Source organism: Chelonia mydas, chromosome 9 (assembly GCF_015237465.2).
Source record: "Chelonia mydas isolate rCheMyd1 chromosome 9, rCheMyd1.pri.v2, whole genome shotgun sequence".
NCBI lineage: Eukaryota > Metazoa > Chordata > Testudines > Cheloniidae > Chelonia > Chelonia mydas.
In genome coordinates, this window is record NC_057855.1 from 91,631,022 (window position 1) to 91,775,200 (window position 144,179).

Here is a 144,179-nt window from a genome sequence, read left to right on the forward strand (position 1 = left end):
TGCTGCTGTGTAGCAATGCAGTACCACGTCTGCCAGCACCCAGGAGACATACGGTGATGGTGAGCTGAGTGGGCTCCATGCTTGCCTTGGTATGGCGTCTGCACGGGTAACCCAGGAAAAAAGGCGCGAAACGATTCTCTGCCGTTGCTTTCACAGAGGGAGGGAGGGAAGGTGGTGCCTGACAGTATGTACCCAGAACCACCTGCAACAATGTGTTTGCCCCATCAGGCATTCTGGGATTTCTACCCAGAATTCAAATGGGCGGCAGAGACTGCAGGATAGCTATCCACAGTGCAACGCTCTGGAAGTCGACGGTTGCCTCGGTACTGTGGACACACTCCGCCGACTAAATGCACTTACAGCATTTGTGTGGGGACACGCACAATCGACTGTATAAAAACGCTTTCTACAAAACCAACTTCTATAAATGCGACCTAATTTCGTAGTGTAGACATAGCCTAAGTGTTCCATTTGTACCCACAATTAGCTGAAAGTGCAAGGATATGGGTACAGTTATTTGCAGACACAAAATTATAAGGAAAGTTCTGTGACAAATCTAGAGGCCTGATGTTTAGACCCCAGCCACCTCCTGAGTGTACACAAGATTGCACAGACTCTTTTACAGCACTAATGCCTATTAATGCTGGAAAGGGCTTGTGCAGGTAAGTCAGGTGCTGCTACCGTAACAGGGTGTGCCAAGTTGAATGTGCACAAGGGCAGCCTGAAGGAGACATTTATATGTGTACGTGCATACCCTGGGCGAGATCCTCAGCTGAGCTATGCTGATTGACACCAGCTGAGAATCTGGCCCAGGGGCAACTCTAGGTGAAAATGTTGGGTGTGTTGCTGCTTTAGCTCCATATGTACATAATTGATTCAGGACACTTTTGAAAGTGTCCCTCTGTATTCTGCTAGGGCTGCCAGGTTTTAAACGAAGTCATGCCACTGCTTTGGAGCCCCCTACTGGACTGTGAGGAAGTGCACGCTACAGACTGAAGGGCTGGAGCAGCTGTCATTTCCATGAGGAAAGGCAATTCCATTCAACTAACAGCTGTGACGGGTGCAGAGAATTTACTTTTCTCTGACTTTATATTCTGTGATGTTATCCACTTACCTTTATTGAATACATTTTTTTACTTTGATTTTATTGTCTCATTCTGAGACGGAGGGAGTTCCAGGTGCCCCAATAGGAGGAGTCCTTGTTGTACATGTATGTCTCAGATATTCATGAAAACCAAAGATACACCCTTAGATTTCTTGGTGCTAAATCAAACAAGGGAGTTCTTCTGGAGGGATAAACCATCACAGCAAGGACCAGTTAGTTTGTAATAACATTAGCAATATAGATTAACTGAGAACAGCGATAACCCCAGTTGATTGTTAATATACATGGCACATACAAACATTCAGCATTTAGAAGTCAGAATACGCAACGCACTGCTGGGATATAATGCATTGGCTCCTTGTCTGCTGTCAACACCCTCCCACTTACTACCTGCTGACAAGGGAGTAGCAACTCTAACACTGTGACACAGAAGTGTCAAGATCACTGAAATTAATACTAGCAGGTATAGTATTTAGCTGGTTGACTATAAGATCAGTGTAGTAAGACAGTATGGCCAGTATTATTTACCATCGAAGAGAAGATGGCTTTATTCGGTAAGGTAGCAGGCTTTTATATAAGTATCTATATTTTACACTTGCCTTTCAGCTGATGATCTCAACTTCCTTTACAAAGGTGCACCTGTTACTATTCCCATTTTTACAGATGGGGAAGAATGCGACAAAGTAAGATCAGGTGACTTAACCAAGATCAGACTGTGGGAAGTTGCTGATTTTGGAACACATCTGAGGATTCTTGACTCCCATGTCCCCTGTTCCAACCACTACACACCTCGACTCCCAAAACAAAACCATTTTAATACTGTAACAAACCTGTGGCCATTTAGGGCTTCTCGGTTGCCACTCTGCTGGATAATATGACCACTCAGACTGTGATTGCGAGGCTGGGGATAGATTCCACATCCTCCTGCACCAAAACCCCATGCTTCTATTACTTAACTGAAAGGGAAAATCTTCCATAGCCATTATGAGGCTTCTGACTCAGCTAAGGAGTTCTGACTCCATCCAGGAGAGGCCAGTAATAGCCATATATACCCTCCAATTTTTTATAATACTTTTGTCTACCAGATTGCTATGGCTTCTTTGGGCAAACGCAGCCGTGGTCTGGACAGGCTATAAAGGCACTGTTACAGAAAGGTGGATGAGACTAAATGAGAGTATACTCTTATTCAGATTTTTTTTAAAATAAAATGACATCACTTAATCTGATGTACAAAATTCCTTGGGCATCCACAGGTCAGTAAGTATAAGGGTTTGGCTCTCAAAACGCATGGATCTCTTGAGATGCTGTGATGGATCTTGGGAAGCCTGCAGTAAGTCAGGGCCATCAGCACAAATCCTGTGTGTCTCTTGCAGAAGCTCTGCTCCCTGAGTGCTGAGCCCCAGACATCACCCTAAGGTACAGGGCAGGGTCAGGGGGAGAAATCACATAGTAGTGGGGAAACTGGAATATGTTAATTCTGACAGGGTCAGCACTCATGTACTCCAAGGATTACTTATGAGGCTGGAGGGTGAGTTGTGCTGCTACAAAGGGTAGTCAAACCCTTTTGCCCCATCCTAATCTCCCTCCTTACCCACAAGGCACCAATGGAGGGGTTTCCACAAGGGCAGAAGGGAAGGGGCAGCTTGCAACTGGGCTGGCACTATTCCCATCTAACGATATAGGCTGCAAGTTCTCATGAAAACAGAAACCCCCGACAACCCAAAACAGCGTGTCTGGGCCTGGGGGCTCAATTATCTACTGGAGGAACTTACATGGCTCACCCATCACCACAGTAGCCAAGCGACTCACCATTGTTGGTCACACAGGAAGTCTGCAGTGGAGCAGAGCATTGCACGCAGGTTGCACAAGTCCTAGGCTAGTGTCCTAACCACTGGGTCATCCATTCCAAGAGCTTGACTCACTCTGTTGGAGAGAGAGAGCGAGAGAGCGAGAGAGAGAGCATGAGCGAGCGAGCGTGCATGCACGCACAATACCCAAGGGAGTGTCTGGAGGCATCTAGTGCAGGAAGCTTCCAAGCAGTGCTGGAAAAAGCAGACGTACCAGCAGCAGCTACCTCTCCACACAGCCCTGCCGTTCTTGCCTAGAAAGACGACCATACCCACACTCTACCCCTCCAAGACACTCCTCCATTGCTGCCAAGGAGAGCCACCACTCCCGGTGACGCTGAGGGCCTCATCCAAAGCTCACTGGATTCAATAGCAGTCTTTGCATGGATTGATGGACAACGGGAGTGCAAGCAGCCACGTTATAACCATCTCCTATACAGAACCTTTAACAAGGGCTACCTGCTCCTATCTTCACCCCAGCACATCAATGCTGGGGCAGTCATACCTGACCTTTACAGCCTGACCCGGCATGCTTTAGAGCCAATGGCAAAACTCCCATTGGCTTCAGTGGGGGCCATCTAACCTCTATATACTGCAATAGGATTGAAGTGGGACAACTGACCAAATGTGAGGGAAGCACTAGCCATAAGCAGCATACCTCATTGCTGTTCAAGAAATCATAGAATCATAGAATATCAGGGTTGAAAGGGACCTCAGGAGGTCATCTAGTCCAACCCCCTGCTCAAAGCAGGACCAATCCCCAATTAAATCATCCCAGCCAGGGCTTTGTCAAGCCTGACCTTAAAAACATCTAAGGAAGGAGATTCTACCACCTCCCTAGGTAACGCATTCCAGTGTTTCACCACCCTCCTAGTGAAAAAGTTTTTCCTAATATCCAACCTAAACCTCCCCCACTGCAACTTGAGACCATTACTCCTTGTCCTGTCCTCTTCTACCACTGAGAATAGTCTAGAACCATCCTCTTTGGAACCACCTCTCGGGTAGTTGAAAGCAGCTATCAAATCCCCCCTCATTCTTCTCTTCTGCAGACTAAACAATCCCAGTTCCCTCAGCCTCTCCTCATAAGTCATGTGTTCCAGACCCCTAATCATTTTTGTTGCCCTTTGCTGGACTCTCTCCAATTTATCCACATCCTTCTTGTAGTGCGGGGCCCAAAACTGGACACAGTACTCCAGACGAGGCCTCACCAATGTCGAATAGAGGGGAACGATCACGTCCCTCGATCTGCTGGCAATGCTCCTACGTATACATCCCAACATGCCATTGGCCTTCTTGGCAACAAGGGCACACTGTTGACTCATATCCAGCTTCTTGTCCACTGTCACCCCTAGGTCCTTTTCCGCAGAACTGCTGCCTAGCCATTCGGTCCCTAGTCTGTAGCGGTGCATTGGGTTCTTCCGTCCTAAGTGCAGGACCCTGCACTTATCCTTGTTGAACCTCATCAGATTTTTTTTGGCCCAATCCTCCAATTTGTCTAGGTCCCTCTGTATCCTATCCCTGCCCTCCAGCGTATCTACCACTCCTCCTAGCTTAGTATCATCCGCAAATTTGCTGAGAATGCAATCCACACCATCTTCCAGATCATTTATGAAGATATTGAACAAAACCGGCCCCAGGACTGACCCTTGGGGCACTCCACTTGATACCGGCTGCCAACTAGACATGGAGCCATTGATCACTACCCGTTGAGCCCGACAATCTAGCCAACTTTCTACTCACCTTATAGTGCATTCATCCAGCCCATACTTCCTTAACTTGCTGACAAGAATACTGTGGGAGACCGTGTCAAAAGCTTTGCTAAAGTCAAGAAACAATACATCCACTGCTTTCCCTTGATCCACAGAACCAGTAATCTCATCATAGAAGGCGATTAGATTAGTCAGGCATGACCTTCCCTTGGTGAATCCATGCTGACTGTTCCTGATCACTTTCCTCAACTGGGAGTGGCACTGACCTGATTCACGGTAAATTGTGAGCATGTTTGTTTTTACATCAGAGAACAATTCAAGGTTTTCAGAGCTGCCACTGCTGTTGCTTGTCGCCTGGAGAAAATCTGTTCCACTCAAAACCACAATTTTTTGTTGTTGCTTAGCACTGTCTCCAAAAAATTACCTCTGGCATTAAAATTTCTCATGAACAGCCTGAGCCAAAACATAATTTGGAGCAGAATGCAATCCCATTCTTATCCTGGGCAGTACCTTGCTTCCATTAAAGCCAATGGGAATAAACCTGGTGTAAGAAACTGCTTAATATGGACAAAATATCAGAATCTTGTCCACAGGGTTTTGTTGAATACAGTCTTATTAAAGGCTATTGGGACATTAAGTTAACTAGACATAAAAGAAGCAATAGGAGGTATTTTTCAAATGGTAGGGAATTGGTTAATTTCATGTTTCTTTCTTGCATGGATAAAGATGAGGATTTTTTTTTTTCCAGTTTCTTCCTGGATCTCCCCCCTTACCTTTTTCTACCACTAATGATAGAACAGTGGGATATTTTTAAAAAGAAAAAACACTGAAGCTTTTTAGTATCCCAGACAAGACTAGGCACCTGTATTAACCTTATCCTAGCATGTGCTTATGTTCAATGCGCCAGAAAAGTCATGTTTTGGTTTTAAATAGGTCTCTCCCATGGACAAAAGAATCTGAGGTTGTCAGTTATTGTACATTCATGCTACCTGAACATCTTGCTTTTTGCTAAAGTTTTGATGCACACGCAATATCAACATCTGTTTCAAGGATCTCTGCTGGAATTGCAGCTTCATGCAGCCAAATTGCCTATGCTTCCACTGAGGAAATGGCTATTTATTTTATGCCGCCATCTGGGCTCTAAATAGCCTGTTTTGTCATTTGGTGGTCTTGTTTTCAAAGCTTATTTTTAAGTATAAAATTTGATGCCTTCATAAGTAATTTCTTCTGTAAATGGCATATGGGTTTTTTATAATCAAACTCATGAATAAATGTTTCAGAAGTGGTTTGCAATGTCAGAGTCAAGTCAAATATTTTGGAACTAAATTTAATCCCCCAACTGCAGTAGCTTCGATGTTTCACATTTACACTTTGTAGAAAAGCAACTTAAAGACTACAGGGGACATTTGTAGTTGCCTACAGACTTACTGCAAGAATTTGCTTCCATAAAGAGAAGGGGTGTAAGAGTTCCAAAATATGCTATGGTAGTGATGACCATGGTCAGGTCATCGGCAGGACTGAACCCAGGACCTCTGGGTTTAAAAAAGCCTGGACTTTCTGAGCTAAAGGGCCAGGGTCAGCAGCATGAAAGTAGTAGCAGACTCAAACCTTCCTATGTGGCCTAGCTACTATAGAAGAAAGAAGGGGGAAATCACACTGTGTTAGCTTGAGTTCCACTAGCAATGCACCTATGCCGACGTGACGCATTTACTCACTGCATCAAATCTGTTCATCAAATTGCTTCCAAAAATGCTATGTCCCAGAGTCAAATATCCCAATTCTGGAAGCATCAGGAATCTTTCAAGGCCACTTACAGCTGGCGGGAAGTGCAAAATCACAAACGAGAAGGATGGAATCCCCCTAGGCCCTTCTTGGCTACTCATAAATCCCGTCATGGTATTTCATATAGCCGGCAGCTGCAGCACCAGAGGCCTACCATCTGCACCCTCAAACCCACTCCCCCCTTCCACACCACCGAGTTCCCAAACCCTTGTGTGTGTGGGAGGGTAAGTGTCCCTTCTCACCACAACCCTCCCCGTCCTCATTTTCCCCAAATCTCCCTATCTCCTGTGTGTGTGTGTGTAAGAGGGTGGGGGTGTCTGTCCTCACCTCAACCTCCAACCTTCCCCTGATAAGGTGCATTCTCTCTCTCCACCCTGCTGCAGTCCCCTGAAGGAGGCTCACTCACTCCCCCCGCCACTCAGTTGGGGCTCATTCTCTCCCCATATTTACCTGCTCTGTCGGTGACTCCCTGGGGAAGGGGAGGCCAGTCAGGGATCAGCCAGTGCTGTACAGGTTGGCTCCCTCTCCGCTTAATGGGGCAAGCAGCTGGCTAGACTAGAAGCAGAGGATTGCTGTGGAGGAGCCAGTGGCTGATGGAGCTATGGAACTGAACTGATTGAGCTCTGCAATATGGGTGGGCCTGCTGTGGTAGCTTTTCCTGCCCCACCTCCTCCCACCCACAGCCAGTGACAAGCCGGAGGAGCTGTAGTAGCTTTGTTCTGGCTCCTTTTCTGCAGCACTGGTTGTTCCCTGCTGTGCTCCCTCACAATTATGGACCCTCAGTGTGGGGGGCATGCAGGGACAGGTTATCCCCAGACCATGTCCACCCATGTCAAGGCCCTTTATCACTCCTGCCTTTTACTTCAATTTCAAGCTGTGTCCCCTCACCGACAAGCTCTGCTCAGCTCAGCCTCTTCCTGACTCTCCCCTTACCCATTGTTTGCTCCACCAGATCCTCATGCCAGCCATCACTTTCTCCTCCTTCTCCCATGCCTTTGCCTGTGCAACCCCCTACACCTTGAACTCCCTTTCTGACCACCACATCCCTCCTCAAAACACACTTCTTCCATGAAAGCCTTACGCCCTACTCGGCCCTCCAACAACCCCAATCCCATGGAACTGATGCCACCACAGGCCAAAGATAATCTCCTGGTCACTTTGCTTCCTGCAGCCTCAGCTTTGTCCTAATTTTGCCTGTTCAGACAACATTCCTCAGAGCAAGGAATCGTTCCTTCATCCATGTCAGTAATGCATGGAGTGTATAGCATCCGGGTATCGGAATAAAAAAAAGGGTGAGGGCACAATTCAAGAGTGTCTCAAACAACACCCACCTGCAACCCAGCTAGTGGAGAGGGGGAACCCACTACAAACTTTCAGTGCTGTAATAACTAGGTCAGGACCCGGTAGTGTGTCGACAGCACTGCATGGAGGGGCCTGTCCGAAGCCTGCCTGCGTATCTCCAGCTCAAGCACAAGCCACTAGCCCTTCTTTCATTTTCATGAAAACTAAATTCCCTCTGAAACATCAAAAAATTCCCTGAAAGAACAGGTACAAAAGAATGGAAGGGCAAATGTTTGGGTGCTTCACCATCAATTGAGTACGTAATTGCAGCAGAATCAGATGGCCCCTTCATTAATCTCCAGTGATGAGGAAAACATTATTGATTAGACAGTGTTTATAAAGCACTCTGACGAGGTAATGTGCCATAGAAGGGCTAAGTATTGTTATGATCCACCCACCATATTCTTCCTGGTCATCAAGCTGCTGTATACTCAGTAAGCCTGATAATGTGGCTGGCTGTGAATTTGCTTCCACAGTCTTTTATGGAAGAAAAAAGAAGTAAATTATATACCCAACTCATAGGAGACAGCTAATGACTCACAAGAAAGCAATATGACCAGGATGTCTACATGTGGGCAAGTCCCTCCCCGCCTAGAGAGATACTATTTAACAACAGAAGACTACATTAAAGTAACTGTAAAAAGGAAATTCTGAGTTATAGAGTAACCTAGCTCTATACCCTTTAACTCTAATTTTAAATGACACCAGCTGATATGTGGAAAGCTCATATACCATGTGTACTGTAAATACCTTGGCACAATATGGTGAACTAAGGATGGAGTTTTAGGTCCAATTTTGAATTTTCTGATTTGTGTGACCTTGACAGACTCTTAATATATCTTTACGTAGCCGTTGTGGTTTACTTTCTTTCTCTCTCTCTCTTTTTTTTGAGTGAATAAAAGAGAAAGGAGGATTTTTTTTTTGTTAAATGTAGACTATTTTATTGAAGTAACTGAACATGAGAATTGCCACAACAGATCAAAGAAACTCCTGTGGATTTACCCTGTGCATTCTTGACTATTCATATTGTTTAACCACTAGACCATAACAGCTCATGTGGAGCCATTAGGTCTATTGTGTAAATATCTGGTTAGGGGCTCTTTAATGTGTGTTATTGACACTATAGACCACAAAGGCTGCTTTGGAGTGGTTCGTCTCTTTCATTTTTAATCTGTAAAGTCCTGACTGTTTTGAAGGCACTTTATGGGCCCAGTAGGCTGTTTGAGCCTATGGTTTAGGAGTATTTGGGCATTGCTTAATATGAGAATTTGTGACATCATAGACCATAAAGGACAACATGGTAATATTTTTAGAACTATAATAGTTAGGGGACCAGATTTTCAGAGTGGTAACCAAGATACGAGTCACATGTATAGGGGACAGAAGGGAGATGTGAGGGGTTAGGATGGGAAGAAAGAAAAGGATGCCTAGTCCTCCTTGTAAACACTCCACTCAGCTCATCTAAAACGCCAGCAGAAAGCACCGGGAAAGAGTCATGCCTACCAATCACCTCTGCCTGTGAGGACCAAAACCACCTTTAGATCTTGGGAGGTTCTACTACTCTCCTACCATGAAGCTGACAAATCCTGCCCATCTCGAGAGAAAAGTAAAGTAGTTAGGTGGGTCCCTAACTGGTATGCACAAGTGGGGGTAATTTGCTGACATGCCCCCTTTTCTGTAGACTCAGCCACTGCAACTCATTTAAAAATAAGCCCACTCTTGCAAGATACTGAGTGCCCTGCTCCCCCAATGAGCAGGGCAACTTATCCCTGACTCTCATTCAACACTGCTGCCAGGAAGAGCTCAGCCAGATTGCTAGGCCTTGCTATGCAGTAACAACCTAGATTTTTTTTTTAAAAAAAAACACATTTTCTCTGACCAAAAAGGCTGTGATATCCTGAACTTAATGATAGCCTTGAGAAATGTGAGCCTGCATGGGACACATGGCATAGGATGACAGATGCCGCACATCTTGAAAGCCATTGCTCTGAGGTGGGTGGAAGTGCTCACTGCTGGGATTTTAGCCTTACAACTCTACTAACAGAACCAGGGGTTGACTGGCGTACGTCATCTATTTCCAAGAGCTTGTAGTAATTGAGATAAATGCTCAGAAACATCAACTCTCTGTGCTCCTACCCCTTTCCTTTCTGAAAATATAATCCTTCCCCCCACCCCCATGTCATTCAGACTTTTCCTAAGTAGATGGGAAAAGTGGCTTCCTGCCAGAGAGGAGGGGGAAGGAGAGAATTGCTGGTTATTGGAAAACTATCCTTCACTTACGAATATTGCAAAAGGTACTAAGGCTCCCAAAATAATTGTACTGTATTCCTAACAGAGTCAGGTAAGGCCAGGATTTACATTCCATGATGACCCGTTTTTATCTATAATCTTACACTTCCTGATGCAGTTCTGCAGAATTCTACCACCCACTTTCCCGGGGTGAATAACAAACACATAGCTGTGATGACTTTGGTGGGGGGTGGGTGGGGAGGAGAGGAGGTGGTCTTGGGTTATTTTTCAAACAGAGGAAGGCTCCCCTCCCCCAGGCAAACAGCTAGCCCTTTCAAGGTAAGACCTTATAACCGATGATTTCAAAAGTTTTTCCTCCTGCCATGCTGTTCCGCTCCTGCATTCCTGTGGAGCCGACAGATGAAGCTGTAAACCTGCTTGCCTCCCTGCATCTAATCTTGATACTACTCAGCAGCAGGGAAGGTGGGCAAACGTTTGCTAGCAGTTGCTGGCAAAGAAGCGCAGCTTCATCTTAACTGGACGATGCCGCTGCATGTGTAAAACAACCGTTTGAGCAACTGCTAGTGTGGTAGGATTTTGAGTTGCTTCTAAGCTTTTGCTGGTGAACTAGCTCCAGTGGCTGGCTGGGATTATGTGTGGCTCTGGTGTTTGACCAGGCTATTGATAGGAATGATCAGCTCGATCCCGTAACTTATTGCAAGTTGGCAAATGAGGTTTGAATGTGACCTTAACAAATAAGCAGAGTTCTGCCTCATTCTGCATGAGCATTAAATATCTCCTGACATTTTTTGATAAGAGTAAGGATTTCTCCCTGTGGTTCTGGGCCAAAATTTGTCTCTGTACTGTTGTGCAGCATGCCAATTAATTGAGGCTCTCCAGCTCAGAAATCACTGCATTTCAGCAGGTGCTACAGTAGTTTTCACAGCAATTCGGGAACTTGCACATCAAAGAACCAGTTCTTAAGAAAGCAGCTGGAAGCTGTTGGTTTGTCTCCTCAGCCCAGGAAGGAGTAAACCCCACACCCAGCATCCATTCAGGTCCTTTCTTCAGGGCACTGTTCATTTGTTGCACCAACTATCCTTAGCAAACCCCAAAATAAAACCACTCAATATAAATCCAACCCTGACCCAAGGGCTTCCTTGGGTCAATCCTCCTGTTTCTAGAAGCTTCTTCCTAGAGACAGGTCTCAGAGTAGCAGCCGTGTTAGTCTGTATTTGCAAAAAGAAAAGGAGTACTAAGGTGCCACTAATACTCCTTTTTCTCTTTCTAGAGACAGTCTGTCTAGCCACCAACACCTGCTTTCTGAAGCTCCCCTCCTCAACCTGAGTTCTTTCAACCTTTACAGGAATCAGGCACTCTGCAGGCAATCATCCGAACCCCTTCCAGCTGTGTCTGATCATTCTCTCTTCCAGGGCCAAACACTTGTTCTTAAAGGGGTTACATGTCAGGACAGGGCTGGCTGGCCCAAAACCTGTGGGCCCTTAACAGGGCAAAGCACCCTGTTACAGGGCCTAAGTGAGATGATCTCCTAAATGGAAATGTCATAGAATTATCATGGAGGTAAAAGTCATCTCCATTTTCAGCAAAGGATTCCCCACACATTTACATGTGATCTCTCCATCACCCTCTTTCCAGGTTAGGGGGGGGGATACTGCCTCTGGATTCTGACCTCTCTGTGAGAGTGGAGCCAATCTTGCTTGCTTGAGTAGTCCCATGTGCCAGATCCTCAAAGGTATTTAGGCATTGGGAGTGGGAGATAGGAGCCTAAATACCTTCTGAGGATTTGGGCCATTGTCTTCACCAGTATTATTCATAGGTGCATGGTGAGCAGGATTTAGCTAGTTACTTATACAAAAGTGGCAGGTCCAGTTGGGTCCTCAGTTTCATTCACATCCTCCTTGGCAGACACTGTCCCATGAGAACCCTTCGACTGCTCTCCCTCTCTCACCCGTCATCTTTGCTTGCCCACCACTCCCTCATGGGACCAGCCATCACAACTTATCAAACCCCATTTAATTCAGGAGACTGCCTTATATTAAAGCTACCAGCCCCTTGTACAATCACATGAAGATAAGAGATTCCTAGGGCCTCTCTGCATTAGAGAAAATTGCACTGGGGTAGCCACACTAAGTAACGTAGATACATTGGTTTAAACGCCTGATGGAGACAAAGCTTGCAACAGCACAATTTACTTCAGCAACTATTTTACACCAGTGCAACATGTTCAATTTCACTGGTGCAGGTTTCCCAACGATGCACAGGTCCTTGGTGCAAAATATTATCTATACTTTTGGAGTCTTGCCTTCATTTTACCTTTAGATCTTATGTGCAAAGGCTAGATCTCAATGCATTGAATAAGAAAATGGAAAAATCGCCACGAGTCTGTAAGAATTGACACTAGAGCCTGGGTGCAGTGCCAGAGCAGAAAGCTGTATCAAACCAAGTATCTTTTTCAAAGTCTGATTGGTTTATTCATTTCATCTCAGCTGATGATCTATAGTAGGCAGCATATTGAATACCTCTGGCATTATAGACTTAAAAATCAGATGCCTGGAAACAAAGGAAAAGGGCTGCAGTAGGACTTTTTATAAGAATTGTAGCAAACTCCTAGTTGGGAGGGCAGCCCTCTGTATAAGCTGACATCAGCACAACGTGAGTGCCTTTGGTCAAGCCTGTGCTGGAGGAGGTGAAGCAAAGCTCACTGGTGGCAGAATGCTGCTCTGCTCTGCATGGCTGCTTGTCTACACAGCACCTGCAAAAAATCCATGTGGATTGTGGGACACACAGAAAACGCAAGCAGGGCAAGGGACAAGTTGCTGAGATGGAAGCATACTCATCAGGAAGCTCCTACTGAAGAGACGTGGAAGATCTGTAGTGAAACTCACATAGCACAGCCATGGGCAGGGAACCAATGGCTGCATGGCTACTGGCCTTGTCCTGCTACCAAGGCAAGGTGGTGAGGTATTGCAGGAGAGCATGAATGGAAAATTCCTCCTCATAATTAGCCACGCTCCATAGAAACAGGGCCCAGTTACTTGCAGATCCCCAAGACCATGCTTTATTCTCTGGTCCTAGCCCACTGGCATCATGGACCGAGGGGGAAAATGAACAGATCCTGAATCTGAGTTAAAGCCTGGAAGCTGTTTGTCCCCCTGGCTGTGCAGAAGGGAGCATAGGAGCCTGATTAGGACTTTCATTATTGGCTTTGCCAAGTTGAAAAATGGGTCAGCTCATTAGCAGCATTGATTGAGGTCCTGGACAAAAAATATGACATCTCAGGAGAGCACGTCAATGCTCACAAGCTACATTGTTGGACAACAAAAGTCTAGGGCATGAAATCAAGGAGATGGCAGATTAAGTCAGATTTTGTAATTGGCGGCTTCTGGAACTGCCCAGGGGAGATGAAGGAATCAGTCCTATGGAAGTAAGAAAATATCACCAGTCTTAATATTAGTGCTGACTGAATATTGCAAACATGTTTACCCATTAATATTTACTTGGGTTTTTTAATGACTTTGATTTGGCATGCTCCTCTTGTGTTTGCTTCATGGGAACTGTCACAGGGCAAGTATGCCCCATCCCCCTCTTGGGGCAGGAAGGGAGCATTATAGCCCCATGACTGCATCCACCTGCCCGCCCTTAGCCTCAGGACAGCATGGCCCAGGGGCCAGAGTCAGGATAACTACCCTCCTTGGCTGACTCTGGCCACTGGGCCAGATAGCCCTGTAGGAGAGGGCAACCACATTGTCTCTGGCCACTAGGCCACGTAGCTTTATGTGGTTGCCCTCTCTTGCAGGGCTACATGGCCCAGTGGCCAGAGTCAATGTGGCTGCCGTGGCTGCCCTTCCTCACAGGGCTGTGTGGCCTAATGATCAATATACAATATCAATGGACAATTCTGATATCGGGGAATGGGGAGGACTGAAATGTAAAAATGCCATGTTGGATCAAATTATGAGTCTATTTCTGGTCTCCAGTTTTGTACATAAGGCCAGATCCTGGCTGAGTTTTTTTTTTACACCATATTTTGTCACAGATTGTCAATTTATTAGCCCATTGAGTTCAGTTAGACACAAACCCCACACTTATGAAAAGAGATTATGGGATCAACTGAAACAGATATGGCCAAGGAGGACACTGTTACTCTATTGGCCTTAATATCTTCTCTACCCCACTACAATTTTCCAAGCCCTACATAAACCCTGAGAATACCCACATTTTCCCATATAATTCCACCTACCCATAGAGGCATAGGGCAGGATGACAGTCTGCTCACTGTAACCAACAAGAGCTCAGCATGCCTGCCTCTAGAAATTAATGGCATTCTGGAACCTGCCGGCATGGTTTTTGTAGAGGAACATTAAGCACTTTCTTCCCACAAGGGCCCAGCATCCCACCTCTGCATTGCTCCCAGTTTGTGCCAGAAAAGGACAGGTAGCCTTTCAACCTTGTATCCCTGGCATGGTAACAAGATAGAAATAATTATTTATTGTGTCTTTATACTGCGCCACCAATTATGTTCTTCTCTGCTCTTTCTGAATTCACATGCAATCCAGTTAGGTGAAATAAACTAAGCAAAGCATCAGTTTCTCAGTATTGTCAACCTCATGCTTTCAAAAAAAATCACATGGCAGGCCCCCAAAATCATGAGATTGGCTTAAAAAATCATGAGGCTGTTTTAAAAATTGAGTCTTGTCTGCCTTTGAGTTTTTGTGCCTTTTTGGTTCATGTCTTCCAGGTTTTCTCTGCCACTCCCAAGGCAATGAGTTAGCCCTCGTTTTTAAAAAATGGAATGCTCATGACTCCAGGAGCTGGGCCTTAAAGAAAAGCACTAAATACTGTGAGAATCGGCATCACTCTTTATATTAGAAAGTCATAACTCGACTTTACTCTCAGCATTCTTTTTAACAAGTTATTTGCAAAATCTTTTCAATTCTCCACATTAACATTAAAAAAAAGAATGGCAATTGAGTAGACTTGGTTATTATAAAGTTGGGCAGCTGGTTAGCTGTATATTTAAACAGGGCCGGCTCTAGGCACCAGCAAAGCAAGCACGTGCTTGGGGTAGCACAATTCCAGGGGCGGCATTCCGGGCCCCCCCCCCCCTTTTTTTTTTTTGGCTTGGGCAGTTGCGCTCTCAGAGCTTGGGGTGGCAAAAAACCTAGAGCCAGTCCTGTATTTACATAAGCTTTATGAAGACAAGGAAACATGATTGAGAGGTGTTTTGGTTTGGTTCACCTACACAGAACAGACATCAGACTTGAAGCCACAAGCAGACATTTGCAAGTCTCCTAAAGCCTTGTCATCATATGCTGTACTAGGTTGTCTCTTTTACAGTGTAACCATTGCTCTCCTGTACCATTTCTGCCTTCTTGTGACTTGATGAACCGTGGTGTAAAAGGTAAAGATCAACAGAGATTTTCTTTAAAAAAAGACAGGTTTCAGAGTAGCAGCCGTGTTAGTCTGTATTCGCAAAAAGAACAGGAGGACTTGTGGCACCGTAGAGACTAACCAATTTATTTGAGCATAAGCTTTCGTGAGCTACAGCTCACTTCATCGGATGCATTCAGTGGAAAATACAGTAGCACTGAATGCATCCTATGAAGTGAACTGTAGCTCACGAAAGCTTATGCTCAAATAAATTGGTTAGTCTCTAAGGTGCCACAAGTCCTCCTTTTCTTTAAAAAAGAGCAGCAGCAGCAACTGCATCATACCCAGCAAAAGTAAAGCCTCAGAGAAAATGTTTTCCTACAGTGCCATCTTGTGGCTCTTGATTATTCTAACATCTACAACGTTTTCTAATGCCTGTAAATTCACTTGATGGAAGCTCTGTTCTTGAGGATGACACACGATTGTATTTGGGGAACTGTGCACACAATGTTTTACAGCTTCCGTCACATTCCACCACCGAGGCGTGGTGGGGGGAAGTGTGTGTTGGAGGGATGGAGAAAACATTTCCAATCAATATGCATGCTTTGATTGCCTCCTAACCTATGCCATACCCCCTTCTTTGAGAAAAAAGGGGTTCAAGGCTGGTTCAACCCCATGGAGAATGGCTGGTACTGTTACAAATAGTTCTGTGTTGCACAGAGGGAGACTCAGGGATACCAGGATGGCTTAGGGTAATAAGTAAGATCAGAATCAGGCCCAGACAGGTTTACCATGTTCACAGAAATGACCCTTACAAAATAGAGTTTTAAATCTTTGATAGTCTGGATAGTTAACAAATGTGGGCGAACAATTTTTGCGACATAACAGCTGATCTAAGTATCTCTCAGTACGAGTCTGCACTCAGTACAAGTACCACCACTGTTGTGGGTGTGAATTCATGTTCTGTAATGTGACATTCAAATGACAGACCTGACCCTGGATAATGAGACAGACACCATGGCATTTTTGGTACCGATAGCAATTATCTGATTACATTTTAACATATCTTAGAGCACAATATTGGTGCTGGATAACTACTGATCCAATGTGGTCAAATGAACCAAACTTGTGATTCACTTTTTGAGAACGTTAGTCTTCCCCAGATAGAAAGCAAGGGACCATTTTAGAGCCAATTTGTAGCAAAAAGTCTTAAACTATGTGAACGGGACAGAGAAACACGGTGTTTGTACAGTGCCTAGCACAATGGGGTCCAGGTCCATGACTAGGGCTTCTAGGTGCTATTATAATACTAATAACGTGAATGATTAAGAGAACTACTAAGAGCTTGAGCTTGCAGATACTTCCTACCAAGTATAGTATTTATTAGCCTGAAGGGGCACGCAACCTCAATGTTTTTTTCAAAATGTGTTGCTATTTACTAGGAGTTGGAATTTACCTGTATTACAAAGCAAAGTTGTGAACAAGGAGGAAAAAATCTTCCAAACAAAGATTTTGAGCTTGTGATAAGCTGATGTCACTTAAGCATGGCCAAGCCCTATGACTTTACTCTCATAGATGAGGTATTTGAGAGGAAGGAGATTTAAATACAAATTCCCTTGTAAATCTACAGGAATCATTTTACCTCTCGTAAGTTCACAAGACCAAAACATGAACTGTTAGAAAGGTTGTTGCAAATTGTACTCTGATAAAAGTAGGAGGTATTCAGCCAGTGCATGTGGGAAATGGTGAACCATCAACACGCCAAAAGTAAGCAGGCATGCTGCAACGCAAGAGGCTGCGAGAGCCTGACAAATCTAAGGGCCATCAGAACATAAAAATGGCCATAATGGGTCAGACTAATGGCCCCTCGAGCCCAGTTTCCGTCTTCCAACAGTGGCCCTTGCCAGATACTTCAGAGGGAATGAACGGAATAGGGCAATTATCGAGTGATCCATCCTGTCATCCAGTCCCAACTTCTGGCAGTCAGAGGTTTAGAGCCAAAATGTAAAGAAGGAGGACTGACTTCTTTCTAGAGCTAGATAAAGAAGAGATAACGGTGAGAGTGATAGAGTAGATTAGAAGAATCTGAAGAGAGATAACTTTTTGTGGAGGGGGGTGGGGGGAAATCAAAGCTGACTGGGGGATTTAGCTGCACAACTTTCAAGTTCAGTGGCAGCTGTGTGGCTAAATTCCCTACCTGGCTTTGAAAATTCCAACTCAGATGTTTATGGCCCATCATGACGGGCGAAGCTTTTGAAGCCATGAGGGAATACATTCATCTTGGCTGAGATGAGACAGCAGGAGCAATAGAGAATTTATGCAGACAATGTGCCATTCACAAGTTCTGCAGCATGTACCTCACTAATGTGACAACTCCACAAGTTGGGCTGTCACATCTTTTCCTTGCATTCCGAGTTAATGCACTCTACACCAGACTATAGTCAGACCAGGGAGAACAGAAGCCCAACTGTACCACGTTTCCATTCCTTGTAGTATCTGCCAGTGGCCTATATTTTTTGGTTCCATTGGGTATGGTGCTGCCAGACAGTTATTGTAGCCACACTGCTTGTTTGATGTTAAATAAAGTTATTTTATCAGCGTGTCTCTCGTTGTCAAGACGTTACGTGATACTGAAAGCAGCCGTACTGTCAATGATACGTAACCAAAAGGAATTTATTACTCTTCAGATCAAAATCATGGTGCACCAAATGAAAGCCTAACTTTCTCCAAAGCACAGCTCTCTATCCCATAATCAGCAGCAGCCACCAGGATATATTTGATCTGTCACATGCATATTTCAGCAATGACAGTGCCCCTAAGTTCATGGACAAGGAAATTCTTCTTTGTTTTAGTCTAAATGCATTTTGCCAGACATCACAATTCATGAAAACAACATCTAGAACCAGCAAATACACCATACAGAAGTCAGCTCTAAAATGCAAACACTAGTCATGGTCATCCCCCTACGCAACATCAAAAGCATCGCTGGCTCGTTTGTTTGCAAAATTAATACCTAAAGCAGCTCTGCCAAAGGTCCCTCACCTGGTACTGGCAGTAGGTGCAATATCAAGTTCTAAAGGGCCTGCGTGTAGGTGTGCATAATCAGCAGCAAGGTCACTGATTGCACTGTCATTGCATTGCAGCAGGCTACTCTTCCTTACCATAAGCTACCCAAATGCACATGCCCCCTCACCCCATCCTCCCCCCACAAACTATTTTCCACCTGCTGCCTCTGCAGTTAAAGTGGTGTCTGTCACGACTGCTGTGATAATGGCATAATTTCAAGTCCAAGGACTCAATAGGTTATGAGGGTCCACCAGTGCTTGCATCACCATGGAGCGGTAATCACTGATGTTCCCATCTTCTTTGGGCTGACATGGCTGGCTCAGAATGGGCTTGGGGTTATTTCTCAATGTCATCTGCACAGTTTGGGCAACTTAAGTGTTCAAAGCCCTCCAGCCACCTTAATCACACCTCCAGCAGCACCTGAAGTTTTGCCATGCACACCTCCAGCACAACACCCTGAACAATGAACTTCCCAACCCACAACTGGCGTCCAGTAAGCATCCAAGGTAGCCAGTTTCCACAGGGTGATCACCGTGCTTATTTCCATGGTGATCAGAGTCCTCATTCTGGTGGCCTGGTGCTGTAATGTGGTGGAAAGTTCCTCAAACAGGCACAGAAATGTCTCCCACGCCTTGGAAATTCTGCAGTCAGTGCTACTCATTCCAAGTCCCAAGAACAACTTGCTCTACCAGTTAATGAGTCGTGGTCATGGCCTCAAAGTGTTGCTCTGCCTGGAACAGGCTAGCATGGGGCAGAGAGAGCAATGCCTGCATCCAAGAGCTGTAGCTTGAAGTCCATGAACCACTGATTTTGGTCTCTGATTGCCCATGTGTTCTACACTGTTGCCTTTGGAATTCCTTGGACCATCTGTGCTGAACTTTAAGGTCTTCAGTCACCAAATATGCTCACTTAGCAGACAGCGAGCTCTGATCACCCCAGCCTGAGCTCCCTTTTCAGAATAAATTGCCCAAATGCCAGCAATTCTCCAAGAGTTAAGGGACTTCCTTCCACAAATCCTTTAGGATGTCAGAACACCGTGCATCACTTCCCAAAATTCAGTGCTTTAAGGAGCTGTGTCAGAATCCATTGGATAAGAACCCAGGTGACTGTGCAATTGCATCAACGGATTTGAGTGCTGCGTGTGGACACAGGCGAGAACTGCACCTGAAGTAGGGTGGCTTGTGCACTGCAACACAGCTACTCACACTGGCTCAATCACATCAGTTCAACTTCTAATAGCACAATTCACTAGGGTCGACAAAGCTCCTGAGACACGGTGATTTAAGTTACCAGGCCACTGCTACCACTACTGGAGGTGAAATGTTAAGAAAAAATGTCATATAGACACAACAGAAGCTTGTTCCAACTATTACACTTGGACATCTAGCAATAACTGCCCCTCAGGATACAGGGGGCTTAATTAATTAATTATGCTAGTCTGAAACCCAGGCCACATCAGCTAATTTGTCCTCCTAAATCTCCTGATTTCAGGGAAATTTTACATGTAGATTTTATACTTTCAGTAAAGGATAGTGAATTTAGCTGGCTATGAAAGTGTAAACTGCTGGCATTATAATCACATACCTCCCACTTAATCAGAGGAGTTTAACTAGGATGTCACTCTGGCAACAAATGTAGTGAATGGCAACCACCACTTCTAAATTTAACTGATCTCTTCTCTTCGTTGGAGCTCTTACTTGCCTTGCTCAGGGGTATTGCAGTTCAGAGGACTCTACTATATTATTAGTGGAGGACTAACACTGACTGAGGAACTGGCCCCAGTAGCGTAAGCCTGCTTAGCAATGACGGTGCTCCTCCCAGGAGATATTTAAATGAAATGGAGGTGAATAAGCTGATAAAGCTGTAAGTTTATCAAATATTAAGAATTTCTGGTGCAAAAACTCAGCATCAGTTATCACAGGATGTTGACACTAACAAAACACAACTTGTTTTCTGACATACACTCAGGTTACACTGGCATCCTTGTCTTGCCCAGGCTGTTCAAGATCAGCTGGCATTTTCTCTATAAAGGAAAAAGAAATACCAAACACAGTGTAAAGGCAGAGTTAGGGTACTGTTTAAAATCTCCTTTACTCTAAACTAATGCTCTTGATTTCAGGTTTTATCATTGACTCATGGCCCTTTTCACTCCATTGTTAAATGTTACTTATTATGGGCCAGATTACGGTATCCTCACACAGTGGGAGCAGCGCTTTACTCCACCATCAGTCCCATTCATTTCAAATGAGGCTACTTGTGAAGTAAAGTGCTCCTCCGTGCAAGATTAGGGTGGCAGAATCTGACCTTAAAGGATCATGCAGAGACCACAGAGTTAAATCCTGCCCATCCTTCTCCATGCTGGCGTGGCAGGATAGGCTTTATCAGGTCTTTGCAATGGATCCTCACCTCCTGTGAGCAGGTTAACCCGACTCTTCGGTTGGTTCCTCCATGCACCCAACACGAGAGTTTTTGCAGAGCTGGGGCTGACTGGGAGGAGTGGGGGCAGGGCTAGTGGATCCACCAGTGCACAGATGCACCTGAAGGAGCAGTGGGGACTACTGCAAACTCAGGGCTGCGGTATTGGCCATGGTGAGACTCATTCTTCATCCTAGGGAAGAGGAAAGGATTTTTCCTTTTCACCATGCAGATCCCCTACTTCTCCCATGCCAAAAAATTGGGGTGACACCGAATAAATTGGGCCTGTTGGCATAGTTTATTGGTCTAGAGGCTGGCTGCCAGTGTTTATTTCTATACAGTTAAGGAATAGGTACTAAGGCAACAACACTAACTGAAACACCGAGGTAATAATACTCTAACAATTAACAGTTTAGATTAACTTTTAAATCAAATCCCTACCTTTCTTCTTGCGCTTGTGGTCCTTAGCATCTTCTCTAAGTAAATCCAGTAAATAGCCACCAATGTTTTCACTCCTATCTGTTTGCTTCTGCACAATTTGCTCAACTTCTTTGTTTGCTCTTAGCAAAGGGTTGGCACACTTACTGCAACACATTAAAACTGCAACTGAAATTGAGTCCTATACAAAGGAGGAAAGATCACAAGACCTAGGGCGAAATCCTGACTGGCATTGACTTGAGTAGGGCCAAAATTTCAGCCCTAGAAGCTGAAGGAGTTTCAGGCTGGGAAAAGCACCTGGACAAAGGCTTTGCCATCTCTGAGGTTTTCTTCCAAGGCCTTCTCTGCTTTTTCACCATATATTCCACACCTCCTTCCCAGTCTTCTCTAAAATCCATTTGCCTCAACTACTTTAGTTATTATATCTTTGAACTAGAGATCATCTATTTATTTTGCATAATTTTGAACCAGCTAGAACAATGTGAGTTCAGATGGTTCACTCAAATTTATTGGCTTCATATTTTATTTAGGAGAGACTGAACAATGGAAGCAAAGAGGAAGAAAGGAAAAAAAATCTAATGAAAATGTAGATACTGTGGATCAAATCCTTGGTACCATTAAATCTGTTTAAATGGCCATCTGGGATACCCCTTGGGTAGATCACATGGCCAAGGAAACGACCATGGAATTGCACTCCAACAGTCCCTGGTTGCTGGAATGACCTGAGGGGCTGCTGTAGCCAGTGCGACTTAGACCAGCCCTGAGGATCTGGCCCTCTGGTGTTAGCCTAGCATTTTGGTATTCTTCTATCCTTAAGCCACAGCATAGGTTTCCCTTTTAGCTAAATTTAGTTTTGTATTTGACCACCCTTGATAAAACATGGATATTACATGAGGGTGGGGGAGATTCTCAACCTGGAGCTACTTTTGGGAATTACCAAAGATAGTTCATGAGATTTGCAAAATTACGAACTCCATGAGGCTCAACCATCCCCACCGTCAGTCCATGATTCCAGTATGGCAAATATGGCCAGCAAGTTCTTGCATAGCTACAAAACACCAAACCCTATCTTACAGCACCCCTTTAGGAATTCTGAAGTATGAAATGAAAGGTGCTCAGTAAAGATCTATACCAGTAGGACTCAGCTGTAGACCATCCATGTATTTTTCAAGTATCTGCCCAGTAGGTCACCTTTCCCACTTATCCTGGCAGGAGGTGGGACGGGTAAGCCAGAAGAGGAAACACCAGGGCAATGAAAGAGAGAAGCTCAGATACCATGGTGATGGGCATGGTACAAGAATCAGAACTCAAGGAAAGGAAAAATTATGTGAAATGGGGATGGGAACATCAAAAAAAGCCCAGGAGAGGGACAACAGAATATAGAGGAAAAAGTACGCGAGAAATAACAGAAGTGTATCCTGTGTAGCTCAAATTTCCCACATGAGAGAAGGCAGAGAGAGAGACCATTAGTGAGGAAGTATGAATAACAAAAACCCATTGACTGTAGTGACTAATTATAGCATTGACTAGAATGAGGCATACTGCGGGTCGGAGCTCGGCAAGTACTTTAGCTATCCAAGTGCTGGGGAATCTCCTGAGTAGACAATCAATCATTTCTAACTATGCCCAAGTGTATGGTGATCTGGAGATATGTCTAGAACTAGGAAGACAACCAGAAAATTGGTGACCTGAGCTAGAACTGGACCAGAGGTGAAGGCTAGAGTGCATATAAAGAAATCCCGCCCCACCCTTCTGCCTGTAGATGTGGAGGTCCCTAGATACAGAACTGGTGCAAGTGCTGCTGTGCAAAATGGCATAATTCGTGGCAGCTGATGAGGAGCTCAACCCTGCAGGAGCTCTCTATGTACTCTTTTATTGGGAGGTTTGAGGCAGGCCTAGGAGAAGCATGGTGTTTCTGGTGAATCCAAGGCCCGATGCTCCAAGAGTTTTGCCAGCCATCACGGAAGCCAATTTTTTGTAGCTCTAGAATGTAATTATAACTCCCACCCCACCAGCTACATTACAAACAACATTAATGTTGCATGGAGGACTCCACTGTCAACTGTTCTGCCATGTCTCTAGGATGCTGATGCAGCCATCAGAAATTCCTCCCAGATACCAAGGTATGGCCCATTAGAAGAATGTTTGTCAAGGCCCCCTCCTCTATCAGCAGCCTTCTTAAACTACCAAAACTCTATCAAAGTTACTACATTATAGGTTTGCTTCTTTCCTAGAATTCCAATATATGATGCTGAAAATAAAAACTATTTAGCATCTGGTTAATCACCACATTACAAAAGCCCTCTTAGCAAAAGAGCAATATTCCTAGTTAAACTGTGTAATGAAAAAACCACAAAAATGAGCATTTAAACTTTAACGCGAGTTCTCTCAAAAAGAACAAACATTAATTCATTTTCAAGCAATTTTTTGAAGATCATTTTATGCTAATTTTTCGCCTCCTGGTTCCAGAGACACCGACAGCTCAGTGTGGCTCTCTGCATTCTGAACATCAGCTGTTGAGCATAGTGTAAGTTGTAATGTAGCAATTGGCACAGCAGGATTTGTCTAAATGTGGAACTCTCCAGCAAATAGCCATCTGGCAAGCCGCAGCATTAGCGGGAGTGTGTGTATGCATGCCCACACACAGCCTCCTGTTATCTTTTCAGTACAGCAAATTGCACACTTGGAAAACATTCTTAAGAAAAAAAAGGCAGTTCTGGCACCTTAACTGAGCTATTCGTGTTATATGAAGTGTTATCCATTCAATATGAATGTCCACCTTAGGAGAATAATCTTTCCCCATTACCATAACAGCATATATATTCCGAATGGCACCATAATATCAATACTGTAAACTGTAACACTCACTTAATGTTTCATACACTCCTGATCCACAGTTGCATGTCACTACCTGTGCAAAAGCCATTTTTCTACCTTAAATAACTTCACCATTTTGCAGAAGCGTCCTCTAAGATTGAGGTGAAAGAGACCGGTGAGGAGAGATGGCGCAAATAGGGGGTTGTTTTCTTGTTTCCTTCCACTTACCCTTATATTACAAAGAACGATCAATCGCTCTTACCACTGGGGGAATATTTCCCCTCACCCCACTTTCACTGCTGTTTCTGAGTTTTCTCTGGATCTAGGATACCTGCTAGTGGACACCATGGTGAACCACTATCTAGACACCAGCCCATGTTGGGTTGTGCAAATGTTGGGTTACCAGGGCTGCTATTCATGCCCTCACCCCAGCTGCTGCACTGCAGCTTCCCCTTTAAATAACTGAGGCACTGCCAGACTAAGACCCAGATTGGCAAAATTATTTAGGCACTTAACTCCATTGATTTCCATGGAAGTTAGGTGCCTACGGATCTTTGTGAATCTGGCCCAAAGTGGTCATGTGGTTTGTTCTACTTCTTGTTTGTCAGCTTTGTGTTCATGAATTGTACTTGTTGGTGCCCTTTTACTCTGGGTTAGGGGAGGATAATGGGGGAAATAAGAACACAAGAATGGCCATACTGGGTGAGACCAAAGGTCCATCTAGCCCAGTATCCTGTCTTCCAACAGTGGCCAATGCCAGGTGCCCCAGAGGGAATGAACAGTACAGGTAATCATCAAGTGATCCATCCCCTGTCGCCCATTCCCAGCTTCCGGCAAACAGAAATTCTGGCAAATTTCTTTTAATGGTTAAAACAATGGGGTACCGGGAAGGGCCTAGGTGGGTTGCTCCCCACTCACTCCCAGCCCTGCATGTGTCCCAGAAGCACTCCCCTTGCCATGCTCTCACTTCTGCTGGGCCAGAACTTTTTCCAAGTCAAATTATTTTTACTTTTTATGGGGGGTTTTAAAATAAACACTTTTTTTTTTTATGTTTATACAATAGACTTGACTACTTTCTGCCCTCTTCCCCCTTAATGGCTTTAAACAAGTCTACAGCCCACACTTCCAAGTTACTGCGGTAGTGTGATATGTGTTTAGATCAGTGTCACAATATTTTCTTACCTTCCCTGTAAATATGTACAGCAGAAAAATGGCAGACACCCCAAAATAATCATTCCTCCTATTCCAACTGCAAACAGTCGCAGTGTCAGCTGAAGTCCTGTTGGTTCAATAGAAGTATATATTAATTATGTGTGATCTAGAGAGCTAGATTCAAGCATACTTGACTGATGCAACTGAGAAAACAACATCTAAGAAAACCAGATGTGTTTAACTAGTCCTGTTATGTGAGCAAAATAAGCAGATGTTAGAAATGAGTCCAGATTAAAAAGATCAAATCTGGAATCTGATCTGAATCCAAACATCACAGATATTTGATAGGTTCAGAGGGAAGCCTCAGTTTTTTAGAAGTAACTTGCAATTATGTATGCCCAGAGCCTAAAAATGAGGCTCCTCTAAAGGTATTTCAAATTGGGCACCCCAAAAATTAAGACACATAAAATCACCAGCCAGTCATGAAAATTTAGGCTGCTGTTCCAGTTCAGAACCACCTCCAGAGGTGCTGGAACAATTTTTATAGTAGGGCTGCTGAGAGCCATTGAATCAAGCTGTAAACTCTGTATATAATGGAAACCACTTCAAGCCAGAGTGTGCAGCAGCATCCCCAGGACCCTTAGTTCCAGCACTTCTGGCCACCTCTGCTAGAAATGACCTCTCACTGTTGCAGTATTGATGTCTCTAGCTCAGTAGTTCTCAAACTTTTGCACTGGTGACCCCCTTTCACATAGCAAACCTCTGAGTGCGCCCCCCCTTATAAAATTGAAAACTTTTTTATATATTTAACACTATTATAAATGCTGGATGCAAAGCACGGTTTGGGGTGGAGGCTGACAGCTCGCAACCCCCTGAGGGGTCCCGACCCCCAGCCCCAGCTTTTGCAACATTTTCTTAAGGCCTGAGCCTGTTCCCATTAAAGTCAACAGAAAAACTCCCAAGATCAAGCCCTTGAGTCCCCTATAGAAATGTGAGTGCCCTGAGTCTAATGTCTGTCAAATGTTTGCCTTTTGTCAACAGATTGATCTCTGCAGTTATGATGCACACAGCATGTGTTTCCAGGGCCATAAGTGTGTGTGTTTTCTTTGGACATGTGTTTTACATCCTGGAGTATTCACAGAGCCAATGAATTTACAACTAGGTAACTAGGTAAAATATTAGGCCCTTGATGCTTACTTCTAAACAATAGAAGCTTAAATTAAATGAGGAATCAAGCAGTTGCTGCTAAATAAGCATATTTAATGTTAATGTTCATTTCAGTGCACGTCCTGGAACTGAAGTAGAGAGCTGTAATTCACTGTATATCTTTTGTCTCCACTATGGCGACCGGTCTTTTTACATATAGCATAGCCAAATCGTAGACTGAATATTATTAAAGACTTTATGACTGAGTCATGCCTCTCACTAATTTATAGATTCTGGTAGCTTGACTCACACTGAATAGTACCTTACTCTGTGAATAGTTCCCCCTCAAGCCAGTGGAATCACTCCTGGAATAAGATGGTACTAAACTGGAGTAAAGATATCAGAATGTGATCTTACTTTGGTTTGTTGTTTCCATTATTAGTGCTGTGTGCTCAAATAAATGGAAACTGAATTAACTTATGAATATTTCTTTGGGATTTCATGGAAATATGAGGCCAGATCTTCATAACAATACAGACACCCCCTCTAAGGAAGAAGTCATTCAATCCATCAAATCCTTAAAAAATGGGAAAGCTCCTGGCAAGGATAACTTGCATGCAGAATTGTTCAAGGTAAATCCTGAGTTAGCCGCATCTATCCTGGCCCCTCTATTCACCTCAGTCTGGGAAAGGGAAAAAGTGCCAGGTGAGTGGACCAATGGGGTTATCGTGAAGACAAAGAAAGGAACTCTCAGTGATTGAAATAACTGGCATATCATCATACTTTTATCTGTGCCAAGCAAAATATTGTGCAAGATCATAGTCCAGCGTATATCAGAGGCAATCAATAGCGTTCTCAGAAGAGAGCAAGCCAGTTTTTGGAAAGGGTGTGTGTGGATGCACAGAGCAGATCTTCACTCTACGAAACAATAGAACAATGCTTAGAATGGCAATGGCAACTCTACATAAATTTCATAGACTTTGAGAAGGCTTGTGATAGCATTCATAGGACCAGGCTATGGCGCATTCTGTGGGCATATGGAATTCCTCTCTGTATAATCAACATCATTAAAAGCTTCTGTTCCAACTTTACATGCAGTGTTGATCACAGCAAGCTCAGTTTTGAAGTCAACTGGGTAATGTGGCGTACAACAGAAGACATGCCAAAAGGCATTAAATGGACACCCTTCTCATCCCTTGAAGATCTGGACTTCGCAGATGATCTCACTCTCCTATCACATACTCAACACCACATACAAGAAAAAACAACTCGACTCAATGCATTCAGCCAGCAAATTGGACTGAAAATCAACCGCAAAAAGACAGATGATTTGACCTTTAATATTGCCTAACCATCACCAGTACGGATAGAGGATTATGTTCTCACTAATGCAGAAACATTCACATATTTGGCAGCACCATCTGCCAGGACAGCGGAACAAGTCAGGACAGCCGAAACAGAATCAGTAAAGCCAGAAACACCTTCAGGAGCTTAAATACAGTCTGGAAATCATCAAAATACAACACCAAGACCAAATTTAAGATTTATCATAGCTATGTGCTTTCAGCATTACTTTAGAGTGCAGAATGCTTGGGCATGAAAAAGTATGACACGTCCAAACTGTCTTCATTCCATACAACCTGCCTCAGAAAAATCCTCTGTATCTTTTGGCCCAGAACAATCTCAAACCAAGATCTATTGACACAGTGCAGCCAACAAGATATGAGCACCATCATTGCCAGGAGGCACTGGAGATGGATTGGCCATGTGCTTCGGATGGAAACGGATTCCCTCACCAGAGTAGCAAGAAGATGGAAACCTGAAGGCAAGCAAAAATGAGACCGCCCGAAAACAACATGGCAAAGAGCTGTGGAAGCCGAGCTGAAAAACCTGGGGCACAGCTGAGGAACCATTGAAACACTTGCCAGAAAAAGACAGGAGTGGAGGAGTTTCATCACTGGCCTAAATGCCAGTGGCGTAATGGGAACATGGTGATGGTTTTCAGCTCACAAAAATTGGTGTAGCAGCATTCAAGTCAATGGAGATATGCTAGTTTACATGAGCTGTAAAGTCTGGCCCACCTCAACTAGAAATTACCTTCCATTGTAATATTGATGTCTAACTTTTTCAGAGTTTTCTTAGGGCTTGATCCTGTTCCCACTGAAGTCAATGGCAAATCTCCCAGAACCACTCTAGTCTAGTATCTTGTCTTTGACAGTGCTCTGGATATAAACCCATATCCATTAGGGTTGTCAATTAATTGCAATTAACTCACGCGATTAGCTCAAAAAAATTAATCATGATTAATTGCAGTTATAATGACACAAACAACAGCATAGCAAGTGAAATTTATTAAATATTTTGGATGTTTTTCTACATTTTCTACATGATCTGACCCCTTTATTACATTATATGCAACCAGGACAACAAGCTATAGCTTACCTGTCAGAGTGGTACACTGAAAAGTTAGGGTAATAAACAGAAGAACACAGAATCTGAGCCGATGATGTATTTGGCTAAGAGAATTCCGCAACAATTCACAGGACTAACTTACTGTCTTTGAGTGGGGTATAGCACTTCAGCTGACTGCTTTTTTTGGAAGAGTGACAACATCTATTTTTCAGACAAGTAGTCTTGTTAATATTCTCTCCTGCTTGGCAAGCAACTATTGCTTGATCTTCTTTGGGCCGACAAGCTTTCAAAAATTAAATAAAGCATGATGTTTCAGTTCTCAGAACAAATCTCAATCAAATAATTACATAATTATAATTGTATTCAATAATTACACAGTTGTATATTTTATAATGTTATGATAATTATATATATTCAGCATGTTTTCATGGGGAACACATTCAAGGGAATGCTATAATCAATTTTTGGATATGGAACAATCACTCCATATTAGATTATAAACTTCTTAGGGGCAGGTATCATCTCTGTTCTGTATTTGTACAGCACCTAGCACATTGGGGTCCTGGCCCATGATTAGGATGCCTAGGCGCTGTGGTGGTAATAAAATAAAATAAAATATATAAATAAAACAACAACAACTAAAGCTCAAAGGAAGCTTCGATCATATAACCTAAGACACCTTGAAAGAACTGTTGATGTTTTAGGAACAGAAACCTTAATATATTTAAGTATAATCTAAATCGCAGTGTCATGTGCTTCTAATTTTTAAAGTTTTAAAAAATAACTAGAAAAGGAGATTTAGCTTTCTGAGCAGAAATCTGCTCATAAAGAAAACGCAACACAAAAACCCTCATAAGTTTTCATTCTAGTGTATGGTTTTCTGAAAGACCGACCACACGGTACGCTGCAGCTACCTATATATCTCTTTGCCTGATACTTAATGGTATGCACCTACTGGGAAGTCATTTTCAGCCAGCAGGGACAAAAACCTAAGAAAATATCATCCAGATGGCTACGATATGTTTGAAATATATTTAAAATTTGCTGTTTAATACCTAATTTTTTCAGAAACTCTGTATAAAGGTCTAAATGTATAAAATATTTATGAATAATGGGACATCTCCAACATGTTATGTGCAATTTACTGTTCTGTAAAACGGGTATTTGCAGTGTTCTAGAAAGTAACTGTATTTCCCAGACAAAGCATATGTACTTTCACATAAAAGAGTTAGATACAAATATAAACACTAGAAATTATTAAAGGGGGCGTGGGGAGAACAGGGCATTCAGTAAAACTACAACTATGTATCTTCCCTTGGTTGTCAGGCACTTACACAGCAATTGTGGGACATCATATAGATCCTGCTAAATTCACTTTTATTGCATCCTTGATCCTGCACCCATTGAAGTAAATGGCCAGTTCCGTTAAGTAATACAGGATCAGGCATTTAAATCAGTTACTCTGTTATGTCTATGGGGCTAGATCTTCATCTTGGTATAAACTGGTGTAGCGCCAATGACTTTCAGTGAGGTTATGCAGATTGACACCAGTTGAGGATCTGCATACCTATAGGGCTGCCCATAACGGTTTCCCTTTTCCTTATTGCTCTCAGATCTCATTAGGGAACTTCTCTTGCATTCCTTGCACATCTGAAAGTCCCATATTGAAATCAAAGGAGCACTGGGTGAGTGAAGACTTTTAGCATCAAGTATCATGTGGTCAATGTCTACAGCAATATTTATGGACAAATCACATCAACTACTTCCTTTCATGCACTGCTTTGCAAGTGTCCAGTGTTACATGGCATGAATATAACACTGCGAACATGTCTATAACATGTCATTAGAGTGAAGGACCTTACAGCAGGCAATAATCATGCAACAATGAAAGCAAATCTATGTTCCAAATGTAGATATAATGTCACATGGCTATAATGCCACTTCTAATAAAACCTGCTAAATGACATTGTAACAAGGTTTTACCAATTGGGTTGAATGTTTCAAATACATTGAATGCACGGAAAAAAAAAAAAAGAGAACAATACAATGATCACAGCAACACTTACTCCCTGGATTGAAGAAATTTAATAGAGCTTCCGATATATCTTCTAGCTTCGTTTTAGGTTTGTTGGGTGCCACTTCACTTCTTTTTACAACATCCTGAAGTGGTGAAGCAAAACCTGAAAGCTCATAATGATTAGCTCATTACTATCAATATATACATAATTAATTACATGCAATGATATTTTCATACTGATTATCTTTTATTTCAAAGGCATTTATAGTCATTATGAATTGTGCCTACTGATAGCTAGCAGGGTTAAGTATAAATGTCTTTTTTGGCTCTATTCAATTATATTACTTCAATTTGCTTCATGAAGCAAGATGAACAAAGAACTATAGCTTTGTATAATTTAAATTATACTAAAGAACACTTTCCATCAGAAATTGTCAAGATCTAAAGCGTTACTGTTCATACACAAGCTGTAGATTACTTAAAACCTGCACCATATAACAGTAGATGTATTTCCTTTTCATTATTTATATAATAGCAGCCCTTTAAGGTCTCACCTGAGATCAGAATGTACACTGTACCAACACACCATAAGAACCAGTCTTTGCCCCACAGAGGTCAAACTTAATAGCCATGTCTATACTTACGTCTAGATCAACACTGCTGCAATCGATGCAGTGGTGTCGATTTAGAGGGTCTGATGAAGACCTGCTAAGCCGATGGCAGAGCACTCTCCTGTTGACTTCTGCACTCCAACTCCCCAAGAAGCATAAGGTAAGTTGGCAGGAACGCGTCTCCCATTGACACAGTGCAGTGTAGACACCTAAGTCTACCTAAGTTATGTCGATGTCAGTTATGTAACTTATGTAACTGAAGTAGAGTAACTAAGGTCGACTTACAGCTGTAGTGTAGACCAGTCCAAAGGTAGGGGAAAGGAAGTATCATCACGATCCACATTTGGCAAGTGGTGAAATGAAGCACAGAGAGATTGCCCAAGGCCACACAGGAAATCTGTGGCAAAGGCAGGGGTCGAATTCAGACTGCCTATGTCTCAGGCCAGTGTCTTAACCATAAGACAATCCTCTTTCTTGGTACAACAAAGATAATAATTGAAAATGAAGAAATTCATTACACAATACCGCTGAGGCAATATCAACAGATGGATTAAAAGGAGAGGTGGTGAAACCTGAGAAGCAAAATGTAATGAATCACCAGGACTCATGAGTCAACACAAGGCTGAGTTCCAGCATCTCACAGATGAGATATTAGTGGCAGATATTGCGGAGATGTTGGTTGGCTAGCAGTCATCTTACTTTTCAATAAAATTTGTGGCCATTTCTTGGATAAACTGTGAAATTACACGTTCCCCTCCAGAGGCTAGGCCATATAAGAGGATAAGATCCTACTATTGCTATCAGCTTATGGGGTTACTCCTGTAATCAAGTGGCAGGGGCAACTGATTATACTGCTGATGAACCTGGTCGAGCCCAGGTTTCCCCTTCTTATGGAGAACAATCCAAGTCTATTAAAGGAACATGCATGTGGCTCCATACTAAGAACAGAGAGAGCTGCGAAGCTGGAACTACCCTGCACACAAGTAGATCCCTGCACGGTTGAAAAATTTATATCTGTATCTGATCCGCAAAAATGATCCACAGGTATTGAAGATTTGCAGGGCTCTAGATTTAAAATCTGGATCTGCATCCGTAAAAATGGTCTGTGGATATCTGTATTTGCATCCATAGCTGTGGATATAAAGCAGATATCTGCAGACTGGCAGGACTCTATGCACAAACACAGCTTGTACTATGGAGATTCTGAATGTGTGCATCCATGGCTGGATGTAAACTCTCCCTAGACTATTAGGAGTTGAAGGTGATTAAAAAGTAATTTCCCCTCATGTCAGAGTAACGGACTCTTCCAGATGTGTCTGAACCCTTTCAATATCACTCCTGAAAAGTACTCACAGCGGAGCAACCAATGGCTCTTCCTCTCCCCGCAGGCAAAGTGTGCTGCATTTGTGGTGTGACATCCCGAAGAGCAAAGGGTCAAATGTGAGCGTGGATCCCTCATGTGTGCGTTGTTCTGTTATGCATGTTTGACACTACAGGGTGTGCTTCTACTCATAGCACCCATTGCCTGACAACTTGGCTTGCCATAAGTCCCCTTAACCCTTCCGTGCTATCATTGTACAGGGCCCAAATACGTCACTTAACAGGCTTTTTGGCTCTCCTGATTTCACCCTTTGACAGGCTGAGTCAGATTGTCAAATGGGATCACTCTAATTATTTCTTTATGGCAGAAAAATCTATAAAAAAGGTAAAAAAGAATAAAATTCAATACCTGGTAGGAGACAACAGACAGCTGTTTCCCATCTAAAGCCTGGACAGACAGGCAAAAGAGATGGGCTACAATTTGGGGAGAGAAATATTTTTTTAAAATTTAACATAAATCAGTCTGCAGCATCCTGTGCAATTTGAAACGCTGGAATTTCTATAGCACTTGGCGTACTGCAGCCAAAAATAACGTCGATGAGACAATACCTTACTTTCCCAATAGTAAAATTACTTGCTACTTCTATTAAAATACTTTTTGCAATACTCACTTGGACAGATGCTAGGAGACATCACCAAAATCATACAGTTCCCCCAAAAGTGAGTACCAGTCACCATTTGCATCATTACTGCAACAAATCAGAGTTATACATGCATTTAAGTCATCATACCTCAAAAGCCTTTCTGGATTTTTCCTTTTTGTAGGTTTGTAAAAATGCAACATAGGAAGTTGGACAGAGAGCCACAGTAGAAGGAACTGTATCTTCCTCCATTAAAGAAGCAAAGAAACAAACGAAGCATTTCCAAAATGTGATGGTCAGGGGTTTTCAAAAGTGACTAGAGATTTGGGGTGTCTGAAATTTTGGGTGTTTAATGTGAGACACCTTAAAAGGGGACTGATTTTCAGAGGGAGGGCAGGGCATTCAGCACTTTTTTTTTTTTTTTTTTTAAAGAAAAGAGACTCCCCCTTTGAGGGAATCTCAGGATGGATGTCTAAAACTGATAAAACTGAGATAAACCCAATCTCTAGTCATTTTTAAAAATCTTCCCTCAGAGTATTAGTCCAGGTTAAGAGGCCAAGATTGAAAAAGCAAAGCCTTTGGGTCTTGAGATTCTAGTCATCGCTCAGCCAGTTAAGTTCTTCATCCTTCCAAGCTTGGTCAATAGAGATCCTGTCAGAGTATGAGGGGCTTTTGGATGAAGGCATTACAACAGAGGCCCTGTCCATCCTGCCTAGTCACGAAAGGTCTCATGGCACTTTAACAGTTGGTTTGACCTGGTATCTTTGGACAACATTTTCCCTCCCCAGGATGCTGTGCAACATTGATCTGGCTGTTAACTTATTTTCTCCCCTGCTGATGACTCTCTCTTCAATTGTCATACAGATTAAGCTTTTAAAGCATGCTGGGATCCTGAGGATGAAAGGCCCATCATGATTATTTGTATTGTAGGTGCTCCAATTGAGGGGATCAGGACATCATTGTGCAAGGTGCTGGACAAACGGATATAAAAGTAAGATGGCATTTTATTCAGATAGTCCCCTTAAAATGGTTTTCTTTTGAGTGATCAAGGAAACCCAGTGAGAAGCTGCTAAAGGAGGAGAAAAACAATTGTGCAGTGGGATGGATTAATATTGTAGAATACTATAGAAAAGGATTGGTGTCAGAGAACAGGAACAAAGAGCCAGAAGACACTGGAGGAAAATTCCTGATTTCCCTGCTCCAGACACATCTCTGCTCTCTATCTACCTTCACCGCAGTCATAGCAGAAACAGGCAGGTGTGGGATGTTATGTCTCAGCCAAGGAGTCCTTGTGCACGTATAATCACTGCAAAGCTGTCCAGGGCAGGCGAGGAAGGATAGTAAGGCAGCAATGTCCATGACAATAGGAACCTCTGTTACCAATGGGATAGGTCACAATAGAGAATACACAGGTGATAGCAGTGCGCCAGAGTCTTTTGTCAGAGATCTGGGGGAAAAGGGAGAAGTCAAGTCAGATGCGGGATAGGGAATTTTATTCCCCGAAGAAGCCAGTACCAACTGGAACAGCGTAAGTTATGGCCTAATAACTTAAGACTGCTCCTGTCCTTGTGCTAGACCTAGAGGTACAGGCCTTATTTCCCACCCACCCCCAGCACCGACATGGGAAACAGCAGGACATAATTTGATAGTTTCAACTTCATTGTAAAGAGACTATATCTGAGCACTCCCAAACTCATGTATCAGTGGAGAGTTGAGAGATGACTTAACAGATCTGAGTGAATTGAACTAAAACACAAATCCTTCTCTATTTTCTGAAGCCGTTTGACTAAAAGTGCCTTTCTGGAGCCTTTAAGATTTTAGGAGTTTCACCGTGGGCTGCAGGATTACGGAAATCTGTGTTTACCTGAAAACTTCCTTTGTGTAATAAGGTCCACAGATCATTTACAATAGGTACTGCAGCCTGGAGGCAGCTGGACCTGTCAGTCGCTGAGAGCAGTGAATGCCCAAAGCTCCTGAAGTTCCCTTCAGTTGCGAAAACTTCCATGGTCAGGGTAATTCAAATCTAGTTTCCTACATTACAGATTGGTCACCAGGCCACCAAACTAATTAACGGTGAGTGATCTATTTCTGGGTGTTGGGGCCATTCTGCAAAGCTGACTTCTGCCAGGCAAATTTTGGGTGTTCATCTCTGAGCACGCTGTGCACATTGAGATAGGACACTTTGCTCCATCCAGGTCAGGAGAATCATTTTGTTCCAACTGGTGAACACTGTGCTCTCTTTTTCTGGCACCCATTCCCATATCACTGTGTTTGCCCTTTAACTCTCTGTACAAAACCCTAATCAAAAAATTTATTCTGGAAGAAATTAATTTCCTTCTTCCCTAAAAGCCAGTATTATTGCTATCATGATCCTGTACAGATGTTCTAGAGGCACATGCAAGATCAAGAAGTAATAATCAAAGTTGGGAAAATTAAAAAGGCTGCCATCCATCCATCTGCAAAGGTCTGGGGCTGGTAAACTGGGTATGCTTTGAAGACAAGACTCCTTTAGGAACTTTAGATGTTTCTGCTAGTCTCTGATTCTCTGAGGCTAGAAATAAGATTGGGAGCAGATTAAAATGTTCTGAAGTAGATGATGGATGATTTCATCCATGTTGTGGCCTTTCCATGAGTTAAGTGGGGAATGGGACAAAGCTGTTCCTGAAATTCTTGCACAGGTCCACAGGGTACTGTCTCTGGACTATACCCATGATGGACCTCATTTGATCAAAGCTATTGGTAGCCCTTTTGTTGCCCGACAGCCTGGCACTGATCAGGGATCTAACTCCAGCTCTGGGGCAAGAGTGCAGTTACTGATCCTACATTTGCTCTAGTATCACATGTAAAGAAGTATTTTCTATTGTTGCTCTTCACACACTTCAAACTTGCCCGATCACCTCTATTCCTTTCTATAAATTCTGGCAAGGGCCAGGAGTCTAAATTGACTTTTCTGATGAGTGAATAGCCTCAGCTTTCTATAAAGCTTCCCACAGTATCATAAAGATAGCTGGGAACTGATATGCCAGAGCACCAGATCCCAAGGATCAAAGCCTCATATACATGCATGAATCAGAACTGAATCTCATTATCTCCCCTGCCCTTTAGGACGTGTGATTTTTTTTTTTTTTTTAGGTTGAAACGGACCATACCTTGCAATGCCATCCACTCAAGTGAGCACTGCTTCTGAAAGGATGCCTGGACCCCTTAGGATTTCAGCTGACAGTTCATATTTTTGTTGTTGTTGCCACTTCAGAGCTTTCATGTCCAAAAGAAGCCGCTGAGATGACACTTCCCAGAATGTAGCTACCGGGGGCCGAAGGGGATCTGAATGGCAAGGCCACTCTTTCAGTTAAAGTTCTCCCCCAGTTAGAAATGCATAGTCCCTGGCCACCAGAGAAGATGGCCACATTTCTCTTTGGTAGTGATACCACATTAAATTTTGACTGCTGCACAATGAGTAACATCTTGGCCTTATAAAATGGAGACTGGCACAAAAAGAAATAAATGGTGGGCCAAAAGGACCCTTATTACTTGCCTCTTCCACATCTCATGTCTCATGCTGTCCCTCTCATGACTCCATAGTCATCTGCTGTGGGAAGGAGGTAGAGGTGGTGGTGAGACATGGTAACCTGCAACAGAAACTGGGAACAATACTTTGCACATTGGGGCAGGGTGACCCACAACAGCTAGGGATGACAGTCTGATACTTCTCCAATCTTTTAAGTGTGGCAGGAAATCAGTCTCCCTGTATTACACCTTCCCAGGCTGTATAAGGAGGAATATGTAACTATAGCTAGATCAGGGCTGCTGCTGACCTAAGCATAATTTCAGAATACCATATTGAGTACTCTCTTACCTGACAGTCTATCCTCTGGTGGTTTATATTTAAAACATATTTTACTATTTGTTTCTCTAAATCTGATTTGGACTGCTGGCCTTCCTCTCGTGAGTAGAGAATTCCCTTTGTGTGGGGTGTCTGAGTACTTAGCATATCCCTAGTGCCTGGCAGTGATTCATCTGCCAGGCTGCACTCCGTGAGGGTAAACAGGGGAACTGTAAACTGAGAATTATACCCAAAGATGCACTCAGTGAAGGTAAGCAGGAGAACAGTGTTAGTTTTATTAGTTATTTGTTTTCCCCATGGGGAATTTCCCCCTGTAATTCTGCTAAGGAGGGGGTGGTGGGGTGAGGGAATCTCCTATTATACTAGGTTTCTTATGATCAATAAATAGAACACCTATCCTCCTTGATGACGCTATACGCTAACTTTCAAACCTCCCTCCCAATAAAAACTAGCTGGGGAACAAAGACAGAAAAAGTGATTTTCTCCTTATTTTTGAAGATACATTTGTTATTTTAGAGGGTTTGTGTTTAATCCTATTGAGCTTAAATCTTTGGCATCATTCACAAATACCTTTCACTGTTTAAAAAAAAAACTTTATTTTTTAAAATAATTTTAATCCATTAGACCATACTTTATAAGTTACCAGTAGGATCTGAACCCAAGCATCAGACATGTTGCACTTTCAAGCTTTGTAACAATGCATGATTTTTCAAAATAAAATTTACATTTAGATTTACAATTTATGTTTTTGAAATTTACTAACACTTAAAAACATTGAAATTTGAATTGAAAGGGATACATGTTTAACTTTAGCACACAGAAATACTGTAAAATATGCCATTACCCCAAAAATGCATTTGAAAATGGAATGTGATTAGCCCATCAAATTGAAGTTTTAGTAATTAGTAATTCACATATAACCTAGTTAGCACCTTATTGAACTCAGCCTTTGAGTGTAAAAAAAATCTAGTGCATATTGTAATAGCTCAACATGTATTGTACAATTTCACCAAAGAGGTTCCGTTTTTTTAGCATTATCTGCCAATTTTTGAAAACTGGTAACGTTTCAGAAGCTTTCTGCAACATATGGAACAATGGCTACAGTTAAACTTTAACAGAGAAATATAGGCTCTCTCTACTTGTTATAAGTTGACTGTTTTTAAAAGCAATCATTTATAAGGATTGCATCAACATCAGTTAGCAGAGGAAGATCAAACTTTATTGAAACTGCTTGCATACAAAATATATTGCACTATAACCAAACAAATGTCAACATAAAATCCAATCTGTTGTAGCTAATATGTACAGAGAATATTGCCCAAGAGCGGTTACATTACAAGGTCAGTCTACCTTGGTTAATTATCTACAGTATTTTAAACCAAACAGTTTACAGATGATGTGTGCAAGGTACCAATTTCTGTTTTCAAATACTATACATTCCCAAAATAAATAACTAGAAATCAACATTAATGTTTGGCAATACTTTTTAAGACATTTTTATATGTGTTAAATCATGTGCAGTTTGTTGCCATTTTTATATGCGTACTTGTATGCAAGGAAAAACAGTGGAATGAAAAAAGCAAAGAAACAAAACTCACAAAATACATCAGAGGCAAGATCATGTTTGTACAGTTCTGTACATAATCAGTGGCACTCCTACTGGAGTAAGTTTAATAAAAATAGATTAAAATGAAAGTCCTCACACAGTTTTACCCAGTAAATTTAATTCATGATCAGAAATAAAAAGAAAAAAAGTACGTTTAAATCCCCCTTTATGTACTTTGCATCAAGTTCCCTAACTCCTTCCAAACCTGCTTGTGAATCAGACCTTGTACCTCAAAAAATTATGAATTATTCCTGCCTCCAATGTTAGTTAGCTATACTACTCCCTGCACTTAACAGGTTATCACATGTGGGAATGTTCTTCTTATCTCCCTTGAGATAAGCTCCAAATTAAAATTTTAAACAATTTCAAAACTTTTGTGAGGATGAAGAAAGGTTATTTTTAATTGGTCATCTGGCCAAAAAGCAGGCACACATTACTAGCTTGTGAACAAGTTACTTTTGTTCCCTCAGTAACGATGAATTTTTAGTTTCCCAGAAATGGAAAGATTTTTTTTTAAACTTCTTGTACTGTCTACAAAAAAATTACACCCCGTCTCAATAACACTATTTGCCAAATCTTCAGTGCAAAAAAAATCTCCTATTCTTATAACTGCCTAACCTGATGCTTATGTAAGGAAAAAATTATGGAAAGCATGCATTCTTCTATAAAGTACTAATGTCTGACAAGGTTTGCTACATATATTTTACATTTAGTGTTTCCAACTCATCTTCCCTGATTTCTGCATCCAAATATAATATTCCTACCTGCCAAGATATAAAAAAGGCACAGATCATACAACTTTTTTTGCTAATGAAAATGACAATTGTTACATCACACATATTTCAGAGTCCACTAAAATACTGAAAAAGTGGACCAAAATGTGAACTGACACAGGACATAAAACGACATAGCATTTCATGAAGAACTTGTAAGTTAGATTGAAAACAGAAGCCCAATTTATTACTGCAAACACTATTTATTCTGAAAATTGAAATTGAGCAGTGATTTTTGACCCAATGCGTTAAAATGGTACAACTGAACAAAAAGTATACCAATGCACAGCTCAGTATTTTTAAAACAAACGAAAAGAATCTCATTGTTTGAAGTGCAAGATGTACTTGAAAGCATTTTTCAGAAGTTCAGATATTTTTATGCAAATATTTGTATAACTTCTTATTCTGAAAACAACTGCATACTGCTGATGTTAAAAAAGGCTAACAGAACTTTTATGTTCATTTCATGCCCTGCGCCATTTTGCCTACTATTTGTCTTTGGCCTAACAAGTTTCTCTAACGTGGAATAAGAATCACTGAAACAGTATAGGAAATATGACTTTAGAATTATGCAGTTTAGGGTACTCCATTCACCAATGGTTGCTGACCATCCACACTGTCTGATTTCTCTTTCTTCTGATTACGATCTTTACCCGTGCGCAGCCGACTACCTTCATTGGAGGTATTCTGTAATGTTTTAGCGTGGACGCTCCTTTCATTATTGCAGTCAATTCTGATCTGAAACAAGTTACAGTTATATAAAGCATAGCCTTTAAATATTCCTGAAGTTAACTGTTAAAAGAGAGCGATGTCAAATAATTTAGGTGCCATCTTTAAGATTTTATTCAAAAAGGAAGCTAGCTTTACAAAAAAGTATGAAACAAAATCCCCCTATGATTTTTTTTTAAAAAATATTTCAATGAACACCTGTAACTTTTAAAAATATATACATTTTATTGAGTGTTGGAAAGTCAAACACCATAATGCACTGTATTAGTATAGGAGAACCAGAAAGCAAAACGGATCCGTCTACTATAGTTTTGATGTTCATGCAGAACTGAAAATACATATATCGAAAGATTTTAAGCTTGTTTCAGTTTTAATCAATCAAGATATTCCTAGTCATACAGTGAAAGAAGGATTTTTGAAAATCAACATTGCAAAGCTGTGATGCAACTATACTAACAATAATAAAATCCACTCTGCCACCCTTTGCTAAGATTGAATTTAATCAATCAAAAAGAGCTGTGGCTTTCGAAGTGGGCAAGAAGAATTTTGTTTGAAATGCAAGATTTTTAGCTTGATAATAGAATACCTTTAAATCCATTTTTGGCATACTGTTTTTTTTGTTTTTTTAAAAAACAAACTTTATTTACCTCCTGATTAGCCAGTAATTATGGAGGATTCATCAACATTCTGAAGCGCTTATTTTATTAGAGTATCTCATACAGCTCTCAGAAGAGTAAGAATTCGTGATATGTTGATAAAATGGAGGCTACTTACCTGTAACTGGAGGTTCTTCAAGATGTGTGGTCCCTATCTGTATTCGACCGGTGGGTACACATTTGCACAGTATGCCTGAATCTAGCAAGTAGTGTCTCTTGGTCCACTCATGCGCACTTGTTCTCCTTGTGCTCTGGACTGAGGGTATAAGGCAATGTGGACTGGTGTCTTTAGTTTCTCTTCTTACTACAAATCCAGTCATGATCCGCAGCAGAGGGGATGGAGGGAGGGTAGTGGAATTAACTTATATTTCTTCTTTGCGTGCTGGTCCCTATATGTATTCTATATGTGGGAGATTGTTAAGCAGTTGTCAAACAGGAAGGAGTGCGAGGATACAATTGGTACAGAGATCTGCAGTACTGATAGCAGTATCAGCAGCAGCCACTGCAACCTGAAGAGATGTTTTTGCTACGAGTTTTCCCTGATCAATAAGGGCTTAGCATTGAGATCTGTCCTCCTAGGGGAGTCTGTCCTTGAAGTCTTAACATTTTGCATAGTTGATGAAATCATATTTTGCTAACAGTGCCAGGCAGTTAGTAATTTTCAATCGAAGACCTACTGAAGAAAAAACTTGTCTTTCCAGGAAATCAAGGAGTTTGGTGCCTTGGGATGTAGCAGCCTAGATCTCTCAGTGGCCGCTTGTCAGGTGCTGGCTGAGAAAACAGGAACTTCTCTTCTTTGGCTGGAACAAACTAATGCCTCTCAACCCTGAAGGTTGCAAAATGTCCAACAGCTTATGCTATGTCTCTTGGAACTCCTCAAGCTGGATCTGAAGCTCATACGTTAATCTCTATAGGAGTTCTTGATATTCCTGTGATCATCAATGCAGAGATGGTGAAGACGGAGCAACCACCTCATCTGGAGGAGGAGGAGGAGACATCTGTTGGGACTGTCGGATCTGTCTCAGCTTCTTCCTCATACTCAAACGGAGTTAGTAGGTGTTGGCTAGGAGAGTGTAAAGTTCATGCACGGATCCAAGGCGGTCTAGTTTAAGGATCCCAGGGCACCAATAATGCTAGTATGCCAGGTTGATCCACTGGGGAGGACCCCGGGGCATTGGGAACCGCTGGTTTGCTAGGAAGTCATATCTGGGTGGATGATGGAACCCAGATCTTCTGGAGCTTCTATCCAGAAGAGTCTCCCTATGTGGGGATGATGGTTCACAGACTCATAGGACCGGAAGGGATCTCGAGAGGTCATCTAGTCCAGCCCACTGCACTCATGGCAGGACTAAATATTATCTAGACCATCCCTGACAGGTGTTTGTGTTCATCTGGAACCTTCAAGTAGTCCAATGAGAAGGCAGGTTCCTGTTCAATTGGTGGAGCTACCAGTCAAATGCTCTGGCTCATGGAGGGAACAGGGTGGTGACCCAGGGTTCTTGAAGCAGATTATTCAGGAACACACCAGAGGAACAAAGTCTGACCAGAGAGGAGAGGAGACTGATAATAGAATGACTATCTCCACGATACCAGTGAACGAGACTGTTGGATCTGATACTTCCCTGGTTACAGCGGACACTGGGTCCTTTTAGGAACAGGCCTGTACTGGCACAGAGTCTACTCTTGATCTCGTAGACTGTGCCCAGTGGGTGCCTATCCTCAGGTTTATGTGTCTGAACTGAGGTCGGTACCAACGGATCCTTACTTCTTCATGTTACACTCAATTGAGGAGGTTTAAGTGGGTCTAGGTCCTTAGGACCTACATACAAGGAATAACCAGACTTGGATGGAGTCAGGGAAGGATCTTCTTCAAAATCTGCTCCCAGAAGTAAAGATCTGCCCTTGCCTGAGTGCCCCTTACTCTCATGAGAAGTCCTTGAGGGGGATTCTTAAGATTTAGAACTTGTAGCCTTGGCTCCTGAGCTCATGCTTGGAGGGGCACTGCCTATCGACTGAGCTCGGAGTACCGGGGGGGGTCCCCCCAGCCAAGATCCGACTGGAGTCACATGGCCTTCACCATGGGATGTTTACTCAGCTGGAGCTCTCACACCTCACACGTTTGGGAAGGGAAGGAGTGGCAGATACTGTACTTAGCTGAGATATGAGCCTCACCAAGGCAATAAAGGCAACACTGATGTTTACTGCTGACTGAAAAGATTGGGGGGGGAGGGAGGAGGAGACGGGAGAGAGAGGTCAGGATATGCAGTGTGTAAACCCCAAGACTCTGGGGTCCTTGTCCACAGGGAAAAGCTTCCCAAGGTGGGGAAAAGCTAACTAAACCACACTAACTATGCTAAATGGTAAAAACTATCAAAACTAAGAAATATTCACAACATGATATGGATTACATTGAAGAAACACTGAAGGAGCTGCGGACACTGAAGATTCCGATCAGGCCATGTTGTGGTAATAAGGAACTGAAAAGACAATGGTCCACAGTGCCCCTTATAACCTTGGTTTGGAGCAAGAGGAGAACAGCTGTGCATGTGCATTCTAACAGAGGCTACTTGCTAGAAATCTCTGGACTCGGACCATGGTGCACGTGCATAATGAAGTGTGGAATACCCAAAGGGACTAGCACTTGAACAGGTTAAGTGTCTTCCTGATAGAAAATTTCTCAGTTTTATTTCCTTCAAAACTATTATTTAGCAAAGACAAAATGCACACTTGTAAATCATGTGTCATTGCAAAATTCCGCAAACAAAAGTTTTATTCTTCATGTTTGTGTGAGGGAGAAGGCATCAACTCTACCAACTCCACTTCACCCCATCCAGGAAATAGCTTTTTGGCCCCAGCTCTGCAAAACCTGTTCACCTTACTTAGGAGTGGGAGTCTCTCAGAAATGGCTTTTTATTTCTTCAGGGGGTCCTTCCCAAGCAAAGTTGCCACAAACTCTCCAAGCAGAGGACTTCACATATCACCATGCAGGAGGAAGTAGAAGCAGCTCATCTTTTCCTTCTGTTGGGGCAGCTCTTACTAAGCGGCAGAAGACTCTCTGCACATGCCTAAGGCCTGAAGTACACTGGAGGTGCTTCCTTAGAAGACACTACATACACAGGAAAATACACATTCCTAGGCTGGTGTGTTTGTCAAACACCACAAAGGGAACATTTACTTGTCATAAAAGATTGGAAACAAAATGAACTGTAGAATTCAGTGTCCCTTTATATGGATTTTAATTTGCTTTCTAAAGTTACTCACTGCTTGACTAGTTCATTGGCAATGAAACATTACAAATGTTTAATTTAATACCATAACTAAATTTAAAGATGTACCCTGTCCCCTCTAGAAAGCTATACTGGTTTCTTACTACAGGGTACTAATTTTTCATGCATTCAATAACGCTTTTTCTAATTTTTCATCGTTCTTTCTCTTCTCCCCCCATTATAGTACTTGTGTTCTAAGTACATAAGACAAAAGGAGACAAAGGTATTGGTGATAACTAGGAAAAGCCAGGGAAACTAAACTGAATTTAAAATGAAGAATGAGTTACAAAATTTTTTTTTTTACGTACATCACAAACAGCCTGCCAAACAATCAGTGGGGCCACTGGATGATCGAGGCGCTAAAGGAGCACTCAAGGAAGACAAGGCCACTGCGGAGAAGCTAAATGAATTCTTTGTATCGGTCTTCATTGCAAAAGCAGTGAGGGCGATTCCCTCAGCCATTCCTTTTAGTTGACAAATCTGAGGAACTCTCCCAGATTGAGGTTTCCACACAGGTGGTTTTGGAACAAAGTGATAAATTCAATAGTAATAAGTCACCAGGACCAGATGGTATTCACTCATGAGTTCTGAAGGAACTCAAGTATGAAATTGCAGAACTACTAATTGTGGTATGTTACCTATTATTTAAATCAGCTTCTTTATCAGATGACAGGAGGATAGCTAACGAGACACCAATTTTTAAAAAAGGCGATCCTAGCAATTACAGGCCAGTAAGCGTAACTTCAGTACCAGGCAAATTGGTTGAAACTGTAGCAAGGAACAGAATTATCAGACAGATGAACACGATTTGTTGAGGAAGAGTCAACATGACTTTTGTAAAGGGAAATCATGCTTCACCAACCCATTAGAATTCTCAGAGGGGGTCAAACATGTGGACATGGGTGATCCAGTGGACATAGTGTACTTGGACTGTCAGAAAGCCTTTGACAAGGTCCTCACCAAAGGCTCTTAAGCAAACTAAGCAGTCATGGGATAAGAGGGAAGGTCCTCTCATGGATCAGTAACTAGTTAAAATACAGGAAACAATGGAGAGGAATAAATGGTCAGTTTTCACAGTGGAGAGAGGTAAATACTGGGGTGCTCCAAGGATCTGTACTGGGACCAGCATTGTTCAACATATTCATAAATGATCTTGAAAAAGGGATAAAAAAGTGTGGTGGCAAAGTTTGCAGACTATACAAAATTACTCAGGATAGTTAAGTCCAAAGCCAAGTGTTACAAAGGGATCTCACAAAACTGGGTGACTGGGCAAGAAAATAGAAGATGAAATTCAGTGTAGATAAATGCAAAGTAATGCACATTGGAAAACAAATCCAACCGTACATACAAAATTATGGGGTCTACACTAACTTACCACTCAAGAAATCTTGGAGTCATTGTAAATAGTTCTCTAAAAACATCCGCTCAATGTGCAGTCTCCGTCAAAAAAAGCTAACAATGTTAGGAACCATTAGGAAAAAGAGAGATAAGACAACAGTAAATATTATAATGCCACTATATAAATCCCACACCTTAAATACGGAGAGTGGTTCTGGGCACCCATCTCAAAAAAGATATATTAGAAATGATACAGAGAAGGGCAACAAACATGACTAAGGGAGTATGGAACAGCTTCCATATGAGTAGAGATTAAAAAGACTGACTATTCAGCTTGGAAAAGAGATGACTGAGGGGGGATTTGATAGAGGTCTATAAAATCATGAATGATGTGGAAAAAGCAAATGGGCAAGTGTTATTTACCCCTTCACATAACCAGGGGTCACACAATGAAAGCAATAGGCAGCAGCTTTTAAACAAACAAAGGAAGAAAATTTACCTGAAGAGATCCATCTGCTGTTCTCCCTTTAGAATCTCTTGAATTACGTTGACGGTTATCTGTTCGTGACTGTTCATCATTTCCTATAAAGAGAATGCAATATTCAGCAAAGTTGCTTCTCAGCACTAATTTTGTAAATTTTTTCCCCTGATTTTTCTCTAAGCAGTTAAAAGTACACAGTCAACATGGAGTTACGTTAAAGCTAAATAGCATCAAAAATATTCTTAATGCTTAGATAAAGTAGAGCAGAAGTTCACAAACTATGGCCCATCGCTGGTTCACAGAATCTTTTGTGGAGGTCTGTATAATGGAACAAAACCATCCTGTGGATTGGGAAAGTGATCCACAGAATGAGAAAGATGAAGAATCAATTTTTGTAGGGTATTACCTATTTAAATTTTTCTACTGACAGCTTATTTATTTTCCAAGCTCAGCTTTATTGTTCCCAAAAATATCATATGTGGCACGATTCCCTGCTCTTGATATGTCAAAGTAAACAAAAAGTAGCCTATGGAAAAGAAATAAGAAAATCTCTATTCCGAAGACTTCAAGTTGTAAATTATGGTACATCACCAGAGTGCTAAATTTATCAAATATTATTTAAAAGTGAGAATTTGAGTTAAGGTTTAGACTTCAAGCTTGTTTCTCCCACTTTACTCCTGCTAATTCTTTCCTACTGCATATATAAATTACAACACTAAGTTTTAGTCATACACGAATATAAGAAGAAAAGATGGGCGTAGGGATATCTCAGGCAATTTCTGCAAGAGTACTGTATGTATTAATGTTATATGGCCAAGAGTAGGACAAACACTGATTGACTCATAAAAGGCCTGATCCAAATCCCACTGAAGTCAATTTACCTTTGAAACCTCCACGACCCCGCCCGCCTTGGCCTCGTGCGCCACCTCCACGTCTTCGTCCATCTCCTCTGCGAAGGTAATTGTCTCGTTCTTCTTCTGCTGGGGCTAACGACCAATCACTAAGCTCATCTCTGTGATCAGATTCTGTTTCAGAAGCATTTGATGCCTCAGAGTTAGTTCCTATCAAGAGTTAAAAAAAAGTCATTGTCTATTTTCATTAATGGACTATTGTAGAAAAATCAACCAACACTGCAACAAGCTTCCTTTTAGGAGTGAACTTAAAATTCTTGTTCCATCATCAGTAGAACTTGGTTGACAGAAATAAAGCTCTTAGTTACAGAGTTTATGTACCAATTCACTTAGGTAACATGAATGTCAACCTCAGAAGAAAATCTTCCAGTTCCCAGGGGCAAGTCATGTTCTATATCTACCCACCAGGCAGGGATAATTAAATTCAATTGTTGTTAATGGTAAACCTATGAAGTTCAAAATTAAAGAGCACACTCTGAATAGACAAAGCCAAGTTTGAATACAGCACTCATTCTTATCAAAAGGTTTTTGGGGTCCCATTATTCTGTACATTTATAACATACTCCAGTGAAGTTCAGTGGCACATTGCAATAGCCATATTAAAAGTGACCTTGAAATGTAGAACTTTGGAGAAATAACTAAAAACTAGCTTATTCACTTTTTACCTGATATTGTACTACTGAAGCTAGATTTTCAAAACTTGACGAAAAGCATATTACTGCTGAATAAAGACTCAAGTTAGTGGATGGGTGGAAATTCCATAAATCCACTTCAATTTGTCCCTGCCAGGACACCCTTCATTTAAAATGAATTTGATTTCAGTTGGAGCTGATAAGTGCACTGCACGTCTAAATATCAGACCATTTTTTTAGGTGTGGGTTTTAGGAGCCTACCTTTAGATTCCTATTTTTGAACTTCTTGGCCTATTAACCCCTGAGTGGAGAAAGTAAAAAGAAGACAGTGTGTGGTGGTCTGATGTGGGAAGCAGAAGTGGGTCAAGGACTAAAACGAGTTTCTTAATCAAGTTTGCTGTTATTTTTTCCAACCCTCCAAACGCTGGCTTGTATCCTCCCCACCCGCAAAATAGTAAAAGAAACCCAAAGAACCTCCCCCCTCCAAGCCTGGAAGGTATTATTAAATGAAACACATAGTATATAATTCACTTCACTAGCATATTTATGCTTTAAACTGAAAAAAAGCACAAATCATCCAAAGTGAAAAGTCTGTAATTCTTAACACAATAGCAACATAAAGAGTACTGCTAGTTAAATCTTGGATAATATGCTTTTATCAACCTATTTGCTGTTTTTCATTACCTAGCATATTATGCAATTTTGACCAAACCATCTCAAATGTGCTAAGAACACACATGACTAATGCTTTATGGTTGGATAGAAATGGAGGTCAGTTTAAAAAACTGACAAAACTCTGAATTAAACTCTCCCATCTTCCATGACTGTACTTTCACTTTTCTGCCATTTTGAGGTAAACTAACAGCCTTCTTCAAAAACAGACTCAGAGCAGAAATCTCGGATCTTGGATTCTAAATGCTACAAGAGAAGGAACAAACTCCAGATAGCTGTCCAGGTCGTATGTTCTGCCTCTTCCTGTTCTGGGTTCAATATGTGATCTTCATTTGCATTTAGAATCTGTAATGCTGGTTAAGCAACTGTAAAGTTCTAGTAGAAAAGTGGTTATACATATACATACATACATACATACATACATACATACATACACACACACACACACACCCCTCTCTATATATCTAGATAGTTCTAGATATATAGATATAGATAAAAATTATCTCTGTGAGGTTACAGTTCTTTAATGAGATCAAGCCAAACTTCTACAGAGACTACAACCAGCAGCCACCAGCCTGGAATCCGTCTAAGCGTGCTAAACTTTCCCTTCTGTTGCTTTTATAAATGTAGGTACCTATTCATGGAAGCAAGTGTCACTGGGAAATGGCGACATTAATCCCCCCTTTTTCAATCAACTAATTATGAGGCTGAAGATACGGAATATCTTCTTTCTCAAGGGCTTTTAAAGAGCATACTGAACTTCCATATACCAAAAGTTTGGAATGATTTCACCTCAGAAGTTCTTATCTTTTTCATTTTGTTAATTGTCCAAGTAAATGGCAAAGACCTGTGTTACACTTTTACTTGCATTCTTGGTAGAATCTTCAGCTACTGGGAATAATATTCTGCAGTTTTCTTTTCAGGTGAACAATCAATATTAAGCAGGAAAAAAGTTTTCGTTGTATGATGCTTGTAGCTATCATCAGGTCATTTATCATGTTAACTAACCTTTTGCACTAGTGTCAAGGTTGATTCTTTTATTTATCTACCCCCTTTTATTTCTTCACTTGCAGCTTTTAATAGTGGACCTGTGAGCATATCAGTCTAGCGTAGTATTAACCAGGGCAAAGTGCTTCAGTAATTGATTTTAAAAGTTAATTCTGTGCTCCACTGAAGATGTCAGTATAAAAGAAGGCTGCAATGGTCTTACCAAGTTCAAGTCTTTGCCTTTCAGTTGTTATGGCATAATCACCAATTGATCTATGCTATTTTCTGGGTATGAAATGAACAGATTGCTTCTGAATGAACAAGATATTAAAGAGCTGCTGGGAGATGTGGCATGTGAGCTTTAAGTATCATTCTAGTTCCACTTTGAAGATTACACTTTTCCACTGAACACACAAAAGTTCCATTCAGTGGCACATTTGATCTTATACAATCTGAAGAAAACAACTGCATGCGCTTCTTCAGATAAGCACAAATTTGATACCTAATCTGATTAATATTTATTTTATGGTAGTGCCCAAAGCCCAAAATGAGATCTGGAATCTCACTATTCTGGGTGCTGTACAAATGCAAAGACAGTTCCTGCCCTGGAAAGTTTACAATCTAAAGGACACATTGAAAGGTTAGGGATAGGAAAAACATACAAGCAAATGAGCATGATGATGAATTACAGTTTTTTTTAGTTACCTGTAGAATCTTAAAGTTTACATTTTACTTCAAAAGGGTTCTGTTTTCAGTACTTCAGTCCATTTAATTGCTTCTTTTCTATTACCATCCTTCAACATATTAAGATAGATAACACATATACAAGTTTGGTAATCACTGAACAATAATTACATGTTTTTTCCAAGTAGGATATTGGGCAGCCTTCCTATAAATAGTACTCTTGATGAATAACAATTTTAGTCTAATTTTAAAAGCTCCACTACTAATCCCCTGAAACATCCAGTGCTCAAGCTCTGTTTTACTAAGATTACAATTTCAGAAAATTATGACAACAAAGTCAGTGTCCAGAAGACCAGTCTTAAATTATAGACATACTGGTAGTAACTACCTGAAGCATAGCCTGGACCACGTCTGCTGTGCCCTCTGTTTCTGTAGGGTCGACTACCTCGCCCAAGTCCTGGACCATCATCAGTCATATATCCTTTTTCCTTGTCAGTACGATTTGGTGGTGGTCTAGAAGTAGCTCCAATCTGTCGGAGCTGTTCATCGATCTGCAATCTTTCCAAACGTAGTTGGTCTACCTCCTATATAAAATAAACAATTTGTCACATATAACTGCTATTAAATTACTACCCAAATGTGGAAATTAGAAATGTTTTCCAGTTTTTGAAAATGAACCACAGAGCAACATGCCAGGAAAGAGGTGTGTATTTTTTGTTTATAAACTCACTCCTGAGAAAGAGATCAGTAACCTTCAAGTCAACATACTAGAAATACCTTACTTTTTCAAAATTAGTTGTTGCTAGAAAAGTCTGCAAGGCTGCTGCTTTTTCTTTCTGGCCCTAACTATTTCACATTTAAGTTTAAGAGTCAAACAACCTATTCAAAGGCAGAGGAAGTGAGGCATGTGCTTCCTCTAGTTCAGGGGTTCTTATTTTTTCTATACCAGGCTCCAGAAATATGGGGAGGACAAGGCAGTTACGACCAGAAGCTCAGACATCACCACTTAGATGATTTAAAGATATGATTATGCATGCTGTTCATCCACTCCTTGCAAAAGGTCAACAGAGAAAGTGCATTGGGAAAAGTCACCTTGGTTGAGTATCATTATCCCAAGAGTCCAAGAATCAGATAGGATACTTAACTGTTTCCTCAGACTTGTTCCTACCCACTTAAGGATCTTAAGTAAAACTTTACCATCTTTGGAAACATTAACAGTTAAGTCAGATGGCATCTATGTAAATATTAGGGATTTAACATTTGCTCCCACACACTGCTTTTGTGAAACAACTAGCTGACAGTTGCAGTCCTGGTAAACCGCTCCTCTGGTCATTGCCAGCCCTGAATGCTCCTTGTGCTCTGCTGTGGAGTCTACTGGACCTACTGGAGAATACACTGCGCTATCATCGCTGTCAGACAAGCCAGGGTCACTGCTGTGCCGCTTTGAGGCACTGTGGTAGGATTTTGCGGTAAGATTTTGAGGAGGTAAATGTGCCACTGACAGCATGGCCAGCAAGTGGTTGAAGAAATGGCTAAAACAACACGAATAAATGCGCCCCAGTTCTTTGGGCGTCCCTCAATGCATTCCACGGTTGCAGTGTGGAGTTCGATCGACTAGGGGCTGCTAAGAATCTGAAGGGCCAAAAAAAAAAAAAAAAGGACTGCTCTCTCAGTGTGTACCTACAACTGCAGGACACTGACAAGAAATGACTTGATCAACCATCTAACGGAGGAGGCGGCGGCAAGGACAGCCTGCGACATTCTTGGTCTCTGCGAAACACAACGAAAAAAGGAGATGGAAGTGAAGTGGAGAGACGGAAGTTCCATCATGTTGGGAAAAGGAGAAGGCATGAGAACCGCTAGAAGGAATTGGTTTGATCGTCAACAAGGAATGGTCTTCAAAAATCTCCTCCTGCAAGTTCAAGTAATCATGCATCGGAGTGCTACACCTCCAACTGAGGAAGAACAGCACCCTCATGATTATCCAGATCTACGCTCCCACAAGCACAAGTGAAGATGATGATGAGAAAGAATTCTTTCAGGAGCTCGAGGAAACTCTCACTCAAAAATTCATGTATATGCTTGTGATGGGAGACTTCAATGCCACGGTCGGAAGAGGGAAAGAAGGCGAAAAGTTCATTGGAAGATATGGCATTGGTGAAAGGAATCCATGAGGAGAACGACTGGCAACATTGCCAGAGACAAAAGAAATGTTCATCGGTAACACATGGTTTAAGAAGGCCAAGAAGAGGTGGACATGGATCGCACCCAATGCAAAGAACAAGAATGAGATCGACTATATTCTGATTGATAAGCAGTGAATTGTACAAGACATCTCAAGTAGTGCCATCATTCAACACCGGCAGTGACCATCGTTTACTGAGAGCGAGGCTCAACGTCAATGAAAAGGTGGAGAAGAAAGCGCTACAGATGGCAAATCAGAGACTAGGCAATCCTGAAAGCAAACATTTCCAAGGAAGACTTGAGTCTTATATAAATACGACGAGGACAATAAAAACTTCGCTGATAAGTTGAGGCCATGTGTGAAATTAGCCGAGAAAGGAAGACTGAAAAGAGTGAAGGGAAAAATCTCAGAAGAAACGAGGAACTTGCTAGAGAAGCAGAGGAATATGAAGCAAGATGATAGTGACAAACTTGAGTACTCCCTTCTCTGCAAGCTGATGAGAAGACGACTACAGGAGGGACTTCAAGAAGTACGAAAATGAAAGGCTCTCCAAGATGGCTGAAGATCGGGAATTGACGCTGTACAGGTCGACAATAATGGTGCTGAAGAACAAGGACGGAAAAGCAGTAATCAACAGAACAGGGATGGAAGCGGTCTGCAAAGATTTCTGCACCCAACTGTCTGCATCTCAAATAAAATGTCCCACTACTAACACTTCAACAGACCAATGAGCACGTACTCCCAGTCCTCATCAGCGAAGTTTGACATGCAGTTTACCAAACGAAGGAAGGAAAAACTCCAGAAAAAGACGGACTGACAACCGAAATGATAAGAGCTGGAGGCCAAGACCTCTGAGAAACCCTTGCTCAGAGGTTTAACTGTTACTTGGAAATGCAGAGGATACCATCTAGCTGCAGGGAGTCCAACACCATTTTGCTGTACAAGAAGGGCGATTGTGAAGATCTGAAGAACTATTGTCCAATATGCCTGCTCTCACATGTCTACAAGCTGTTCACCAAAATAATAGCAAACTGACTCTTACAGAGTCTGGACAAGCAGCAGCCGAGAGAGCAGGCAGGTTTCCGAAGGAATTTCAGTACAATGGACCATGTATTCACTATAAACCAGCTAGTGGAGCGCTCAAGGGAATACGAATGCCTTCTATGCATTTCCTTCATTGACTATGAAAAAGCATTCGACAGGGTAGAGACCAGTGCAGTGCTGAAAGCTCTTGCAGAGCACAGCATCGACACAAACTATTTCAAACTACTAAAGGAAGCAAACTTTCACTGCACTACAGCTATAAGTCAGTTTGACACTCCCGTCGCAAATCCCAGCCAAAAAAGTTGTGAAGCCAGGAGACACGGTTTTACCAAAACTCTTCACAGCCTGCCTCAAAATGGTAATGAGGTGAATGAACTGGAATGGTGGAATCAGCATCAAAGGAGAGCTGTTAAACACCTCAGATTCACAGACGATATCGTCTTGATTGACGGAAACACTATCAAACTACAAAACATGCTGCAAGAACTTGACACAAAAAGCAGCCACAGCAGACTGAAAATGAACCGCTTTAAAATGAAATTTATGAAGTCTGATGCCTTGCCAAAAGGCCCAAATAATAGTCAAGGGAGAACAAATAGAAGAAGTTGAGCAATGTCTATCTGGGCCAAGAAATTAACATGCACCACGATCAGGAAGGCGAACTCTCGCAAAGGAAGAGAGCTGGTTGGTACGCATTGAATTTTACTGAGGATGTCCTCCAAGGAAAAAATCAGTAAGGCAACACACGCCAACCTCTTCAACTCAACCATACTGCTGGCAATGTTGTACGGCAGTGAAACATGGGCGCTGATAAAGATAGAGCAACAACAACTGTCTGTCACGGAGAGGGCAATGCAAAGAAGAATTCTGGGGATTTCAATCCGTGATGGAGTCTCTAATGAAGTGATCAGACAGCAGAGCTGAGTGCAGGAGGTTGTTATTGAAAGCAGGTGTAATAAAATGCGATGGGCCAGGCATGTAGCTAGGCTCACTGACAATCAGTGGACTGCAGCTGAGTAGTACCCACAGGAACTGAAACAACCACTTGGCCGACCTCCAAAGAGATAAGATTTTATCATGAAAAGGCATGGTCGCACATGGAGAAGGAAGGCCCAGAGAAGAGAAGAATGGAAGATGCGTTGTGATCGGTGCAATCTACATGAGGGCTGAAGGACTGATCGATCTAGGTGATTTTACTCAGAAATTACAGCGATCTCTCATTCTCTTCATCCCTTCTAATTTGTCTCCCTACCTTCCTCTTCCACAAACAATCCTGGTTAACTTTACAAAATAGTAGGCACATTTGGCAAAACACTTGTGTATGAAGGAGAGGTAGTATCTGTCTTCTGTTCCTGTAACAGCTGCAACATAGCTATTAAAATTAAAGGAGCAATTTTCTGCGGTTATGTAGCTCCTCATGATATATATATAGAGAGAAAACCGTTTTTAAAACATCTTTACTATATTTTTAAATCATCTTTACTAGGAACCCTAAAGGTTTAAGACTTTTTTCATCTCATGTTCAAGCACTTAAGACCCTTTTTAATTGTTAAATTTCCTTGTCAATTATTACAAAAGCATTGAAGTAGTGTAATATAATTTTCCTCACCTTTAAATAATTTAGGTGATAATCTAAAAGCACAGTTGCGTTAGTGATGCTGTCCTTGGTTCCCACAAATACAAATGGTACCATTCCCTGAAAAGCAAGTATATATTCTGTAAATCCTTGCAATGATATTTACATAATTACAGTGATCCTAGTACTAAATATTAAAGCATGACTACAAAATATATGAAGAACACCCTTCATAATGGGGACACTCAAACTCTAAATTTCATAAACAACTGACATATCACCTATATTAACAGCAGTAAAAACACACTTATTTACTTGTACCTATAGTAAACTTAGCCGTACAATATTCCACTCATCCAAGGATAGTAATTTTATCTTGGAAGGGAAAAGTAAATTCATATCTCATTTTATCCATTAAACAATAAAGGTGGGCAAGTTCTGTAGTTGGATAAGCAAATTCTAGACGGAGTTACATTTCGGTAGTGTGCATCACAAAGCCAAGTTTTTAGATCATACTTTCTGAGCCATGTTAAAAAATCAATTAGCAAAACTTCTCAGCCATCTTATCTTCCCTCAAACTCAATATAAACAATGTTTTTCCATACAGTACCAGCTTCTAGGTGCAAGGTTCTTTTAATCTACCACCTCAGGAAAGAAACCATTTAAGCACTTTAAAACATAAGCCCAACAAATCTGTGCATAAAATGGCACTTATTTCTCCTGGATCCTATAAAGTAATTTGTAAAAGGTGAACAAATAAAAAAAATCTTCATTAAGGTGAAGTTAGGACTGCAGGCATACCACCAGTGGTCTGAATGTTCATTACTTTTCAAAAACACGAATAGTTTAAACAATCATTTGTTAGAAGCCTAGGAAATTCAGTTATGAAGCTGAACACAATAATTCCAGCATTTGAGAACACTGACATTTACGGGCAAGTTAAAATACCTTAATTCTGTAGTTGTAACAAACATAAGCCTCCCATCTTCCCTTCTGTATCTTTTATAACTATTTTGTATGATGTATTATTTTTGTAACAAGGACTGTTTTTAAGGGCTTTAGGTACATATTCATAGGCAAATTCGGAGATATCCTAAGGTCCGTTAGAATTTCACAGGAAGAGAAGGTTACTCACCTTGTGCAGTAACTGAGGTTCTTCAAGACAGTTGTCCGTGTGGGTGCTCCACGTTAGGTGTCTTGATGCCCTGCGCTTGTAATCGGATATTTGTGGTAGCAGTACCTGACTGGGCTGCACATACACCGTAGCACTCTCGCACCGCACCGAGTGGTTACATAACGGTGTGCAACCAACCCTCCCCGTTCCTTCTCTACCTCAGAGAATCGGCCTGAAACTCCAAAGTAGATGGGAGATGGGAGGGTAGTGAACCTTCTCTTTTTCTCTGAGGAGTGTCCCTGTGGGTGCTTCACTTTAGGTGACTGTTGAGTAGTGCCTCTCAGTGGAGGGGAGGGGCTTCCGAGTCGATCTATTGATAGTGGATAAGTACGTAAGTCCAAAGTGAGCATCTGATGCTGACTGTTGTTCTAAAGCATAGTGTTTAGTGAAAGTATGGACTGATGCCCAGGGACCTGATCTGTAAATGTCAGTGGTAGGCCACAGATGCTGCCAACGGTCTGATGGAGTGTGTGCAAACTCCCGGTAGAGGTTGTAGATTGTTGTTTTGGTAGTACAAATAGATATACCCAGATATCCATTTGGATAGTCTCTGTTTTGAGATGATTTGACCCATCAAGTGTTTCTGTTATGGAAACAAATAATCTAGGTGATTTTCTAAATGTTTTTGTTCTTTCAATGTAGAAAGCTAATGCTTTGAGAACATCCTAAGTTCATACCCACGGTCGCCTGTATTTTTTCCAAAGCCACATGTGGACGGGAGGGAGGCCTTCCTCTCGTCCATATGTGGCTTCAGAAAAAAATACAGGTAAGTAAATGGGTTGATTTAAATGAAAGGGGAAGGCAACCGTGGGTATGAATTTAGGATGTGGCTGCAGGATTACTTTATCCCTTAAAGAATGTTGTACAAGGCAGGTGTGCCATTAGGGGACCTAATTCTCCCACTCGTCTTGCGGACGTGATGGCAATGCAGAAGGCCACCTTCATGGATAAGTGCAACAAAGAACAAGTTGCAAGGGTTTCAAATGGTTTTCCCATGAGTCCTCAAGAACAAGGTTGAGGTCCCACATAGGTGGTAAGGTTTCTTAGTATGGGATAAGAGTTTTCAATGCCTTTAAGGAAGTGTTTAATTGTTGGGCGAGCAAACAGTGACCCCGTCCACCTTGTTGTGGAAGGAGGTAATAGCAGCCAAGTGTACTCCGATGGAGCTTGTGGATAGCCCCAATTTTTTAAGTCCTAATACATTGTCAAGAATCCTCGGTAGGGGGGATGACTGTGGTAAGAAGATCTGTTTGCCTTGGAACCAGGTGCAGAATCGTTTCCACTTATGGATATGTCTTTCTTGCGCTTAATCTTCGATTGTTCAGTAATATATCTTTTACTTCCTCAGAAAAGGCCCTCTTGAATAGGAATGTAATTACTGTTTAAAAAGTTAACTGTTTAAACAATTAAAAATATTTTGTTCAAATGGTTAACAGTGCTGGCCAGGCTAATGCTTACAAGTTAACCAGTTAACATTACATCCCTACTCTCGACCCCAGTCAGCCATGGAGTAACCAGGCCTTGAGGTGGAGTACTGCAAGGGTGGGGTGACAGATGCGTCCTGCATCCTGGGATAGGGGAGGTACCAAGGGAAGGGTTTGAGGCAGTTTCACTGCCATCTGACGCAGGTATGGGAACCATGTTTGTCTGGGCCACGTGGGCACAATGAGAATGACCCTGGAATAGTCCTGCCTGATCTTGTGAATGACTTGGCTTAGGAGTGGAGTCGGAGGAAATGCATACATCAGCGGCGCCATTTTATGAGGAGAGTGTTGCCTAGGAAGTGGTGTCCCAATCCTGCTCTGGAGAAATATTATGGGCATTTGGCATTCTGAGTTGTTGCAAATAGGTCTATGGTGGGGAACCCCCATAGTCTGAATATCAGTTTGAGAATTCCAGGATCCATCTCCCACTCGGGGGTTTGTGAGAAATCCCTGCTTAGTAGATCCGCTGTTGTATTCCGACATTCTAGCAGATAAGATGCCGATATCTCTATGTTGTTGGTAATGCACCAATTCCAAAGGCGTATTGCCTCTGTACATAGGGAGTATGATTGTGCTCCCTCTTGGCAGCTTATATAAAACATGCATGATATATTGTCCATCAGGATCTTGATGGCATTGTTCTTGATTAGAGGGAGAAAGTTGTCGCATGCATTTCAGACAGCCCATAGCTCTAGTAAATTTATGTGCAGGTTGGACTCTGCTGGGGACCAGTGGCCTTGGATCATATTGTTGAGTAGATGTGCCCCACAACCTTTTAGGGAAATGTCTGTCGTGATTGTTGTGGTTGGAGTTCTTTGTTGGAAAGGGACTCTTGATCAGACGTTCTTTGGTTGGGCCCACCATGTTAACCACTTTGGTTCTTGCACAGATGTTCTTTGGTTGTGTCCACCACTTTTACTCTGCATGGCACTGTGAGGAGTCTGTTGAGAGTGTCTGTGCGGTATATATACATTGTTCAAAGCCAGGCCTGCAAGCATCTCAGGTGGATTCTGGAATGTTTTACAACAAACATTGTCGCTGACATATGTCCCAAGAGTTGTAAGCATGTTCGAGTGGATGTTTGTGGGCTGCACATCACCACTGAAATTAGGTTGACTAGAGCAAGGAAGCATTATTGGGGTAATATTGCTGTTGCTGTAAGACACTCGAGGTAGGCTCCTATGAATTCCAACTTTTGGACAGGAACCAGTGTGGACTTTTGTACATTCATTTGCAACCCTAGGTCTGTGAACAGGGTTATCGTGCTCTCAGTGGCCTTTATTGCTTCTTGTTGCATTCATGCCCTTATAAGGCAGTCATCTATGTATGGAAATATCAGTCCTTGTCTGAGGAGGCGAGCTGTAACGACAGTGAGGACTTTTGAAAAAACCCTTGGGGCAGTGGAAACGTCGAAGGGTAGCACTCTGTATTGGAAATGCTGTTTCCCTAGGGTGAATCTCAAGAATCTTCTGTGTGACGGATGGATGGTGATATGAGAAAAATCGCCCTGAAGGTCAAGGGCTGAGAGCCAATCTCCTTTCTCTAATGCCGGAATTATTGTGGTTAGAGTCACCATTGTGAAAATGTCGTGTCCTCACAAATTTGTTGAGTTTTCATTAATCCAGCATGGGTCTCCATCTGCTGGTCTTTCTGAGTTAGAAAGTAATGTGAATCAAAACCTATAATGGTATGGGTTCGACGGCACCTAATCGTACGAGGTGGTTTTTTCCTGTTGTAACAGGTGCTCGTGAGAGGGGTCCCTTAAGAGGGACGGGGAATGAGAGTGGATAGGTAGGAGAGAAATAAAGGGATGGAGTAGCCCTTCTGGATAATCTCTAAAACCCATTCGTCTGTTGCGATGGTGTTCCAGACTGGGCAGTATGGTGACAAATGGTCTCCGAACGGGTGGGGGACGGTTTCTGGTTCCAGATTCAGAGTGTGGAAGTCTCATGCCCTCGACCATACCTTCAAAATGACTGTTTAGAGATGGACTGTTGAAACATCAAAAGCTGATCGTGGTTCTGCTGACGTTTGTTTTGTCTTTGGTATGCTGTTGGTCGTACTGTCTTTGGGGCTGAGAGAATTGCGTAGACTGGAATCTCCGATTAGAAAACCTGCTCTGTTTCTTTTTGTTTGCAGACACGTAAATGTCAAGGGTTTTTAAGGTCGCCCTTGAGTCTCTTAGAGTGTGTAATGAAACTGGTTTTGTCTGAAAATAGTTTCTGTTCCTCCAAAGGTAAGTCCTCGACTGTTGCCTGGAGCTCCCTTGGGAACCCGGAGAGGCGCAGCCACGAGGCATGGTGCATGACCACGGATGTCACGATGGATCATGGTGCCATGTCTACAGAGACAAGGGAAGCCTGGAGGGCCGTCCTCAGGATGAGACCCCCTTCAGAAAGATTTGCCTTGTACTGTTCTTTTTTGTCAACTGGTAAATTTTCAATAAAAGTTGACATTTTGGCAAACAAATTGTGCATATATATATTTGGCCAGCAGGGCAGCATGATTCGCTTTGAGGAACTGAAGTGTAGCGGAGGAATAAGCTTTCTGCCTGAAAAGATCTAGCCTTTTCCAATCCTTATCATATGGGGTCATTTAGGAGTGGTGTTTCCCCCTTTGATTGACCGCCTCCACCACTAAGGAGTTTGGTGCGGAATGTGTGAATAAAAATTCCTTTTGCTGGCACATATTTTTTGTCAGACCTCTTCCATGAGAGTAGTGCAGTAGCTGGAGTCTGCCAGGTGATTTTTTCAGGCTTCATAATAGCATCATTTATCGGCAGGGCTATCTTTGCCGATGGGGATGCCTGGAATACGTCAGTGAGCTTATGCTGGGCTCCTGGTAGCTGCGCCAACAAAATGTCTACGGATTCAGCAACCCTTCTGAAGAGGTCCTGAAAGGATTTGAAATCATCCCCCGTAGTAGGGGATCGTGGCATTATGGTTCTGTCTGAAAATGAGAAGTGAGTAGGCAGTGAGGTGTTATGTTCGGCTGTGTCCTCAAGTTCCTCAGTATCCTCCTCTTGTGGTTCCGACGGTGCCGGGACAGTTGGTGAAGGGGACCGGGTTGTTCTGGACCTAGGCGGGCTAGGGGCCCTGCGATTTTGGGCCCCATATATTGCCCATGGATTCCAGTTAGGTGGGAATGGCATGGGGGGAGGTGCCCATGGGTGACCATACCATCCTCGTACATCTGCATCTGGTTGGTGATGAGATGGTCATGGCTTGGGTGAGGAGTGGCAAGGAGTGCGTATTGCTGCATCATCCTTTTTGTCCTCATCACTGGAGACAGAAGGGGCTGATCTGCAGGGAGTAGTCAGCTGGAGATGGCATAGTGGATGGCCTAGGAGCATGAGTTGAAGCTGCTGGTGCCGAGGATTTATAGCTGTGCAGCACAGGTACAGCAGGTGGCGCCATTGTACTGCTCAGTGCCAAGATCAATTTTGGCTCCATTGGTGCCACGCTGGAAGGTTTCACTTCAGTATGTGAACCTGCATTAGAGCTTGCCCACATAGGATCTTTAGCTCGTCGGAAACTCTTGGTGCCAGACGTTCCTGGTGTCTCGCAGTCTGATGCTCTCGGTGCCATAGGTACCGGGGCAGATCCTTCAGTAGGAGATCGCTTTCGTTTGGGCGATTCTCGGTGCGGGGATATCTGTGACTGCTTTTTTGTAGTCTTTCTAGGAGTAGGCTCCTTGGCAGTTGTTGTTGGAGCAAAGCCCGTCAGAGGCTGCCACTGGTGACTTTTGGCCAGGGGGTGACCTGGACTCGGGGTCGCTGGCTGGCCTGAGGGATTTCTCCATCATGAGGAGCTTCAGTTGGAGATCCCTGGCTTTTCTTGTCTTGGTTGTCAGCTTTCTGCACCTTTGAGTAATGTGTGTCTTGCCGAGGAAGCGCACACTGAGTGTGGCTGTCAGAGAGCGGTATGGAGAGTCTGCAAGTCAGGCAGCGTTTAAAACCAGGTGAGCCTGGCATGCCTGAGTTGGTCTCAAAGAAAAAAATGGGGTAATCCCTGTTTGATGCTAAGGCCGTATGCTTGCTGGAGAGACAGGGGAGGTAGAAGGGGAAAAATTTTTTTTCCCCAATGAAATTAGAGTAGGGCAAGGGGATCGGGAAGCTTGCTACAACTAAGATAACATTACCACTATGAATTATCTACTATACATTTTTTCTGAAGTAGGAGAGAGTGCTGCTGATTGCTCCGACTCAAGCCAAAAGTGGTAGAGAAGGAACTGGGGGGTGGTTGGCTGCGCACTGCTATGTAATCACTGGGCGCGTGTCTGAGATGGCTACAGCAGGTGCGTGGCCCAACCGGGCACTGCTACCACAAATCTCTTGATTACGAGCGCAGGGCATCAAGACACTTAAATGGAGCAACCACATGGACACTCCTCAAAGAACAACAGATATTCATGGGGAGGTAGTATGCTATTTATCTGAACCAAAATATTCTTTTTCATGTGGAATGTGTGTAACAAAGTAGTACAAATCTGGCACAGCAAGTCAGATTAAGATAAAATTATTCTAATTTTGGTGTTCACTATTAAATTAAAGTTATGATTAGATAAAGTAACTGGAGATTACAATTTTCTCATCACATCACCAGGGGGCAGAGTTAAGACTAAGTACATTATCTGTGAATTCTCTTTTCATATGTTTAGGTTTCTTGTAAATTTAATTTTAGCTATGGATGCATGAGTGTACACATTTTATGCAGGAGACAGACAGCAGACGTGAGAATCCCCCTTCTCACTCCCAGGCTCTCTGCAAAATGCAGGAAGGGAAACATTCTGGCTTCTTCTTTCCAACCCTGTATCTGGAGGCACTGATGAAATAATTCATAGGCTTCTGATAAGCCATAACATGGCTAATAAAAATGTTAACTTGCATAAAATAAAGTGACAAGTAATCTTTGGTGCCATGCGCTAGAACTTAGCTGAGATATTTTCTCCTATGAGCCATGGACCCTCAGCTATAAAAATAAATTCTTTTCTTTGGAATAGTATTAATGAACTGATTCTGTCCTTAGTAATACATAAATGAGGGACTGCCAGTCTGGAGCATATAACCCAATAAGTACTCCCAGTCTGTGCCAGCACCAGTGGGCCCATTGTGAAAAAACTGCCGAATTAAGTTCAAGACCTTATAAATACTTAAGGATAGACAACCCACACAGAGGTTCTGTTACTGTAACTGAGTCATTCCCTTCTACTGCAGACAAGAAAAACTTTAGCTGATTGAAGTCATGAAGACAGGCGTCAAGATCAATTGCTTGTAATGTAAATACTAGCATGGGTATAATCAGTGCAGAATCCCAGGGCATTCACAAGGTATTTCAAACAGTGGCAACTACTCATTGTGAAGAACCCTAAAAGATTACTCAGGAGATAAAAGCAAGCTACAAAGCTTGTTTAATATCCCCCTAAGTTACTGAAAATGAGTAAGTTTCCACAGAATTTAAGGATGGTTTCAGTTCAAATACTCCTGATTTAGGGAGATGGGTTTCCAGGGGAGTCACCTGCCAGATAATAGGTGAAACAAAGCATAGCAATTAGAAAGCCTTAGGGTACATCTTCACTACCCGCCGGATCAGCGGGTACTGATTGATCTATCGGGGATCGATTTATTGTGTCTCGTCTAGACGCGATAAATCCATCCCCGAATCGACGCCTGTACTCCACCTCGGCAGGAGGAGTAAACGGAGTCGACGGGGAAGCCACCACTGTCAATTCACCGCTGTGAGGACAGCCAGGTAAGTCAAACTAAGATACTTCGACTTCAGCTACGCAAATAGCTACCTGAGGGATTTCTCCATCAGCAAATAGCATAGCTGAAGTTGCATATCTTAGTTCGAACCCCCCCCACAGTGTATCCCAGGCCTTAGAAGCCAATGCCTGCATTCTGTGTGTGTGTGTCATCACTGACAGGTTGGAAGGAGAGGCAAGTTCATAATTTGTCACTGGTTTATCAGTTTGGTAACTATTTTTAACTTACATGCCCATCACATCAGATGGGTAAATTTATTTAAGTTCAAATAATTAAGAACAAAACTAGTAAGTTTATTTTGTTATCCTATCACACCTATGCTCTGATCTAGTACCATCCTCAAACCACAAAAACAGATGATTCAACTTGACTCTCTCAGAGTCTGGAATATTTTCAAGTGTGATTATATTTCACTCTCCAATTGAGAAAGAGTAATTAATTTATATTACATTGCCATTCTGGTTGCCCAGTAATTGATACTCCACAGTAAAATATAACAATTGACTTAAAATTGCATTAAAGATCATAAAAACTGCCAGTTGTGGCTTTCGGCAGTGCATCTCTCCACCTGTAGTGGCCTTTAACTTTTAGAAAGTAGAAGAACTGGAATCCTTTCAAACTTCTGTTTCAATACGTATAAAACTGTCACAACAGGAAGGCAAGTATTTACTCACACAGGGTGCCAGACCAACTCTACTCTCTTAAAGAGACTTACAATTTTTTTTTTAAAATTAACTGAACATTGCTTCTGTATTCTAGGCAGAACCTCTACACCCTAATCTTTGACATCACTGAAGGATTCTGCAGCGGGCAGACTTAAACCTACATTATTTTGTCCCGGTATTTTTGGGAGGACTACGAACTGCACGTAATCATACACCATGTATGTAATGTACTACAAAGATAAGACACCTACAGCATCACTACTTCAAAACACGACCTGTGGCTTTTCTTTATATAATCACAGAAGTTATGAAATGTTGTCATGTAATTTGTGAACGTCGTTTTGGAATCACTGTATAAGAATGAGAACCCAAAACTGCTTTTAAAGCTTTAAAAATGAACTGAAATGTTACCCTACAAAATATAAATAAAAGCTATGGTATCCGAAGTCTAATCAAGTATGCATGTAGGCTACATTACAAACAGTTTAAAAACAAGAGAACTTAGAAGATGAAATGATTCTTACCTGCCTAGATTTGATCTCAGGTTTCTGTGTTTCCCCTGTTACAGTTGATGACACAACTAACACCTAAAGCAGTGTAAGGAATGCAAGTGTTAGTGATGTGGTTATCTATAAACAGGAGATACACAGAACTCTGAACTCAGGACTTGGCAGGTAAAAGCCTTTCAATTCACCTTTAACAGCTGTATTTTGGATTTGAAAATCATATGCAAATAAGCTTTTTCAAGCTAAAAATGTACTAAATGTGGTCATAGCTACTCTCTTGCTTGAATTTTGAAGCTTCAATGGGACCTTATTTTTATATTTTATGCATCAGCCACACAGTAATGCCATTAAAGTTAAGGATGGAATTTTAGCTTGGAATAAAATATTGACCCTTTTGTTCATCCAAACAATCCAAAACTTCACCCTGTAAGAAGATTTTGTTACCAGAAGTAAAATGTGAAATATATAAAATTTAAAATTACAAGTGAAACTTTTAATTCTAAATGCTGGAGGTGGATATCTTGGGTTGCAGTCAGATGAAAAACTGATATTGCATTTAAATATTTTCATTCCATTAAATAATTGTTCAAGCGCTATTAAAGCAGGTTAGAAATTGGGCTACTGCTTCTTCCGTAACAATTTTGCTATGCTAGTGTCAGAACTGTCAACTTTTCAGCAAGAATGTTCAAATTAAAAAAAAATAAAAATAAAAAAAAGATTTCACATCTTATTCTTAGTTGTAAAGGTTCCTTACGTGGTAAGTTTTTAGATGCTAGGTAAATAAATGAGGGTTTAAACTGAAAAAAAAACTATGCTTTTCCTTTTGAAATCTGGGATGAAATCTTCATATTTTTAAAATATGGGTATTTTTGTGGTATAAATTTCCTTTGCCTGCCACCCCCTCTTCCACAAAAGTCCAATTTTCAAGTTATGCAGTTCAAGGCTTCATTGAGACCCTATATCAGGTCAAAAGTCTGTTTTAAATGTAAACAGAGTTTTATGCATTCTTCTTATAGCAGATCTGGTATACACCACTATACCAACTGTCCAAACATTTTTTAAAAATACATATTAGCTGTTGTGAGCTCATAATCTAATACCTGCAGTAAAGGATTTATAATCAAAGTGCAACCAGACTTAACTATTGCATCAAAAATATTAACATAAAAATGAACGGTGAAGATGTTCAAGATATCAAATTTAAAGCAAATTATTGAGTGTGAAAATAGGTTTATATGTATATTTCTGGGATATCATTACACTGTGAAACCTGTATTAACGTTTCTAACAAATAAAAAATGATTTTAAAAAGGTGAATTTATACAGCACCAACTTAGAAGACTTGGACAAAAGATTACCAATAGTGATAGGTCATAAAAACCTGCACCAATATGTGAAAATTTCCCTTTCAACTCCAGTGAGGAAAAATAAGCTCCATCAGAAAAAACACATTAATTGTATACTCTCTTACCACCAAGAACTTATTTTACTGCTGGATATAGCAACATCACCACCAATTAACAGAGACAGAACACATTTACTATAAACATACCTCTTCTTGTGGAATATTTTTATCGTTTTCAGCTTCAATTCTCACTCTCACAACACCCGATTTGTCCACTATCTCTTGAATCAGTTTTCCATTTTTTCCTATTACTTTTCCTACAGAAAGAGTGTACAGAACACATTCCACCTTAGGCTTCTTCCCCAAAATCTGAAAATATTACTATACAGTAGTTAAGTAGTAGAATTTAATACCAATACAAAGGGCTTCCAACACCGACCTAACAGTTTATGACCAAAATTTAGTCAATGAGCCATGAACTAAAATGTCTGAGTAACCTAATATGTAAATTTTGGTAACCACTCCAAAGCAGCCATATCATCCTATAGGTAAACAGTATTTAATTAAGGAAGTTTAGAAATATTTAGATAGGAGTATTTGATAAACAGAAAAACAAGGAAAACTAAGAGAACAAAGGAAATTCAATCACAAAAACCCTACATTTGTGGAATATGACTATTTAGTCTTACAGCTACATATCTTAGTCAAAGTGAAAGTTCACGCCGTTTTACATTCTCATTTTTCTTGCTTCTGCAGACTTAATTTAAAATTTTTAAATTGCATACAAATATATGCTGGGGCTGAATGCAAATTTTCTCCTTTTACAATACTACAAGTTTACCAATGGCAAAAGTGGTTAAACAAGCAAAGATAATTTGATTTGCTAGGTCTTCAAAATTTTAGTCACTATTAAGTTATATTTTTTGATATCAGAGAGGAAGTTCAGATGGCAAGACTGATCAAATCCTCAGAAGCAAGTTTTGTTTTGATATATGTTTGGCAAGATATTTCTGTTATCAGAAAGTAATTTTTTAAAAGACAGTTGGAAAGAACTATTCAGAATTAGTCTTACACAAAAGCTTTAACACCAAAAATGTTTATCTCAGATAAACTGGAGGAACAGAAGTGTATCCAAGGAAATGGAAGTTTTAATTTAAAAATACTTAAAGCTAATTAAAAAACAGTGGAAACAATCATTTAATGCTGCTCTTATAACTAAAATAAGAAAATAATAAACTAGATCTCCAAAGCCAGGCTAGTGATGCTGTTTTATAAAAATAATTAACAAGTTACCTACTGTTAGCCAGAATATTTAAAATTTTAATTAAAAAAAGATTAATGCAAATGAGATATTGTGTGTAACAAACAAAAGATGAGAATCTTTAACAGAAAGCAGCCTTAGAATTTAACTCTATTTGTTAAATACATTCAAGACACGAGTTTTAAAAATAAGAGCAAAAAATATTCAATCCAAGACAACTATTTATTTGTATTGCTGGTCAGATTTTATCCAGCAAGAACAAGTTGATTAAAACCCACTTTTACTCACACAGGACATAGTACATATCTGACAACAAAATGGAAATTTTGCTAATATTTTCTTAAATTCCTAGATATTCACGAGAGCCAGGTTTTTACATTACATGCAAGTTATACATCAATTTTTATCTTAATTCAGCCCAAGTATTACTTATAAGTAATGATAATTTTAGGCTGATTTTCATATTCTCCAGTTTAATTTGAAAATATTCAGAGAAAGCTGGACACAAGTATAGCCAATTTGTTGTTCTTGACTATGATGATTGCTCTAGGCTCATTACCAGCCAAGTGAGTCAAAAGCTTCTTTTGAATACTTTAATATTTTATTTAATCTGTTATAAATGTTAACAAGTTACCGGTAAATATAATAGATGCATATGAAGAGAGCTACAAAAAAATCTTATTGGACAAATTACAAATTTCCAAACACTATAATAAACAAAGTAATTCAAAATGCAACTGCTTATTTCAACAACTAATAAAATGCTAATCTTCCCCCCTCCTCTAAAAATTCAACAATATATATTATTAATCAGTATGAAACATAGACTTGCATGCTGAAATGGAATCTATACTTCAATCTTTAGAATTCACATAGTCCTTAAGCAGGCAGGTTGTTTTCATGTGGACTTAAACTTTTAAGAAACAGTTACTATAAAATCTTAGTTTAAAATTAAATTTATAGTCTAAAAAAAGTTACAAAAATATTACTACATATAATTATATTTTACAAATAATTTGAGTGCTGACAGCAGTTTTTAACCTAGACTGAAAATTTTAGTTTTCTGTCAAGCTACTGGTAATCTAAATGTGTACTTTGAAAGAGAGGGAAAAAAAAGGAATGCTAATGTTCCTCCAAGTGTCACTTATTTTGGATATATATTAATAGGTACATTAACAAATGTATATTCTTTCTGTGGGAACTAGGTCAAGAAACAAGATGTGAAGTAAAGAGATTGCTCAAATATAAAATGTAGTTTATTTTTAAAATATTTTTATTTTTAAAGTCCTGAACACATGGAGCAGGAATCAATTAAAAATCCAAAATTAAATTCAGTCAGTCGATCTACCCCTTCTGCTTATCATTAGTGAGAACTACGGTTGCAAGAAATTCACAGTAACATTTATTAAATCAATTAAACAGATGAGTAACATCCTGGTACTTGTCTAAAATCTCACAAGATTCACACCATGCCACTTCAGTATTGCTTCCAAAATCTCCTCAATATGCAATGAAGATGTCTGCCTTTACAAAGATTGGTACACATATGTATCTCCAAAAACACATACCGTACATACTTGTTCATTAGCTCATTCGTTTATAAGCCTACCCCCCAAGATGGATAGGTAAAAACAGTGAAAACTGTATGACCCTTTCATAAGCCAACCCTGTATTTCAGGGGCTCGCAAACTTTGGCTCCCGGCCCGTCAGGGTAAGCCGCTGGCAGGTCGGGACATTTTGTTTACCTGGGAACGGCGAACCGCAGCCACAGGGAGCTGAGGGGCTCCAGGCCTGCAGACACTCCAGGTAAACAAAACGACAATGTATTAGATATTCAATTCAATGATTTCATAGAGTTTAAAATCATCAAATTCTGGTGTAGACCCGTTTATAAGCCGACCCCCGCTCTTTGATGCGTCACGTTTTTACCAAAAATATTCGACTCATGAATGAGTATATACGGTACTCTTGTTATCTGCTACTTAAACTCATTCCAGCTAGCAAGCAAACCTAGATGACATTTTTCTGTTGGTTTACAGACGTTGATATTGCTGAATTATTTTTAATAAACTATTTTTTAACTGGGGGTCGATACATGTTTTAGAGTCTTGACACTTTTTATTGGAAAACTGCTGTTAGATGCTGGATCTTTTGCTAGTCCCACTGCTGCCCCTATATAAAAGCTTCACAGGTAAAGGGCAATAGGAAAGGTAAGCGTAGCAGGAAGTTCTGTGAAAAAGCCATTTAGTGTGTTGCATCGCAGAAGCCATATTTCTCAACACAGTCCAAGACATGCATGGATAGCCGTGACAATCTAGAAAGCAGCCTCCTTTTGTCAGCCGTTTCCTGGTTAGCAAGCTCCTTTTTGGTTCAGAATCCCGAAACAAGGGACAAGGCATATTAAAGTAACTGAATGAGTAATTGTAAACAAAGGCTCTCCGTTAACTATCAATCTGCAAAGAGGTCTGATTTGTCCTACAATGGATTTTCACAATTGCAATCAAAAAGTGACTGTGGGAGAGTCATAGTCCCTTGTGACTCACTGGATTGCTTTAAGCCAGGGTTTCTCAACCTAATTTCTAGTCAACTTATGTACACTGACGGCAAGTGAATCAGGATTCAGTTTCTCAGCAAAACCAATACATTTTAATAAAACTTTCTACAAGATTCTGTAGAGAGCTGAAAACTTCTCTGCAATAAAAGAGTAACAAAAACCCAATCACAAAACAAAAAAGCAAGCATCTCCAAAATGTAAGATTGCCCTCCTTGTATTGTTTCTAAAAGTTAAAACAATTTTCAACTAATATTTTTCTACCATTTCAGAGCTAAACACCAAAATTGACATACCTACTAGGTTTCTTGGTACTTGTATAACATCTTCAGCAAATTCAAGGTAGCTTCTTGCCTTTTTCACTGCATCTTGATCCTAAGAAATAGGAAAAAAACATAAAAGGGGTTCTGTGTTTTCCAAGAGCATGTTAGTTTTATTAAATTTTATTATTTGTCTGGAAGCTTACCTCTCCATAAATATGGAATGTGCAGGTGTCTTCATCAAGATCAATAGCAGTCACACCAGGTACTTTTCTGGCTTGCTGAATATTAGCACCATGAGTGCCAATGGCCAGACCCATTAGGTCTTCACGTACAACAAACTGTTCATGAAATCGCGATGCAAGCTGCCTTGAGCTCTAAAGAAAGAATGCATTCCTAGTTAACTTTGATTTTTAAAAAAGTATAGCAATTTACATTGATTTAGGTAACCAGACACATATGTAGGCTACCTCCCTACTTTCCACATCAGTTAATTTCTAAAGTTCAAGGAGAAACTGCCAAACATGTACAATTAAAAAAACCAGACAAACTGACTGAAGCCTTCACCAAATTTTGAGCTAAGAAGGGTAGGGATGGTAATCCCAAAGAGAAAAAGAAAAATCACAGTTAAGTCTTCTTTTCTCCAAAAATACATCTCTCTGCATGTATAATAATCCTAAAATAAATCTAGATACTGGTACTATCAGAAATTATATATATTTGAAGTTGCCTTATAAATGGTTTGCATCTATCAAATGTGTCACTCAGTGGTAGAAAGTGGAATCTATTTGCTTAATTGTCATTTTCAGATGCAGGTAAGAAATCAGAGAGAGAGGACGTTTTTACAAGATGGTAAAGTTGAAAGATGAGCTACTCTGGGGTTACAGAAACCCGCTCCCCTTCCCCCCCCCCCCCCCAAAAAAAAAAAAAAACAGAAAAAGTGCCCCCATGAAAATATGAGAAAAAAAATGTTAATTGCTCAAACAGTCCCCAGCTTCAAAGTTACGACTATGACAAAATGAACTATATGGATACATACTGTCCACAAAGAGCAAAAATGAAGAATCAGTTTCTATGTAAGACAATGCAAACATAGATGAGTTTGCAGAATTGAACAAGAATTCGACAGATGACAAAAGCCCTCGGGATTTTGGTACAGTAATCACTAGGGCGGTCAAGCAATTAAAAAAATTAATCACACTGTTAAACAATAATTGAATACCATTTATTTAAATATTTTTGGATGTTTTCTACATTTTTAAATATACTGATTTTAATTACAACACAATACAAAGTGTACAGTGCTCACTTTATATTTATTTTTGATTATGGGTATTTGCACTGTAAAAAGACAATATTTTTCATTTCACTTAATACAAGTACTGTAATGCAATCTCTTTATCATGAAAGTTGAACTTACAAATATAGAATTACACTTCTGCCCCGACATAACGCAGGTTCGCATACAACATGGTAAAGCTCTGACACGCTGCTCTGAGCTTTACCATGAGTGTTAAGGGTGACGGGCGGGGGGTTGGTTAAGGGGCAGAGGGTCTCGGGCTCCCCCCAACCAGGGTCTGGGAAGCAGAAGCTGTGTGTGTGGGGGGGCACTTTTGGGGGCCCCGCAATCCCAGAGTGGCCCAGGGGATTAGCAGGGGGCTGGGAGCAGCCCGCTCCGCTTCCCTCGCCCCAACCGTGTTGCTCGGGGGAGGGGGCTTAGGGGAAGGGATTCCCCCCCACACTCACTGACAGTGGCGGAAGCTGAGCAGCCTGGCCCCAGCCCGCTCCACTCCGCCAGCTCCCAGCCGCAGGTGAGTGCAGGACCTTTCCCAATCCCCCATCCTCAGCGACACGGCTGGGGCCAGGGCAAGGAAAGTGGAGCGGGCTGGGCCCAAGCCGCTCCGCTTCCCGCCGCCCGTGAGTATGGAGGGCATCCTTTCCACAACCTCCCTGCACTCACTGGCAGTGGAAAGCAGAGCGCTGCGGCTGGGAGGTGGCAGAATGGAGCGGGCTGGGGCTGCATTGCTCCGCTTCCCGCCGCTGCCGGTGAGTGAGTGCCTGTCAGGGGGTGGGGGGTGTGGATAGGGGTCAGAGCAGTCAGGGGACAGGGGTCTCTGGAGGGGGCTGTCAGGGAACAAGGGGGCCAAAGCAAGTTTGATATAAATGCGGTATCATCTATAACGCGGTGAGATTTTTTTGTCTCCCGAGGACCACGTTATATCGGGTAGAGGTGTATGTACAAAAATACTGCATTCAAAAACAAAATGTAAAATTTTAGAGCTTGTATGTCCACTCAGTCCTACTTTTTCAGCCAATCGCTCAGACAAACAAGTTTGTTTACATTTGCAGGAGATAATGCTGCCTGCTTCTGTTTACAATGTCACCTGGAAGTGAGAACAGGCATTCTCATGGCACTGTTATAGCTGTCGTCACAAGATATTTACGTGCCAGACGCTCATGCTTCAACCACCATTCCAAGGGACACGCATCCATGTTGATGGGTTCTGCTCAAAAACCATCCAAATGATGGTGCGGACTGACGCATGTTCATTTTCATTATCTAAGTCAGATGCCACCAGCAGAGGGTTGGTTTTCTTTTTCTTTCAGGTTCTGTTGTTTCCGCATTGGATTGTTACTCTTTTAAGACTTCTCAAAGCATGCTCTCTACTTCGTCCCTCTCAGATTTTGGAAGGCACTTCTGATTCTTAAATCTTGGGTTGAGTGCTGTAGCTATTTTTAAAATTTCACATCCGAGACTGCCGTAACATGAAATATATGGCAGAATGCGGGTAAAACAGAACAGGGGACGTACAATTCTCCCCCAAGGAGTTCAGTCACAAATTTAATTAACGCATTATTTTTTTAATGAGCGTCATCAGCATGGAAGCATGTCATCTGGAATGGTGGTCAAAGCATGAAGGGGCATACGAATGTTTAGCATATCTGGCACGTAAATACCTTGCAACGCTGGCGACAAAAGTACCATGCAAATGCCTGTTCTCACTTTCTGGTGTAAATAAGAAGAGGGCAGCATTATCACCTGTAAATGTAAACAAACTTGTTTGTCTGAGCTATTAGCTGAAGGAGGAGGACTGAGTGGACTTGTTTCAGAGTAGCAGCCGTGTTAGTCTGTATCCATAAAAAGAAAAGGAGGACTTGTAGCACCTTAGAGACTAACAAATTTATTACAGCATAAGCTTTCGTGAGCTACAGCTCACTTCATCGGATGAGTAGACTTGCAAGCTCTAAAATTTTACATTGCTTTATTTTTGAATGCAGTATTTTTGTACATAATTATATATTTGTAAGTTCAACTTTCAAGATAAAGAGATTGCATTACAGTACTTGTATTAGGTGAACTGAAAAATACTATTTCTTCTGTTTATCATTTTTACAGTGCAAATATTTGTAATCAAAATATACATTTTGATTTCAATTACAACACAGAATACAAGATATATATGAAAGTGTAGAAAAACATCCAAAATATTTAATCAATTTCAATTGGTAGTCTCTTGTTTAACAGTGCGATTAAAATTGTGATTAATTTTTTTAAATCAAAATTAATTTTTTTGAGTTAATCGCATGAGTTAACTGCAATTAATCGACAGCCCTAGTAATCGCCCATAGCACTTCCACAGATAAAGTCCAAACTTAGAGTAAAGAGGGGAGTGGTGCAATAGAGAATGTGAATGAGAATGTGACAATCATGTACCCTTAACAAGATAAAATGTGCACCCTGTCTCAGGGCAGTAATGATGATTCCGTAGGCCAAATGGGGCCTACACCTGTGCAGTGCAACTGACTTCAGATTAACTACTGTTACATCTTTGCATGTCCCATTAGTTTTAAATGCAGCTATACAAGTGTAACTATTGGCATAAAATGGTCTGCAGAATTTTTTTAACTGGAGATTTTGCACAAATTAAAACTAAAAATCAACTTTCAGCTCTGAAGGCAAGTTTGCAGGACTGGGACTCAGGAAAACTCATTTTGATTAGTAAAACTGAGCAAATCTGAGCTCAAATCATTGAAGTACAATAACCCCAATGAAACTTACAAATCTCCTTCCAGGGTAGAACTGCATTTTAAAAGATTATATATTAAAAAGCACTGTTTTGCTCTGTGACTGGGGTAACAATATATAAAGTGTAATTAAGGAAATATCAATGGAATCAGAAAAGTTACATGGCATCCTTCTTACAAAATCTTATTTTCAAAGAATAAAATATTGACTGACAACTATCCATTACAAAGACTTCTCATGCCTTATAAAAAAAATACAGATGTAATTAATTATCTTATGAGAGACAGCTCCGCTGAAGAGTGACTGAGTGGTACAATGCCCAAGTCTTGCATTACTGCAAGCACAGTTTTTAGGCATATGCAAAAAGTGCATTTTTTTTTTGGTCATGTTTATTATGAGGAAAACACATCTTCACTAGTGAAATTATCAAATTTAAGTGAATTGTTGCAAGTATTCAATTGCAGTTATGATAAAAACTAAATTTAAAATTTCAACTAAGAACAGTAAAAACAACAAGGAAGTTTTGCAATTAGATCATTCAGCATTTAATTCAACCTACCGCACAGAGGACAATTCTTAGGTAAAATTATGCACTATCCCCAAATGTCCAGGCGTAACAGAGCTAGTGAGAGTGGTAGCTAGCTTACAAAAAAAACCTGATTTATTTGATGACTGATAACTGCACAACAATTTTGCATTTTAGTTCCTTTGTTCTCTGATGATAGAACAAATAAATACAAAATACGTAAAAAGCCAACAACAAAACTTGCTAGCCCATGAAAGTATATGTAGGAGAAAATTCGTTTTGGAAATAAAAACTGTCTCTTCACAATTTCTACCAATAGTAAATTGGCTTGGTGATCTCCTGCGGTTCACTGAATTAGTCTTATTAGCATATGATGGATCTTTAAGACAAATACGAAATAAATGAAACAGTTATTATTCTTTATCCATCAGTTTATTTTGAATTACTACCATGTTAATGGAAGTGTACATAAGTAGCAATCCACAAAAAAACCCCTCCCAAATATCTATGATAAAACTGTTTTAAGTAAGCACTGCCAAGGGATAGGATATGTAAAAATGGCAAAAAAAAAAAAAAAAATGCATGGAAAAAGATACTTTCTGGTCACTTAAAATCATTTAAGCCATTTAAAAAAATAAACTGTTGATAGATATCATAGCCAAGTTTCATCCCACTATACTACAGCTATAGATTTATCCCACTATTATAGTGGATTCTCAACTGTTTTCCACCCAGGACCCCAATTCCATTCATGGTTTCTTGTCAGGATTCACTGAAATTCCCCAATCCTTTGAGGTTGCAAAGAGCTTCAGAACTGAAGTAACAAGAGCCAATGGCTGGTTTTGAGTGGAAGCTGAAGGATGTCAGTGATAGCTGGTGTATGTCAGGAGGAGAGAGAATTAAGTTTAGGAACAAGGTGTTTCTGCTTCCTATCCATACAGTTATTAGCTCTGGGGAAGTAACACTTCAAGAGGCTGTGTCCTGAAGCACCACTTCCCCAGGACTTCACATTGCATGGGACAGAGAAAAAGAATGGTGCAGTGGGGCTCAGGAAAGATCAGCAGGACGTTGAGAGTGAGTTGCTCTTTTCTTAACTCATGGCTTGGTGCTAGTGCCTTCAAAATTGTACTACTCTTAGTTTCTCAACCTGTGGGATGTAACTCAACAGCAACATTCGTGTAATTCACTTGAGTTGTGAAGTCCTGCACTATAATATGTTTCATTAAGCTAAAATGAGAAATTAAAACCTCTGAAAATATAGGCTCTAACATAATAGAACAGAGGTGCCATTTCCCAATATGAAATGTTACATAGTAATAATGGTACTTGACACACAGTTCTTGTCAGTACATCTCAAAATTCTTTACAAATATGGACATTATCTTTGATTTACACTTAGGAAAGTAAGAAAAAGTTCATTCTACTATACAGCGAAGTAAGTATTTGCTTGCCCACTCTTTTCCCACGTACAAACACAAGTGAGCTTTCCAGCCACTCAACACACTCTTGAATCATAAGAATACAGTATGTCATATTTTTTGTATGTTGATTTGTGAACATTGTATCTATCGACTATAAATACTATCCCCTTTGCTTGGCCAACATCAGTAGTCTCATCACTCCCTTCATTTTCTTCTCCAATTCATTGTTGTGCTCTCTTTTATACCACACTCTAAAGCCCTTCATATTCCAGACTCCCACCCTAAACATTTTAAAACCTCATATGTAAACCTGTTTTTTCTATAAAAGAAAAGGAGTAGATTTATATACACACAGACCATGAAAAAATACACATTGTAAGGAGAGTGATCACTTAAGATGAGCTATTACCAGCAGGAGAGTGGGGTGGGGGGAGAGAAAACCTTTTGAAGTGATAATCAAGGTGGGCCATTTCCAGCACATTTCCAGGAGTTAACAAGAACCTCTGAGGAACAGTTGGGGGGCGGGGGGGGGGGGGGCGTTCTTGTTAACTCCTGGAAATGGCCCACCTTGATTATCACTTCAAAAGGTTTTCTCTCCCCCCACCCCACTCTCCTGCTGGTAATAGCTCATCTTAAGTGATCACTCTCCTTACAATGTGTATTTTTTCATGGTCTGTGTGTATATAAATCTCCTCACTGTACTTTCCACTTTATGCATCCAATGAAGTGAGCTGTAGCTCACGAAAGCTTATACTCAAATAAATTTGTTAGTCTCTAAGGTACCACAAGTACTCCTTTTCTTTTTGCGAATACAGACTAACACGGCTGCTACTCTGAAACCTGTTTTTTCTATGAGGGCTACAAACATTCACCCACATCAATGCCATGCTATAGCCACAGCCACCTATATTTAAAAGCAAACATTCTAAATTATCACAGATCTCTGGATTCCCCAGCATAGTGTTCTCAAATCTTGGCATTTTAGGGTCCAATCCTATGAAGCAATTATTCACTCCTACACATACCCCTGCTGACTCCAGTGGGACCAGATGCAAGATTAGACCCTTAAATTGTAAACTGCTCTGTCAGGGACTACATCTCTACCTGCACCTGGTAGAACACTGAGAATACTGGTACTTAATTATACCACCACCCATGTAAAAAACTCCTGCCAGCTATAAATCACAAGTGTTTTCAGTACAGTATTCAGGTTATCTGATGGAGAAACAGACAACATACCTCTAGCTGTTTACTAGCTTCTTCATTCCTCAATATCAGAGATAACTTGGTGCGAAGACTTCGAAAGTGCATATCAATCAGCATATTTGCTCGCTTTGTTGTTACTTCATTGATGGACTACATTATTGATAAAAAACAAAATAGTTGATAAATCCACTGTTCAAACAAACCCTTACAATAGGTAGTTAGGGAAATAGTACTTACCAAAATGATAAGCTGATAGTTTTCAGAATCATATATTACAGAAAATGCTCCAACTGCCTTTTTGAAGTCTTTGTGTGCAGACTCTTTGGCACACCTAAGAATAAAAATGTTACATATTTACAGAATGTTTATTTGATGTATTTGTGGCTCAACCATAAAATGTATCATCTTTGAAACTATTAATAGTAAAATATTTTCTTTGTAGAACACAAGGGTAGTTCTGTAAGTATGCTAAGTTAATATCTGAAAACTATAATTCCACTGGCACAAGTAGATATGGTAACCAGCACCTTTAAAGAAAATATGTGAATAAAAAGCTAGTTCAAATCTGCTGTGTGAAGAATCTGAACTTAAAGATACTCCTTTCTTCTGAAAAGGATGTAGACAATCTTTGGGGGAGGGGAGGTGGGAAACAAAGGGGAAGGCAGAACTTCCTTCCTGATTCAAATATAGAAAATAGTAAAAGGAGATATTCCAACTGTTTTTCCAGGCATGCATGCATGCATACATGCGTAATTTCTGAAGATGCTAAGCAAGATTAAAAGATTAGTGTTCCAAGTATTTTTTTGGTCTTCACAAGTGTGGGTATGTGCACACTAAACTTGTTTAAAGGATAATATATTTCTATTAAATGAACATTACTGATAGTTGATGATAGAAATATAATTTATTATTTAAAGAAAAAATTAAGTAACTATTATTAATTCTAGCGGTTGTAGTAGATTTAAGACTTAACACTTTGGATCCAATTCATTCACATATCAATAAAGGCTTCCCACACAATGACTCGTAACAACCATCAGAAAGTGTCATTAGAACCTTGAAACGTAGGTCATTCTTTTGGTCTTATGTAAAATATATATTTCTTCTGCATTTCTGAATGTTAAGTTTTGTCATTTACATTTTAATTACATCTGGTTACATGTCCATATTTCTGTGATAACGACCACATTTAATTTTGAACAATTTATCATAGTTTTCACAGATTGCTCTCGCCACCTACTGTATCGGTATAAGCAAATCCTGAACTCTTCATCAAGTGATTCAGGAGGGTTCTCTTCACAAAATAATCTAAGATAGGTGGTGTCTTATATAAATAATGGTTGAATATTAAGATTTTTTTCACCCATTTTTCCCATAACCAAGCTTTATAGTCTTAACTTTGTACTTCAGAAAAATATTTACTAAACTCTATCTAAACTGTATTAAGTACAGTTATTCTGCATTTGATTGATTAGTTGAATTTTCAATTAAATTTCATAAAACAGAGAGGCTTCAAGGAACTATTTCAATAGAAGTGCTCAGGTTAAAATGTCAAAGGTTTATGATTCACCAGAAATCTGAGATGAAATTATTTCTGTGTAATTCACTGCAGCTCATATGTTGTTCCTGCACACGACAGATTCATCTAACACTGCTTTCAGAAAGTGAAATGATGAGCTTTTTAGAAGAAAAACCATTAAGATCTTCTCTTTAAAAGATTGTTTAATCTTAAATATTTAAAAAGAAACCCAGCTGTCTTTTTTTAATGTATCTGTTAGGACGGAGGATTTCGGATTCTATATTTTGCCTGCCAGAATTGATGATACAACAAATGAAAGCACTGTAAATGCTTTCAAATCCAGTTCTCTACTCAATATAAATGAGTAGCAGCAGGGTGCTTAGGAGTTCACTAAGTGGACTACAGAATATTCCACTAAGCCTATAATTTTGAAGGTTGGGGAATGTTATGCAATAGAATAGCTTCTTTCTATAAGACCCCTTCTCCAGTTCTGTTTTGGGTTATCTTTTAAAGCTACAAAGGGAAGTCAGAGTTTCAACCGAGGTTTTTGAACTACATTCTCCGGAATTTTCAGGTAATTGACATGTCAGTATTCTAGAAGAGTCTCACAATTAGTTGTTCTTATTTCAAACCAGTAGATAGTAAATCAGTAATGGCAGAAACTATTTAATTATTTCATCCATACATTCATCATTAAAATAACCTAAACTTAATAGGCAGCATGGGATTTTCCTCAGCCATTAAACATGTATTTATATAGACACTTGTCATATCCAATCTGCCTATCAAGTTAAAAAAATATAAATATTTTCATGTTGTTTTCAAATAACTTGATAAGATGCATTCAATTCTTATCAAATTCATTTTTTCCTATTTATATCAGTAAACAGTAGAACAATGAAACAAAAAACAACACATGGTTCTATACCCTTCAAGACTATGAAAACCCAAAAGAAAAAAAATTCTTTATTTCTGCAGGCTTGCAGTACCACTTCAGACATTATTTCCTGAAATGGGTCCAAACTGTAACATTGTTAGTAATGTCTACATTTTCTGCACTTTCATCTGATAAATGTAGAAAAATCTCATTTAAACTATTAATGACAATTTTCAATTCCCTCTTCTCTGAGTTCTTATAGTCAAGCAAAATTTCAAAATAAATTATGTATATAAACAGATTTGTACTTACATTTGCCTTAAATCTTCTGGCACTTCCAGTTTGATCTTGTGAAAAGTATCTTTTGTTGCAGGTTTGTTGGGATTCACAGATCTTAAACGCTCAATTGTGACAATTTCATTGTATGTAGCATCACAGGCTGCATATTCTATTACATAAAACTGATATAAAAAATAATAAAATCATCCAAGCTACATGTTTAATGACAAGAACAAGAATTGTGCTATGACTGCATTGAGTGTGAAGTATTCTTTAATTGCGCAAATAAACTGCACTTTTTTAGTTTTAGGTAAAAAGACACTCCTAATCAAACTTCCTACTACGGGGATAGCCTACACAGTTACTTAAGAATAAATTTAAAAAGAGAAACAACTTCAAATCTGATGTCCAGACAGTTGCAAAAGAAAAGAGAAATACAAGAAAATTGAAGTGTGTATGTATATATATTCCTACCTCACCCTTTATCATTCTCACTTTAGCCAGCCACCAGCAACATGGTTCTTTTTCATTTGCTCTGGAATAAACCTAAACAAAAAAGTATAATGTACAACACTGCAAGATGAGAACTGCCTTATATTAATAAAGAAATTTGTGTAGAATTTGCATAAAGCACATCACAAGTCATGACTGATATTACCACTCCTGCTATGCAAGAGCTTTTCAAGCCAGTAAATTATATAGGATCCATAAAATGTAAACAAAGTGCCTAGTTCAAACACCATAGCAAATATAAAATTATAGCCCATATGAATCAGCAAAAAAGTCAGGACAATCCTGAAGTACTCAAAAAAGCAAAGGAATTCAGACTTATAGGCCAGCTAATATTTCAATTTCATCTATAACTCTTCTAATTATATACAGGTATTGTACGGGTCATGCCAGTGCACAATATTATATAGTCAGCAAATTGACATATAGAACCTCTCTCATAACATCAATAAAACCAGCTTTATACTAAAAAGTGTTGCCAGGATAGCAATGTCAATTAGGGATGTGATGATTTTATGTTATTTTTTATCCATCATAGCTATGTGTCAAAAGCCCTAGTGTAGACATAGTTTTATCAGTGAAGAAGTGGTTTTGCTGGCATAGTTTATTTTGCTCTCTGAACCAAAATAAGCTATATTTCCATATCAGCAAAACTTTTAAATTTAGACAACGTTTAGGAAAGGAGTAAGAAGTTTAAACTTGTAAAATAAGGAAGTCGGATGGGTAATATTAGAGTGACCTTAATTTTTGTATATTATATTTTCTTAATTGTAATTCTGCAAGATTGAAAGAAGAAGTAATATGTTTAATCAGCCAATTGTTAACTCTGGCTTCAAAACAACTTCTTTTGATTGTTGCTCTTTGTGCCTTTGAAAATTACCCCACCCTCAATAATACCATACTATAACCCAACAGTTCTCAAACTGTGGTTTGGACCCCAAAGTGAGTTACGACCCCATTTTAATGGGATCACCAAGGCCTGTGTTCGACTTGCTGGGGCCCAGGACTGAAGCCAAAGCCCGAGGCCCACCACCCAGGACTGAAGCTGAAGCCAGAGTGCTCCAGCCTCTCCTCCCCCAACTTGGGGCTTGGGCTCCCTCTGCCCTCCCCACACTCTGGGCAGCAGGGCACCGGCTCTCCCATACACACTTGAGGTAACAGGGCTCCAGCACCCACCCATCCGGGGTCATGTAGTAATTTTTGTTGTCAGAAAAAGGTTGCAGTGCAATGGAGTTTGATAACCACTGCATAATCTATCACATTACTGCCAACATCCTGTGACAAAAACAAGCTTTAATTTGCATACAATTACACGAATTTGCACAAAATACTGCCCAATTGCGCAAATGGCTCCAATTTCCCATAAACCCTGAAATGAATAGTTCTGTGCCCCTTCAGAAACAGATCTGCCTATCCCCAGCTGTAAGTCAATTATGCAATCCAAGAGCTGGCCCTGGGTCAATTAAACGTGTGCTTCCCAGCCCCACATCAATTAATTCTCAATAAGTCGCACAATTATTTCTGAGGCCCCTGCCCACAAATCAACTCTGCATTCCCAGTCAATCAACTGGAGAGTGAGGAAGACAGCTAAATCACAAGCAGATGGGTTTCCCCCAGAGATCGAAAGGAAGGTCTGAAAACCCATCAAGTGGGCAGGTCTGTTATCAATGGGCACTATAGTATTTTTTAGTACATATTACAAAGTTGCTTTTTTATCTTGAGGTTTTATTTTATACATATAGGCCCTGTCTATACTGCTGAAACAGTTCTGGCTAACATGATTCAAATCCAAGCACATACTAACACAGTTTCCTTCATCAATGAAGACATGAGGATCTAATTTACAGCACTGTTTGTAAGCCAATTGCTATCATTACCATGGAGGTCAGGGAAACAACTGTAGCATACAAATCCCTCAAGTGTCAAGGATGTGGTTTACAACTGTCAAAAGAAGCTCTTAAATAGACTCAGCATTATCTTCTATAATGTTTGATATCAATGAGATGGCGTAGTGTTCTACTTATTCCCAGTTACTTAGCTGACATTCTTTTCCTGTCACTAAAAAGGTACTGTTTAAAACATAATACATACCTCTACTTCATCACTTTCATTTATATCTTTATTATAGCCTGCAGGTGGTGGAAACCTCACATCATGGAATGGAATTTGTCTCTCTGGCTGCCAGCTGAAAAGAAAAATACAGCGATAGATTGGCCCATGTACTTTCACTTTCTTTTTAAAAGGATGACCACAAGTGTTTTAGACCTGTAAAGTTCACATCTTTACTTTTCATACATTTTCACACAAAAACTTCATGAAATTTAAATTAACAGAATCTACTATAGAAATGTTGCAAAAAAAGTTTTTAAAATGTAGTTAAGCATCTTAAAACTAAAAGTAGTATTAAAACTGTATCAGGGATCTTACCACAAAATAATGCCCCCCCCCCACCCCAATCAGTATTTTGCTTACAATACTGTCAAACAACTAGAAGTTCTATTTTTATACTAAGCAAATTCCAAATTCTTCTATTTTTGAATTTAAAAAATATTCCAAACTTTACTGAGTAGAACATATCAATAAAGCTGATCATTTAAAGGTGTGGAGTAAAGTATTGAAGATTTCATCAACTTAAAAAATATGCATCTTATAACCAGGTTAACATGGATATTCAAGCACAACAGCTTAAAGAAAAAGACAGCTTGGAAATCTAGCTTTTTTAAAAAAGTTAAGTTTCAGATTTTACATCTTATCTGATTCTCACGTCAACTTATTTTGGTTTAACAATCACATTTTTCTGTATCTTTAAATAATGTGTTTTTCTCTTCCCTGTTGCCATTTGAAAGACCCAAACAAATTAATAGGGGAAGTTCAATGACTTTATAGGAGAAACAGTAAAATTGACTATACACAGAGTATTGTACAAACTAAAAACAGAAAAAGAACTCTCTCTAATTTTAGTAAACAGTGATAGTATGTAAATTATTTTTTCACACGTAAGTATAACTTAAGTTAAAAGCTTCCCTTCAAAATGCACTCTTTCCTCAGGTCCTATAACACCCATGCCTTTAACAGGAGCTAGCAAGGAATGTCCCAGCATACACTTAGTGATGTCACCTCAACCACAAATATATGCTGGAGAGAGTTTATAGAGGCACATGTGCATTGTTTTCCTCCATTAAAAAACCAACAGATACATAAATACAGAATATTACCAAGATTTTCTCTTTTACTTGCCTCTAAGTGTATGTATTCTTAAAAAAATGGAAAGGGGTGGGTAGCACATGGATTTCTTGCAAGGGGGGCTGCCAGAGGCCTCAGTGTTGATGCTGTTACATTTTAAAATCAACTCAGAATAACTTGGTGAGTCTAACAAGTCTAGTAACAAGAGATACAGGTTGAACTCATGGAACTGATTCTGAGCCATCCAAACATAATATATAACATTAGTAATACAGCAATGTTTACCTTTGTCTTTAATAAAACAAACTTATTTTATTACATCTTTCCTAAATAAAATTTTAAAATAAAATACAATAGTTTTTATTGTGAAGAGCAATAGCATAAGCATTCAGATTTTAAATGTATTAATTTTTTTTACCCATACTGAAAAAGGCACTATTTATATATTACTAAGTTAGAGACACATATTAAACAAACACAGTATTAGATTTAAACGTTGTGAAAAACTATAACATCAGCAGTACACTTACTTGTTTTCAAATGCAACTGTAATGGAATCTTCATGTACATCCTTTACAAATGCCTGTATGAAAAAAATAGTAGAATTATGGATAGCGCCTATATTTTAAAAATACTGCCATCTTAAAGCTGCTTTTTTCCACTGACACCACTGAAACTCAAAAATTAAGTCTGTTTTAAAATCATCTCTCTCTAATTTTGCAGTATTTTCCTAGAAGATGGGACTATAGAGACAAAGTTGCTGACATCTTTGTACTCCCCTGGTTTATGGGCACCAACCAGTACACTGATGTGCTTATGCAGTACTCAAATCATACATGCACTATTTTCTTTTCACTTCTTAAAAGGAAGTACAGAACACTTCAAACAGAATATACAACAGAATGTATAAATGTTAAATGTATTATGTATAGTTAATATGTTGTGTTAAATAAGGTTTGCCTAAAATTCTACATTTCCTGTAGTTCTGACTGTAGAACTGTGGTGTAAATCAAAAATCCCCAAAAATTTTTATTCCCCACCCCCATATCCCAGTACTCAGCTCTCTGAGTTCCCTCCCCAGCTCCCTTCTCGCCCCAAAACAAGTTCCAGTAACACCAACAAGACCCAGTTATACCCAACTCACCCAAGCTTTAGCCAGATTCCCTTCAATGCTATTGCCTGGCGCTCAACAACTTCCTTTCTAGATTAATTAAAGTGGGACACACTATATCCTTCCCTCCATTTTCCTCCTGAGGTGGTGGCTCTGTAAATATTTCATCCCTAAGCTTCTCCTTTGGGATAAGAAGGAAAAGACTTTAGAGGGCCTACTGAACAGAGAACTGAACTGTGACTTAGGAAACCTGGATTCTATTCTCAGCTCCACCACTGGCCTGCTGGGTGACCATGGGAAAGTCTCTCTGACTTCCCGTGCTTCACAGTGTTTACGTTTCTCTATCTGTAAAATTATGATATCGATACTCATCACTTTTGTAAAGCACCGATGAAATATGTACTGATGAAAAGTGTTACATAGAAAGTTATGTGGTATTATTCAGAGCCTCCAGATAATCATGGTTATGTGGAAGGGAGAAGGGTAGAAATTTTGAAATTTCTTCCACTAACTAAATGCCTACAAAAGAACTTTTGCAAGTGTCTAAAATAGAAATAAATAAATGTAACTGTTGAAAAACTATGATAATTGATGATAGGCAGCATGGGTTTTCTGCTTGCACTTGTCCATATAAGAAGTTGATTCATGTGTGTATTCAGGAAAGTAGACGGGGAAGAGGGACATGAATGAAAGGACTCTGCTAGTTTGTTCTATTAACAGTGATGGCATTTTTAGCACATCAGTAAAATGAAAATAATCTTGACCACTGACAATGTTCAAGATTATTTACACCAAATATTATCTGGAACATTTAACCTTCCCCCAATTTTGAGACTTTTAGTGAAACGAGGGGACACTTTTATAATTCAGATTCCACAGTAACTTCACTTTTCTTCCAAAGCAGAAGCACCTAAGTATCAAACAAGAGAATCGAGAGTGACTACTGCTAAAATGAAGTGACATAGGTGTACATGAGTACAACTGTGATTCTAGCAGGAAGTTCAATACTGGCTCAATAACCTGCAATGAACTAATAATCTCTTCTGAGCTCAGGTCAAAGCAAAGTGAAAAAGAGCAAAGCCACCGTTAGTCTCTGGAGCCCCTTTCGCAGTATGCCCACCCTTTAAAGCACTCAAGGAACATTAAAGGAACCATTAAAGTTATTTATATCAAAGTACCTTCAGAAAGGACACAAATTGGTTATAAAATTTGGCCATATCACTTACAAAGGCTCCCTTTCCATACATACCAAAAATACAGTTAATATTTTTCTCTGGCATGACAGAAAACAAATCTAACATCAGAGCTCAGCGTCTCACACATGCTGAGATAGGTATAGAAATAGTATTTACATAAGACAACAGAACTTTAGGTTCATACACACCCATATGGGTATTGCAAATTTTGCATACATCTCATATCCATCTTTGCTCTGTCTTGGCTTATGCTAAGTCCAGGACAGCAGCAATTAAGGATATGCATTTGACAAATCTTAGGATAGACTCGCCCCATTCTGAAACAGTGAACACATTTTCAAATGTGTGTCACGTGCAGGTCTGAATCAGCTATTGATCTAGATCAGGGATGGGCAAACTTTTTGGCCTGAGGGCCGCATCGGGTTTCTGAAATTGTATGGAGGGCCCGTTAGGGGAGGCTGTGCCTCCCCAAACAGCCAGGCATAGCCCGGCCCCCGCCCCCTATCCGACACCCCCTGCTTCTTGCCCCCGACAGCCCCCCTGGGACTCCTGCCCCATCCAACCCCCCTGTTCCCTGATGGCCCCCCGGGGACCCCTGCCCCATCCAACCACCCCTTCTCCCTGACCCCTAGCCCCTAACTGACCCCCCCACCCCATCCAACCCCCCCTCTCCTTCCTGACTGCCCCCCCCAGGACCCCTGCCCCCATTCAACCCCCCGTTCAACCCCCGTTCCCCACCCTCTGACCTCCCCAACCTCTATCCACGCCCCTGACCACTCCCCGAACTCCCCTGTCCTCTAGCCAACCCCCCCGCTCCCTGCCCCCTCACCGCGCTCCCTGGAGCACCAGTGGCTGGCAGCGTGGCTGCACCAGGACAGGCAGCTGTGCCGCGCAGCACAGAGCACCAGGTCAGGCCGGGCTCTGCAGCCCTGCCACCCAGAGCATTTCCCTGATGATGAGGTGAGGCTGCAGGGGAGGAGGGACAGCAGGGAAGGGGCCGGAGGTGAGCCTTCCGGGCCAGGATCTCAGGGGCCAGGCAGGACGGTCCCACAGCCAAATGTGGCCCGTGGGCCGTAGATTGCCCACCTCTGATCTAGATATTAACAGACATGGATGCCTTGACATCTGAAGTATACTGTAATCACTACCACACAATGTATAAACCTATCATTCTGCAGAAAGGCAAAAGAACAGGTCTATGTACTATTAGTAATAGTCACCTATGCAAAAGCACAGATAATCTTATCAAAATTATCTGATTACATCATGAAAATATACATCTTAAATCAAGAGCCCCAAACTACTCTTGAGGGAAAAAGTAAGAATGACAAATACCAGTGCCAGCAGGAAGAACCTGAACTTCTTAATTAATCTTTTTGGTTTTCTTTGAACCATAATAGGATGAATGCTATATGTCTTTTTTAGAATGAAGAAACACTGAATAGAAGCCTTTCCCTTTACAGTGCTGAGCCTTCGCCATCTTTAAGGACTCCTGAAGCTGTTCTAAACACTGAACATGGTCCATGAAAAATACAGGAAATGGCATGGAGTGAACTGGGATAGGGTTGGGTGGGAGCAGAGACAGTAATTGGCTCTTCTATCCAAACTCAACAATTGCTAGAATAATGTGTTAATTCCACCCCATCCAATAAGGAAACGGCCCAAATAGCCCTAGAAAGGGAATTACAGAAAGAAGGGTAGTCAAATTGAAGACAAGCTCTGTGTTCTTAAAACAATCCATCAAATGTTTTGCTTGGAAAAAGTGAAGGTCACATGAGCAACTGATTAGGACAATAACCTTTGGGGGGGATGGTTTTTCCTTTCTTCTCATAGGCTTTAGTCTGAAATTCAGGTAGGTTGAATGGTAACCCCATGCCATAGTTACTCTCTGTGGTAGCAGAAAGAGGAGGTTGTTGAACCTTTCTAGCTTGATTGAAGATGACTCAGAGATTGTGAAGAGGATTTAGCATCAATTATTTTCTTTGAGTCTCATCTGTTTTCTTACCATACACATTTTCCACAGAAAGGAAATTTTCAACGTGGCTTAAGCCTCAACCAAGAGACATGAACACTTAAAGCCAGGAACACTGAAGAGCAATACCCATATGTAACTGCTCTTGCTGTGATGTCCATATGTGTGGATGCCAAATCTGTCTAATGTCTTTCACTGTCTTCCTCTGTTCCTCTATCAGATGGCCCAGAGGAAAAAGCACCTAGTCCCAAAGCTGATATAAAGTTAAATGTTGATGGACTGCGAAAACTGGAATATAAAGATGCAGAGATATGTATATCTCAGGCTCATAGGTGTATAGGTAAGGAGAGATGGAAGACTAGCCTGAGCAAACATGCATGACAGATAGTAGAGTGTGAAACATACTAAACGTAGAGGGAGACTAAGATGAAGGAGAACAGGGGGAAGATAAAAGGTTGGAGTAGATATAACATCAAGAGGAATGATGTTCAGAAAGAAGTCAGGGGAGTGGGGAACAGACCATGAGAAGAACATTTAGATTATTCGTGGCCATATCAATTTTTTTTTTTTTTTAGGAACTAATGAGCAGAAAGGTTTGCCCTTACTGCTCGAGAGCCATAGAGCACAAAAACAGAAAGCACATAATATAGAGCAGCCTCCAGAAAATTTGAAAATAACTAAAGTTGTTCACTCTCCCCAACATGAAAAACTTAATGTGGTGCACTTTCATCGTGGCAACTGAACAACATTAAATCCCTGTGCTTGACATTAGTAACATAAATAAATACATAAAACCTGTCCCTGCAACATATTGATGTTACTGGAGGTCTCAAATGTGTCAACATTCACAAACTCTGCAAAATAAAGTTTTACTTTCAGTGATCCAAATATGGCCTAAATTTCATTATTAGTCATTTTACAAATGTAAAAGTTATGCTACTGTAAACACCAATATATATATTATTTCAGTGCCCAAGAGTATGCTAGGCATGTCACATGAACAATTCAAGATATGGTACCTGTCCCAAGGAGTTTAAAGTGTAAAATCAGATGTAATAACTGGAGATCAGAAAGAAGGGGCAGGGAAGGGGCAAGAAAAAGAGCAGGGATAAAGGTTATGGTAAGAAAAATGTTCAGTTACTCAGTATGGCATATGCACATATTGACCATACTATTAAATTAAGTGTTAGGGGGGTTAAATTAATCATTTAACTTGCTGCTCATGGATGGCTGAAGTAATTTTTTTCTTCAAAGGAATCAGAAAGAGAAAAGTGAGCCAATTTGGGTAACAAGCCTGGGAAAGGCATTCCACATAGAGTAGCAGAATGGCAAAAAGTCACAAAGGAGCATCAGGGGAAGGAAATAAAGGGAATGTCCAGGCTGGCACCATTAGAAGGATGGAGGGGATGGGAATTGACATAAACGGAGACAAGGTTGGAGATATCTGTTTGGGATGAATTATGTAACCTTCAAAGAAGGGACAAGGAACTACAATATGGAGCCGGGGGGAATTCTGCAGGATGTGACGGGATTAAAACAACAAATGACAAAGATTATTTTAACATTAGCAGTTTGGATGGAGACAAGTTCAATATCCAGAAATCGAAAATAAAAATTGCAGTCATTGACGGAATGGACAAGCAATTTAACCATTAGGAAAGAAAAAAAGGGGCAGATTTTAATATTGTTATGGAAGAAGAAATGGCAAGATTTGGCCACAGACAGGAAGTGGATGGAGAAGTCAAAAATGGATCCACGTTACAGACTGACAGGATGCTAACAGTATATCAATTGCAAGAGATAATGGAGGTAGTGGAGTGTCTTTCAGGAAAAGCAGTCAGTATATTCCAACCCCACTGGCATAGGATAGATCCCATTAAACAGCTGCATACAACATTTTCTTATCTAATTCGAATAATTGAATATGCTCACAGCTAAGTGTTTTTTTAAGTGACCTCTTTGGTCACTTGCAACAGAAGTCCCACAGACACACCTACTTTAGGAGAAAAAGATACCAAGTTTTAATCAACATATTATGTTGGCATCAGTTTTACATGTGAGACTAGTATTATGGGAGACAGGATTAAGCTATATAGTTTTATAATGCATTTAAAGATTATGAACACAGTAAAAGACCTAACACTGGTAATTTTCAGTAAAACTAAATAAAACTGAAACAAGTACACTACTGAATGTCTTACTTTGTATACTGTATTGTGCCTTCTACCGCATCTGTATTCATTACAGAAAAATACTTATGGATAGGTATCATGGTTTTCAAGATTGAACACAGAGCTGGAAGTCAAGAACTCCTTAGTTCTAAATCATATTTCCATCAATAACTCAGGGAGCAGCCTTCAACAAGTCACTTAACCTATCTACAAAATTAGGATAATAAAAATTATCTACTTACTTTGTGGAGGTGTTAGAAGGCATTAATATTTGTATAATTCTTTGAAAATATAAAGTACTAAGATATATTAAAATCAGTTCTCTAATATACTGTAGAAAAATAAACTATAGTTATATTATTAGCAGCATCCTTTATATTTTCCCTATGCAACTGAAATGAACACCATTTTCTAAAACTGTCACTGTCCTCAACTGCAATTTTTACTTCTTGAAGTACATTGACAGGGAATAAATGTTTAGAGGGAAGGACATTAAAACATCACCAATTATTTTGTATATGAGGCTGCAGAACAAGTGGGTTAAACCCGCTTATTAATTTGTTCCCAAGTGTAAATTTTCCATTAGATGTAAATTTTGTACCATGACACCCCACACTGAAACACATACCATGCAAAAACTGTAAGTGTACTTAAGTATTCCTCTGTGAAAATAAAACACTGTACAGCACATATATATTAGTGATGTCCGTGTGACGAAACGCATTTATCTTGCATCTTTGACTATTTTACCTGCACTATGCCCATTAATGCCATATCAGCCAGCACTTAAAATTTTTAACCATCCAAAGAGATTCAGGTCCAAGCCACAAAAGTCAGGCTGATTTCAAATATGCCTAAAGTTCATATATTTTCAAAATCTGAGGTTTTGGGTCAGGCTCTTCTACAGCTACAAACCTCTGAACAGCTTTAAAACAGCCATTGAAAAAGAAATATACACACAAAGTAGTGTAAAAAATGTTTTCTATCCTCAAACATGGAACATCCACCCCCAGTTGAACGGGTCTGAGTGACAATGGGACCAGCAACTGTTCTAAGTTCAACATCTCATGTCAACAGGGATCGCTAGAAATAAGCGTCCTACATTTCATATGTGCTGAGCACTCTCAGCTCCCATTGCAATGTGAATAAGAGCTCAGAGTTCTCATCACTTCTGAAAAACCAGGCCAGAGAGCTTTACCCATTTGAAAGCTAGAAATCCTACCTTTTACATGTGATTTGGTACTCGTTTCTAGCTATGACAGGCTATGAGGTATCTGTCCTTAAGTTTGTGACAGTAAGATTTATAAAACCTATTTTAGATCATTAAACAAGGTGTATACTGAAGTAAATATTAGATGCCAAACAGACCAAGGCCCCACTGTAATAGACACAGTACAAACAAAAGCTTCCCCAATTTTAAGTTACCCTTTTCCCCTCCACTAATACAACTGGACTTACAGTATTAAAAACAACCTTGGCGTCTGGTAAAGGGATAAAAAAATATCCAACATTTTTAAAAGCTCTCCATTATATTACTAAAACATTTTCTTTTAATATATATGGCATAAAAGTAGTATTACTGATAGTTGGTGTTACTGGTATGATGAGACTACTGACCTTCATTTGGGATAACCCAAATAATTCTTTGTAAGCTTTGCCACTCATAAATACATGGTCATTCCCTAACTCATGCCAGTAAATGTCTTCATCCTTTGTCTTGTACTCCATACATACTAGCATGTACCCTGATTTAATGTATTTACAGTATTTTTGCTAAGGGTCTTCCAATCAGAGTGAATTAAGGTGGTTTTATAGTACTAATTGTAGGATGATCACTAGATATTAACATACCATAAAATGAAATGGGATGAACAGTTTTACAATATTATAACTCTAGAGGGATCCATCAAGATGCTGCTTGAAGAAATTTCTTATTTTCTCCTTGGGACAGTCTTGTGTTTAAGCTGTTCTGTTCCTGGCCCCCATCAGAAATTTAGTATGATGTTAGGCAAGCCATTTCATTCTGTGCCTCAGTTTCTCCATCTGTAATATAGGGATAATCTGACATCTGACAGGGCAGCATGAGAATTAATTAATAAGTGCAAGGGGCTTGGGTATTATGGTAATATAAAAAAAAGATATAACTAGAATGATAAACTATGCCTTTTCTGTTAAACACTAATCTTAGAGTGTTGTTTTCTCTAAGTAATCTTTGCATCAGAGTTGATCATTTTGCTTGCCATTTTAAACCTTTCTTATTTACCCTTCCTATTTGCTAAAGAGAGCTTATATGAATTCTAAAATATAAGAAAAATATAATTTTCTTTCAGAGAAATGTTGTAAAATAGTCTGGATGTACTAAATGATGTTCACATTTAGTAAACAAACTCTCAGTTTATGGAACAGATAGAGTAACTCATGAACCAATGAAACCTTCCATTCATCATATACCTAACTTGTTCTGGGACCAGAAATGTTGGTAATAAAATAAAATGTGCTGGGTTACTTGATCACCTTTTTTTTTTAATTATTATTATTAGTCTAGAGTAAAAAAAAAATTGAAGGGATCAAGAAATTTACAATATTTCCCAAGGGGAGAACTTTCTGCACCGATGTCATTCAAATAAAGTACATGAAATTGACTTTATATCTTCTCTGTCATCTTGTCACAGTAGTATATATTTTTAATCAATTATTAACCAGAGAGTACATGTTTTAAATGACCTCTTTCTATAAAGCCTGCCTATGATATATAATGCATTTAATTACTGGTGCACAATTAGATAAAAAGCTACTGTCATTTAAAAACTCTTTTTAATTCCTAAAATGCATACTTCATATTCTTAGTTATCTTTTGAACAATTATCATCAACCCCATAAAGACAAAGAAAAGAAAAAAGGGACTTTTGTGAGTGTTCAATATTTTATTTCCTGGTACTTCTATACAGATCTGGGATTTCAATTGGAACACTCCAGACCCAACAGATGCTCTATTTAGCACTCATATATTCTCTCCTTACTATGAAAACACATGAGATGGCATCAAATATGAAAACATCTCCCTCCAGATATTTTAAGGAAAAAACCAAAGATTTTAAACAGAATTAACTTTTAAAAATCTGCATATACTGGCATCATTTTAGACCACTAGAACTCAATATTATCTAGGTCCCTGACCCTCCTTCCTACCTCTCACATGCTATAATATGTGATAAACTATTCAGTTCTATCCATCTCCAGTTTATTAACAAACACAGGACACAACTGAATATTAGGCCCAATTCTTGAAGGCACTAAGAACATCCAACACCCATATGAGCGGAGCGCTCAGCACCTTGCAGGAACAGGCCAGACCCATTATGGTTAACTGTATTTTGACAAAGGGCCTGAATCCACTATAGCTGACTCCAATGGGAGTAGGCCCTAGCCCAACGTTTTGCTCATGGTTTTGGTTTTTTTAAATCTTCTGGATCACAGACCACTGCAACCCAAATGATGTTCTACCGTAAACTGACCAATGCTCTTCATTTCATGTAACCCCCGTGGCAACAACAACAAGCAGGAATAACTGGCAGTGCCCGTGGTCCACCCTCAGCGAAGGCTCTCCCCACCACCAATGCACACACGCCACCACGTACACATCCAACAGGCTAAACCACGTTTTCAACGGGAGACGTATTTGGTCAGTAACGTTTCCAGGACCTCGGAGCAGGCCTGAAGGCCAAGGGATGCGCCAACCCCAGGTCGGCGCGGGCATCCCTGCCCGCAGCATTAACAGCGCCACCGGGAGCGGCGTTTCATCCCGAGAGCCAGTTAACGAGCTTCCGGGGGGGCCCCGCCCGGCAGGGGCTCGCCGGGGTGCGACGCAAGGCCCCTGGCGCGGAGGCTCTGCTCAGCCGCGGATCCCCCAGCGCGCTACGGGGGGAGAGGCCCAGCCGGGCCCTCTTCATCTTCCCTCGCACCGCGGGAGCGGCGAGCCCAGGCCTCCCTGCCCCCACAGAGCGAAGGTCTCATAGGCCCGAAGCCTCCGGGCCCCCGAGCTCCCTCTGTCCAAGGCGGCCTCCCTCATTCGTGCCCCCGCCCCACTCCCTCCCCTCAGGTGGGGGGGGGGAGGGACCGGCTCTCCCAGGCCGCCGTCTAGCCCAGGCCTCTCTCCTTTCCCCAGCGGCGGGAGGAGCCGCCGCCTCCTGCCCGAGGCCCCGCGCTCCCTCCCCTGAGGCCCGGCCCGGGCGCGTGGTACCTTGTAGAAGGCCCCATTGGAGCCCCGCACCTCCACCACCAGCTCCTCCATGTTGTGCCGCGGCGGCTCGGCGCGGGATGCCCAGGCCCGGCGCCGCCTCTCTCTCTCCGCGGGAGGGGGGCCTCGGTTCGCTCCGTAGCCGGACGGGCGGGGGCGGGTCGGCTCCGTTCCTCGCCCGCGGCTGCCCGGAAATGAAAGCGAAACGGTCACCACCCGGCGGCGCGCGGGGAACAGGGGAGCGGGGCGCCCGCTTAGAATGTAAACATTAAACCCGCATCACGTGACGGGCTCCGCTGGAGAGGGGGAGGGGCGGGGAATTAACTCGCGCGAGCACGCCCCGCTCGCGGCCACCTAACGGCCAGCCGGCCGCACCCCGCCCTCACACACACACACACAGACAGCCGCGCTAGCGGCGGCACGCAACCGAACCTCACGGCGCTACGGCGTCCCACCCCCTCCGCCCGCGCTCTGAGCGACTGCACCGCTACCCAATGGCGGCACGCCATCGACGCGTGCGGCGGCCAATGGGAACGCCCGTCGGGGAGGCCCTGTGACTCGGGAAGGCGCGGGCTGCCATGGGCTTTCAAAGGGGCCCCTCAGCTCCGTGACCGGCCCGGCCCGGCCCGGCCCTCCAGGGGGGCCTTGGGTCGAAGGGTTGAGGCGGGGGGTGGGGCTTGTCCAGAGACATAACGGTGATGGCGGGGCCCGTGGGACGGGGGCCCGGAGCGGGGGAAGGCGGGGGGAGACGGTGGCTGAGGAAGGAGGCTTCCTGCAGCCTGGGGAGCCGCACGGCTGGTGCCGCGGGGCGGTCTGCGGGGGGCGCCAGGGCCTCGGTTCGCAGGTATTAAAGAAGGCCCCTTTGCAGCTGCGTGGTAAGCTGGGTCATCAGCTGACTCGCGCGGACTAACAGCGGGGTTTGCACTTCCTGTTTGGCCTGAATGTCAGACCTGGCAGCTGCTGAGATCTAACCCCATCTCCGTTCCTCATGCTGGGGGCGGGGGCAAATGGAGGGGGGGCCTTGGGTCTGGTCCCTGCCATTTCTCAGGAGCTGTTTCTCCTTCTGGAATATTTTAAATGTTCCGCAGATCCAATCTGCAAGAGATTTTCGGGAGCCCCTGTTACCTACAGGTGGCATTGTTGGGGAATAAAGTGTTGGTGGTATTAAGTAATTTCCACTCTCTTTGCTTGGACATTAGTCGAAAGCACCATGCAATACAACAAATAGATACGTTTCATACAAACGGCATCCGAAAATAGTATGTAAAAATGTATGCATACAGTTCAAGTGAAGTATTATCTATTGCTTCTGCACAGCTTGACTGTACACAGATGGTCTGGATGAATCTTCATGATTTATGGTATATGTTCTTGGTGTTGTTCAGTAATCCTACATCAAGGCACTCAGTCTTGATAGTACAGAAATTTCATGTTTTGCAAATGTTCCTTTTGATTCAATGGCTTCCTTTGAGAGTTACAGAAATACTGTCTCTATGTCTTTCTTAGGGCTGTATCTGATTTTACCTCCTACCAGCTGTAGGATTTATTTAAATGTGTAGTGTGTGCTGTTTAAATACATTATGTACAATAGAACCTCAGAGTTATGAACACCAGAGTTTCAGTCAACCACATGCCTAATTTGGAACTGAAAGTACAGGATCAGGCTGCAGCAGAGACCAAAAAAAAAAGGGGGGGGGAGGGGAATACACTACAGTACTGTGTTAAATGTAAGCTACTAACAAAAGGAAAAGTTTTAAAAAAGATTTGACAAGGTAAGGAAACTTTCGGTGCCTGTTTCATTTAAATTAAGATGATTAAGAGCAGCATTTTTATTCTGTATAGTAAAGTTTCAAAGCTGTATTAAGTCAATGTTCCATTGCAAACTTTTGAAAGAACAACCCTAATGTTTTGTTCAGAGTTACGAACAACCTCCATTCCCAAGAGTTTGTAACTGAGGTGCTACTGTACTGTGGATCTGCATGCACAATAGGGCCTGCAATTTGATTTATAAATATTAAATGAGACACTCCATGCACAGATATCCAGGGGAGAAGGGAGAACCCACAGCCAGAGAGGAAATAATTTGTTTTTTTCAGCAATTCACAGCTTGTGGGCTTAGTTTTAGAGTAGGTTGGGAAAGGCACCTGCTTGCAACCTGCTTTGGACATCATAGTAACAAAGGATCTAGTATTTTAAAAATAGGCTTTTAAGGATAATTAAATCAGAGCTATTAATATTAGCCTCCAGATACCATGACAATATAGGTGAACTACAAATAAATGATATAAAACTACATTAAAAGCACACTAAGATTGCTATGTAAAGCACTCAAAAGTTAGGAAATGCCAGTAGTAAGGTTGCATGTGTGTACACATTATGATAGTCTTATTATATTGATCACATACTATTTTGGGTCATACTGTTTTTTTCTGCTAAAACACAAGAAAAAGAGGGGGGAAAACCTCAACTATTTTGATAAGAGTTTTTTCCAAAAGTTATAAGTTTGTCATGGCCATGACTTCTGTGACAAAACTTTGACTCTCTCACAAGTTTTTGCACAAAAGTCATGCATTGAAATCCTAGCCCCTTTGAAATCAGTGATAAAACTGTTGATGTCTGTAGGTCCAGGATTTCACCCATTGTCTCTCTCATCTTAACCAGCCTGTTCTTGAACACAACACTTCCATGAGTGTTTACAAATGTCTTTGTGTATATACACAGTGTATTATGCAGGTAGGGGGTGGTTGTCGGAATTAAACATATAAATATTTTATTAAAAGTTTTAAACGAATTTTGATGTAAAAATGTTTAACATCTCATGAGAAACAATGTTCATCAGGATTTGTCTTTTAAACTAATTTGTTTTATCATGCTGTGATGGATTTGGAATTGTTTGCAATAATTTATGAATATTAGGTCATGACCTGGTTACTGTAATGTTTACTGTGTGCCTATATTGAAGGACTTTAAAAAGAACTCTCTGATAAGCTCATATCTCTCACCAACAGAAGTTGGTCCAATAAAAGATTACCTCACCCACCCTGTCTCTCTGCATATAATAATATTTCAGTAGCAGGATTGTTAGGAAATGCACCCAGGAAGGGAAATGCTTCCAGGAAATACTTGAGGGACAATGCAAGAGCCATTCACATTGATGCTGAGATTCAGCCCCTTCCTGATTTCCCTATGAGTAACTCTCGGGTATCAAACGATATAGGCAAATTGAAAGAGAATGCATGAGAGGTTTAGACCCATCGGGAAGATGGTTAGACTCTACGTAAGATACGCATGCATGTAGACTTTTTGTTATAAAATCCTTTTTCCCCTTTTGCTATGGTTTGTTCCTAAGATTTAATTAAGAAGACTTCTGTGTTAAGAAGGCTGTTTTGGGTCACTAAATCACTGATTATAGCCTCCTGAAAGGAAGAACTGCCAGTTTCTGAATCAGTTTGGACCTGTTTGGGTATGCAGTGTATTGTAGCCCAGGGCCTGGTCTGGGAATCATAAGAAGGGCCTACTGGGTCAGACCAAAGGTCCATCTAGCCCAGTATCCTGTCTTCCGACAGCCCCAGAGGGAATGAACAGAACAGGTAATCAAGTGATCCATCCCCTATCGCTCATTCCCAGCTTCTGGCAAACAGGCTTGGGACACCATGTGATTCTACCCCTTGAAAGGTAAAGGCACAAAGTCTAACACTTAAGCAGGTGCACTCAGAGACCAGAGAGGGATCAGAGGAGCAGCTAGCCCTGTAGACATTACACATGGATTTTCTCATCTCTGCCTTTCACAGACAATCAGCCTCTGTCACTAAGGGCCAACTTCTGGCCTCATAAATGAGGCACAGTGGGACAAATATTTGACCTTTGTTTTAACTCTTATTTTAATAGTATAAATAAAAATTAGATGTTTATAAAGGCATTCTAAAATAAAGGTTCTTTTTCAGTGAGACCTAGGGGGAATACTACATATATTCATTTTGTGTTGCCTTAACATCAGGATTCCATGGAAAGAGCATCACATTGAGAGTCCTTAACTTTCAAGTTCAAAGTAACTTCTTATGATATGTATTTTGTGAAAGAACTGTATGTGCTTGGATTATAGTGTAAAAAAAAACTGCAATAGGTAGGTAGATATAGCACTGTATGATATCTTTTTCACTGCTGTCTTTTAATGCTGCCAGTCTGTTCACAAAAATGGACTGAAACAAAGCATGCATAGTTGGGAATAGGTTTTATGGGGTGTCTGAACTTTTGTGTTCGGCTAACTGTCACTTGCAAAGGGTAAATGTCAGGCCATAAAGACAAGAATGAGAAGTTTGTATTTACTTACAGTTGCATTACTGACTGTACTTGAACAGAGTTGGAATAAATTATTCACACTTAGTATTGGGAGGGAGATTTGTGTGTGTGAACATGTTTTCTGCATTTGACTGGTGATTTGATATGACTACATACTTATTCCCTTATTTGCTTTTCCACTAAAAAATGTGACTTCCTTTCAGATGTGAGGGGAGGAATCTATTTTATGAATATTGCTATTCATGGATGAACATGTGTGCAAACATTGAATTTTTGTGTGAATGAGTTTATTTGCATGATAAATGCTGTGAATCCATCCTTATGTATATACCCACTATTCCCTCTGAGCTTAATTATTACATATAGGACTCTGTCAAAAGAAAGTTGAAGCCAATAAAACTGGCTTGTCTTTCTTTGTTTAGGAAGCAGTCCAGGTATTTGGACCCTGTAGCCAATATCTGTACTACCTGTATAAAACAGGACAGGAAAAGATGTTGAAATGTCTTAAATTTCTAGTCCAGTTAATCTCCACCCACACTCTCTGAAGTGCTGCTGTGTCTACCAGAAATTCTTCCTTAACACTTGCTAGCCGATAAACGTATCCTCTTGCCTTGTGAGACGCTCTCTGGAAATTTCTCTTTTTTCTGCTTTTTACCACCTTTCTCAGAGAAAAGAAACTCTCCCTGCAGTTTGCAGAACACCAGCATAAGGAGCCCACCATCTTTCCCATTACTACAGAACATTCAGATTCCACTCTTCCATGTCTGTGAGGGCAGGTCTTCAGTTGCTATAGAACAGTCTAGTTCCAAAACATTCCCTCCCTTTTCTTGTTAAAGGTATATTGCCTAAAACATTCTGTTAGCATTTCCTTTACAATGAGGCTACCACCCCCTAATTAAACAGTAAACCATGTACATTGACATATGAAAGCATATCTTCAGAAAAAGTAAACGTGTATGTATCTAAAGATCTTTCAAGTTACTCTGGAAATGCACCATTCTGCTGCCTGTTTTGACTCCTGTTCTCAGTATTGGGTCTCAAGTGAGACATTTAAAAAATAGATGGAATGGTATAAGCCTTTAGGTGCAAGGACATCCTAATAAAGGTACCAGAATTTCTGAAAGACTTGGGAGAGGGATTCTCACTGATTGTAGTCTGTGTGGGAACAAGTGCTAGCAGCAAAGGAAGACTTGATATAATCAAACAATTACTTAAAGGACCTGTGAAGTAAACAAGAGGAGATAAATGTAGGTAATCTTTTCAGAGATTCTTCTGGTGTTAACTGTAAGCAAAGGAAGGAAGAATTTAATACAGAAATCACATCACAGCTTTCCTGTGTCTTTTAGGCCACCTTGGTTTAAAAAAAAAAAAAAAAAAAAAAAAACACACAACCCAAACCATGTTAGTCACAATGATTTTTGAAAGCAGCTGTCAGCTATGGTTCAGTTTAACATAGTTTGTGTTTCTGCCCTGCAGACCCTTGTTCAATAAATATGTGGTGGAGTTGATTTTTTTTTTTTTGCCTTAACCATCTGAATCACACAGTAAAAATGATTACACATGGCTAGTTGACAGATACACCTGTTCCTTATAAGAAAGGACAGACAGCCATTTGGATCCCAAACAGTCTGATTCTACAGCAGAGGGGGAAAACAATTATTGACTCCAAAATAGCTGGTTTCACAAACAAACGTTTTGTAATTCTGGGAGGGACTGCTGTCTCTTATGTAGCACCTATTGCATTGTCAGTGCTTAATAATTCCTTCTTTTGAGTTCACACCTCTAATTCATTGTTCCAGGCTGTGAACTCACAAAGAAAAGTGTATTTGATTACACTTGGTTTACGTGTTTTCTTCATAAACATGACAGCTAGAAACCTACTTTAAAAACGCATTTAGATTCTGTATAAGCTGTTTGTGGCACATGGGCCATGTAAATACATCAAGTAGGCTAGGTTGGGCTACGGGTTTGACACCCAGATTTAGAACAATGCTGATTGAAGCCTTTGGGTGTTATTACATTATTACTGGTTTCAGAGTAACAGCCGTGTTAGTCTGTATTCGCAAAAAGAAAAGGAGTATTTGTGGCACCTTAGAGACTAACCAATTTATTTGAGCATAAGCTTTCGTGAGCTACAGCTCACTTCATCGGATTCATCCGATGAAGTGAGCTGTAGCTCACGAAAGCTTATGCTCAAATAAATTGGTTAGTCTCTATGGTGCCACAAGTACTCCTTTTCTTTTTACATTATTACTGCTAGCCATAATTTATTAGTCTTCCTTTACCATGGTGGTATGGATTTTATTGTTTCTAAAGCATGCAGAATAGATCAATGTCTAATTTAGCTCTGACCATCACCCACAAATGATAATTTCACAACTTTCCTTGAGCTGGAACCTTGCTATACTAGTTATCTTCTTCCCGAATACACTAAAATTCATCACTACTTCTTCGGTCACCATTAACTAGTGAGAATATTTAATCCCTATCCTCTTTATAAGCCCAAATTGTATATTTGCAGACAGTTGGTTTAGTCTTATTTTTTTCAGATGACATCTCAACCTTTCCTCATAAATCTTATTTTCGAAATGGTCATTTTTTTTGCTCTTTTTGAACTGTCTCTACTTTGTCATTTTTTAAAATGTAATGGTCACAATAGATTAGCACTTTATCAAAACCACCTTTCAAAAGAAGACTGCTGTTTATTGACCCTTTTGAAACGTACCCATTACAAACGCACAGGGACTCTCTCAAAATAAATCTTTTACAATCATAGGGTAAAGAGTGCTTCTCCATTGACTTCTATATGTGAAGTATATTGTATGCAATGTTTTAAGTAAAATATATCCACACACTAAAGAAAGAAGTGGTAATATTTAATTAATTAAAATACACTATAGTACCCCTTTGCTTTCTGAATTCTTCCATAGCCTCTGGCAGTTTTCCAACTCATCTACCTACTCCAGATTATGGCTTAATCCTGCAAGGTTCCTCATCTTCCCTTCAAATTTGTGGATCTGACAGTCCTCACAGGAGGGCTCCACCCCTTGCAGGAATAAATTCTATATTATTTATAGCACAGCACATTTGGACTACCTTGCTCTCATCTGCAGGAATGATATAAAATACACTTGTTTTAAGGAACTTCTAAAGCACTTCTTGTTCAATGGTGTAATCTCAAAAGGAGTTCTTTAGTATGTGGTGTATGTGAGAAAAGTTTGTCTTTAACCTTGCCCTAGGTTGGTGATGAGCTAAAATGCTATTTATCTTCAGACTCTGCACCTTTCCCATCATTCTTACCCTGTGGTCTGTATCAAGAGACTTTTTCATGGATTCAGGGTAAATATGGAAGATGTAATATTACCCCCTTTGTTGTCATTCTGAAAAGCCAGTGTTGATAGTTAGATTTTAAAGTGTTTGTCCAGTGGACAAGTTACTATCTCTCACCTAAAGCAGAACCATTCAATAGTATCTCAAATATAAAAAATATTTGTAAAATTAGAAATAGAGAAATAAAGTTCATGGTAATGGCCATTCTCTTCCAGGAAAACTTTTAACAAAATGACTGGTACATGGAAAAATGATATGCAATAGATTTAGGTTTGGAAAAAATACTGTGGGTTCTTCATATATGGGCCAGAGTAGATCCCACTGTTGATGTGCACTTCTCTCATGCACGCACTATCAGATTAAAAAACATAATAGCAGTAGCCATTGGGGTTGCACACATGTCCTGTGTTGCCTCATGCTCCAGTGCAAAGGCACGAAGGGTGGAGTGGTCATAACCCTCCCTCAGTTCCTTCTTAGTGCCTGTGGCAGCAAGATAGAACACAGCAAGTGTCCAATGTGCTATTTTCTCCAACCTTCAAATGCATCTTCTCCTCTAGTTTTGTGGTGAAGGGAAAAAAAAAAACAAACCCACAACCCACTAATTTGGATGTTCCTTTAAAAAAAAAAAAAAAGGCCAAAAAACCCACATCCCCCACACACCCTGTACAGTGGGGCCTCATGCCAACTGCTATAGTGAACTCTTAAACCTGAGGGTTTAAATCCTATCTGAGCTGGGATTTACTCCTTCCCTCAGTTGATGGACATAATGATGTCTTTTTTGTCTGAGGGACAGCCCTATCCCCTAAGGCCCCTTTTGTTCTTGCTTGGGTTAATCTATTGCCTGGTATAGAGAATTTATTTTTAAAGGATCATGTCTAATGCCTAAGTATGACAAGAAGCCTGGCTTTGGTCTAGTTTGAGTGAAATGTTGTCTTAGTGACCTTGTTATTCTGTAGACTTGTTTATGACTGCTGTATAACCACAGGATGTGCTTAAGAGGGAGAATATTACATGGAATGGAGTTACTGGCAGACAATGGATACATAAAACATGATATCAAGAGGCAATTAGAGAAAAACAGGCAAAAAAGTTCCTATGCAGAGAAACAGGTCAAAGTGACCTGACCAAAATATGTTCAATGAGTGCATAAGCAGTGGTAATAAACCAATTTTTTTTAAAAAAAGAGAAATATTAATACGAATACACCAAAGACCAAAAAATTGTCATTTAAAGTTCACATGTGTCTTGTATGAGTTACATAATGGTGACTGGAAGAGAGTTAATGAATATCTAATTTGGATGTGCATAATATGTGGGAGATTGTAAGAGGCAGTTGGAGCTTCATAGGAGAAATTTATCATGACCCACTTATGCTCCAGGAGAAGGTAACAAGCCACTGCTCTTTTCCTCTATGTGTCATTTCTTAGTTTAATAAGAATTGTAATCACAAGGAATGCTTATGGTTAAAATCAAGGTTTGAATTAATAAACTGAGTGTCTCAGACCTGAGCGTGTGGCATTCTCACCCAAAACTAGTGAGAGATCTCAGGCTTTGTTTATTTACATTTATAACCCATTTTTTAAAATGCCCATCCAGAGCTTTAGTCATCTTTGCATTGTATTTTTAACCATGTCAAAGAGAGAAAACCAGGAGTTTCCTCTCATGAAACCAAATGCCAACAAGACCCTGCCTCAGTCACAAATGCCAGTCCTCATCACATTGCTCCCTGGGTAAAAAGATTAGCTTTGCAGTGTTCCCTGAAAGTCAACACCTTTAGGCAATTTTGGACCAATGTGGATAACGGGTCTCAAAACTGAGGGCTCTTCATAGAAGGGTCCCTTCCAGCAGCTCCCTCCTTTCACACCAAGGGGACTCAAGTTGGAGTGCTTCTGCTGACCACAACTATGAAAAGATACACCAGGTGATATGAGACCTGCTATATTCTGCACCAACTTCAGATGCTTTGTTTATTTGAAAAATGTTCCCAAATATAGTCTTTTGTAGTAATTTAATCTTGATACGACAAAGGCCTAGATTATAGTAGCAAGGTCAGCAATAAAGCCACTGCAGTCTCCAGGCCATATAAAATGTGGGGGTAGGAGGGAGCGTTCTTAGACACTTAGAATACGATTATCCAATAGTACCTGAACGTTCAACAGTATTGCATACTAGTCACACAACCTTACAGACAGACAGGAAGATACAGGGTCAAAAATATCTCCAAGTATCCCCAGGGCAGCACTAGACTCAAGCAGAGAAGATTTCCACATGTTGCCCTGTATGCAAATAAGACCATTCCATCCATGTCTGTTCAATCTTATCCTCCAGCCAGGTAACTTAAAACCTTTTTATACAGTATCTGACAAAATCCTAGTATAAGCACAAAAAGAGCAAAGGAAAGTTGCTAGAGTTAATCTAACCAACAATATCGAAAACAAAAATCCTACATACTCTATTTGACACATGGGTAATGATTTTGTGTTATCATTGCTCTAGGTACTCTTTAATTGAATGACTCATTGCTTCTCATGTCCACTTCTCGCCCATTTCATACAATTACTCCTTCAATAAACTGAGGATTGGGATGCACTGGCTAGGCTTTATTTTGCCACAAATCCTTTACTTGTATAAGCATTGCTTCCCACCAACCGTTTTCAGTCTTCTTCAGTGCGCTGGGTCTTCCTGATCCAGGTGGCTTTTTAGGAAATCCTTTTGGATTTAAAGCCACTTCTGTTCACTTTGCAGCTGCAGTTCGAGAGATTTCTCTCTTTCTGAAACTGAGCGAAGAAAGTCACAGTATGAGTCTAAGAGTCACAAGAGTACTGAATTCAGCAATTTATAGAAACAGTATCTTTTTAAAAAATATCCTGGAAAATACCTTGACTGTTGCCTAATCTCAAGGCTACTCAATTATCCTGTTTAAAAAAAAAATAATAAAAAATCATTCTGTCATGCTGTTTCCTTATGAAATAATTGTCTAGCTGTTTTCCTGCCTTTCTATTTGCTCTCCATGTGTTAGAATAATGGGTCTTAATAGTTATTTCCTTCTCACCCAACAATTTTAATATACTTCTCTGTTGATTCATTAACTCTGATTTCTGTTTTTGAAAGTTGGTGATAAGTATAACATTTAATTTTAAAAATATCACCCACCATTTTGCTGGTTCCTTCCATCTCTTGGATCATTAGTACATTAAGCCTGTGCGTTATATCCATAGCAAGCAGCATGTTGCTGTCACAAACTGGAGCCCTCTCTATACTAATAGCTAGTGTTCCTGCATTCAGATGTAAACTTTATGAGTTAATTATTCAGTTAATGAATAATGAACGTTCCATTAAAAATTAACTAAATAACGATTATATGGAAATGGTGATAGTTCACGTAGTTGTGTAGCATATGCCCATCAACAAGTAAAGTTTACTTTTCTTGCCAGGAGAAGTCAATTCCTCAGGTAATCTTCATAGCAAAGATACACTACTTCCCCCATAACAGTTATGAGAATTACACTGCAACTAAATATGACAGTGTGACGGGGTGATCTACTCACCGCAGGATGGCACCTCCTCCTGGCCATTCTGGGGATTAGCTCTGCATGGCCAATGCTCCTTCCTACAGTTTAACTCTTTTTTTCTCCCTCGCTCCAGGAACTGCAGCCTCTGCTTCATGACTAAGTCCTCCAGCCAGGTCACTGTGTGGTTTTCCCTTCCAGGGATGTGTATCAAAGTCCCTGCTCATAAGCAGTTTGAAGCAGTCCTCCCATTCACTGCCCCAGCCGCCACTCTCTCAGTGGCTGGCAGGGGAACCCAGGTCTGCCCTGTACCCTGGGTTCTGGATCAGGGACCCTCTAAAATTTAGAGTCTAAACAGCAGCCCAGGTGTGGTCCCCTCTTGCACCTTGCTGCCTTTCCCCGAGCCTCTTCCTTAACTACTGGCCCTCCCCATTCCTTTGGGTTTGCCAGCCTCTCAACTCCCTTCTCCCAGGGAGTAACCATGGGCTACTTGTCTCTATAGTTTCCCAAAACACCTCCCTCCTCCCAGGGAATGACTGCGATAGCCTCCTCTGCTTCCAATGTCCTGTCTTTATATAAATCCCACCTGTTCCCACACAGGTGAGATTCCCCTAATTAAGGTTTTCCTCCCAGGCCTAATTCTCCCAGATTGCAGCCCAATTCAGCTGTAGCAGGGACATTGTGGGGAGTACACTCCATCTGTGACAGGCATCCCGGGTTACAGCCTGCAACTGTGGGACCACTGTGCCCCTTTAACTCTCCAGCCTGGGCTTTAACCATGCTTTGCTAGTGGCAAGAGAAAACACCTCCAGGTGCTGTTTTCACTCAGCCACCAGCATACAGAGATACATGCAACCAAGTTGCATGTATGCTCTCTAAACTACTCATGAACTATACAGAGGGAGACACCAATAAACATGCCCAACCTCCAGCTTTGCACCCCTAGGTGCCGACTCGATGGGTGCTCCAGGGTTGGAGCACCCCCAGGGAAAAATTGGTGGGTGCTCTGCACCCACCGGCAGCTCCCTGCCCCAGCTCACTTCCGCTTCCTCCCCTGAGCATGCCACGTCCCCGCTTCTCCTCCCAGTGCTTGCCTCCGCGAAACAAGCTGGGGGGGGGGGGGAGGAGCCAGGGAGGGGATTTGGGGAAGGGGTCGGAATGGGGGCAGGCCCGGGGTGGAGTCGAGGCTGGGGGGGGGGAGGGTCGAGCACCCACTGGCACTACGAGAAGTTGGTGCCTATGCTTGCTGTTAGGGGGCTTATTCCTTCACCCACTCACTTCCCTGGTCCTTCTCGCATGAACAGAGAGCAACAATACCCTAAGTCCAAAGGTGCAAACAATTCGATGTTTATTGGGGTGAACTTCCAGCAAGCATGATTCCAGTTTCCTTCCTTAGTATCCTCCTTCCCAGCTCTGACACCACAGAGCCTTACACCTGTGTCCCTGTTCCCATTCCTGCCCTTAGCCAAACATTATTCCAATTTCCTTACTCCCATTCCCTGTTCCCATTTCCCCCTTTAGCAAAACATGGTTCCAATTTCCTTACCCCCATTCCCTGTTCCCATTTCCCCCACCCACACGCCCACGCACGCCCACTCACTTCCTCATTGACTACAGATTATATAGTAAAACTTGAGTTCTGCTTAGCTATACCTTAACCAATCATTTTCCTGAAATTTAACTAACCAATCCTAACATATTGTAACATGATTATGTAACCAATTATATCCCACCACCTTAATTAGTTTACACCCAGCAAAATTAATTATACAGCAGACAGGAACAATCAGAGAACCAGACAGAGATTATACAGACAAACAATAGCAAAGTGGGAACTATAATGACAAAACAATACAGAAGTGAGGATTTCACATCCCAGTATTGATAAGTGAGTTCTTGCCAGACAGGATGCTGTTTTCTTTTACATTTTCTAGGCACTTCCCTTTCTCTGGAGGTGATAGGCATTATCAGGACAGGATTGTATTCCTAACAGCCCAATAGCACCTTCTTTCAATGTGACTAGTTTGGAATGTGAGGATGTGACCGGTCGCCTCCTAGCTTATGGCTGCCTCTGCTGCTTAGCCAAAGGCCTTAGCCTAAGCACAGGGCCTCAGACTGTCACAGTAAGAGAAGGCCCTTACACCGGCAGACAGTGATTTTGATTCTTTCTTTTATACCTCTAGAACTAGCCAAGTGATAAGAATACACCTAAATTCTTAGAGTATAGGCCTTTACAGACAGGCCTGAATATCTATATCCTAACACTTGCACCCCAGAAATGTATTGTTTTACACTGCTCAAGACCTTCTCTTCAACAATGCAAGCTCACTAGTTAGTTCACCACTTCGTCAAAGGATAGTGGACATGCACCAACCTGTGTAATCTGAACAGATTCCCCAAGCACATCACACAAACTCACTGGTAAAGATACAACATTAAAATAAGTTCACTAATTACAGAAAGATGGATTTTAAGTTATTATAAGTGACAGGCAAAAAGGTCAGAGATAGTTACCTAAGAAAATAAAAAATGAAACCACAGTCTAAATACTAAATTTTATTAAACTAAGCAAGATTTGACTCAAATGGCTTTTCTCACCTCACTGGAGGTTACAGGCATGTTATAGTTCCTGAAGTTCCTTCTCAGCCTGGGACCAATCTCCTCAGTTCGAAGTCTTTGTCTTCCCAGCGTTCTTGTTGCCTTTAGCATAGGCGGGGGAGAAGAAAGGTGGTCTCATGATGCCACTGTCCCTTATTTTATACTCTCAATTCATGTTCCAGGAAAGATACTGGAACTGGCGCAGACGTGTCCTGGTGGGCCTTGTTGTGTCACAGAGTTGAGCAATCGCCGTTGTGTGGTGCTTGCACAACTGTGTCTTACAGAATTGTAAATCTTTTGTTTACAATTCCTCTGCTGGTCAATGGCTCGTGATGGTCGCTTAATGCCCATTTGGATATGGCTCATCATCTTTGTTGTCACTGGAGAGCTAGGCATCTTCCAAATTCACAACATATTTCAGAAACAGATAGAAAAGTCTCATAACTTCATACACACTAAGGAGATACGTATTTTGACAGAACAATGAGTTTCAGTATATGGTATTTTACATGGCATGCTTTGTATGAAATATCACAGCTATATACAAATGATGAATATGGGGGTTTATAGGATGCTACTTTGAGGTTCAGTGCATGACACCCACCACAGATAGGTTGTCACATTTCACTCCCTATTAAAAGCAGATAGAATCAGGAACATTTGTATTTCTGCACTAAATTGTTACAGGAAAGTTGTGATCTTATACTGTGGTTGTAGATAAAGAATATAAAGTAGAGTAAAGAACAAAAGAAGCAATCAAACTATTTAGGGTGCTTTTAGTCCCGATTTCAGTTTTGTTTTCAGCTACATTTAACACTCTTATTTTCAAAAACACAATTCTTGACATTTCAGTTACATGCTCATACACATATATTTATGCTGTAGATGTTTTGATCTATTTTGACCCTTCTGTGTTTTTGTGGTTTTCAAAAGCCACTTTATATGAACATTTATTTTCTGTAACTTTACAAACCACACATGAGGATTTGGAAGGTGGATCAATAGAATAGGTCCATAAAATCCATCCAGATTTTAAATGCAATAGTTGAGTCTTACCACAAGAGGACATCCAAAGACAGTTTGTCTTGTAATGTACTCACTAGGTAATGTGGAAAAATGAGGAAATACATATTTGGCTTCAGAGTGCCAATGCCTCCCATACCCATTCTAGAACATAATGAAGTGTAATATATTTTACTCTAATGTAGAATTAGCATATGATATGATGCCATAAAGGTTAGCTATAGACTTGTTTAGGACTAACAATGTTTGAGGCAGACCCCAAGTAATCTATAATCACTCCTAATGCCCTCTGCAGGAAATCTTTTCCCTGTTACATTGTGCTGGTGCATTTTTAAGCAGTATTATAATGGTTAAACATATATGAGTAATGGAAACTGTCCCAGAAACCAGGATCTAGATTGCTCTTTCATAGTACTCTTCAAGTCAGGTGAAGAATCAGAAAACTGTAAGTATATAAACACATACATTGAACCTTTACGGTGACTTATTAACCCTTAAAACAAACAACACTTGTGACTCTTTCACTTTAATGGATTTCTTTTTAATTCCCACAGAATTTCAAGACAGAGTCATATATTGAAAGTGGAACATAGGGCGTCACTTTCCTTTGTCCTAGTGAAAATTAGATTTAGCATTCCCTTTTCACAAGATTGGCTTTGATTCTATAATCACTTACTTCTCAAAGGTCTCGCTTTAATAATTCCCTTCGTTCTCCAATCAAACTATATTTTCAACAAAACTATCTGACACCAATTGAGACATTAGTCGGGAAGTTTTCAAAGCGACGATCTGGAATAACTTAATCTTGTATACAGCATTAAAAAAAGATTAATAATATTTTCACAGCATATAAGACTAGAAGGGACCATTGTGATCTTCTCGTCTGACCACCTGCAGAACAGGTCATGCTAACTCTCTGAACTAAAATCTTGTGTCCCAGGCAAGACTTGCACTCACAGCCTTGGCATTGCTCCACCCAGTACTGCTTTATAAGTTCATGGACTCACCGATTGTGCCGCTGGAGCACCCCTCAAGTATAGAGTAATATAGAATTGCCCAAACCCTTAATCTTCTTCATGTTGGAAGTGGAACAAGCCTATCTTTCCTTTCAAACAACAGAAAACACAAAGGCAAAGATTTTAAAATGTGGGCTGCTTAGTACTTAGTGCTTTTGAAAATCAGGCCACTTACTTAGGTCCTGGAATATAGATTTAGGAGCCTAACTTTAGGAAACTTTTTTTAAATCTGTCCCAAAATCCTAGAAACACCTTGCAAAAGAGTGAGCTGTCCCTGTGGCTCCCCTGTGGCCAAGTATGGCACTGCAGTTGAATCCTGCCTTACTTTTCCCAATTGGGCATCAGTAAATTCATGTTCACATATTGGAGCCATAAGGAACCAAAACAAAGTAATCAAAATAATTGTGTCTCCTTTAATAAACCCTCATGGAAGGAGAACTTGGAATAGCAGTGTCCAAAACCAAAATCTCTGCACTGGTCAAGCTAGTCTTCAGAGCAGGAGAGAGATCATCAACCCTTGCAAACTGGATGGCTTCTTCACTCTCCTTCCTGTTCCTGTTGAAATAGGCCATCGCTAGCGCAGAGTCAGAAGCCCTCTTAATTGCATCCAGGCTCCTTTGGTTGTGAGTCCCGGGCTCTCTTCCAAAGGGGCAGGACACTCCTTTATCAACCCAGCTTAGAACTTGGTTTCCAAAAGAACTAAATCTACCTGCATTTTAAGGGCCCAAAGCCCAGGTTATAAGTGTGCAGACAAAACTGGGGACTCTTACCAAGACTTCTCAGGCAGCACAAAAGTGTACATACTGTACAGTACCTGACATATCACTGAATGATGTTTCAACCAAATATAACTCCATAGAAATTAACAAAAAACATATTTTGATACCATAAAAAACTGCAACAATCCATTCAAATTTACAGTATCAAGAAAAACATATGTTCCACTATCACTGGAACATCAAATCCTCCTAGGCTTCTGTAACAGCACTATGGCCAAGAAAAGCCCTAGGCCTGATGACCTACTGGTAGAAATATACAAGCAATATTCTCAGGAACTTTGCAAACCATTTTTTAGTTATTATTACCTATGTATTCACCAAAAGCACCTTCCCCAAATCCTTTGATCTGGACATTAAAATATTAGCAATATATCCTTGCAGCTAGACTGCAATGATCATTTAACCACTGACACAAAAATACAATTAGCTAGATTATTCAGTATTAGTCCATATCCCTTTAGTAACCAGGATCATGAAAGATTAACCGCAGTCTCACTGTTATTCTCTATCCAGGAGAAATAATCATTGCAATATGAAAACAGATTGAACTGGTGAAAGCAATTGACCCCATTGAATGGTCTTTATTTTTTGCCATTTTGAAAAATGTGAAAGAACACTGCTGGAGCCAATTTAAATTTATCAAAATAACTTCCTTCCTTAATTACAATATTATACTTTAAGTGTACTCAGACCCAGCCTTTATATTTGCATCACCAAATAACAAAAATGCAGATATCCAAGTACCTGATTTGTAAGTTCATTTGCAAGCCCAAATTCAGTTATATGTTAGCATAAATTATTGCAAATGAAAAACTGCGAGAGCAAACACAAAATCTGTTCTTGAAAATGCAGCTTCAAAAATTGCTGCAGCACAATTGTTTGTTGTGTGACAGATTATCAATGATATGAGCATAATGTGATCTTGGAAATGTACTTCATTTGCAGATAGTGAAACCAGATAATATGTTAAATAACATTGATAATAGCTGGTTTCAGAGTAACAGCCGTGTTAGTCTGTATTCGCAAAAAGAAAAGGAGTACTTGTGGCACCTTAAATTGATTAGTCTCTAAGGTGCCACAAGTACTCCTTTTCTTTTTATTGATAATAGCTGTATATTTAGATTTGACACACCCAGCTCCATTATATTCCCCTTTCTTGTATATTTGACACCTTCTCTTTTTCTACTTAAGAAAATAACTTGTACTGTTAACAATTGTGTTGATCTTTAATAAAAATAGTATTTGAAATATTTGGCATATATCCGAATTGTAAAGAATGGTACGGCATTGTAAACACCATTATTGTTCTGGAAGATGTTTTTATTTACGTGGAGACAGAGAGGATTAAAAAAGGATTGTGAGAGATGGAGATTTCATTGTTGTCTTATAGGGTATGTCTACACTTCCTGCTGGGTGTATGATGGCCATGTCAAAGAGACATAAGTGTGCTAGCTCCCATTAAGCTAGTGCACTACAAATAGAATGTAGCCACAGCAGTACAAGCAGCGGGAGAGGGTAGCTGCCACTGGGCCACAAATCCATACCTACTCTCAGATGGGTACACACTTGGGGTGGCTAGCCCCTCCCAATGCTCATGCTTCCCCCATTACATTCTATTTGTAGCGCCCCAGCTAGCTAGCGCGAGTCTCCTTGAGCTGTCATACCTTTAGTTTGAGGTTACTGCATGTGGTAGCAAACCTCGTTTGTTTCTCTTCATAAAGCATCTTTTGCTTTTGTTCAAATCACTGTCAAAACATCCAGTCCTGCACTGGAGTTAGATTAGGGATTCACACCTTTGTAAAAGGCTTGGCAAGACTCAAGTGTTTTGATGTCAGACGTTACTATTGATTTTCCTTTGAAAACGATTCCTTGGAGAATCATTCTTCCCTTTGTACTTAACATTTTTCTGTACATTTACCCTTCTGTACTGAACAGAGATGTATGTGTGGAAAAACAAACACCTAAATTTATTTTCTGAATATTCTATTATTATTGTAGACTATTTTCATAATCATCCCTGTCCCTCGGGAAAACCAATGGAGGGTCACTTCCAAATTCTTCCAACAGGGGTAGGTGGAGGTGACAATTGAGCCCTGGGAAAAGCAGGTGGTTTAGTCCTCAAACTCATGCAATCTGCTGGACATACAAGGACATCAGGCAGAGATCTTGTGCTTCCCTTACCAGCTCCCTGCTGCCCCATCTCTTCTGCCCTCCTCGCAGCTTGGCACTATTTGACACTGCCCATCCTGAATGCACCGTGGGATGATGTTAGAGAGGACAGTCCACTAACTGTAGGTTCCCTGTCCTACGCACTAGATGATCCTGCATTGTGATCACGTGAGCAGACTAGTGCACCTGTACAAAGTTTTCAAGACTTTGACCTTTCCTCATGAGTCTCAGATTATAACTGTTGTAATGCTAAGGCTAATATCTGTGTGGTAGTTACAGTGCTGGGCTGAAATCCTGGCTCAATTGAAGTAAATGGGACTTTTGCCATTGATTTCAGTGGGGCCAGGATTTCACCCCAGGTGTCCATCACTTATGGTACAATCATGCTTCAGAGCACGTGTGCACCATTTGATGGGTCAAAAAGTAATCCCCTATGCAGTCAGTTTCCACTGAAGATTAAAAGGCCATATCTTCAGTAAAGAGAGTTAGGTGACAATCCTTGCCCTCTTTATTGAATCTTTAGCACACAGAGCAAAGCAGCTGGAGAATCAATTACAATACATCACTGGATTAGAAACCATGTCACCTGGAAGTAGGAAGAGTGTAAAAAAGTCATAAGGACCTACCACACTGACATTAAACAAGAAGAAGGGTATTGATGGAAAGTAGCTGATGCAGAGCAAGGAACAAGAAGGATTCAGTTAAGCAGAAGGAGAACTTAAACTTCAGAGAAAAAACTCCTTGCAGTAATATGAAAAAAAACTGTATGTGCAGTTACTGTACAAAATGTCTAAGGAAAAGGCAGGTGTCTCAGTCAGACTTGTAGGATGCCAATTGTTCTTATATGACATGATGATAGGCATTCTGACTCCTGAAAGAACCTGTTCTCAATGAAATAGACTGGCAGTTTCATATAGAGTATCTTCCACACTATAACTACATTCTATAAATTCACATGAGCTGAAACTCTGTTGGACTTGCTTTGTGCAGCAAAATAGCTGGAAAGATCAATCCCTCTTATTATATCACCTTAACAAAGAGGAAATCAGTGAATGTTTATAGCCAATCTGTGAGCAAGAAGGCTCAAAGAGGTTGTCTGCTTATCTTCTTGGCAAGAGGAAGAGTGGGGAGATTGTAGCTAACTGAAGACTGGAAAGGTTTTAAATGAGGTAAAAATGATATTGCTAATCAGTTCCTCACTTATGCCATTTGAGTGGAGTCAAAAATAACTCTGAGATTGTGGGCCCAAGTGATGGAGAGGATGGTATCGTTAACAAAAATAGTGAAGGAATTAGACAGAGAACATTTGTGAGAAAAGATAAAGACTTCTGTTCTGGACATATTAAGATTAAAATGATGACATGACATCCAAGAGGACATGTCATAGACACAGGTTATGGTGAACAGATAGATTTATGAGTCACCAACATAGAGAGATAGTCATCAACACAGCTCAACATGAAGCTGTGTGAGCTGATGAGGCATACCCTCTTTCCTTCCCATTCCAAGATAGGTTCTAAAGTAAGAAGAGCAAAGGGCCAAGGACAGGGCCCTGGGGAACCCCACAGAGAGTGAGAAAGAAGAGGAGGAAGTCCCACGTGAAAGATTCTGAAGGACAGGACAGAGAGGTAGTAGAAGAAACAGGATAGGACAATATCGCTAATCTCAGTGAGGATAAGATGCCAAGAAGAGGAGAAAGCTCTTCAGTATCAAAAGCAGCAGAGATATACTGAATGATTCTATTAGAATTCTTTGAGGGTGTCAACAAGCATGTGACTAGAGGTGATCCAGTTGATACAATGTCCTTGGACTTTCTGAATGCCTTTGACAAGATCCCACATAAAAGGCTCTTAAGCAAAAGTAATCAGCCATGGGATAAGAGGAAAGGTCCTCTTGGAACAGTAACTGGTTAAAAGATTAGGAAACCAAATGTAGGAACAAATGGTCAGTTTTCACAATAGAAAGAGGTAAATAGCAGGTTCTCCCAATCATCTGGCACAGGCCACTGTCAGAGGACAGAATACTGTGCTAAATGGACCATTTGTCTGACCCAGTGTGGTCATTCTTATGTTATTATGTTTTTAAGGTGAGGCGGGTGTAGAGGCCTTGCGATTTGGCCAGAAAGAGGTCATTAAGAACGTAAGAACAGCCATACTGAGTCAGACCAAAGGTCCATCTAGCCCAGTATCCTGTCTTCCGATAGTGGCCAATGCCAGGTGCCCCAGAGGGAATGAATAGAACAGGTTCTATCCCCTGTCACCCATTCCCAGCTTCTGGCAAACAGAGGCTAGGGACACCATCCCTACCCATCCTGGCATATAGCCATTGATGCACCTATCCTCCATAAATTTATCTCCATCTCCGCCATAGTTTCAGATGAAGTTATGAAGCTGCAACACTGATTTTCCCATCATCTGTGTGAAAACATGTAAATAACAAGTGATTATTCAATTTGGTTTTGCGTTTTCCCCAAAACCGTGGCATGAGCTCTCCAATCTTTAACTCAAGTCAAACAAACTATACCTTTCAGTAGATGCAGTGTTGAAGATGCTTTTGCCCTCTTTGAAAAGAGAAGGATGACTGATGCTTGAAGGTATTGCTATAGAGATGGCAGATGGACTTATGCAATTAATTGAAGATTTTTATGGAAAATTGCAATATTCAGTGCATCTAGGCATTTCTCATTGTGTCTCTATGAACTTTGGTAATAGGGATTAGTGGAATGTTTAACCCTATTAGGCTAATATAAAACATGCAAAACAGGGATCAGTTTATGTCCAGTAAATTGTGAGGTTTGGTTTCGTTCTGAACCACAGGCTATAATGATAATTACAAGGTAGAAAATTGTGTATTGCGTCATCTGCAGGAAATGTAATGAAATAGCTACCAGAGGAAATGTGTTCGGGATTATTGTATTGAACGTTTTATCTAAGATATGTTAGAGATTAGAAACAATAACATCTTGTCTCCTGTGGTAAAAATATGCTAATAAGGATGGTAACAACATTAATGGCATTGTTGCAGCCTGTCTTTGTTGTTGGAGTAGAACACATACTGCAAAGAAACAAAGGAGTTTCCTTTTAAATCTAAAAATCAAGATTCTCTCTTTTCACCATAAATTTACATTACAGTATTTGTTTGGTCATCCGGAGACTTTGTGAGGTCTCAGAATCTGGTATTGGGTAATCAATTGCTCTTACAAGAGGTGTCATAGGAATGTAATCAGGGGTGAAAGTAGGTTAGAGGACTTACCGGTATGCCGGAATACTGAGCAGGGGGAGTGGCCTCAACCAGAAGAGGCAGGGCCTTAAATCCCTGGGCCCTTCAAATCTTGATTTAAAGGGCCAGGACTCCAGCTGCGGTAGTGGCGGCTGGGAGCCCGGGGCCCTTTAAATCACCCCCAAGCTGCCAGCGGCAGAGGCGACTGGGAGCCCCAGGTCTTCGGGGCGATTTAAAGGGCTCAGGGCTCCAGCTGCCTCTACTGCAGTGACGCCCCGGGCCCTTTAAATCACTGAGGAGCCCTGGCGGCTCCCGGCTGCCACCACTACCGCCCCGACCCTTTAAATCCCCTCTGGAGCCCCGCCGCCACTACCCCAGGGCTCGGGCAGCAGGGCTCAGGCCAGGATTTAAAGGGCCCCAGGGCAGTAGCAGCGGCTGGAGCTCTGGGGCCCTTTAAATCCCTGCCGCAGCCCCGCCGCCACTACCCCAGGGCTTTAAATTGCCCTCTGGGAAAGCCGGTCCTGGTACGGCACACCGGCTCCTACTGGTACACCGTACCGGGGCGTACCGGCTTACTTTCACCTCTGAATGTAATGTTCTACCCTCCTGTTCAGTGTGCATAAGAGACCACGAGGGGAGACAGTGATTGGATTTGTGTCACAGTGCCATGATATATGCGGATAACACTAAGCTCTATAGGCTAACTGCCACTTTAGGTGCCTAAGTCCCCCCTTCTGAATCTAGCCCTTTGCTTGTTTCATTTCACCATATCTGGTTGAGAGTGCAGCTTGGATGAGACTAAGTTGACTGAAGCCCAGTATAGAACAAACCAGAGCTAGTTCTTCTTGGTTTGGGGGAAAGCAGCCAGAAGAAACAGCGTTTTTGACTGCTTTTGCACATTGAGCAGATGTTTTCAGAGAGCTATCCACAATGACTCCAAGATCTCTTTCTTGAGTCATAATAGCTAATTTAGACCCATCACTTTGTACGTATAGCTCAGATGATGTTTTCCCAATGTGCATTACTTTGCATTTATCAACACTGAATTTCATCTGCCATTTTGTTGCCCACTCACTGCAGTCTGCTTTGGACTTAACTATCTGGAGTCATTCTGTATTATCTGTAAACTTTGCTGCCTCACTGTTTACCCCTTTTTCCATCATTTATGAATATGTTAAACAGCACTGGTCCCAGGACAGAGCCCTGGGGGAACACCCCTATTTACCTCTCTCCCTTGGGAAAACTGACCATTTATTCTTACCCTTTGTTTCCTATCTTTTAACCAGTTACTGATCCATGGGATAAGAGGGACGATCCTCTGTCTGCTTAAGAGCCTTTGATGAGGGACCTTGTCAAAGGCATTCTGAAAGTCCAAGTACCGTATATTGACTGGCTCACCCTTTTCCAAGTTTGTTGACCCCCCCCCCCCCAAAGAATTCTAATAGATTGGTGAAGCATGATTTCCCTTTACAAAAGCCGTGTTGACTCTTCCCCTACAAATCGTGTTTCTCTATTTGTCTGATAATTCTGTTCCTACAATAGTTTCAATCAATTTGCCTGCATAAATTAGTACAAAGTGTTTTACACAGGGTTACCCTGGAAGAAGCGTTGTAAAATTCAGCAGCCATAATGCCAAATGCACTGTCCTTTCTGAATGACACACATTACACTTCTTTTCTCCGTAGCCTGCATTGACTTCCAATTCATTTCCAGGTACATTTCAAGATTGGGGTTTTGTCCCTTCATCTTCTACCACTGCAGCTGATCAGCTGAGATGCTTCTGCTTACATTCCCCAGTTTATTATTTCTAGAAGGGTTCAAAAGATTCTCTACTGAGGGCCCTCAACACTGATATTCACTTCGTTCACCTCCTACACATATGCTTGCTCCAAAAGTATTCAGATTTGCTGACCTTCAGGGACCATAGGAAAGTCTGTTTACTCAGGTTCTCTCTGAGGTGGGCTGAACAGAAAGGGTTTTAGTTTTTACAATTTTAGCAGTTTTTGGTGGTCTTGTCACTGTGTCAACTCTGATATATTTTGTAAAATGTTTGTAATATGGATTGTGTATGCACTTAAGAGTTTCATGAACGGTGCAGTGTGTAAACACACACAAAACTTGTCAAAAAGCAGTCTGTAATTGACTTCTGAAGTTTGAGTGTTTATAGTGTGTGGCTCCCAACTTTAGGGATGTACATTTTGGAGAGCAACTGATGTTTGTGATGCAAATTAGGTTGACCTCTGCATAACTGATCTGCACATGCAAAAATTTGTACTTGAAAATTGTTTGAGCATTAAAAATGCAGATGTCTAAAATTAAGATAAAAAATGTTTTTCATGAAGTCCTAAGCAGTGATTGCTGTCTCAGAGCAGCTACCTGAGCCTGGCTAGGTACTTTGCCCAGCTAAGCTTAGCTAGATATTGTGCCCAGCTGTCTCCAATTCACCCTATGGTCACGTTTTCTGAAGTGGCCGCTAATTTTGTAATATACAAAGGAATGTTCAATTGTTCACATCTTCCTAGGTGAAGATAAATTAAATATGCATTTGATTAATTGTGGTGCTTTCATGCTATATACAAATCACATGTAAAATATCTAGCTTAAATAGTTACCTTTTTATTGAAAGAAAGATGAAGGACAAGCATTGTAAATGGTCTTTTCTGGCAGTTTTGTTGGAAGACAGATTGCAGTTTCTATTTCCATTTTTAAAAAAAGAACTGTAATTAGAATAAATAGGAATTATCAGCGGTGGATTAAGTCTGGAACATCTGCAGAGAGTCTCAAATTTCCAACAAATATGTTGATTTTATGATGCAATATTTCTGTTTTATTTCCCATCTAAGTTTCTTTTGGACTCCTTGGTTAAAGTGCTGTGCAGCTGTAATTTCTATTGCTGCTTTTGGCCCTCCATTCATCTATTACTTTATTTTTCTTTTAACGAAAGAAATGGATCCAAGACTCCTTTCAGCCTTATCCCCAAATAACTTCAGTTATTCTTCCCTTTTGATTTTAGTTTTGCAGCAAATCAACTTCTTTGTGTCTCTCACTTTAGGCTGTTATTAGTATTAATCATGTTTATTATGGTAATGCCTAGGGACCCATTGTGCCAGACACTGTACAGAATAGTAGACAGTCCTTTCCCCGAAAAACATACAGTCTGAATAGACAGGACAGAAACAGCATAGGGGAAAGGGGTAGAACGCAAGAGGAGTGACCAATGTGATGACAGTAAAAGTCATGTTGGTTTTACAATTTTTTGTGTGCGGGGGTGGGAGGGGAAGGAGACGGTGTCGGGGGGAGGGGTTTGAGCTGAGAGGGGATAGCAGATTTTTTTTTGCTGGGAGGGTTTGAGAGGTGGTTTGAGTTGAAAGGGGATAAACTAAATGGAAAGAAACGTGAAGGGAGAGGGGATTAGAGGGCTAAACCTACTCCGTACCCTTTTTTCAGCAAATTGCTTCCAGACGTGGGGGGCAACTCTGTAGCAGTCCCACGCATAGGGACAGTAATTATGCCTGGCCCTTATGTGAACTGTGCATGGTGGGAGAGGAGCCCCCTTGCTACCTCTTCCTGCTGCATTGTATCAGGACTGGCCATGATCTTGCCTTTAATAGGTCTTAATCATTTATCTCCTCCTTTCTAATGACCACAATCCAGTTTTCTATCCCCTCCACATGCCTACATTATACAGTAGGCCCTAGAACTCTTACATCCCACTTCCTCTCCTCAGTATCACTTCATCAATGTACTTTCTGTAACGTGAACCAAATATGCATGCAAAACTCCAGGCATTTCCTCTCCAGCCTTTTACACAGAGCCTATCCCAGATAGTACTCGGGTACTGGAGGATAAATGTGATTTCCAGGGAATAGAAGACATTTGTTTCCCTAAAACAGATTTTTTGTAATGGTGCCTAGTAAAGCGTTAATAGACTGCGGCTGATATACAGATTGGAAGAAGCCGTATTTTAGAAAGAGAAAATCAGTGTGCCATTCAAGGAACAAAGACTTTCCTAGCCAACAAAGTATTTTCCCACCATTTATGACTTCAGATATTATCAAAAGGAATAAGGAAAATGAATATTTATATAAACCACTTTCCACTTATGGATTTCAGAATTCACTAAAACATCAACTGTTTGCTTCATAATAGAATGACAAAGGGAAATACTATTACCTCCATTTACAAATGGGGAAATGGAGACACAGGCTAAAAGCTGTGTTTGCAAGTGTGGCCACTGATTGTGTGTGCCCACCTTGAGACATTTAGGGACAGCTTTTCAGGTATTCTGAGCACCCGCAGCTCCTACTTCAAATTGTTATTGGTGTTCGACATCTCTAAATATCACAAACTAGGTGTCTCAAGTTGGATGCCCAACAACTGAGATAACCATAGTCAATAAACCCTTTGGAAAACTTTGTAGAACTTTGTCTAAGGTAACCCAGGAAGTCGGTAGCACAACTAGGAAGAGAACCCATGTCTTAGGACTGTTAGGCCTGTATTTGAGCAGACCACCATTTCCTCTGTGTTCCCTTCTTCACCTGTAGTTAAAACATATGCTGTCTGTAAAGTATCACTAATTAGAAGCAGTATAGTATTAGAGAGAGATAATAAGAGTGGGTAGCAAAAACATTTTGGCCTTGTTGCTACATTTATCTCAGAACTGGAAGCCACAAGGCGGCGTAATAAAATTAGGAAGTCTGTTAGATTCTCTGCTCATGAAGATCCAGATTCAAATGCAACAAGTCAGGCTGGCAGTTTATTTCTGGTGCTGAGTGATATGTTTTGAAATTTTCACTGTGCTGGGATAGGGGTAAGGAAAAGAAGCGGACTAAAGAGTTCCCATTGACCTATAATGCAAACAAGATTTCAAACACTAAATGGCTTGCTGATTTGCGAAGCTAAAAGCTCTCCTTCTGGGTGCAACTTCAGATGAGTTCAAAAGAGTAGACTACCTGCTGCACATTTAATCAATAGGTGTCAATGTGATTGACTATAATTGTCTATCATAATAGTTCTCCCAGGCCAGATTAGGATAAAAAGCAGCAAGGGTGAGATCCTCAGCAATCTGAAGCCAAAGAAGCTATGCTGATTTACGCCAGCTGAAAAATCTGGCCCAATCTACCCAACTGATATATGGAAGAGCTGGTTTTCTCACTGTATTTTTCTATTTTTGCACTATGCTTCTGCCTGAAAATGTTCTTTTCCATGAGAACCATAAAACATGATCGCACAGTCATCAGAGAAAGCATGGAAATAGACAAACAGGAACATACATCCAGGAGAAACTCTACAGCCTAATCCCCCACGAACCCACCCCAGAAACCTTCTACATCTTCCCACGATACACAAACAAGGGAACCCAGGCAGACCTATCGTATCTGGCCATGGCACCCTTATTGAAAGAATATCAGGGCTTGTGGAAACCATCTACAAACCACTCTCCACAAAAAGGGCCAGCTTCCTCCAGAAACTCTGCAATATTAACACACTCCATCAGAACACTATCTTTGCCTAGATGGATGTCACCTCCCTATACACCAACATCCCTCACAATGATGGGATTGCTGCCTGCCTCAAATATCTACAAGAAATGGACAACACTCAGATATCCATTTCATCCTCATTCATAAAAGTTTATATTCAACAGCATGCACTTTGTCCAAATTGTGGGAACAGTCATGGGCACTAGGATGGCTCCCCAACATGCCAACCTCTTCATGGGCCACCTACAATCGGCTTCAACAATGGAATCCAACAGACAACTATGTCTAAGAAACCCACGGATCACCACACCTACCTTTGCAGATCCAGTAAGCACCCCAAACACACCAAGAATTCTGTTACTTATAGCCAGGCACGCTGCTACCACAGAATATGCTCTGAGGAGAAAGTCCAGGGTACGCATCTTAACACTTTTTACACTTGTCACTTATCACCCTGCATTGGAACCCATAAGGGGTATTACACAATTACAACTCACATTTGATGGGATCACACCCTAAAAGGAATCTTTCCTGAAGCCCCTCTTTTAGCCTTCAACTCCCTCCCAACCTCAAAAGCAAGCTCCCCACAGACCAGGACCCACCAACTCAAAGTGGCACCAGACCCTGCCAGAACACCAGATGCAAAACCTGCAGACATATCTCCACTGCCACAATGATCAACACTCCGCCCACCAGACACTTTCAAGAGCCATGGGTCTTACACATGCCCATCACAACAACATGTGGTGTACCTCATCCACTGAACTAAATGCCCCAACAACAACTATGTGGGTGAAACCAGACAAATCACTACACTCTCAAATGAATGCACACAGGAAAATGATAAGACAAAAACACCATGTCACCTGTAGGTGAACACTTTCATAAAGTGATCACTCTATATCTGACCTCAGTCCTCATCTTCAGAGGAAATCTACACAACCCCTTCAAAAGATAACCTGGGAGCTTAAACTCATAACTTTGCTAGACACTAAAAATTATGGTCTAAAGACACTGGATTTATGTCTTATTACAACACTTTGTAACCCATTAACTCCCCCTTTGTCCTGTGACTGCAGATGTGTTAATCGGCCACTTCACCTTGAATGGTCTTAGAATGTGTGTTAACTCCTTCTGCTAAACAATCTGTCCCACCTTGTATTTAGCTGTGAACTCTGAGTATGTTTCCCAGACCTGAAGAAGAGCTGCGTGTTGCTCAAAAGCTTCTTGCACTAGCAGAAGTTGGTCCAAGATACTACCTCACCCACCTTGTGTCCCTAAACAGGCCAAATCTCTGTCCTGTTCTCCATTTCACAGCCCATCATACTCACCCCTATTCCATTCCCATGGAGCACAGCTTGGAGAGCAAATCCAGATGGAGCACCACGCAGTTTCACTATTCTCCAGGCACAGTGGGCTAGAACCACTAAGGTTACTTGCTTTGGCATTGTCTCTTAGGATGCGTCTACACTGTAATAAAAACACCTGCAGCATCCTGTCTCAGAGCCCAGGTCAGCGGGGCCAAAAGTAGCAGTATAGACATTTGTGCTTGGGTTGGAGCCTGGACTTGGAGACCTTCCTCCATTGTGAGATCTCAGAGCTCGGGCTGCAACCTGAGTCTAAACATCTACACAGCAGTTTTATATCCCTTCAGCCCCAGGCCTGCTGTGGTGGTGCCATGGATCTTTTATTGCCGTGTAGATGTAACCACTAACATTTAGGAGGCCTTTCGGGTGAACGTCTAATAGAATGGGCCTTCTCCCTCTTTCCCTAGATAGTCAGGCTCTGCTACCCAGTCAGAACCCTAGCGTTGGCTATCCATTCTGATATACGGTACAGAAACATCAGCTAGAGCCAGATCCAGCACAGTATTAAATCATTAAGGAACAACCCCACAGTTATCATAAGGATTAGAAACACTAATTGTATTAATTCATTCTTCATGTAACATGCGTAACCATGAATACACACGGGCGCTGTATGTAAATACAAGGAATACATTAAATGTTTCCGTTTATGTTAAACACCACAGACTTTTTCCTGTTCTCTCCAGAAAATGCCATTATTCACACCAAAATGATTTTCAGTTTAAAATGTGCCAGAACCAAATCATTCGTTCTCTCTTTATACTGGTCTAACTTTATGCTCCCACAGAACTATCATTGACATCTTTGTCTCAGTTCAACATTGATCCTCACGGGGGTGCTCTCTCACCTTAAATAAATTTTATGGCATTATATCATACTCTGAGTGCCTCGGTAGATTAGAATAAAATTGTGACATACCTTGTAAGAAGAAGTTTGCTTTCCTCTTTCTTTCCAGCATGTTCTGTTACTTTATTTCCCATAGGATCTTATGAACATTCTATAAGAAACTTGACAACTTAGGATGTCTTCTGCCAAAGAAATCCTCAAATAAAAATTAAAAAAAAAAAAAGAAAAAAAAAAGATTTTTTGGCAGAAGTAATTTGAGACCTTTACTTGCTGCAAATTTTAAGTAAAGGCGACTTTGATTCTGGTGTACAATATAATTTTTATGCCACAAAACTTCTTAAAAAAAAAGCATATTTTGGGTGGCAAAGTCTGAATGTTGCAAATACAGATTTATATAAATGATTCAGTCTTCTTCAGGTTTCATTAAAGGAAAACACAAACAATATACTGTAAGGAGCAGAGTTACACCTGCATGAGTGCAGAGTGCACCGATTTCCATGGGGTTACTACAGATTTATACTTACCTGGGTAACTGAAATAAGCAGCTGGCTCCAAGAGCACAGAGTGAGGCTTCCTGTTTCCAAAAGCTGACTCCATAGTTTCTGACTAAGGCAGCATTACTTGTCTGAAGTCCTTTTCCTGATTTGCCGTTGACGCCACAACCTCTGAGTTTCCCACGTTTGCAACCAGCTGCTAAATATGGAGACCCATAAAACAACAATCATAACAATTCTTAGGGCACATAATTCATCTTCAAAGTACTATAAAGAACAGAGGATAAATATCCGAGTTATTTCCATGTTTTCCTTCACCTTTCTCACTGTCCAGGAAAGAATGTAAGCACATTGTTAGTGTAGCTTACATTTCCTGCACTATTTATGGATCTTCTTTGTTTCTCTGTGCAACTTCAGCAGGAGTGTGACAGGGTTGGGACTCACCATCGCGACTCCTCCGGTTGGTAGCTCCAGGAATTAGCTCAGTCCATGTGGAGCGCCCTCCGCTGGTGGTGTCCCGTCTGTCTCCTGCCCTCTGTTGGTGTCTGGACCCGCATTGCTCCCTTCTCGCGGCATCCTCTTCAGGACACTGCCCTCTGGCAGTGCCCACTAGTCCATCCTTACTCTCTTTTAGGGTGGGGGGTGGTGGTGGTGTTAACAGCAGTCTTTCTGCTTCGCCCAGCCGCAGTGGCCAACCACACCCCCAAAGTTTAACCCCTTCTGTTAGGGGTCGGGTGCAGTTCATTATGGCCACTTCTAACGGCTGGGTGTAATACAAGGGGGAAGAGGAGGACCCAGGCCCGCCCTCTACTCTGGGTCCCGGCCCGGGACCCTCTGGTGGCAGCCTCCCTGCCCTCCTTCACTCCCCTTGTCCACTTCTCCTCCCTGGGCCGCTTCCCCTTTGGCCCCATTGAACCTTGTGGGACCTTCTATCAGGGCCTGCAGCCTGTCAGGTACCAGGCTGGAATCCCCTTCTGTTCCCCCGAGCCTTCCCAGCACTGCGCTGTCCCAAGTTGGCGTACGCCAACGATGTTCTCCTCGTGGTCCAGGACCCGGGCGACTTGGCGCTGGTGGAGGCTTGCCAGGCCGTTTACTCGGCAGCCTCCTCTGCCCGGGTCAACTGGGTCAAGAGCTCTGGCTTGGTGGTAGGGAACTGGTGGCAGGTGAGCTCCCTCCCACCTGCGCTTCAGGCCATCCGGTGGAGTGCGGGTCCGCTGCTCTATCTCGGCATTTAACTTTCTGCCACGCATCCATCTCCGCCGGAGAACTGGCACGGTTTAGAGGGCAGGGTGGTAGAGCAGCTCTGGAGATGGACAGGACTACTCTGGTGTCTCTCCCTTTGAGGGAGGGCACTGGTGCTTAATCAATTAGTCCAGTCCATGCTCTAGTACCGGCTCAACACCCTGGTCCCAGCCTCGGGTTTCCTGGCCAACCTCTGGACGGCGATTCTGGAGTTCTTCTGGTCAGGACTGCACTGGGTCTCTGCAGGGGTTCTCCATCTACCCCTGGAGGAGGGAGGGCAGGGCCTGAAGTGTCTCCGCACTCAGGTCCATGTCTTCCGCCTCCAGGCCCTGCAGAGGCTCCTTTATGGTACAGGTAGTCCGGCGTGGAGCTTACTGGCACACGCCTTCCTGCGCAGCTTCCAGGGGCTCCGATATGACCGGCAGCTCCTTTATCTCCATCCGAGCGGTCTTCCAAGAGACCTCTCCGGGCTGCCGGTCTTCTACGAGGACTTCCTCCGGATGGAAACTGTTCACAGCGACCAGGTCCGTGGCGGCCTCCGTGGGGGAAGATCTCCTCGAGGAGCCCCTGCTACACAACCCCCAGCTCCGTGTGCAGGTGGCGGAGTCCCCCTCGGTGCGCCAGAGGTTGGTCCTGGCAGAATCACCAGATTCGGAGACCTCCTGGACTACGACCGGGGAGACTGGCTGGATCCCCTGACGCTCGCTCAGCGCATGGGGCTCTCCAGACCTTGTATTCCCCTGCGCTTACTTCAGGAGGTGAGGGCCGCTTTGCCGCCCGCTGCTTGGGTTTACCTCGACCGGGTCCTAAGGGAGGGCGTGCCCCGCCCACCCTCCATGCCAGGCCCTCCTGACCTTTTCATCGGGCCCCTACCCCGTGGACCAGACCGACCCTCCTGCCCCTTCACTGTGAGCCGGCTACACGAGCTGCCACGCCAAGGAAACATCTATACACGCTCGTGCTCCACACCCTTCACGTCCTCACCCTCGTGTCCCGCCCCGACACAAAGTGGGGGGACCTCCTGCCACCTCTAGAGGGTGAGGAGCCCCGGTGGGCCGGCCTATATTCCACCTTGGTCCCGAGGCCCGCCGGGGATATCAGTTGGCGGCTCCTTCACGGGGCCATGAGCAGGGGCGTGTACTTGGTGCGGTTCACCCCAATCCCGGACAAATGCCCCTTTTGCGGCGTGAGGGAAACCCTGGCACATGTCTACCTGGAGTGCACCAGGCTGCAGCCCCTATTCCGGCTCCTCAGGAATCTTTTGTTAAGATTTTGGTTGCACTTTTCCCCTCATCTCCTTATCTATGCACTCCCTGTCCATGGCCCCACTAAGTTACGGGACCTCCTGGTCAACCACATCCTGGCCCTGGCTAAAGTGGCCATCTATAAAACCAGGGTGAGGAGGTTGGCCGATGGAGTCTCCTGTGACTGTGCGGCCTATTTCCGATCCTCCGTCTGTTCACACCTCTAGGCAGGGTTCCTCTGGGCAGCGTCCACTGACTTCCTTGATGCCTTTGAGGAGCAGTGGGTGCTGTCTGGGGTTCTCTGCTCGGTGTCCCCATCTGGTTCCCTTCGTTTGACCCTTTGACCACACTCCTGTCCCTGTTGTTCATTAGTTGTCCCCCATAATTATTTGGTTTTCCAGGTCTTGTGGACCCCTCTCTTAGGCTGGGGGGGATCCTTTAGCAGGGGGTGGGCTTTGCCCACCCACTTCCTGGATCCCAATAAGACTGTGCTGTCCCAGGTTCTGGTCTCCTCACTCAGGAGACAGACCTTCCCCTTTGAAGGTCTGGGAGAGACTGACTGCCTTTCGCCTGGGCAGCCTTTATATAGGGCCTAGCCTGGCCCTGATTGGCTGCCTCTTGCTCAGCCCTGACTGGCTCTCTAACAGGCCCTCCCTGATTGGTTGCCACCCTGCGCAGCTGCTCTGGCCTGCTGTAGCCCAATCTGGCATGGCAGTGGGGTTAGTTGGGTAAGGCAAAGCCCCTAATATTGGGACAATCCCAGTAATATCAGGATGTCTGGTCACCCTAAGTTAAGGTTTTGTGCACACATTTATTAACACCCTCCGTGCTGTCTCAGAAACATTCCTTTTGGAATGAAATTTACTACGCCCGAAGATGCATTTGTTTTAGAAGGCTTGAGGCACGTTCGCTTAGTGACTTTGGAACCCTGGGAGCGTTCAGAGGAAATACGGAAGTGAAGGTCGAGGAGGGGAAGGATGTTTTGCAGCTGTTACAAAACGGAAGATTTGTTTTCATGCTCTGGAAACCCCAAAATGGCTCAGGAAAAAAAGGATTCCAAAACAACTTCTGAAGCTGGCATGTGGTTAAGAATCTCTGCTAAGTTAGAAAAAGAAAATGTGTTTGAAGCGTCATTTCAAAGCATGATCATTGGCATCTGCTAAGATTTTAGCAGAGACTAGGCAAGGCCCGCTTTCTCTATCATGTCACTAGGGGCTTCTTCAGATTTCTCCCTCCCCCAGCCTGACGCAGACAAGGGTTGCTAAGTTACAGGCTGCTCCTCTGACAATGGGAAAATATCTTCATCCAACGCACACAGCAAAATCCTTCAAAAGTGCCTGAGCAACACTGTGAGGAGAAAACTGCCGGTGGGAAAACAAAGAAAAACGTGCAGCTCCAACAGGGCATAGGCCTCCTTCGGCAACTTGCGCTGCAATAGGCAAGTTTTACAATTTCTAAATTTCAGCTTAAAAAATTAAGGGCCATTCACGTCAGAGCTGCAGTAATTTAAAGCTGCTAAGGATCTGGGGTCAAATTTTCAAAAGCACCTATGTGATTTAGAAGCCTAAATCTCTTTGAAAGCCAATGGGATTTAGGTTCACGAGAGCATATGTAACTTTTGAAAATGGGATTTTAGTGCTTTTGAAAATTCTAGACATGGCCTTAAGTTTCTCTTTCTGCTGGGGATACACTGTTATAAGCCCTATTCTCTTCTACTCCCTCTAGCGGGGGTTTCCACGAGGTTAGAAAACACCTGGCACTGAGACAATCCTAGTGGCTATCTCAGCACAGGGTTAAGGAGTGTCTGTGCTTGGACCTTGATCTAGCCTTTCACTCAGAGATGTGGTCCCACTAGTCAGGGTGAGATACATTGGGAAGACTCTGCACGGTGTGAAGAACGAAGTATTCGGTTGAACCACAGAAGAATCATGCCATGGGCAGTGGTAGCACAGTCAACCTGTAGACTTTGTTGCACTGGGATGTCGTGAAGGCCAAAAGTATAACGGGGTTAAAAAAGAATTAGATCTGTCCTCCATGAACATATCCATCAATGGCTATTAGCCAAGAGGATCAGGTCCGCAACCCCACGCTAGGGGTATCCCTAAACATCCGACTGCCAGAAGCTGGGACTAGATGATAGGGGATGGATCTCTCGAAATCAGTTCATTCCCTCTGAAGTATCTGGCACCAGCCACTCTCAGAAGACAGGATATGGGCAAGACAGACCATGCGTCTAACCCAGCATGCCCTTTATGTTCTTATTCTCTAGGGCTTTCAATATGGTGCTTCTTCAAAGTAATAAAATCGGTCTCTGTCATTCACCCCCCCCTTAAGGTTTTTTTAAAAAATGTATACATCATGAGCCAGATACTAGGTGTAAATCAGCATTGACTTCAGTACAGCTACTGTAATGTAATTTATGCCAGTCAAAAATCTGGCTGCATAGGTATGAAATGCCAGTTCTTCAATAGCCTGACACCAGTTTACCTAATTTGTTCTGCACATAATACTTACCAGTTTTATTTGCTTTTCTGTAACAGGATGGTTACAGATAGATACCAGATGGTGTCCCCATCAAGCGTATCCAACAGTTCTGTATTTTCACTTTGGCCTCAGCTACATGAGCTTAATCCTAAAAGGAAAAAAGAATATCTAATGATGATGGTCCAGCAAAATTCAAATATGGTAGTTATGTCTGGAAGCGGGGAAAAGACACCTCAGAGAAACAAAAAAGAATTCAAATGAGTTTTAATAAAGTCTAGATCAGCAATTACTGGCCTCTAAAAAACATAAATATAGTCACATTAAATATAGTTACATAAAAGACGGCAGAAACTCCAGAGAGTTTCTCTGGTTACTTGAAAGTATTTGGATTTCACCCTGAAAATCCTTGACCTTTGCAAGACACTGATGCAAATTAAATATCCATTTTTATGAAGTTTTCCCCTTCACGCCATTATAAATCTTGCACTCCTGTAATAAAGCCACGGGAGAGTGCTGGGTCAAAAAAAGAAAAAAAAAAAGATAAGTGACTTTATATTTCACATGTGGCAATGGCCCTACAGCCTCCATAAGTTATTTGTTTTCTGATTGTTCATCCCCAGAAATATACGGTGGCTCTTCTGGACATTGGTACTAAGACCCAAAGGGCTCTGGGGATCACAACATTTCAGCCCAATTTTTAAAAGCCCTGAGCAAATGCACATTTCTGAAAACTATTAGTTGCTTTCCTTCATCTTCCCAGGAAAGCAATAGCAGTATTAGTTTTTTGTTGTCTACTTCTTTGTTTCCCAGTCTTCTACTCTGTTCTTTTAAAAAAATTGGCTCTCCTCCGTTGTTGGAATCCTATCAATAAAATAGCTTTTTTGCAGGGGGTGCACCAGCACAGAATGTGAAATGTCGTGCACTTTGGCATGCAGTGCTCCTCTTTTCAGAGACCAGTTTTGTCAATGGAGTCTTCTAGATTCCATGTTCAGAGAAAATTACAAGTGTGACTACAGCTTTCTCCTTTCCCCATAAAAGCACCAGGTTCAGGGAGGCTGTAGCAGTTAGAGTGATACTGTTCAGTTTTATCCCTTTTTGCATTCTTGTTAGGAACACAGGATTTGACATACTGGCTTAGACCATTTGTCTATCAAATCTTGTACCCTGCCTGGGGAAGTATGAATACTTTCCTTCAGAGGAAGACAACTCTCCCCACCCCAGTTCACCTACCCAGTTGGGCTATGCTATAGGTGGGGAGGAAGAAAGCCCTTTTTTTGGCCTCTGTATGAGGAGCTCGTTCCCAGAAGCACCAGCTTCTGTGCAGAATGGAATTACAGTTAATCCAGAAAGATTACCAGGCAGATTGATTATACTTAATGTGTACAGTGCTTTGAAGTTCTAACAGGTGAAGGTATTACTAGAGATGGGTTTGAGCTGCCAAGTTTGGCTCAGGTTCCAGATTTGAACTCTCTCAAAGAAAGAGGCATTCGGATCCAGGGTTCTGGTTCAGGATCTGTAAATAGAAAGGTGAATAGGCTGTGAAGTTTGAAAACAGCTACTGGAAAAGTTGAGGGGGAGAGTTAGGTTTGGGATGTGGATGTCTGGTTCTTACCCATCCCTAATTATTATTAGACATAAGCTTGAGCCCAAACGTTCGCAGTGCAGCTATTGGTGGGTATTGAGATCCAGGGATTGGTGCTGCCCTTCATAAAGGGTGGCTGTTTGGAAAATGCAGATACAAATCCAGGTCCACTTAAAAGACGGGGTATGTTGGGGCCTGGGCTTTTGATTCTAGTTCATCTAATTATTCCTTTTTTATGTTCAGCAGATTCAGAAATGGAGTGGTAGCAGTGGGCTCACTACAACATGCTTTACCAGCAGCTTGTTCTCAGGTGCTGCCTTCTCTCATCCACCCATTTCACCAAAGCCCTGCTCTTGTGCTGAAATTCTTTGGAAAATATCTGCTTAGCAGGTTCAAACGCTAGGGTGGTTCGAAGGCCAACATTCTAAATATGCTCCCTGGTAACCCTGCAAGAGGAAAGTGGTTTCCCTGAAGGAATTTTCTCTGGTAACCCTTAGGGCTCAATAGAGACACCTATTCTATTGACTCCCCTCCCATCCGCGATATGCCTTGGGAAAAGACTGCAGAGAGGAGCCAATCAGTGACTGCAGAAGCAGCCAAAACAGGGACTTTGGGACATTCAGAGAACCTTCTACATTTTTGTATGGACTTCTTTGTCCTGTGCTGATTGGCTGTTTGTTCCCCCCAGACTCTTCACCTCAGCTTTACTCCATGCCTGCTCCTCTCCTCCCCTGCTCTGTCCCCCCATAGCCCCTTCCTTTTTCTTTCCATTTAGCTGAGCCCCTTCCAAGTAAACCCAATTCCCCTCCTCCCCATGAAATTGTGGAACTGACATGACATTTTCTACCATCACATGGTTCACAATGGATGCTCTACCTCCTCCCCCACAATGTGTCAGTCTTATCTATTTAGATTGTAAGCTTTTCAGGGCAGGGACTTCTTGCTACTCTGTTTGTACAGCACCTAGCACAATGGGGCTGCATTCTTGGTTGGCCCTTATTAACTGCTGTAATCAACATGATTAATAAAAACCAGCAAGATGGTAGCCAGCAAAAGTATTAGGCAGCTTAATCTGAAGTTGTATTGCTATTCAGGGGACATCAGAGTCTGTCTATTTCTTCCCTCCTCAACAAGTATGGCAGTTTCTGTGCTTTTTAAGGCCTCAATCCTTAAAACACTTACGCCAGTCCTTAATTTTACTTGACTGAGTAGTGCTATTATGATCAATGGGTCTGTTCATGGTAACAAAGTTCAGCACATGTGTACTTGCGGGACTGGGGCCCAGGTGTCTGCTTGGAAGTCATTATGCAACTAGCTATGGCTGAATCCACCTCACCCAGAGTTGCTCCTTGGCACTTAGAAAAATACAAGAAGGTCCTTGAGTCTGCAGTTTGATGAGAGGACAATACATTGTTAGTAAAACCTTGAATGTCTTGGGGTTAATTTTGATCCTGTGCTTTCTTTTGCTCAGCATATGGCAGCGGCACTTGGGTCAGCTTTTTATCATCTAAAAAAAAATATTGCCAGCAAAAATGGGATTCACTCAGCATGGCTGACTCTGCAACTCTCACCCAGGGTTGATTATCACAATCTTTGCCCGTCGACATATGCTCTGTGCTCCTGTCAGCCAGACTTCTGCCTAGGACACATCAGACCTGTCCTGCTCTCTTCACTAATTTCCATTTCACAAGCACATTATGTTTCAAATCTTGATCCATTACTACCGGTATGTTGTGAAATGAATTGTGATCTCACAACCATGATCAATACCCCCTCCAAATACCCCCAATACCAAAACGCACCTCTTAGGATCCAGGGGTCATACACATGCCTATCACAACATGTAGTGTACCCCATCCAGAGCATGAAAGCGCCAGTAACAACTGTGGGGGTGAAGCCCAGACAATCACTATCCTCTCAAATGATCTCACACAGAAAAATGATAAAAGATGAAGACACCGTATCACCTGTGAATGAACACATTTCACAAATCGATTACAGTACTCCGTGTCTGGTCTTTCAATACTTGTTCTCAAGGGAAACCTGCACAATGCCTTCCAAAAGCAAGCCCAGGAACTGAAATTTGTAACTCTGCTAGACACCAAAAGCCATGGACTTAACAAGGAAACTAGTTTTGTGGCTCATTACAACAATCTGTAACACACCACACTGCCTGCTACCTTTAACCGTCCCTTTCTAACCTTTATGCATAACAATTTAACCCTAATTGACCACCTCCAACATGTGTTACCTCTTCTGCTTAGCAATCTCTCCCAATTTTTATTTAAGTCAGACTCTCTGCTTCCTTCCCCAGACCTGAAGAAGCACCCTGTATAGCTCAAAAGCTTGTACCTTCCACCAACAGAAGTTGGTCCAATAAAACATATTACCTCGCCCACCTGGTCTCTCTCATATCCACTAACCAACACGACAGCACCTTATTTATCAGTCCTGTATCTTTATGACCTTTAGGTCCTTTCTATTTCTGGGTTCCTACCTGTCCCAACATCCTGGTTTTGCTTAACCAATCATTTAGGGATTTGCTCACAGTTGGCTTGATCCTGTAAGCATCTAGTCTTGCTATGGACTCTTTGCACAAGGACTAATCTAAGTAGGATTGAAATCTGTGCCCCTCTCTCCAGAATCCTTTGCTCTTGGAACCTAGGAGAAACATTGCAGTATAGAGCACATGCTGATGTAGTTGCAAGCCAAAGCTGGGTGTTCAGTTTGGCTTATTTCTTTTGCAAGGTTTTGGTAACATGCCAAGATACACAGGTGGCTTGAAGATGGAGATTCTAAAAAGAAGCTTTTCATTTCAAAAAATATTTCAAAAGAAAGTATTGTTCCACTTTCCACAGCACTGTATCTGACTGAAGCTTGAGCCCTTCGCTATGTGAGTAATCACGACAGAAGGTAGGCCCTTACATCAAGCCATTGGGACGATAGCAACATGCGCTAGGTACCTTTCAGAGCATGCCAGAAGGGTCTACTTGGGGCAAAGTGCAACACAATAAAATTTCTCCTAAACAAAAATCTGCTTTTTGTCCAAAAGGTTCTAGTTTTTGTGGAAAAAACAGAGAAAACAAATTTCCCTCCCCGACCAAACACACTTTTTGGGAGTGGAACACCAAATGTTTTCAATTTTCTGCAACTGAGAAAAAAACCCCTTTTTTTAAGTTTAAAATTCAATAATGTTTGCTTTTTGGTTACTTTATGAACATGGAAAAATTCAAAGACAAATAGTCATCTCTACTTGGAAGGGTACTCCAAACCTAGGACCTGCTGCTTAAAAGGCTCCACTTCCAGCTGCATCAAGACCTCTACCTAAACTCCGGTAGTTACAGTGGGCAGGATGGTTGCTGCTTCCCTGGTGAGCCCTGGAAGAAGACATTATCCTGGGCATCCCAGGGGTTTTATCTTGTTAAAGGCTTGCACCAGAACCTTGTCATGCATCAGATTGTGGCTGAAGAGCCGGAGAAGGTTGCAGGTACTTATGTAATATATTCCCCTTGGCTTGTCCTACATGGGAACTGCGGTGCAATCTCATGTAGGTAGGGTAGTCCAGTGGTTACAGCACTATTTTAGGACTTGATGCCTAAGGTCAATTCCCAGACCTGCCACAGCCTTTCTGTGTGACTTTGGACAAGTCACTTAGCCTCTATGTGCCTCAGTTCCCCATCTGTAAAATGGGGACAATAGCATTGATCTAGCTCACTTATTTGTGAGGCTAAATATGTTCAAGACCTTGAGATGCATTGAAGACTGTGAGGTGCTCAGATTAAATGGCTTCCCCCACCCTGGCCATCATCACTGTATCTACTTCAGGTACAGTAAATTCAAATAATCCAGACACAAGGTCACAGACACATGGACTGCTGTAGCCTGGCATTAGAGGAGATGAAAGGGGAGAATCTCCAAGTCTCAGATAGAAGACTTTTCTTCTTTTAAATAACTTTTGAAATAAATTTGCTGCTCCTGAGAGATGTGGGCCTGATGGCTGTGGAATAGAGGATTCCCTCTGTTTGTCACAATACAGGTATCTGCATGGTGCAGTCCCAGCCTGCCCTCCTCTGGGGGAGGATCTCGGAGGAGGTGGGGGCAGGAAAGAGTAGCAGCTCCAATGGTGCAGAGAAGTGCAAGCTGCACCCCAACAAGCAGTGACTTGAGCCCCCTATCCGTTGACGAGGGTGGAGGGAAACCTTGTGAAATCAGTTGCTTATTTATTTTTTATATTCTGAACACAAGCAAAAAATCTGATGCATGAATAAGAATGAACTTTGGAGATATCCTGAAGCTGCATTTGCACAAGGCTGAACTGTGCTGACTCCCGCCGAACTGAATGACCACCAGAAACAGGTAACAGCTGGGGAACATCTGCTCATCTATCTCCACAGCTGAATATTCAAGCCTATGCATCATGTACCAGGGACAAGTGATGGAATCAAGTGTTGAGACACAATAAATATTCAGATGAAATTATCTAAATCCTTAGAGACAGCAGGTTAGATAACTATGTTCTCGTTCTCTTTTTATTGGAACAAAGTGAGCAGTTAAGAATGTAATCAAAGGGCCCGGACATACATTTGATACAATGTCTTTTGTAGATTGATGCATTTTTACAGCTACAGAGCTGACAGCTGTCGAAAGCAAGGGAGTGAGAGTACTATGTGGAAAGAGGGCAAGAGGACCTGCCAACAAATAGGGATTTCGGAGCACTCAAGAAGATGGCATGGAAGATTGTGAGAGGGAGGACACAGCGAACAAAAGTATCCTACCACGGGGGCTGGGGGGGGAAGCTTCCTCGATCTAATTGAGCTTCTATTCATTTCACCTTTTTAGAAAAAAAAAGAAAGGTGCTATACTCATTGTACCTAGGATGAACTCAGGGATATTTAAGGCCGGATCTTGATCCCACTCAAGTCAATTGTAAAACTCCCGTGAGCTGCATTGATATTAGCATAACCCCTGCTAACACGGTGTGGCCCTTTGTTCCCTCTAGTAGCTAGGCCATGCGAAGAGGTTTGAGAGTCTGCTTCTGCCTTCAAGCTAAAGGAGCTCATCTTTTAGCTCCGGTAGTAAAGGCTCAGATGTTCAGCTCCAAGGGTTAGGAGTTCATTGCCCCCAGATGTACCAGCCAGGGGCACTGTGATGACGGGGCGCTGTGTTTGTGCAGGTTACAGTAGGAGTTAGCCTGATTTTTTTTTTTTTTTTTACAATAACAATTTGTAATTGTCTTTGATCACATCAGCTACCAATAACCAGAGCTGAGAGCAGGGCCGCTCAAGGGGTTTGAAGTGTTAGCACTCTTCAGAGCGTAGACTATGGTCAGTGAAGTGACAAGAGCGACAGACTCCTAGTCAATCAGGTGGGATGCGGTAGAAGGAGCTACGAACTTGCATTTATGTAGTTCAAGTCACTAAGCAATTATTTAACTGAGCCCCACAGCACCATTACAAGGTATGTATTTCTTTGTCTATTTTACAGATAAACTAACCAAGCCATAGATAACACAAGACTGGGATTCTCGAGGGAGCCTAAGGGAGTCATGTCTCGCTCACATTGAAGTTCAGAATGAACAGATGAGAAGGAGAATGTCTCCTGACTCCTTTAGGCTCCAGGTCACACAACAAGTCAGAAGGAGAAGCATGCATAGAACAAAGACGTCCTGACTCCCAGTTTTGTATTCTAACCAACAGATCACACCGCCCTTCCCTTAATACTTGATATCTGTTGAGATTTCTCTCTCACCTTCTGTATTGTTCTCATAGCCCACATGTCCCTTTCCATCTCCTACTCTTTCCCCATAAAACAAAAACAGAAATAATTTAGCATGGCACATGGATTTTATTTGTCATTGAATATTTCTCCAGATGCAGTCACTGCCAAGACATTCTCTTTGAATCACGAAGCATTTGCTGACTAAGACTGAGCCCTAGCAACACAAGAAACAGAATGTGATCTTATTCTACCATTCCAATCATAGACTATGTCTATACTACCACTTATGTGGGTATAACTTATTTTGCTCACGAATGTGAATAAGCCACCCCACTGAGCAAAATAAGTTACACTGACCTAAGCACTGGTTTGGATGGTGCTAGGTCATGCTGACATAGCTACTGCCATTTGTTGGGGGTGGACTGAGTCAATGGAAGAGTTCCCTCCCATCAGCTTAGAGTGGCTAAACTAGAGAGCTTACGGTGTGCCATAGCCTGATGCACATCTTGCATTTTCCCTTAGAAAAAGAACTTGGGCCCCAATTTTCAAGTACATCCAACAGCCAGCAGGTTCCATGGTTCTATGATGGAGCTGCTGGGTGCCGAGAGTTGTAGGAAAAGTGTTGCCACTTCTTATATATGCCTTTCTGGCTGCAGAGAAGTTCTGAAAATTGACCCTCAGTCTATTTTTGCTCACAAAATCTGCTAAAACCCCCAAATTAAAGCTCTAAAAAACAAAATTAGAAAGGCCAAGGCACAAAAGAAGATTAAACTTGCTAGAGACATAAAGGGTAACAAGAAAACTCATTCTACAAATACATTATAAGCAAGAGAAAGACCAAGAACGGGGTAGGCCCGTTACTCAGTGTGGGGGAGGAGAGAAAAACAGTAACAGAAAATGTGGAAATGGCAGAAGTGTTAAATGATTTTTGTGTTTCAGTTTTCACTAAAAAGCTTGGTAGCGATTGGGTGTCTAACAGTGACCATCAGTGAAAATGAGGTAGGATCAGAGGCTAAAATAGGAAAAGAATAAGTTAAAAACTACTTAGAGAAGTTAGATATCTTCAAGTGACTAAGAAGTGATGAAATACATCCTAGAATACTCAAGGAGCTGACTGAGGAGATATTTGAGCCATTAGCGATTATTTTCGAAGAGTCAGGGAGATGGGAGATATTCCAGAGAATTGGAAAAGGGCAAATATAGTGCCGATCTTTAAAAAAGGAAAATAAAGACAATCTGGGGAACTATAGACCAGTCAGCTTAACTTCAGTACGGGGAAAGATAGTAGAGCAATCAATTTGCAAATACATAGAAGATAAGGTAATAAGTAACAGTCAGCATTGATTTGTCAATAACAAATTGCGTCAAACCAACCTGATAGCTTTCTTTGACAGGATAACAAGCCTTGTTAATGGCGGGGGGAGGAGGGACGGGGGAGAGAGTGCAGTAGATGTGGTATATCTTGACTTTAGTAAGGCTTTTGATACTGTTTCGCATGAACTTCTCAAACAAAATTAGGGAAATACAATCTAGATGGAGCTACTATTAGATGGGTGCATACCTGGTTGGAAAACCCGTCCCAGAGAGTAGTTATCAGTGGTTTGCCGTCAAGCTGAAAGGGTATGTCGAATGGGGTCCCGCAGGGATCAGTTCTGTTCAACAGCTTCATCAATGATTCAGATAATGGCATAGAGAGTACACTTATAAAGTTTGTGGACGATACCAAGCTGGGAAGGGTTGCCAGTGCTTTGGAGGATAGGATTAAAATTCAAAATGATCTGGCTAAACTGGAGAAATGGTCTGAATAGGACAATTCAATAAGGACAAATGCAAAGTACTCCACTTAGGAAGGAACAATCAGTTGCACACTGAAATGACTGCCTAGGAAGGAGTACTGTAGAAAGGGATCTGGGGGCCACAGTGGATCACAAGCTAAATGAGAGTCAGCATAACACTGTTGCAAAAAAACAAACAAACAAAAAAACCCCACACAAACCTAATTCTGGGATGTATTAGCAGGAGTGTTGTAAGCAAGACACATAATAATTCCATCCCTGGCAGTGAGTGGCGAGCCTGGATTGGATTTCTTCCCTCCCCCGACATCTGGGGGTGAATCCTTCCTCCAGCACAATTGCTTCCAAGGGTGCAAGGGAAGGCAGACTGCACTACGCTGCCCCCGCCAGAGAGTGGATCTGACCCATAAAATGATCATCCAGAAACTCAAACAGCGCAGATTACAGTCATTCACTGTCAGTGGTAAAAGCTTTATTACTCTACTTAGAGTCAGAGGACTTGCCAAAATATTAAAATAGAACATAATACATCTGCAGCAAAGCTTTCCAACATTAACGAAACGTATTGGCATTGACAGAACAATTAGATTGATTCACCTCTTACAGGTAAACTGCATGAACTGACTCATCTCAAAGGGCGTTAAACTGTTCAGCTAAACCATTAATCTCTAGAGGCCTGACATCAGACATTAGATTCACTTTTACATTTGTCATTGTGTTTTAACATTATTATTAAAGTACCAAAAAAAGGCAGTTCTCAAGAATAATTTATAATAATCTAAGCCCATCATTCACAATAGCATCCTAAAATTTACAAGAAAGCTTTAACAGCATTAAGGGACATCATTTCTATAGTGCCATCTGTTAAGACTTGCATTGCCCAGGTACGTAGCATATAGAAAGTGGCTGTTACCAGATAGTTTTATATAAAGAACCCATGATGCCAGACTTTTTTCATAAACGAGTCTAATAATCTGAGTTTCTATTGGGGCTACACGACAAAGTTTGAGGCACTGATCAAATATAACGAGGATTATGTTAGGCATACAGTTTAATTGAGCCTTTTTCGGGAAGTTTTTTCCCCAGATGATGCTGATCTTTATTTAGCGTTGTGAATATAAATGGCCTTTTTTCAAATAATAAAAAGTCTTCATAATTGGCTAATATAATATGTAAAAAAAGAGACTGAGGATTTCCTAATGTGAATGCACTAAAGCAAAGTGCATCAGAGCACACGAGTGAGCTACGCTCCAAACCTGCCAAAGTTAAGGGTTTTTAAGGTGTCACTTTATCCTTGTAAGCAGGCTCCAAGTCTGATACCTACCTTCAAAGTCACCCTTCTGTAAACAGATGGTTTTATTTGTCCTCCCCAGATATCAAAAAAGGTATATCAAACTGGGGCTTTGAGGACTGCACAGTACTATGGCCACATAGAAACAGGTAGCACCGGGCATAGGGAATTGGACCTCACTGAAAATCAACAAAATGCGGAGAGTGGGACCAACATAACCCAGCTAGTTAGTGTTTTTATAAAGTACGAGTTGTATCTTCAAAATTCTGATTAAGATGCAAGTGAAAAGGAGGTTAGTAGTCTCACTTTAATCCCCCCAGTGGCCACTGGTTCACATATTTGTATATCTGCACAATAAAAGCTTGCTATGTCTGCCAGTCCCTGCTCATCAGCCATCCAAAACTTGGTATGTCAGAGGTGCTACAGGTCAGGAGCAAGCTGCAATAGCAGAGCCGTACGTAGCAATCCCCATGTCCATGGCACGTGCCTTCATTATACCTCCCTCCAGCCAGTGCTCTTTGTTTCCTATCTTTAAAAAAAAAAAAAAACAACATCCCAGAATTAGGTTTGTGTGGGGTTTTTTTGTTTGTTTTTTTTGCAACAGTGTTACGCTGACTCTCGTTTAGCTCGTGTTCCACTATGGCACCCAGATCCCTTTCTGCAGTACTCCTTCCTAGGCAGTCATTTCACATTTTTTATGTGTGCAACTGATTGTTCCTTCCAAAGTGGAGTACTTTGCACTTGTCCTTATTGAATTGTCCTATTCAGACCATTTCTCCAGTTTAGCCAGATCATTTTGAATTTTAATCCTATCCTCCAAAGCACTGGCAACCCCTCCCAGCTTGGTATCATCCACAGACTTTATAAGTGTACTCTCTATGCCATTATCTGAATCATTGATGAAGCTGTTGAACAGAACTGATCCCTGGGGGACCCCATTCAACATATCCCAATGAAAAGGGAAAATGAAGAAAAGATTGAGACATTTCTGTAGGTAATGACTAGCCTATGCAGACGGGACAAATTCTCATGCAAGAATGGGTAAGTGCACTAACCTGAGGCATCGGAACTACGGGACAGATTGTGCCTGACCATAACAGGGTCATGCATAAAAACAAGGGGTGTAAGAACCCCCAGGTCCCCAGTGTGAATGCATTAGCACTGCCTGGAACTTGGGGCGAAGCATGAGGGAGAGAGAAGGGATTTGGTGCTGTCCTCCTTTCTAGTAGGTGGGTGCAGAGGGAATTGCAGAGCGGTCTGTTGCCCATCATGGTGGTACCTAAGCACCTTGCAAAAATAAGTTGTGTAATGAACTATCCCTGCTTCTCTCCCCCACCCCTGGGCAGCGGGAGGGTCAATATATACTTACTATGGAGGAGGGATGGAGTCACAGTGGTTGAGGCTCCACTTCCCCTCTCCCCCGAAAGGGGCAGAGCCAGAAGCAGAGGGTGAGAAGCAGGAATAATAAATGATCCAGCGAGTTAAATCTGCTTCCCGAAGCATTATCTCTTAGTCCTTTCTGCAGCTGCTAATGCTCAGCTGTGGGGAGAGGGATCCTAGAGCTGGTCCATGGCATGTAGACCCTCCGGCAGTGCAGAAAGCAGCTCATCCACATGGAAGCTCCAGGATGGGAATAGAGTTTGGGGATGACCTTCACAGTTCATGGACTACCCCTTAGCTCCTCCCCATGAGGACAGCACCAAACAGAAGCTCTCCTATCGACTGGGAAAGCGAGCAGTGCTTTAGTACATATTAGTCAGTTAACCCTAACGGGGACCCTTCGAATGACCACAGTCAGCTAATCTGTTTGTACACATCACTAACTTGGTCTACAAGGTACAACATGATGTTTAAAAACATGCAAACACGACCTATTTTCCTAGTCTAGACATGTCCTGAAAGGTCTGTTTCCTTGGTCCTCTGCTCCACTCCCCTTGGTTTTCTTTGAGACTGTCCAATGTGCCATTACTCTGCATCATTTTCTCATGGCCATGCTGAATATACACAAAGAAACCCATTAGTCACAACTCCTTCTCACTAGAAGTGCTATTGAGAACAAAAAAGTAATTGCATTGTGGCTGTTATACTGTGTTCTCTTACAATAAATTCACCCCTGTGCAGAGAGCCAGTACAAACCTATGCACCACTTAAGACCATTTTGAATCTTCAAACCAAGGCTGAAGTGGTATATAGATCTTGTGCTGGCCCTCTGGATAGGGATGAGTTTCATCCTTATTGACTATCTGTGTGAAAGTTATTGATCCTATTAGTGCTAATGGAAAAATATCTAAAATGCAAGTCATTTTCTATAAATATTAGATTGAAGACCTACAGCTGGAATATCTATGATTAATGTTTTACTGAAGCATGTGAAATGTTTTGGCACTTTCCCTTCATAAAACTGAAATTGAAACCAGCTTCAGGGTACATGACCAAAACAAAAACAGCTGTCAAAGAACCAAGTAGCAGTCCAAAAAGCTAAACACCATATACAGATGTCCATACAACTAGAAGAAAAAAAAGTATATTTTAGCATGTTAAGCAACTAGATTTGCCTTAAAATGTGGGCTCTTACTAAAAATGTTGTGTTAAAACAATTATGCCATTTTCCAAATCACCCACCTTAAGAAAAACAGAGTAGTAATCTAGCATAAAGATGCCAGAGAGATTAAAAATCAATTTGCACATTTTAAACCAGAAACTGGATGATTTCTATTTTAAAATTTCAAATTAAGAGATTGAGGATTTTCTAAGCTTTGAAATGAACAGGTCTTGTTTCCTATAATGCAGATGAAGGTTCTGATGCTGCAATGCTTTTGTCAGATGAGGAGTCCCATTAACTAATCACACAAATCAAGGCTTGCAAGGTGCAGACAAGCTGTTCTATCTGTTGTGTGTTATTCTGCAAATGAAATAAAGAAGGTCAGTTTACCCATAGTCATTTGATTCACAGAACTGTTATGGGATGTGGCTTAAGTAACTAACAAGTGCAAACAGCTACTGTTGCAGACATATGCCAATGGAATTCAAGATCGACTTTAAAACTACCAACGCCCAAATCCTACTTGCGTTATCAGTTGGATGGAATTATGCAGGTGATTAAGGTGAGCAGATTTGGCCCTTCCAAGGAAATCACATTGGTTCCCAAGGAGAACTGTAACAATGGGCCAAATTCTGTCCTCAGTTATGCTAATGCCACTTTATTGACTACATTTTCTTTTGCACAGGTGTAAAAGAGGGCAACATATGTCCCAGTATTAGGGATACAAGTATCCCTATCACTGGTAGCTGACCCTGTATAAAGTGAAAAGAAATATGTTTGAATTTCATTCATATGCAAAACAGAACATTCATAAACAGAACAGGTATTAACTTGAAGCTACCAGGAAGTAAAGGCTGACTTCTAGCAACCTGAGTGCTGTCTCAGTTCAGAGCAACTGCCCCTTTTTTTTCCTCTCAGTGGTCCAGCAAGGACACCCACTCTCAGGCTTCCAACTCTTGACATTGCCTCTCTTGGCTGGAGACCTGCGTCTCACTCCCTTCTGACTGGAGTGTCTCCAGGCTGTACAGTTTCCTGCCTTCCTTGTGTTATTCCCAGTAGAGCCAGGTGTGGTGTTCAGATGTTGCTTGTAAGTATTAGAATTGGGAGCACTGGCTGCTGGGAGTCTGAAAGGACAGGAAACAGGAAGGAGGGGGGAGGAGTTGAAGAGGCTGGGGGAAAGCTACTGAGGGTACAGCAGCAGCTTGGAAAAGAGGTTTCCACTTTAAAAAATAAAGCCCTGGTGAAGTTTGTTAGTACGTTGCCTGGCTACTACAACATTTTGGCAACGAGGATGGATCTTCTGCCTCTGAACCCACCTGCACCCTTTCTACAAAGCCCAGGTGAGCCTCCAATTGCATTTACTGCCTGGATCCATATGTTTGAGACTTATCTGCTTGCAATCAGTGCTACAGAGATTTCTGAAGTAAGAAAGCGTGCTCTGCTAATCCACTGCCTTGGAGCAGAAGGGCAGAATATATTTTTACACCTTTCCCCTTGCAGGCGATAAATATGAGACTGCACTCACTGCATTAAAGAACTTTTTTGTACCAAAAGTGAATGTGGTAGCTAATCGCTACAGATTTCGCCAGTGTGAGGAGAAACCAGGGGAGACTATTATGCAGTATATTGCTTCCCTGAGGAGTCTGGTTGTAACTTGTGACTTTGGGAATAGGGCAGATGAGATGATTAGAAACCAGATCATTGAGAAAACAACCATGCTTCATGTAAGAGAACGTTTACTTCTAGAACCACAACTTACACTAGAAAAAGCAATAACCATTGCTACCCAGATTGAGTCAGCTACAGCTGAAACCAAAATAATGAGCATGGATACAGGAGGCACAGTCCAGGCTGTGACTCCTTTGCAGAAAAGTTCACTATCGCTGCAGACAAACAATTACAAGAGGAAAACTAATGAAAAACCACCAAATCAGCAAATTCAGAATACAGTAAAAGCATGCTTTCGCTGTGGATCCCCACAACACCTTGCAAGCTACACAGGATGTCCGGCAAAAGGAGCTCAGTGCAATCATTGCAAAAAGATTGGGTATTTGCTAAAGTATGTCGCAGCAGACAGTTCAAT

The 144,179-nt window shown here is 41.5% G+C and overlaps 2 protein-coding genes and 2 long non-coding RNA genes across 11 annotated transcripts in view; all 4 read right to left on the minus strand.

Moving 5' to 3' along the window:
• Positions 1 to 346: 346 nt before the first annotated feature.
• On the minus strand, positions 347 to 36,576 carry FMR1NB (FMR1 neighbor). Its single transcript, XM_037909549.2, has 7 exons — positions 33,470 to 36,576; positions 30,917 to 31,030; positions 28,993 to 29,133; positions 25,323 to 25,419; positions 21,327 to 21,469; positions 20,433 to 20,493; positions 347 to 3,028 (listed from the first exon to the last, which is right to left on the minus strand). Exons 1-6 carry the CDS (start codon positions 33,543 to 33,545, stop codon positions 20,435 to 20,437), a joined length of 630 nt encoding a protein of 209 aa, XP_037765477.1. The 5' UTR covers positions 33,546 to 36,576; the 3' UTR covers positions 347 to 3,028; positions 20,433 to 20,434.
• Positions 36,577 to 38,480: 1,904 nt separating this feature from the next.
• On the minus strand, positions 38,481 to 94,985 carry FMR1 (FMRP translational regulator 1). 6 transcript variants are annotated; one of them, XM_037909544.2, is made up of 16 exons: positions 94,072 to 94,985; positions 83,912 to 83,964; positions 82,290 to 82,383; positions 80,163 to 80,234; positions 79,722 to 79,870; positions 77,251 to 77,344; positions 77,047 to 77,163; positions 70,040 to 70,210; positions 69,870 to 69,948; positions 65,969 to 66,078; positions 64,435 to 64,497; positions 54,857 to 54,943; positions 50,407 to 50,602; positions 47,014 to 47,193; positions 46,151 to 46,233; positions 38,481 to 40,400 (listed from the first exon to the last, which is right to left on the minus strand). In XM_037909544.2, exons 1-16 carry the CDS (start codon positions 94,120 to 94,122, stop codon positions 40,239 to 40,241), a joined length of 1,761 nt encoding a protein of 586 aa, XP_037765472.1. In that variant the 5' UTR covers positions 94,123 to 94,985; the 3' UTR covers positions 38,481 to 40,238. The 6 variants fall into 6 exon arrangements, with proteins under 6 accessions (XP_037765472.1, XP_037765475.1, XP_007060148.2 ...); XM_037909547.2 differs by having other exon boundaries at positions 38,481 to 40,395; positions 94,072 to 94,518; XM_007060086.3 differs by lacking the exon at positions 94,072 to 94,985 and adding an exon at positions 91,683 to 91,703.
• A 5,974-nt stretch (positions 94,986 to 100,959) lies between these two features.
• LOC119567102 overlaps positions 100,960 to 144,179 on the minus strand; it is an 85,405-nt gene continuing 42,185 nt past the window's right edge. The window contains exons 3-6 of one of the 3 annotated variants that reach the window (XR_005226850.2): positions 129,201 to 129,318; positions 123,779 to 124,399; positions 107,805 to 108,200; positions 100,960 to 104,474 (exon numbers count right to left, since the gene is read on the minus strand). This is a non-coding gene — a long non-coding RNA (uncharacterized LOC119567102). Of the gene's footprint in view, positions 104,475 to 107,804; positions 108,201 to 118,650; positions 118,728 to 119,274; positions 124,400 to 129,200; positions 129,319 to 144,179 lie in introns of those variants that run through there. The other 2 variants (XR_006283892.1, XR_006283891.1) reach the window with 2 other exon arrangements.
• Positions 142,063 to 143,216, minus strand: LOC122461743. The gene is made up of 2 exons (XR_006283893.1): positions 142,966 to 143,216; positions 142,063 to 142,456 (listed from the first exon to the last, which is right to left on the minus strand). It is a non-coding gene; the product is annotated as an uncharacterized LOC122461743 (long non-coding RNA).

Coding starts and splice junctions, on each gene's coding strand:
- FMR1NB (XM_037909549.2), bottom strand. CDS start 33,545: ATGATGCAAATGGTGACTGGTACTCACTTTTGGGGGAACTGTATGATT. Junction 31,031..33,469: donor GTCTCCTAGCATCTGTCCAA/GTGAGTATTGCA, acceptor ATGAGCTTTCAG/GTTTTGCTTCACCACTTCAG. Junction 21,470..25,322: donor TGTACATATTTACAGGGAAG/GTAAGAAAATAT, acceptor AATGTGTTGCAG/TAAGTGTGCCAACCCTTTGC.
- FMR1 (XM_037909544.2), bottom strand. CDS start 94,122: ATGGAGGAGCTGGTGGTGGAGGTGCGGGGCTCCAATGGGGCCTTCTAC. Junction 64,498..65,968: donor AAAATATTCCACAAGAAGAG/GTATGTTTATAG, acceptor ACACTGCTTTAG/GTGTTAGTTGTGTCATCAAC. Junction 50,603..54,856: donor ATCACCTAAATTATTTAAAG/GTGAGGAAAATT, acceptor TATTTTATATAG/GAGGTAGACCAACTACGTTT.